The 122,668-nt window shown below is 40.3% G+C and overlaps 4 protein-coding genes across 6 annotated transcripts; 1 reads left to right on the top strand and 3 right to left on the bottom strand.

Moving 5' to 3' along the window:
* Nucleotides 1-3,503: 3,503 nt before the first annotated feature.
* DR1 (down-regulator of transcription 1) lies at nt 3,504-12,754 on the bottom strand. Its single transcript, XM_054981658.1, has 3 exons — nt 12,093-12,754; nt 7,767-7,930; nt 3,504-5,517 (listed from the first exon to the last, which is right to left on the bottom strand). Exons 1-3 carry the CDS (start codon nt 12,310-12,312, stop codon nt 5,371-5,373), a joined length of 531 nt encoding a protein of 176 aa, XP_054837633.1. The 5' UTR covers nt 12,313-12,754; the 3' UTR covers nt 3,504-5,370.
* A 2,526-nt stretch (nt 12,755-15,280) lies between these two features.
* Nucleotides 15,281-54,867, bottom strand: CCDC18 (coiled-coil domain containing 18). Its single transcript, XM_054981637.1, has 28 exons — nt 54,722-54,867; nt 54,397-54,565; nt 54,113-54,277; nt 52,753-52,862; nt 48,607-48,735; nt 47,888-47,984; nt 46,886-47,007; nt 45,692-46,001; nt 44,909-44,997; nt 44,660-44,808; nt 44,281-44,498; nt 41,808-41,918; nt 40,844-40,975; nt 39,853-39,987; nt 38,254-38,331; nt 35,526-35,642; nt 34,893-35,060; nt 33,784-33,926; nt 32,016-32,179; nt 28,791-29,004; nt 27,415-27,514; nt 27,146-27,262; nt 26,202-26,345; nt 25,120-25,323; nt 24,360-24,497; nt 20,810-21,010; nt 16,632-17,102; nt 15,281-15,488 (listed from the first exon to the last, which is right to left on the bottom strand). The coding sequence occupies exons 1-27, from the start codon at nt 54,853-54,855 to the stop codon at nt 16,659-16,661; spliced, it is 4,302 nt and encodes a 1,433-aa protein (XP_054837612.1). The 5' UTR covers nt 54,856-54,867; the 3' UTR covers nt 15,281-15,488; nt 16,632-16,658.
* Nucleotides 54,868-58,529: 3,662 nt separating this feature from the next.
* Nucleotides 58,530-65,286, top strand: TMED5 (transmembrane p24 trafficking protein 5). Its single transcript, XM_054981486.1, has 4 exons — nt 58,530-58,854; nt 61,048-61,145; nt 62,501-62,678; nt 63,621-65,286. The coding sequence occupies exons 1-4, from the start codon at nt 58,612-58,614 to the stop codon at nt 63,837-63,839; spliced, it is 738 nt and encodes a 245-aa protein (XP_054837461.1). The 5' UTR covers nt 58,530-58,611; the 3' UTR covers nt 63,840-65,286.
* A 4,784-nt stretch (nt 65,287-70,070) lies between these two features.
* Nucleotides 70,071-88,775, bottom strand: MTF2 (metal response element binding transcription factor 2). 3 transcript variants are annotated; one of them, XM_054979947.1, is made up of 15 exons: nt 88,486-88,775; nt 82,761-82,959; nt 82,596-82,677; nt 82,050-82,145; nt 81,695-81,795; nt 81,446-81,594; nt 80,307-80,402; nt 79,653-79,721; nt 78,854-78,977; nt 76,973-77,040; nt 76,497-76,667; nt 73,913-74,021; nt 73,707-73,759; nt 73,497-73,601; nt 70,071-72,772 (listed from the first exon to the last, which is right to left on the bottom strand). In XM_054979947.1, exons 1-15 carry the CDS (start codon nt 88,488-88,490, stop codon nt 72,418-72,420), a joined length of 1,782 nt encoding a protein of 593 aa, XP_054835922.1. In that variant the 5' UTR covers nt 88,491-88,775; the 3' UTR covers nt 70,071-72,417. The 3 variants fall into 3 exon arrangements, with proteins under 3 accessions (XP_054835922.1, XP_054835923.1, XP_054835924.1); XM_054979948.1 differs by having other exon boundaries at nt 73,497-73,598; XM_054979949.1 differs by lacking the exon at nt 79,653-79,721.
* Between the last annotated feature and the right edge of the window lie 33,893 nt (nt 88,776-122,668).

The following is a 122,668-nucleotide window of genomic DNA, read 5'->3' as shown; positions in this document are numbered from 1 at the left end:
TGTACCAAAATGAATTTCCTTAGCAATACTTTGAAAATATGAGATAAAGGAACCATATAGCTCCCAACATCTCACCTTTATCATCTTACCTAGGCCAATCATGGTTTCAACCTGGTATGGATATCCACTCCTTTAAAACATGGAAAATGCTTCACAAGAAAAGTATTATTGACGTAACCAGACAGGGCACTTAGACAAACTACATCTAGAAAAAGATACAAACATCATAATCCCATGGTTCCAATATCTTCAACGAGAGCCCTCAGCTTAAAAATGTACTTGACACAACTTGACAAATTTTTAACTCCTGTTAAAAAACTCTGAACTACACCAAAAGGGCTTGATATCAAGAATTTATATCTTAAACTCAAAGGAGGGGCATCTTCCTTTGAAATATCAAGCCAAATGGAGTAAGGACTGCAATATTTGTCTGATGCTCAATGGGACACAATATGGACAGGAAAAGCTTTACAGTCTAAAGCAATCAATATTAAAGTCCTGTCTTTCAAATTAATGGCAAGATGGTACATGACACCCCTCCAATTATACTGCATTAATCCTGATGTTTATCCATTTTGCTGGAGACATTGTGGCTTGGTTGGAGACTATCTTCATTCATAGTGGAGCTGTCCCCAAGTTCAATCCTTTTGGGACTTAAAGCAGAAATTCAAAAGATAACAGGATATAGTCCCTAAGCGCCCCTAAGTGACTCTCTTATGTCTTTCGGAGGATCCCACGATTCCATTAGAAAAAAAAGATCTTCATTATGCTTTTTGCTGCAAAAATGTTAGCATCTTCTTGGAAACAAGAGAAGCTTCCATCCGTACCAACTTGGAATAAAAATGTATGGGACGTTTTCATCATTAATAAAATTCCGATTGTCTCCACTCAACTGAAAACTCACAGTACTAATGGACCTTTTTTGAGCAATGGTTGCCTTTCATAAGTTATATGTGCAGTACAAAACAATCACACACTCCTGGCCACTTTGTTTACAGCTTTGTTGGCTTAACTTGAAAAATCACTCTATGTATAATAATGATGCTAGCCTTCAGACTCTGTAATAAGTTACTTCTTTCATGAAAAGTGTATCTCCTTTGTACTGTAAATAGTTTAATGTTTGTTATTCTGTAATATTTGGTAAAATTACAAAAATTAAAGATTAAAATTTTTTTACCAAGTAAAATATTTAGTTAACACGCTAATCCCAATGAAAACAGTAGCATAATCTACACAAGAGTTGCATAACTCGGAGAACTTCCTCAACCTTGAATAAACTTAGTATAAAAGAGAATTTTGGATTAGAGTTGGGTAGTGAAATCAATAATGCCTTCAAGAGTAGCTCATAGCTTATTAAGAACCCAATCAATTGTAACAGCAAAGTGATTTCTATTGCATATTCCACCCTTTCCAAAATGCAGCTAAGATTTCTTTTCAAAGCATTTGGCAGGTAATGGCAAGAATGAATGCACTAAACATATGTTCATACAGTTGCATAGTTAAATGTATTCAGATAGTCACAAAGATATCAACAATCAAATCTGCAATAGTCTTACACAGATCCTGTCTCTTCACCAGTCAAAGGGGTAGAGGGGGCCACCAGCCACTGGATCTTCTCCCAGCAACACCAACCAACCAGTGAAGTTCTAAAGAAATACTTTACTGCCTTTTTTGGCTAGGATATTGAGAGAAATGTCTTGATATCACCTCTACTGTTTATGGTTTCTGTTACTGAAGCCATTTTCCTGTTATGGAATCCTTGTTCACTATCTTGCTAACAGTTAACATGTTTTCAGCTTGCGTTTCTTGGGAAATTTAATTTTCTATTGTATTAAAACAGCACCTGCCATTATTATATTCCAGTAACATGAAATAATACTATGTTTTAAAACCCCTCAAATTTATAGTATGGATTAGAATAATCCACTTGCTCTGCCAATGATAACATGATGTGGTGCCCTACGGGGCTCAAGACAGTTCTATCTGTCACATACACTATGCATGCACAGCGCAATGGGACATTGGGGTGATGGAGGTCTATGAACATCTACAAAAGCCAGTCCCATCCAAAACAGACTACACATATGCATAGGGGAATACTCACTTCCTCTACCTCATTGCTACACTTAATACAGGCAAGAGGGAGAGAAGTGGTTCAATTCATTGCAGAGACATGCAACTCACTACATGTATCACTCATGAAAGGAGGTATCTTTGTAGAACACAAAGTATTGAATTTAGACTCTAATTGCTGTTTCAGTGCTAAAAACCTTTGGCCATATGTTAGCAGCATTGTATTAAGATGGATAGAGCACACTAAATGTCCCCTAGGTTTGAAGTAAAGGATCACAGTCAAAGGTTCTTTAGGACTGGCGCTCTGTCAACCATAAGGTGCTCTGATGTCTGTCCCACAGTAAGCCTATGTTTAACTTCTCATTTTGTTCAAGGTATTTTTCCATATATTTGACAATTTATGTCCTCCCTCATGTTATTAACACTAAAACTATCCTTATTCCTGCATGAAATTAATTGAGGACCTTGGGCCAGTCAGCAGCTTTACCAAATCTATTTTACAGGGTTATTGCAAGGGTAAATGGGATATTCCTATTTTACATAACACCCTGACTCATTGAGTGAAAGCAATTTCATTTCCTGTGGTCTGCTCATCAGCTTTGATAGTGACTCCAAAGATTTTATTAGCCAATCCTCATACTGATACGCAGAAATACAAGCAGTTACCTTACAGGCAACATCCTTGACTTCAGAAAGAAAACATTTGATTCAACTACATACTGCCTTGCCATTTTCCTTGAAAGGGAAATACTCCCTGTGCCTATTTCTCCAACAGCCTACAGAGTTTCCTTCATTATAAAGAATAAGAACAGTAGGCCATGGTATGATCGGAAGACACATGATTCAACTTCCTTGCCGAAACTAAGCTGGGAAGGTCTAGAGAATGTCTGGAAGGGGGATCTCCTCAGAACCCTGGGTATGTCACCTTGATTTCCATAATAAAAGGAAGTGGAACATACAAATTAAATTTTGCAAGTCTCCATTATGCAAGTATAAATCACCAGATAATGGCTATTAACTCCCAAGGAGAGCTAATTTCATACAGTATGTGTATGTATATGTTTATACAAGGAAGACCTCAAACAACAAAAATTATGCAAAAAGTTTACTTGTGGAAGTTAAAGTACTCAGTTGGCAGAAGTTTTTTTAAAAAACCATCTGAAATCCCTTGAAATGAAACCAGGATGCTAATTCTGTGTACTAAAATGCACATAGCCAGATCTTAATCCCAAGAACAAGGATAATCACTGGGAGAAAATAATGCAAATTACAATCAAAGAATCAAACCCAACAAGAACGGATTTAGATCTTAGGTCAGCTCACCTTGGTGATAAAACTTTGCATAGCTGTTCGAAATCTAACTATTAAGAATATGATGATAATTTTACAACTTGGAAAGCAAAGTCAAGAAGCAGTTTTATATACAAACATTAAATATAAAAACACATTTGAATTTTATTGCTTGAGGAATACAGCATATGAAAAAGCACAAGGATGTCCAAAGGAAAGGTCATAGGGATCCAACATATTATATGATACATACCAGATGCAGTAAAAATATTAACCTGAATTCTGCATCAGAAAAAAGTGTGAAAATATATCTTTCTTGCTTGCTTAAAAGGAAAAAAAGACTCGTTTAAAATAGGAAGGGAAAAGATTATTACAGTACAAATTAGAAAAGCCAACACTGCACATTAACATTGTTTACTAACCTAGTGTTTCTACCTTTGGTACTTCAACCATTGCAAAGACTTGATCCATAACCAGATCTAGTCCAATACTTTCCTGCTGGACCCACAAAGGTATTTCAGCTTAACGTTCATACTAATTTCTCTCTTAGTTATTTCATACGAGCCCTCTTAAGCTAACTGCAATTCCAGAAAACCTTAATTTGACTCCCAGATTGGTATCTGTTTCACAAACAAGACTTCCTCCATTTTGATCTCAGTTCTTGTACAATTTTCAACTGCCATCGAGGCGGTATAAAATCTACAGTGTCCCATAATGCTGTTTGATGTAGTTGCCTGCATTAATTTGCAAGATATTTGAGATTACCCGCCAGAGTACCAGAAAAACATGTGACATTTCTTCAAGTATATTTTCAAATTCTATAATGGACTCTACTGTTCTTTATTTCAACACAAACATTGAAGCAGTGCTATGAAAAATGGCTGCTGCCATCACCCCCCCCCGCCCCAAATTTTTGCCTCATTTAAGTCTTGTTGGTTAGTCTAGGAGCTCAGTCACCTGAAATTGAATCATTTATAAACTACAATCCTACTTGAATGAAGAAGCAGTCAGTTTCACACGACAAGCTTATCTATTGGTACACTAGTTTGAAAACTGTTAACAACGTGCTGACAATTAATAAGGAATCAGGGTTAAATAAAAATTCCTCCCACTGTGAGCATGCTCGTTAGTTTCAATGGTTCCTTCTGGAGGACTGACTATTCAAGCATTCCTAGCCAAAACAGAATTAAAACAACTCTTTCCCACTAAGTTCTACCTTTATATTTGAACAGTATGAACATGCTTGGACTATGCATGTAATACCTTCTATAGCTAAGCTACTGTGAAACAGGAATTCTTTTAGTTCTCCAAAGTGGGCAATATTTGAAATGAAATAATTTGTTTTGCTCAAGACACTGAATTGATACCATAATAAAATCTTGGGTTCTTCTCACCCCTATACAAAAAAAGATTGAATCTGTACAACTCCTATTAAACATACATGTTCCTAGTTTGGCAAAAATGTATCATTTCTCAGATTTTTAACAAGTGTGTTATTTGAGCACATAGTATTTATTGCCATCTCCCCTAATTTAAAAGGACAAAGAATTCAGATGAAATGACACTGAACCCTTTGCTTTTTCTCCCCTAAAGCAGATTAGACGTCTATTCTGTTCCAAAAAACAAATTAAAAGTTTTCTACATAAGATTCTATAGTTAAAAGGGAAGAGACGTGTAAATGTGGATTTAGAGCATCTGTATAAATTCCATTATATTTTATAAACTTTTTATTGTAACACTGTTTGTTGATCAAATAAGTGACACACAGCTATCTAAAATTTCCATAAACACCATTAAAAATCCAAAGTTGATATGATACTGAACCTTAAGTCTTCAAGAGTTCAAAGAGACAGTTTTTACATGTACAGCACACAACAGCAGACATCCCTAAAATACCAACGGCCGGTCCAAGATGCAGACAAAGTTACGGGTAAGCATTCGTTTCACTGGTTTTGTTGTGTAGGACAACTATTTCTTTGCAGGGATCAAAACTCAGCCTTGAAAACCTCATATGTCATCTTCATCATCTTCATCTTGAGAAGATCCTGCCTGGTTGGATGCACTGGCTGAGGCAGCAGCAAGCTGTGCTTGCTGAGCTGCTTGCTGCATTTGTAGCCACTCCTGCTGCGCCAGCTCTGCTTGCTGCTGTCTAGCCTAAGGACACAAAACCAAAAATTCAGTGATTACAGCACACAGGTACATAAGAACAGTTCTTGATCAGTCAAGAGGTCCATCTAGTGCAGCATCCCATTTCCTGTTACTAGTTATTTTCCACTTGAAAAGGATGAGAACATGATAAAGCTTTTGCACACTTTATTTTGCAGTATCTTTTTTAGTTGCAACTTGCTTTAAGTAGAATAAAAGAAAAAATTGCAAGCAGAAATAAATGTATCAAAGACGTAACAGTATTTGTAATCTTGAAATCTTTAATTTCAGTAACATTGCTTTTTAATTATTAGAATACATTACCGACAACATCTGATAGATTTCTTAAATACCATGCACTGAATTCAAAGTACTGCAAGCAGAGCAAATCTTGCAGATTTAGCCTTTCCTGTCTCCCCAATCATGCTGCCTTCCAAGGAGTCCTCCAAAATTCTGCTCTTGGGAGTCAGGAAGCTCACAATATGGAAAGAAGGCATGGACTCCACTTACACGGGCTCCCAATTTGCTTCTGGGAACCAATTCAGGGTGCTAGTATGGATGCTTAGTTACGGGAATCAGGAGTGCTTACTCCTATATGAACCCACCTGACCACTAAAGTCATCTTCAGGCATTCCACTTTGCATGCCCCCGCCATCTAAGGCTACACTGGTGATAACTAGAGAAAGGGCTTTCTCAGTCATGTACAAAAGTGATGGCATTGCCTCACCAGGGAGATTCACCTGTGCCCCTCTATCACTTTCTTCAGCCAGTGGGCAAAGACCTTCTGTTTTGTTTGGTGTTCCCTCACTGACTCTCCATCCTGTTTATGCATTTTGTTGTTGTTTATAATTGGTGTATTTTAAAGTTGGTTAATATTTTGATGATTTGCCACCTTGGGGCCCTAAGTTGAGTGGAGGGGCAGCATAAAAATGTTTTAAATAAAAAATAAATGCTTTTCAGGGGAGTGGAAATCAGCAAAAATGACCCCCACCTGGCTGCAAAAAGAAGCCCCATTATGCCAGCAGAACAGCACTTTTGGATCCAATCACTGTTCTCCTTTGAATAACAGGTCACATCATAAATTGTTTTTGGAACTTCCTGCATTAAAAAAATCAACGTGCTGGTCAGCAAACTGAAGATGCTGTTCAGGGAACCTAAGACTAATGCTGTCCAGATTGCAGCCCTGCTTTGGCATAAGGAACATAGGCAGTTGCAAGAATTCAGGCCAGTTAATTATGGTCTGAATATATACTTTAGAATAACAACATTTGATTTATATACTGCCCTTCAGGACAATTTAACACCCACTCAGAGCGGTTTATATAGTATGTTATTATTATCCCCACAACAATCACCCTGTGAGGTGGGTGTGGCTGATAGAACTGGAAGAAGCTGTGACTGACCCAAGATCATCCAGCTGGCTTCAAGTGGAGGAGTGGGGAATCAAACCCGGTTCTCCAGATTAGAGTCCCGCTGCTCTTAACCACTACATCAAAACTGAATTTTAATCATTAGGGGACACTTGCATATTTATTATGAAGCTGATACTGTAATGAAAGACGAATGTTAAAGATGGCAGAACAGTTAGTGGTAGTTTTTATTTTTAAAATGTAGGTTTAAGTTTCAAAAACTATCAAATTTCAAAAACATATTCTGAGGTTTTGGTAACATGAACTTATTTTAATCTGATGAATTTGAAAAGATATGATTTATCAACAGAAATGATTCCACCTGGAAATTATCACTCAAACACAGAGCATTGATATAATTTGTACAATGAAACCATTGACTTGATTTAAACAAAAAAACCCTATCGCAACAAAAAAGAGTCCATAATATGAAAGAAATGAAAAGCAATCTATTCCTTTAGCATAATGAATGAATGAACCACTTGTTATATGGACTTCTGGAGTTACATGAAGATCATTAATGTAGTCGTTTTAATTTTGAAACAGAAAAAATTAATTCCCCAAAGCTGCCATTTTGTTTTTGCAAATTCAGTCACATTTGAGAAAAAAAAATTAATGAAAGCATTTCTAGCACATGCTAACGTAAAACTCAATAAAAATGAAATACAAGACACATCCATGACTCCCCATTTCTGACAAATCCAGATTCAATAAATTCTTAAAGAGCAACAATAAAAGAACAGGACTGGCATTTCTTATGATTTAGACTTTTAGGATATCAAAGTCACTGATGTTTTCTCTTTTAATTGTGGAAATATTTGACATGCAGTTAACTGAAACTTTGCTTACTTTTGCAAATAACTCTTGCTGTTGCCTTAAGAGTTCTTCTTCAGGAATGCCAAGATTTTCCAAACGAGAACTAGCCTTTCTTCTTTTCAGTGCTACTGTTTTGCATTCTTGTAAGACTTCTTTCACCTCACTAATATAGGAGCCGAAACCCAAACTTTCGAGGGCTGGGGATAAAAAATAGTTTTGTGGTTAGCAAATCCTCAAAATGGTAGGCAACAACAAAGTCAAAGAGCTAACTTCATAGACTGTGCATTTTGATGTTTCCAGACAAAAGCAATTTTGTATTTGCTAAATTGTTATCTGCAGCTAATTTTTTTTAAAAAATAAGCAACATAAAAAGTGCTTGTTCTGAAGTTAATCTGCATATAAATAATATATTGAACTTAAGCCTTATGTTGGTCAGGAGTCTTGGGTATTGGACACAGGATTCACTTTTACCTTTTATTAGCGGGGTCCATGATAGCTCACCCAATGAGTTTCATGGCAGAATGGGGATTTCAGTCCAGGTCTCCCCAGACCTAGTGCTGGCTACTAAGGCCAGCTATCTAAGCAAAAGCCTTTAAGGCCACAGAACAAATCCAAATTAGACTCCAATTACCAGCAATTTAATCATTCATCAGGAATGATCCACTCTTTATGAAACAGTATCGCCTCAAATATATCAGTGAGCATGGCAATGGAGGAGAGGTTTACATGATGGAATATTCCCTTATGTTAAAATCTTTCTGTATGTGGAAATAAACAGTTCTAATATGGGAGCATCTCATGTCGAGTAACATGAGCTCCTCCAACTCTATCTATGGCAAAACTAGAGACCTCAGCAAATTATATCAAGCAGCTGAAAGAAAGAACTAAACTCCAACCCTGAAAAGTTACTCAACTTTTGTTCTGCTATTTTAAAACTGGCACAGTGGATATAAAAAGCAAAGACAAATTGAAAACTGACAGTTAGAAAAACTAGTGTAGTGACTCAATTATTCCTCAAATTAGCCTCTGAGCAACCGACTGTGTTTTGTGGTAATAATCAAAGTAAAAGGTGATACACAGTACAGTGATCTGGAGAGAGCAGAATAACCTACAGTTACGAAATATCACTGACTTCAATAAAACTTCAGAATTTACCATGCTTATCAACCAGTTTGCATCTTGATCATCTGCATAAAATAATAACTACCCTAATCAGATCAACAATGAATTTGTAGCCACTGATCTACATTTCTTCCCCCTTCATCTGCTACCAACATTTCCCTTTAGGTCAGGAGCTCCAGGGAGACTACCTTGTCAGATTGCATGCTGGACTCAAGCTATCATGGTAACAGCCACTCCTGCTCTTCTTGAGCTATATTTGACCACATACTAGTCATTCTGAGGCTAGAAGGGCAGAGTTCCAAAGCTAGTGGAGCCAGCTCAGATCCTGTACTGAACTTAAGACTCACCTGAGGTCTCTCTCTTACCTAAGCAAGAGCCACCATAGCAACTTATATTTGTTATTTGTCACAAATGAGCAGATGGTAGACTATAAAACTGAATTTGATAACCTACACTGTAATGCACGCATGCACCCAGGTCCACATTCTACTGCCATCTCCTACTGTGGAAACTGCCATCATGCTGCAACCAATTTACGGCAACTCTGTAGGATTTTCAAGGAAAGAGATATTCAGAGGTGGTTTGCCATTGCCAGCCTCTGCGCAGCAACTCTGGACTTCCTTCGTGGTCTCCTATCCAAGTACTAATAAGGGCTGACTCTGCAGAGCCCAGTACAATTTGGAGTCCTGAGAATCTACTAAACATAGTACGTGTTTGGGCCCTTTAACTCTGAGGCAAACTGACAGCCTAAGTATCTGAACTCTGCAAGGACTATACAAATTCTACTATTATGTGAAGCCATCAAAAAGTTCAGATTTTGATAACACAAGCAAGTTTCGGTATCCTGAGGACTTCAGTTTTCTACTGTTACAAAAAGAGCCTGCCTATCCCTGAATAGGCTCTTGCCACTTTTAGTCTGCTGAACCCTTTAAAGTCAGAGAGATTAAGCAGGATCTCTAGAGGAGAAAGCATCAATACCTTGTATTTCTACTTGCCCCTCCCCATGACAACTGCATGCAAAATGAATAACGTTAAAGGAAATAAATGTGCTGAACCAGCATAATTTATTCAGGTCACAGCATCCCGTTCTTCTTGTCACCAGTTTGACTGCTTTGACATAGGCAACACACAGCATCTGCCCAAGTCAGGGGCTTCCTATTATAATAATTGCCTTTGACTGAAATATTGAAGTAAGCACAAACTACCAAATTTCACTGTTTCCTATATTTAAAAATCTAACACTACTTGAACTTGAAACTAGAATCAACCAGCAGCTGAGTGAAACTTAAGTTTCTGGTCACTTTCACTGCAGCTGCCCTGAATGTGAAGTCTAGGCAGAAACCATCATAAACATTCTGAGATCTCTCAAGCATGCAAGATTAATATGATACCAAGAAAAGAAACAGGAAACAAAAACAATAGCCTAATCAAATCTGCCTAGGTCGTATGGAAAGAGAAACTGAGGATCAATTATTTGATTTGTCGAAAAAAGCAACCTTTTTGTAAAAATATAATTAAATAAAAAGCTGTTTCCCACAAACCACAGGAAGTGAAAGCAAAAGAACAGGTGCAAGGAAACAATTGGAATAATTAATTCTGTCCTAGCACAGCTAATTAAATCTTTAATCAGAAACCACTTTGTGTTTCATCACACAGCTTTGCTGTTAACCCCCAGCAGAAATATAGGATGACACACCTTTCTCCATGCTGTTTCAACGAGCATGTATGATTTACCATCTTGAGCAAAAAGTATGAACTGCAGCCATTTTCCAAAATGAATATATTTCACTATTATGGAACTAAAAGTATGAGGCCTGCCAGAATTGGGGAGGGAGAGAGAAAAACATTTGGGAGTGTCCCTTTTCCATAGCGTATAGTTGCACAAGACTGAACTCTGGAGGTTGATGAATAGCTTCCTGTTCACCAAGTCCTGCACTTCAGCGGTGCTGAGAAGATTTGGAGACAGAGAAGGATATTACTCATTTAAACTCCAAGACAAACAGTACATCAGCAAAGGAAAGGTATTTTTACCTTTCTTCTATGCAAGAGCTTGTTACTTGCTAACGTTTTGTATGCTGTTAGGATTTTGAACAGGCCAATTCTCTCCTTCCTCCCTTGCAAGACACTTAAGTGGCCTCAGTTTTCTGTGTGTCATGGAGAGTAAAAAGCACTCAATCCAAATGAGTATAGCTTTTAAAAAATTGTAAAGGAATATTTTTCTGTATCTTTGTGAAGAGCCCCCAAGTATGCAGAAACTCTGCCCTGTCTGCAGATGGCCTCATTTTACTGCCCTGGGAAGAGGTACTGAACAGCTGAACTTGCTATTACAAGAAAGAAGGGTTCTAATTTGCAAGCAATTTTAAGATATAGATGAGTTTCTCTCAAGCAGCTGTGTTTAGGGGTGAGATTTAGTACAAGGCACATCCAGATACTACTTCTGCATGTATGCCCCACAATTAGCGAACTGACATACAGTCAATTGCTACACTTTCCAGGGCAGGGTTTCAGATGTCTAGCATTTTGCTTACAAGTTTTTTTTAATACTTGTGTAAACTATTAGCATACCAACAAAGCAGCCCTTTAAGCTAGGGAGTGGCACCTGCTCAATGGCAGAGCACATACTTTGCATGCTGAATATCCCAGGTTCAACCCTTGGCATCTTCAATTGCAAGGTTCTTAGGTGACAAGTATGGGGACAGTCATTTCTTTGCCAAAGCCTCTGAAGAGTTAACAGGCAGAATAAATAATACTGAACCCGATGAACTGCTGGCATGACCCAATATGAAAGTAGCTTCACACATATTCAGCTATGCTATGCTAATAGTGAACTGAAGGGGATCAGAAAACAGGTAAAAATACATTTAAAACAGATGCCAGACCATATGAAGCCCTGCACATGCAAGTGTTTTGTTTACACACTGAATTTCACATAAAATCTGCTTAAAATGCCTGAAATGATGAAACCTGCAATGGACTAGCTGGACTGCAGAGACTTTAGCTCAACAGAATCCTCCAGGAAATTTAGTATCTTCTAATCCCTATTAAACAGTGTCTAGGAAAAAAGACAACAAGAGTTGTGTAGAGTAGCCTGAATTTCTGGCACACTGCAGGTATGCAAGTTCTTTGAAGCCAAAGCAGAAAGCACCCGAGGCTGTTATCCTGACACTTCTCTGTCAGAAAACAACAGGAGTGCACATTTTGGGAGGTGGGCTAGGGATGCCAGGCACAGGCTCTTGCCTTGGATGACGTGCTCGGGGGAGATGGTTTTCTTCTCGGACTTGTTGCAGATCTCGTTGGCCTCAGAGGAGATGAGGTGGATGAACTCAGTGCAGCAATTCACCACCAGTTCCCGGGCGTCGTTGGCCACCCGCACGTTAGGCAGCGTCTCTTTGATCATCTTATTGATCGCCGCCCGGGGGATGGTCAGATCGTCGTCGTTCCCGGACGAAGAAGCCATTCTAGACCGCTCGGGCTCGTTGAGCCGTCGTCAGAGCCGCCCTCGGCCAAGCGCCGGCTGCCGAGGCCCTGGAAGGGAGCGGGAAGCGCGGAGGCGGAAAAGGAGGCCGGGCAGGGCGACTGGGGTTCGGGGTTCCCTCCTCGGCGCTGAGGGCACGGGCACGGGCCGAGAGGAGCGCTCCCGAGTTCCTCCACAGCCGGAGTTACAACGACAACCACCGGCGCCGCCGCCGCCACATCCTTCAAGCGCGGGTGGGAACCCCCGGAGACATCCCGTTAGCAGCGCAGCGGCCTGGCGGGTTCGGTGGGCGGCAGGCGCCGAGAACTCACCGCAGGCGGAGCCCGAGAGCAGCGCCTGCCCCCCGCCTCCTCCTCCCTCGCACCACGCAACCGGCCGCCGGGAACGAGGAGGGAGCTCGCCACGGAACAGCCCTCCAGGCCGCGGCGCGCGCCACTTCCGCCGGAAGCACTCCCTTGCGCCCGGCGCGAGTCTGCTTCCGGTTCGGGAACGGCTTGGCGCGGACAGAGGAGTAGCGCTTGACTCCGGGGAGGGTTTGCCTTTGTTCTTCCTCCACCCCCCACGTCCGCTTCAACCCCGGCAGCGACGCCCGAGTCGGTTAGGCGACGTGCGGCTGCGTAGTGGCCTTCCTCTAACGTCTCTTGTATAAATCTTCCTAAAAATTAAAAAGGGGGAAGGGGGTGGTTAGCCTGAACCCAAAACACCATGAGGAGGTCGGACGAAAAGGGGAGAGTCATAGGAAAAATAGGGAGAAATCAGTGTGCTAAATATCCAGTGCACGTAAAAAGCGGGAGCTGGATTGTGACCAGTCAGTACGAACTGTTAGGGTATTTCATGCAAGTCAGGCCAAGAATTCCAGTTGTGGTTTCCTAGCAAACATACAGAAAGCAAATTGTATGTATGTTATTGTTTACTTATGGTGTTGGTATGTTTATAATGAAATATATAACACTTCTGGAACCTTTTACTATATGATGCAGTGGTGGCTGCTTGCTTAATTATTATTTTAAAAAATAACCTCTCAGATTCTCCGCAAAGTCTCTTCGTATTCCCAAAGAAAGTCTCCAGAAGAATAGCTGCTCCCCTCTAGAGGGAAACCTCCCCCCATACTTTCACAGTAATTTCACCAGGGAGGAAAGAGGAGGCACTAAAGCTATTGGGTCACTTTGAAACTCAACAGTCTCCATTGCATACATGCACACAACCTATATCCTGTCTCTTGGGTTGCATTCTCCGGCCTGCGAGTAAAGACAGTTTCTTAACCTCTGAGCATTTAACCTCTGTTATTCTAATATTCATAAACAAAAGTAGGAAATTCTCACACACATCTGGGATAAAATGTCATTACATTACATCAGATGCTAGGGATGATGAACTGCAGCTGCTTATCACATTCCCACCCTGCTTGAGATTTCAGAGCTCTTGAAAACAATGTTATACTAGATGGACTGTGCTAGTACTCTTTGAATATTGACCTAAAGTATCCCCATAGGTGTAGGCACTGTGGTTTTTCATTTTTCCAGACATCAATTCATGATGTATTAGAATTCATTCCAGAAGTTTCTTTAGGTTTCAGAAGCAGCTTGAAGGCTTGTCGGAGCACTGTTTGGATTGTGGCCTGGAAGTAACAGTGTATATGGAACTTACACAGAACAGCTCTTTAGGGCTATGCTTTAGGATACATCTAAAGAGCGCAGCCCTTATGGGCTAGAAACACCGTCTTAAGCTAGTAACAGCTTCTTAATCATGTTACTCTAAACTACAGCGCTAGTTATTTATGAATTAACCAAACACAATGCCATTACCAGAGGTTCCTTGTAGCCTATAGTGGTGACATGGAAGCGGCCCTTGCAGTGCAGAGAGCACTGCAAACAGTGACATGCATAGGATCAGAGACCTCATAATGACTATAAAAGTTTCAAGTGTTGACAAGATTCTGTACTGAATCCAAGTGAGAAGACTAAAACAACTAGCATCCTCCTAAACATAATTTAGCACTCACTCATATTTGTAAGTTATTCTCTTGTATTTGTTCACTGTCAAAATATTAAACAATGTATACCTTGACTTCAAAAATATTTTCACAAGATAGTTTCTAAACAAGATTTAGAATAACTCAAGCCATTCTAAACATAAGTAAAATTTAGAAAACAGCAAATACAATTAAATGGCACAAAAGAACCTTAATTTAAAAGCTCAGACAAATAAAACTAATTTCTCTGATATCTAAAATGGACCCAAAATGGCTTACATAATTCTCTCCTTCATTTTATCCCCACAACAACCCAGTGAGGTTAGGCTGAGAGTGTATGATTGGCCCAAGATTACTAAGCAAGCTTTCATGGCAGATTGGGCATTTGAACCTGGTTCTTCCAGATCCTAGTCTGACACTAACCACTGCATCACACTGGCTGTTTAGGAAGAGTACTCTAAATTTTGATGGGAGTATATTTGGAAAAGGGCCTCTGAAGACTTAAAGATCAAGTTCATGTGGAAGTAAATGATCCTTTAAGTACTGTGATCTCAAGATGTTTAAGGCTTTATTGGTGGAAACTGTGAAAGAAGCATTGTACTGTGAAAGAAGCATTGATGTTAACTGGGAGCCAGTAGCTTGACTTTAACACCAGCGAGATGTGTTCTGAATGGCTAGTCCCAGAGTCAATAATAATGCTGCATTCTGAAGTTTCTAAACAGACTTCAAAAGGCAGCCCCACAGAAAGTGCTTTGGTGTAATCTTACTAGGGCAAGGCTATTTATATTTCAAAAAGGCACGTCCTCTCTCTTCCATGCATCTACATTTTACAATAATTTAAAAAACTAGTTTCTAAAATTCAATCAAACTAATATGATTGGAAAAAAGGAGTGCAGATATGAACAGAATGGATCATCAATGGTGGAATCACCAAGAGTAAATATTAAGTACATTAAAAAGGAAAAACCGAACTTAGACTTTATAACAAATGTAAAAAACAATCTTTATTACTTTAAAACAATACTAATAAAAATAGAATTGTAAAGAGAGGATTATAAGTCAGTCGTTGGTATGTTAACTATATACAAAATATCTATTAAAATGTTCTCATGAACATAATGCTGTGCCAACAAATTTCATTGGTGGTTGACTGCTTGTCTGAGGGTGTCTCTTCAAAGCTTTATCCCTGAAATAGATAAATTTGTGAGTTAAAGCCTGTATTTTATATGAAGACTTGCTCAAACCAAAAATTATAGTTAGCACGCTATATTGGACAGGCACCAATCTTGTGTTGTTTTCACCTCAATTTTTTTTGTTTTACAAAATTTGTATTACGTGTATTATTTGTATTACATGTGAATTACAGGATCTTTCCATTGAAACCTGCAGTCTATTCTTCAGATAGTTCCAAAGAAGAGCTTTTGAAAGGATATGATCCACAATTCCACTGTACTGTACTGCTGTAACTTCTCCAGCACACACAGCTGAGTCCCAGCAAACCCTAGAAGTACCTGGGAGCAAGAATACTTCATGGCCCAGCAACTCTGTAACCTGTTTGAGAAGTTATAAACTCAATGTAGAGCAGGCAAGGCAGGGCCTTGAGTAACGTTTTTAACCAGTTACAAGAGAATGGTAAATGGAACAGAACTGCTGAGCCACGCAGCATCCCACCTTCTAGATACGTCCAAGATTTTAGAGAGCCACTGTGGCATAGTGGTTAGAATATAATCCCAGGATCCGGGAGACAAAGGTTCAGATCCCCCACTCTGCCATGGAAGCTTGCTGGGTGACCATGGGCCAATCCCTCTATCTCAGCCTAACCTATCTTGCAGTATTGTAAGGATAAAATGGAGAGAAGAACATAAGTTGTGTTGCATCCCCAAAGGGAAGAAAGGCAGGTTACAAAATGAATAAATAAATACTTGACATACTAGTGCAGTATAGCTGAGGTTTTATGTACCCAGTGCTTAAAAAAACCCCAAATTTCTAGGCCAAGGTAATGACATTCTATATCAAGAACTGACTTGCATATTTTTTCTTATTCCCACAATTCAATTTTACTACTTTGCATTTTTTATTCTAGTATAACAATACCTGGAAACATACTCTGAAATTACTTTAAAATGTAGGCCAATTTCACTATGGTGTGCATGTTGTATACATTTGAAAACTATTCTAGAAATGGATCCATTAATTAGCAGCCATCTTTGTCCTACAGGATGAAAACTATAGAGCAAATGTGACTTTTTAAAATTCAAATATAACATAGCTATTTTAGTTGCATTGTGTCCCATTTACTTAAGAAATACCAAAGTATAATATTACATACTTGATCTTCCTTTGCATTAGATGAAAATTATAGGCAGGAGTTTTCAGACTTCTTCATCTCTTTGTTGATATATTTTAGCATCCCACTAAGAGTGTGGAAGTCATTACCATCGCAAGTCACATCTTCATCTACAGTATATGTCAAGGGATCAAATGAGGATTCACCCAGACTTTTTTGTGAAGCAAGAGTTGTATCTTTTTGGTTGTTACAAGTCACTGAAGAATCCAATACAGGTATCTCTTTAAGGTGTAATGAATCCCCACCATCTTTTACATTTACATCACTAGCACTTGTAGAATGACACAATTTTCTGTGTTTAGTGTAGGAGATCTCAGAATGCTTGGCAAGGTTCAGTTCTTTGTCATCAGACCACAGATGAGGGTATATCTCCTGTAGGACTGATAACTGTTTGATGCCTTCTGTTCTTTCATGACCTGCAATTCTAGTCTGTAGTCGGGTAACTTCAGATTCCTGAAGAAACAATTTAATACGCATTATCAGATTAATTTACAATAATGAAAACTACTGTGGGAAGAAGATGGGGGTAGGAAAAAGGGTAATTATTCTTACACAATGAAAAAAACTATTAGCAAAACTAATATTGTAGGGAGGGGTGAATTGAGTGTTGTGGGGCCTGTCTGGCTGACAAAGAGATACAGGAAACCTCCCTCATTTTAGCAAGCAGCTTGTCCTCCTGCAATGCACTCATATACATATATTCCTACAGCTTAAAGATGTCATGTAATCCTACTTCAAAATTTCTCATTAAACCTTGACAAGTCCCTATCTTCCCTTGTGCTTAAATTCAAAGTATGTTCTTCATACGGTAGAAAGATGATGTGCATTTGACTATAAAATAATGTACAGTTCTTCATTATAGATTCAACCATCTGCTCTATGGCAATTGTGTCTCTTGTAGAGAGACACAGTTGTGTCTCTTGTAGAGAGATCCTCTTCTCTCAGCACTCAAGAGAAAACCCTAAGCATGTATACTTGGATGTAAATCCCATTTTGTTCAATGGGGCTTACTCCCAGGAAAGTGTTCTTAAGGTGACTTCCGGAATGGCAGCAGTGAGAGACAGTTGTGTCTGGGGAGAGCTCCTCAAGACATAGCTGATCTGCCCCGTATGGAGGGGTCCAGAGGCTTTTGGACTCCTAGGGGGACTTTGGAGAAGACCCCTGAAGCTTTGGATGCTATTCGGAGAGAGGTCCTTGGATGCAGCCGAGGATAATTTCTCCAAAACAAATCCTTCAGCTCAAGATGGAAGGAGAGCCATGGCGACTAGCTGCTAGCCTCTGGTAAGCCACACTCTCTGCAAAGATTTTCTGCTTACAACTGCTACTGACAACCTCCTCTGCTGGATGTGTGAGTTTCGTTAATTAGTCATGAACTGCTTAGGAAATTGACTTTATGGTTTAATTAGTAGACAACTCAAAATTACTGATTGGGAAAAACAAGACGCTGGGATTTCAACATTGTTAACTAGAAAATATCCCTACTTAGAACTGTCGTGGATAAAAGTTAAAATACAGAAAATAATTTGATAAGATGGGATTGTTAATATAACAACTAACTGAAAATTGCTGGTGCCTGTTATGATTTACACTCTTATGATCTCCTTTGTTACTGCCTCTGCTGTTATCTGTTCCACACATCGAATGTGAAAGTGAGTGCTAGAAGGGTAATGGAATCAATGACCTAGGTGCATTTGAGATATGAGTGCAAGGAAAATGAAGTTTTAAGGACTGCTTTAGAGGAAAAAACTGAAAAAAAGGAAAGTCCTTTCTGTCTTTCTCCCTCTGGAGAGAGTCCCGGCCCCCGCTTTCCTCTTATCGTGGGGTTAGATAGCAACTCTCCAAACAAGAACTGTGTACACAGAGCTGACTCTGATCAAGATTAACCTTACTAGATTGGATTTATGGTCATCTACTGACATCTACTGGAGAAAGAGTGATGATGGGGATGCTACAGAAAAACAACTGAGCTACAGGATTCTCTACAGCTGACTATACAATCAGTTATGAATCAAGTAAACAGCACATTCGATCAAGTCATGAACCAAGTTGAAAACTTGAAAATGGAAATTGTAGAGCTGAAGGTTATAATGAATGGCAAGCAATCGCAGCCTGTAGAAATCCAAGAGCTAGCAGATTTGAAATGGGACTGGTACACAAAGACATAAAGTAATAGCTTGTCAACAAAAACTTAAATGGAAATATGAAAAACAATGGAATGTAGAAAGATCAACAAATAAGCAAAGACTACAAAAGGGACCCGGAAAACAAAGAAAAGGCATGAAGAAGAGGACAGAGGAGCATTTGAAAGATGTGAAGGAACACAAGTTGGAAGATAATCTGCTACGCTATACACTTTAATTTCAAGCCAGTCCAAGTTACATTAACCAATACCTGTTTAAGGATTTGAATAAATCAACTTCAAAATTTAACTATCAAGGAAAAAAACCGAAAATCAAACTGAAAACATTGGGAAAAAAGGAAAAGAGTACAGCCAGGACATCCAGCTTTGTAAACATTAAGTTTGTTGAAATGATGACAACCGATAGCTGAACTCGAGGTCTTGAAAACGGCTAGATATATATTCATGGAACATTATAAAGTTGGGATCTAGGAAGACTTTGAAAATTAATTGAAGGAATTCTATCCTTTTGATAGGGAAAAGTGGTAAAATCGATATAGGGTGGAACAATATAAGAATAATAATAACTTGTGTGATATGCTTTGGATGAAATGATAAGAAAAATGTATTTACATTAAGGTAAAGAATGAAAAAGGTAAAAGATTATAAGATTAAGTACTCCCCAAAAGTAAACTAGGAGAAAGATGTAGAACAATGAAATAAAAAATAGAAAACCAAGATAAGAATTAAGATGCTAAATGTAAATGAGTACTCTTTTTAAAAGGTTTTAGGGAGGTTATTATATGTTTAAATAATTGATGTAAAATGTGTAAGACTATTTCAAGTAAAGGTTAGAAAAAATGCAAAGTATATAATAAGCTGGTAATAGAGGGAGTAATTGCGTAAGGCTCCAGACAATTTTCTAAGGTTTCATATAGTGGTTAGATATTATTAGATCATATATATATATTAGTTTATATTATAGTATAGACACCTATAATTTTTAAGATGGATGTGTTGGGCACAGAAGCTTTTCCCAGATGAAGATAATAAAGACTATGAGAGACTGAGGAGATTGCTGGATGGTAGAGACTACTCTATTGCTGGAATGATAACAAATATGAATAATGATGAAGCATCTTTTTTTTATAAAATATAAAAGGAACTATATGCGTTATTATAAACAGTATAATGCACTTAACAAGAATACTAATTATTAGATGCTATTGTGAACAGATCATTATGAAGACATTTCCCCTCTTTTCCTTTTACCCTATCCCCATTCCCTCAGTCTACCCCTCCATATAACTTGTTATGCTTTTTTTCAATACCTGTGATTTGTATTAAAAAACTAATAAAAAACTAATTAAAAAAAGAAAAGAAAGTGTTCTTAAGGTGACACCCTAAGTGTACCTTGTATGTTGCCCCTAATTTCATAATCTCTACACAGGGCCATGGAGAAGGGAGAACTAGGCAGACAAAATTCTAAGGATCCCTGGTCATCTTGTAGGTCTAGGGAGCTTGGCAAGTCATGTAGTTTGGGGTTGGTTTGAGGGAGGGCCTAGGAATAATCTTTTGGGGCCCACAGTGGCTCTCAGATGTTCTCTACATCATAAATTATGTAAATCTCTTTATTTCTATTTAGCTTTAGCACTCCACTACTGTTTGTTTGTTTGTTTATTTTATTTTTCATTTATACTTTGCCTTACTCCCCCAATGGAGACCCAAAGCAGCTTACATCATTCTTCTTTCTTCCACTTTATCCTTACAACTACCCTGTGAGGTAGGTTAGAGTAAGAGTATCACATCAAACATCAGATAAGTAGTTTAATTTTATTAACTACTAGTCTTACAGCTTTAGAAATGAGCAAGAGTCCAGAAGCACCTATAAGACTAACAAAATTTGTGGTAGTGTATGAGCTTTTGTGAGCCACAGCTCACTTCTTCAAAGGTGCTACTGTTCTTTTCTACTGCTATGGCTACCCATCTTGATCAGTCTTACAACTTGCGTGCCAGGTAACGTGCTTCTGTGTTAACTTACTTTGAGTAGAAGGGCTTCATTTGCTGCTTGAACCAACACATTTCGGGACTCCAGTTGCTGTTGTAGATTACAGACAGTGCCTTGGGCATCTTCTAGCTCCAGCTCCAGCTGCTTCAGTTGTCCATTAAGATGATGAGATTTAGACACCTGAGACTCTGTAGACTGCTGCCATTTTGTCCGCTCTGTTTCATGTACATGTTTCTGAAGATTTCAAGGGATAAGTAAGAAAAGCTCATTAAATTTTCTCAGTTGACCTTACATTCTTTACTCCTATAAACTTAGTTATGCCACCAACAACCTTATTATTGTTAATGCCCCCATTAATCAGATCTAAATTACAGAATTCTATGTTTAAGTTACTATTGACTTTAAGAAATGAAATACTGTGTCCTTATGATGACAGCTTCTATCTGCCAACGGTAATCTAGTAACTTCTGAAAACGTTCGTTTATTTTTCAACTGAACTAATTATTGAATGTTTTAGTATATTTAATTTGGTAACTTCACTCAAAAATTCTTAAGAAATACAGATAATTTCTTGTTGAATAGTGAAAATGTGGCAGAATTTTTCATTTCAGCCAGTACTGCTATTCAAGGAATGTCCCATTTATACTAGCAAGACGGAGCCATATGTAATTTTGGAAAGGAATGATACCATGTGTAGTCAGGCATATATGGCATATATATGCTGACATGTATAGGTTAATATAGTCCTACTTCTTCAGTATATCCCATATTCACCAAAAGTAAGCTCAGAAGCTCAAGACAGCGAATCTCTCTCTCATCCTCAGCTTCTTACTCTGCTCTTAATTGAGGAGCTGCTGTCTTGGATTTTAACACTGTCTAAAAGCAAATGTGCCAGGGAGCAGTACTCTTAGATGCTTTCCCAGATCTAAGTCTTAATTTTTTTTAAAAAAACCCATACACTCTTAATTCAAGCAACAACCCACATTGCAGCAATAAGGATCTTTAAGATGGATGATAAATCCTTACTGTTAACTTGGAAGATTTAACAGAACTTACAGAATTTACATCATAAGCAAAGCTTATTAAAAGGAAAATTATAAAACTATCAAAGGGCGTGGAGGTGGGGGGATTGGCAGATCTGGACAACAAAGTAGTTCTAAGCATCAGGTGAATTGGCAAATAACTTCACCCAGACATAGAAACAGAAAGCAAGGATGCCAGGGGAAGGCAAGAGGGAGAGAGCGCATATGCCTATAACCGAGAGAGAGAGAGAGAGGGGGAGAGGGGGAGAGAGAGAGAGAGAGAGAGAGAGAGAGAGAGAGCGACCAATCTGGATATCCAGTGGAGAATTCAACATTAATGAGAGAAGCAGACAGCAGAGCAGCTTGTAAAACCATGGGGGATGGGGAGGGTCATGTAACATCTGCCAAATGGGGAGCTTAAAGAAATATCAGGATACAAGTGATCTCAGCAAACCAGAAAAAAAGCTTATTTTAGGGAATGATTTTGTCTCCAGCTTTAAGACAAATAGGCAGGGTACAGAAATAAAAGATTATTGTTTCTGGAATTGGAAACAGAAGGGGGCAGAGGTGGGGGCCAGATGTTTGTCCTGATTATGCAAGAGGGACTCAAGAGTCAATTCAAACTGTACAAAACTGGGGGCTTAGGAGTTGGCTAATATCAAATATAGGCAAATATGGATGAACTAACAGAAAGCTAATAACAAGAAAGATTCTTTTGTGAGTTAAACAAGAAGACGAGCTAATCTTTGCACCATCAGTGTTCAAGTTCAAGGTGCAGAGGTGGCAGAAGTAGGCTTTATTGTGGCAGAGTTGTGCAAGATACCTTGAATTACACCCAGAAGACTCCAGTCTCAGGGATGAACACTTTCCCAGGGAAGGGAGTAATAAACTGCTTAAATTGCCAGCTGAGCAGAGATGAGTTTTCTCCAAGAAGATACCCATTTTCCCATGAGAAAGAGAAATGGCTATTTGGATGACCTGAGTGGGGCAATAAAGGATGGAGATATGTGCTCCAATTTGATTGGAGAAAAGAATGCTGAGTGACTCACATGGGCATCATACCCCAAACTCGATTGGGTGAATGAAAATCCACTGCCATGACATTCACAGAGCCACAATGCAGTCCTATAACATTGGTTCAAGAGTCACAGAGCAGAATCAAAATCCACAGTCAGGCAATGTAATCCAAAGGCAGTCCAGAATCAGTCTCTGCCCTAGTCCTTCACCTTCTCTGCTCCTGGGGTTCTGAAGGAGGCTGTGATGGTCTGGCAGGAGATGGGTCCATGCTGGAGCTCCTGGCTTGAGGGCCCTGCTGGATTAGTTCTGTCAGTGCTGGCTCAAGGTCCATTTGGGATGCCCCGGAGGGGGGCCTGCCTCACAGGAGGAGTCTGCCAAGGTGGGGTTTGAGGACAGTGGTCCTCCTTCTCCGATGATAACTTATCAACTCACATGACACCAGAGTGGTCCATGACAACCATTCAGCTGTGGCAGAAGTGGGTAAAAGATCTGGACACTCATTTACCAGTGCTCAAGCCAGGACCAGGAACAAGGAAGGAAGTGAACAGAGCGGCATCTGCCCTGACCAGCCTCTGGTTCCAGCAGGCTTGTGTCTAGCTCAATCAGGGTATGCTAAGGTAAAATCTGTGACTAAAACTTAGATTAGTCTCACATATTTTATTTTCTTTCTTAGCTCTGCAAGCAATAGTTGATTAGTGCTCTGATACACGTTTCCCTATGTACTTGCACTCTCGAGGGTCAAGTTGTGCTATATTTCTCTTTTAAGACCTCAGACTGTGTTCAAAGAGTCTCACCTACATGCCTGGTTGCTTTTTTCACACAGACTACAACCTTCTGACTAGGCTGGGTTGGATAGCAAACACGAGAAAGCAAGGTGGGAGCTAGGAGTGCACGCTCCCCACACTCACGCACAGAATCCAAATCCAGTGTCCCAAGCCATTGGTAAATGAGGAAAATGGCAGAACTTGGGTTGTGACAATTACTCCATATATCTGGTGGTGGTGGAGAGAAGTGGGGCAAACCCTCTCACATGCTCTCATGTCCCCTCATCTATTGTGATAGGCCTCAGCACCAAAAATGGTAGTTCTACAAAACAGAAATGATAAACAAGGAAGGCTCTTTTGTGGGACATTCTAATAATGATGAGGAGAAACTTTCAAGGTAAAAGATGCACTGAAGAGATTACTCAAGGATCATAACTGTGGCCTGTCCACTGCTGGTGAATGCAGGTCTTTTGAGTGAGGGACTGAAGAAGGCGACCATTTCTTTCTTGCCTGCCTTTTACTTCTTGTAGCCACAGTCTCTTTGTGTCATCCTTATTCAGGTTTAACACATATGGAATGGTGGGGAAACTCAGCCTCAGCCTCAAAAGTGGGGGTTCAAAGAAACAGATTAATTTTTATGTATTACAGGTTTTACAAGCTTTGGTTTCCTGTCTGCAGTGTTCGAAACAAAAGGAGAAAATCCCTGTGGGCACCTTCTAAAAGCCCTAAGAGAATATGAGTTCAATTTCTCATATATGGAAAGGATGATAGGTTTTTTACCTCTGATTTATACGACTCCTTTAGTGAACGTATTTCTGCTGAGAGCCTCTTAGCCTCTGACTGCATTCTTGCTTCTAACTGAGCTTCCCGGGCCTGAGCTGCCCCCAGCTCTTCTGCCAAATAATTTGCACGAGCTTCCTGAAAGAAAGGTTATTCAACAAAGAGTATCACTTATCTTTTTATGTATTACTCCACTTTGCCATATTGGATTATTAAATCAAACAAACCAAATATGGGTGGGAGGGATTTATAAGCAAAGGCAATGGAAATCTCTATTGTTTCATGTAAGTATTTGCCCAATATGCTTCAAGCAAGATGGTACCACAGTGCCACAAAAAACAATCATCAATTTTCAAAGGGAATACTTCCAAGGATATCCTTTAGGGGCTTTCCTCAAAAAAGAAGCCTGGTGCAAAAATCTTTTGCTATGAAAACCAGCCTCCCTCCCTCCACTGGGAAATGATATTGCTGGGTTATAGACAGTATTAGTAAACGGATGGGCAGCCTCACTCCATTATCCTTATTTTTTATTTGCTTTAGAAGAGACTGACCCACAACCATTTTTGTGCAGTATATATTCTGTAGGTAAGCAGCAAAATGATAATCAGATGATAATCAGATAATCAGCAGCAAGATGATAATCAGGTGGTAAACAACCTGCTGTATGTTTACTGAATATGGAAAGAAACTGGTCTCGGGAGCAACCCTGAGTTGGGGCCAAGTATGGTCATGTGAAAATACGATGAAAGCTTATGGTTACTTTTTCATGAGAGAGATGATTCATTTCTTCTAGTTCATGAGAGAGTCTATCTGCTTCTCTCTGAGCTTGTGCCAGCTGACGGCGACTCTCCAGTAGCTCCACATGGATGCACTTCATCTGTTCACGCTGCAGCCTCAACTGCTGACCTAAATCCAGTACTTCTTTGTGCTGATCTGCAATACACTTTTCCCGTTCTTTCACTATCTATGATGTAAAGGGTACACATTAACAAAATTAAGAAGCTATCAACATTAGTCGTTTTTAACTGCCCTTTCTGTTGTCATACAGGGTTAGGAATGCTTCTACATGGGACTGCAAACATATGAGTCTACTGCAACAGCAAGTGGCATAGAAGCAAGCAGGAAGAGCACCCACACGTCTTATCTCTGTGCCACTCTCTGCTGTTGCCATCTCTCCAATTTGCCTCTGTTGCAATGAAAATTGTGCCAGGGCTTGTGGCCCGGAAGCCCCCCTTTACCCTTTTTTAACCTTCCTTCCTGAGCCACAATGTAAAACTAACATTGAGGATAAGCTGTGAAAAAGGGCTAAAAAGGTGTGTGGGTACACGTGCGCATACAGAGTTTAGTTCTGCCTTCGTGAAGGTGGAATTGAGCTTTACCCCTCCTCCTTGTATTAGCTGTGGCAGAACATCCACATGGCCACTCCACTCACAGCCATCCCACAGTTCCTACTTTGAGCATAATCAAAGGTTTTCTTTTGATCTGGTTCAAAGAGGCAAGCCCTATGAGGCTCAGGTGCATGAAGTTGCATGGAATTTCCCTTTACATATGGGACAGAGGAAAAAAACCCTCTGTATGGAATTAACCCAGGTCTGTTATCCATGAAACTCCACTGACTTATTCATTCATATATTTTGAAACCTTTTACTGCCTTTCTCTGTATCATGCAGACTCTTCTATTCTTTCTGTAGCAAATAATGAGACTTTTAAAGGGAGAATTGTGGAATGAAAAGAAACATACATTTAAATATTTTAGGTATTTCTTCAGACTAAACTTGTTCTTCATTTTCATATAGTTTGGCGATGAATATCAGAAAAATATTTATGCAAGGAAAGTCTTACTTTCTCAATATCTGTTATTCTTTGCTGTTTTCTTTCAATTTCTTTTTTAAGCTGAATTATTTCCTGACCTTGTTGGAGTATGTCAAAATCTTTCTGATGAAGTTCTTCATTTGACTTATGTAGTTTACTCTCCAAACTCTCAACCTATTAATGGAGACATAAAGCATGAGAGAGATTGAGAAAATATCCATTTCAGTAGTTAAAATCTCTACAGCATAATTCTTGCTGAACATGTATAGCTGGTGAGCTGCACATGGGGACTGTGTTCAGATTATCACAAAACATGGTTTGTTCGTGCTAAGAATGTACTAGGGATGTGCTTCTAGACTCCCCCTCTTTTCCTTTAGTGATGAGATTGGAGACTTCCTGGTTTAGAATAAATGCAGTTTGTCATGATGTTCAAAATGGGATTCTCTAACAAACTGAGGTATATTTAATTTTAGTTTATAGACAACAAATAATTGTGTCCACTTCAGATGTCGTGACCAGTTGTAGTTTGTTTCAAGAACAAAGACTTCCTGGTTTAAAATGAAGGAAGGACTTTCTGGCATGTTCTCATTACAAACCACGATTTCCAAATACAGTCAAGTTCTACATTACAATTATAAAGCTATTTTTAAAACAATACAGAGAGCAACCCTAAGCATCCCTACTCAGAACCTCTCAGGTCTATTCAGTAGGGCTTAGATCCATCTGACGAAGAGAGCTGTAGTTCTCCAAAGCTTATGCTACAATAAAGTTGGTTATTCTTAAAGGTGCTACTGGACTCTTTACTATTTTTCAATGGGGCCGACACCCTCAAAAGTGTTCTTAGGATTACACTGACAGTGATGCCATTAATTGTGGTTCTAGAATGTTCCCTTCCTTCCATTTTTTTGCTCTCATACAGCTTCATTTGTTCCTCTGTTTTCTCAAGGTTAAAGTATTTTGAACCATTAAAGTACCTGTTTATTACAGTCCCTGATTTGCAACTCAGCTTTCTCCAAATTGCCTTCTAATCTAATGATTTTTTGTTCCATCTCTCCCCTGTGTTCACGAATTGTCATATCCAACTGTGTAACCTAAAAACACAAAAACATCAAAAAAGACGACAATTCACCCAAAGAATAGCAAGTATCATCCAAGAAACTATGCATGATTGAGATCAGTGACCTCTTAGCCCTCAGTAATCAATAATGGTTTATTATACTTAATGAACAAATGAAGTTCTAACCTGAGCTGCTCTTTGTTTCAACTCCCAGTTCCTTTCTTTCAGTGCCTGGTCCATGTCAATAAGCTCTTGTTTTTTATCCTCAATGTCATCCTTGCATTCCCTGTAATGATCATTTAAAAACAAAAGGTATAAGGTTCTTTTTGGTCAGAGAATCAAAATGATGGCTGTCACCAATTTCCATCCTTTTACAGCTTGACCCAATCCTTGTTTTACTCAGAAATAAATCCTACTGAGTTTAGTGTGGCTAACTGTCAGGTAAGGCTTAAATCCTTTGCAAGCTTACTTGGGTGTAAGCCCCATCTACCTCAGTGGAACTTGCTTGGAAGTGAACATGTGTAAGAGTGGGCCATTAGAGCCTTTTAACCTTTGCTCATCACTTATTAAACACATAATTAGTAGAATAGTTCCAAAACCTAATTGTTTACATAGATAAATAGCTTGGATGAAATGATGGCTTCCAACAGACTTGGAAAAAATGTTCTGTTCATTTAATGAAGGCTTAATATGTGGAAATGGGGACAGGAAATTTTTGATGGCACAGAGCTAAATAACATTCCATTAACATTAAATGGACAGGACGTTTTTCTTCCAGGCAATTGGCAACCCCTAGATGCCACAAATGTCTGCCAGCCAGTCTCTATCTCAATTATATTTTTCTGGGAAAAATAGTTATTGTTACTTATTAAAGTTTCAGCAATTAAAACTATGCAATGATGCCAGGAAATAGGCAGTGTTTCACCAACTGATACCAAAGTTCCAGAGGAACTCAGAAGTAAAAAGGTTAAACAAAAGATCCCTGTAAGGCGTGCACTTGGCTCCATCACAGTTCCTACTTACAATTTTTTCTGTTCCTGTGTGTGCATGTGCTTTACTGGTAAGAACTGCAGAACTTACTCTCTCTATAATGTGCATCACTGGTTTACTCTTCATGCCACAGAAGAAGCAGTATGAAAGATCCTGAATGGACCTTTGACACTATTTCAGCTGAGCATAGTGGGAAGCTGGCAGAAAGAACTGATAGAAGTACCTGGAGAAGTCCTTCTGTCCACCCTAACCCCACTTTATTCAGTTCTTTTTTTTCTCTAAAGAGATCTTAACAGGGTCCTGTCAGGATGAGGCCTTTTCCTGCAAAAGGAGATGAGTGGGAGAAGAAAAAGCTGAACTGTATAATTTTATTTTGAGATGCTCCTCACTACCACCTGCAAAGTATGAACATTTCTTCTGCTTGAATATAAAGAAAGACATAATAAAGTATTTCAAGACATAGCTTCACAAGCTGTCAATGCCACATGAGTTTGAAAGAAAAACTTATGACCGTATATTCAAATGTACTAGTTTGCAACATCAACTCAGTTCAGTAATAGGAATTGCTTTACCTTAATTCCTCTGACAAATCCTGGATAGCAGCATACTTTTCCTCCAGAGACATTTGTGCTTTTTTCAGCATTTCCTGAAGTTCCTCTAGCTGTCTCAAAGTAGTTTTTTGTTCCTCGTTGGCATTTTCCAAGTCAGTCTCTAGTGCATCTCTTTTCTGTACAGCCTCCTTTTGCTGCATCTCACTCTGAAGTAATTTTTCTTCTAATATTTTCACTTTCATGCATACAGAGAGTAGGAAGAAAGTTCAGCAAAAAATGCTCACACAAACACCCTTTCCCCATGCACATCAGAGTATACAACTCTTCTGATAAGTTCTATGGTCAACTAGAATAATGAAGACACACTAGAACACTAGACTCCACTGATCATCTTCACATTTACTGCACTGTAATCAAGCTGTATTTTTGGATATAATAAACTAAGGGCATCTTCTAATCCAGACAGTGCTCTTAGATAAAAACAGAGCTTGTATTCTTGATGGTTAACTTTACCCTCTTATTGATATCTTAAGACTTTCTGAGAAGGAAAATGGAAGACTTTCTATGAAGTACCAGGCCAGGAGAAACTGGCCCTGATACAAGATGATGCAGGAAGGAAGTGAGGTGGGAGATGCTCCCCCAACATGGTGGCTGACTGAGTGACTCGTTTTTATGAGCTCTCCTGCTAGTTTCTGCTTTAAGGGCTATCACAGCCAAGGAGGACTGGAGAATTAGTCTGAAACTTGTCTCTTATTGCGAAGCACCCAGCGTGTGATATCAGATTGATCAGGGAGCTGTTTGGCTCTCTTTAATTAGAGAGTTAGATACTCCTCGACTCCCGAAGATGCAAGGCCATCTGCAAAGCAGAACTGAGGCAGCTGAAAGCCAGATAACCCAGCCTGTGACTTCTGTAAATATAACTTAACTACCTAACTGTGCTAGGACTTCCTCTCTTTTTTCTCTCCTATTTTAAGAGGAAGGAAATTGTCAACTGCGCTTTATTTTTCGTGCCTTATTTCTGATCTCCGGACACAAGATAAAAGACATGCAAGCCCAGCACTGATTCAACCAAATAAGAGGTAGTTAATCTTGTTTTTGAAACTTAAAAATAACTGGGACTTTGTTTCATCTTGGCATGTTTACAGACAATTACGGAATTTTTTTAATTGCATCTGGTAATTCAGCCAGTTTGGGATGTTATCTTTGCTTTCATTTTCCTTAGCTGCTTTATTTTACTCTTCACTTAAGAAGAAATGAAACAACTGATTCCAAATAGATTTGAACATTGGGTCAATTTTTGACTATAAACTACCTAAAAGGCAGGACCTAAAAGATTTAAAGTTAGATGCTTTCTAACTATATTTTGAGGTGGAAAAAACATGGTCGAACACTGTTTTCCAACTGCGTAGTCTGGACTTGGGTGTTACAAGTTGACTGAAAAACAAAACATTTATGCTACGCTATCACCACTTACTGGCCTGAAGAAGGAAGAACTAAACTGAAGAAAAATGGTTGCAGTTATGAAAAAAAGACAAAGCTAAACTGGTCACAGAGGATTTTACAGATATAATATCTCAAAAAATTGTTTCTCTCTCAAGCAAAATTGGAGGTTTGTTCATAGAATTAAAGCAAGACTATGAAAATACTTTAACCCAGATACGCCAAGTGGATCAAGAGACCCAAGAACCAGGCCCAGAAGATAAGGAATCATCATATTTTCAACACAACAACCAGACGAATGGATTTTCCAAGTATCAGGAATCCAAATCTGAATCACCTTTTGGACTGCAAAAAACAAATCGGGGACTCAAGGAACCAATCAAGTTATTCAAGAACTTAAAAAACTTAAGAAACAGTGGAAGAAATCTAGGGAGCCACAAAGAGAAAGGTAAACGGGATCATCACAAGCATTACAAGCAGACCCTATATCAAGAGCAGATGGAGGAAAACAAATCTTGGAAATGGAACTAGAAGCAATCATTTGGGCTTCCGTGAAGACTACATGAAGGTTCAAGGCGGCTTTGATCCAGGAGGCCCTCTTTATTAAGATTTTAAGGATTATTGAAGCAAATAGAATTGGCCATAATTGTGGGTAACAGAGCATATACTCTCAAAGTATATGCTCAGTTACCCACAATTATGGCTAATTCTATTAACTATGCTATGAATTTCTCTCTTTCATGATTAGGTCCTGTCTAAAACGGGAACAGGATGCTAAAATTCAGACCAAAGAAAGAAAATTCTCTCTTTTAATTTCTTCTTTTTCTTTACATAACAAGCCTACAGTAATTATCAACTATCTTTTCTATATACCATTTTTATATGCCTTATTATGCCTTTATTATTTCTTTGTTCCCTTTGCATGATTGGACCAATTTATTATACATATAGTAGGCTAATCTAACAAATTTAGAATATATAATAAATATTAAAACAGATCACAAAATGTTTAACCACGTATGTATACTCTGAGTTTACATACCCTCTTACTTTTCTTTTTTTTATTATGAAGGTGAGGGAGAGGAATAAAAGTATTTTATATATTTTGATTATATCTTTCATGCAGTCCAGATTATTACATATTATACATACTATCTGTGAAGTAGTCTAACGTACTTTGTATAAGGTTCTATGCACTTTCAACTGTTATTTCTGTCTCTTTTTAAAATAAAATTTATATATATATTTTTAAAGGAAGGAAGAGAGGTAACTGCAGTGCACAAGGGGAGGAAGGAGTGCCTGGGCTGAGGCTTGATCCTGCAACACCAAACCATGTTTTGGTGTTTTACGTCTTACAGTGCCATCCTAAGTAGAGTTTCCCCATTCTAAGCCCAACGGATGTAGAAAATGTTAGGCTGTTAGTCTGTCACAGCAAAAAAACACCTGATGGCCACCATTTAATTTACAGCTATAATTTATAAAAGTTGTCCCTTTTCACGTATATCTGAGAGAACTATTAGCTATGGAAAGAACAACTGTACATTTGGATGGAGTTGGGCTAAAGACAGTGAGGCAAGAGGTTTTAAGCAAAGCAATCCTTATCATGAAGAAGTCAGATAAGCTTCAGATATATATACTACTCATGTACATCAGAACTGCAGAAGGACTGCAGATATATTTCTTGTGTGTGTTTTATTTCTATAACAGTGTGGTAAAGCTAAATAATATGATACAAACATTTCCAAACAAGCTATGCTGAAATTGATAGGACTTCTGCATTATAAAAAAACATAGTTAAGGGATTACCTTGTTGTGTCTTTTTACGCAGCTCTGATTGTCTCTGTTCCAGTACCATTTCCAAATGGCCCAGTTGCATAGCTTTAGCATGACTATCTCTTCTTAAGTGCACTAATTCTTGCTCCATGTCTATTAGCTCATCTTTGCACTGATCCATCTCCATTTTGATTTGTCTGAACAGAATTTTAAGTATTAACGAGCCACCGAAGTAACAGCATTCTGAATAAGTGCAGTCCTTGCAAAATACAATTTCCTGCAGATCTACAATGTATCTTTTGATCTTCAGCGATTCATAAACTTGTATGTTTAATAACAAAAGGGTCTGGACTAATAAAATCCTCCCAAGATATTCAGACCTTTAGAACCAAGCATACACTTAAATAACTTGTTTAATAGTTTGATTCTGAAATCTCTTTCTTCAATAGACACTACATTTAAGAAAAGAATCACAATTTCAAAAATCAACAAACATAATATGGATTGAATGAACACAGTAAGCTATAACCAGAGAAATTAACAATGCAGGATTCCCCCCTCCCCCCATTTTACTGTGTGACAATCTGGAGAAAAATTGGGCATTAACAAAGCAAAGGTTTTGTGATACAGATTACCAAAACAAATATGCCTTGGCATGTAGACTTTGCCCACCTTTAAACTTGGACTTCAGATCTCCAACACCAAAGAAATGTGCAAGATATTTCAATACCTTAAATATCAGAGTTGTTCTGCCAGGATTATGGCTGAGGTTGGGCCTCTGCTGGCTGGAGGATACAACATCTACCTCCCTCCCTGTGAGAGCTACCCACCACTGTTTTTTAAGCTGCTGCCATTTTCAGTTTTACTGTTGTATTATTTGTCTTAATTGTAATGCTGCCATCTTTCCTGACATTTCCACGTTATCGATGACTATTTATGTTAGCCAGATTGAACGCCATTCCATCAGGAGAGTTGCTGGGACATTTAAATAGGGTTCCCTATGCTGAGCGACTCTGCCAATGTGGCTCTGGCCAAATAGATACTCTTCAACACTGTCTATTTGAATGTAATATTCTAAATGTGGCAAGAGACAGATGGATCAAGCCCTATATCCAGGACCCAGGAAGTATAGAGGATAATTTGAAGCTCCTTTTAGCAGGGGTGGATTTTAATACTACTTTAGCAGTAGCCAAGTTCCTCTCTCAATCAGTCAAAGAAAAAACTTGCTAAATTTTAATACTATACAGATTATATATTAAAAAACTTTTCCTATTTTAACTCTAATTCTAGTGTGGCGCTGCTCAGAGCTGAATAGGCTGTATGAGCAGTATCATTAAAGTAAAGTAATGCTGCCATCAGGAAAAAGAGTGCTGCTATTTTTGTATGATGTTTTTAATGTTTAATATGGAATGTTTTAATTGATTTAATGTTGTTATCCACTCTGAGCCTGCTCGCAGGGAGGGCGGAATAAAAATATGAAATAAATAAATAAATCCCAAAATATAGGAGAGCTTTTACTCTAGCACGTTGTAACACTTTTGACATCAGCAATTCTTGAAGATGTGCTATAAGCACATTCTTTAAATGATTCTTTAAATGATCTTGTGCTAGGTACCCTTCATTTGCTCAGGATGAAGTACACATTACTGAAGAACTGGCAATGTCCCCCCGCCACCCCCATGTGAAATAATTTTTGCCATGTTCTGTCTGTTGTAATGCTTATATCTTAAAGGTTTGTTGACCATATAATAAACTTGTTGTTTTTGAGGAACATATCCATAGAAAAATATTCTGTATATACCTGATTGTGCTGGTAAGTTCTGCCACCTTTTGTCTTTTCAAATCGTTTTCCTCAGAGGCTAAATGGAGCTTCTCATTTGTTTTTCTTAACTCCTCTTCTAAATTTTCCTTTTGCTTCTGGAGCTCTTGCTCTAGTTTTAATAACTATTTAAAAAGGTTTTTATTAATAACAGATTTAACATGCCACACAATACAGTACTAAGCATGGTTACTCACAGTTGGGGCTTAACTCCCATAAGATTGCAGCCTTTGGCTATGAAATACATTGGAAGGTATGCAATTTTTCACCTTTCACCTTTGGTTTTAAAGGTATATGCAACAGAACAGAAGTCAAACATAAATGCCTAAAATGATACTTCTAAGATGATGTAACTGGTTAACTAAAAACTGAGTACCACACCATGACACATTACTTTCAAATATAATTTCAAATGTAGAGATTGAACATTTAACTCTCTCTAGTTAAAAGAGCAACAAACTCACAGAACTGTGAAGAATTACACTAGACACCAGATAGTGTAGAGAAATTTCATGACATATAATGAGATTGCTCTAGAAATAATGGCTTGAGGACTATAGAATGGCACCTCTAACTCAGGCCCTCAATTATGGGATTAAGTCCCAGAGGTATAAATGAAACTTTGTTCTGTGCTACAGGCATAGTCCAAAAGCCCCACTGAAGTGAGAGGGGCACTCAACCACTTAACAGTATTCACATTAGCTGCAACACAAAGAAAGGACCATTTCCACAGTTCTGCACATATTTGGGACGTTACTTGACATGGACAGGGATATAGTTCTGTGTGTCCAAGAGGCGTCTAGGATGGGCTTCTCAAGCAGCCTCTTATCATAACCACTTTTGTAGCTGAGATCGTTCACAAAATTTTTTGACGTGGTGTCAAAAATTCCACGCCCTCAGGTATGCTTACAGCTGTTTTTTAGATCACAGCTAGTGTTTTTTAAGATTAGGGTCAGGTGATCCCCCCCCCATACACTTAGTAACCAAAAGCATAACAAATATATACATTTAAAAATCACAAGTGATCATCTGTAATATAAACCCCAGAGATCTTTTTCAAATAATTTTAACATTTGTCACAAAGAATGCACCTGTTTTTGGAGCCTAGCTTGGCTGTCTTCTAAATCTCCGTTTCTAATAGTTTCCTGATGTAACATTTGCTGCTGCTGCTGCAGCGTCTGCTGTAGAAGGAGATTTTGTTCACAAGTCGCTTGAAAGTTGTCATTTTTAATCTTTAGTTCTTTTTGCAATCGTTGTACCTGAAACATATCACATTGTTATGATATGGAAGTAACAATTTAATACTTGCTGTCAGTTTACATGATCTTCAGAGCAACTACTACGAAACCATTACTAAGCTGTAGTTATCATCACTGAAATCCAAGTACACACTGGATATATTTGAAAATCTGCCTCAGTTTTAAATAACTATTAACTATGAAAAAGATCTATTTACAGCGACTTGGAACATCCGAGAGCATACTGAGATTTTTATGCGCTACTGGGTGATGCACTTAACATCCTAACCCACATATAAGATCTCAGGCACGCTGTACTAATACATCAAACAAAGTTTGCTCTTTCTTTACAGTTGCTTTTAATAAAATATTCAACTATGCCAATTCTCCGCATGACAAGAATTGCTTCCTTATGGACACAAATTACACCACCACCAAATGCAAAGATTCATACTATCTGTATCAAATGAAAAACAAAATGTTTACCTCTTCAGATTTCTTCTTCAACTGCTTCTCAAATGACTCTTTATTTTCTTCCAGCCTACTCAAATATAAAGCTAGATCTTCCTTACAGATATCTAGTGCTGTCTGTAACTGTCTGACCTAGTTAGATAAAAGAGTGATTTAAAATGAGGAAAGATTGGTTGCTCTCCAACAATAACATTTGATTATATGCATAAACATATAATCAAATTTTCTGCTTTAATTTGCAGGTATAAAGTCAACATATCGGGTTGAACTTTTCAGCTAGTTCAAGAGGGAAGAGGGTTTGTTTTGGCCCCTGAAAAGGTACTGCTGAGGACTGTGGGACACATGTGGACAAAACAACATGGAAGATGGGGTTGGAGTGAGGAAGAGAAGTGGACAAGATCATCCCTCCTCGCTCTCTCGTGCCAGGGGAAGTAACCTGAATAAACAGTCTCATCACGGATCTTTTACCAGGGATGGACACTAGTGCTACCATACGTCCAGTGGCTGCATAGAAGTCAGACTATCAGCAGCAGTAGCTTTACATTAGAGTGCTTCAAGGGCTTGGAAAAACACATCCCATTCATTGCACATGGACTAACATAGCCATTTAAAGAAGAACCCTAGCACTGAAAAGCTATTTATAGATACTGGAGGTTATAAGATACTTGACTTGCTCTTCTCACTACTCAAACACATTTTTCTGGATTTCTTGTTCTTTTTGGAAATTTTATCTTAAAGCATCAGGTGAGGCTACCCGGAACTCTCTCACAGATCATATACATAGTGTTTTCTTGCTCTCTTCCTTCAAATACTTCCTCAAATTTACACCCCCCCAATCCTATTGTTTAACCATGTAATCATCCCCAACTGAAACTAAAGATTCAATCCAAATTTTATGAATAAATGAAGTTTGTGGCAGACACGAACTTGGTTAATTACCAGTTTACAAACTCCCTTTCTCCTTTTTATACAATGCACACAAAAGAGGCTTCAATTAATTCAAATTAGTCAAAGAACCTGCATTCAGACATCACAATACACTGAGGTTTCTTTCCTAGTAATTTGGATTCTTAATCTGACAAAACTTGGTTTGTTAAGGCACCCATGTCTGGACTTCACAACTAATTGGACATATTTGTATTTTCAATTCCATTGCACTGTATGAAGGAAGGCAGTGTGTAAGCCTGGTAATTAGCCTGGTATATAACTGTTTTTGAATAAACTCTTAAGTTTGTTTGTTTGACATCTGAATTACAGCTATGATTTAAGTTGGCATAACTGCATTTGTTCACATTCATACCTTTTGCTTCTCCTTTTAGTCTCTTCCCACTCTTTCCTTTGCTGTCTTCCCCATACAGTTAAAATGTAGATTATAAGCATTTTAAAGAAAATGACTTATCTTCTTTCTGAATGTTATTCTGTAAAGTGCTATGTACAATGATATCACTAGGACTTCGATCCCACAGAAAATAATGGAAAACCCTTCCCTCTCAAAATACTGCTCCTGTGGGACAGGATACCCCTTGGAACAGCATGGTGGGGGAGTACTGGCAAAAATCACCCAGGCTTTCTGTCAGTGGAAATTTTCCACTGAACTGATAAAAGCCCATATCCTACTATATAAAAGAGTAAGTGTGTTCCAGGCAACACCCTTCCTACCCTGGTGCACCACCAGAGGGTGCTGCCATAGAGGGAAGCCCAGGTGAAGCAGCCTGTCGCTCTAGAAAGCACACTGTGGCAGGAAGCCTAGGCTGGGATCAGGAGGGGAGCAGGTGGCAATGCCTGCCCCCTGACTTCACCCAGCTGGGATCAGGAGTAGAACAGGTGGCAATACCCCCCCCCCCGCCTTAACCCAGTTGGGAACAGGAAGGTGCTGCTGAGGACTTCACCCAGCTGGGGTCAGGAGTGGAACAGGTGGCAATACCCACCCCCCGCCTTAACCCAGCTGGGAACAGGAGCAGAGCAGGTGGCAATGCCCCCCCTCACTCAGCTAGGATCAGGAGCAGAGCAGGTGACAATGCCTACCCTCCCCCTGCCTTGACCTGGCTGGGTTCAGGCATGGAGCCGACGGCAATGTCCACCTCCCTTCACCTAGCCAGGATCAGGTGTGGAGCAGGCAGTAATGCCACGTCCCCTTCACCCAACTGGGATCAGGCACGGAGCAGGCAGCAATGCCCATCCCCCTTCAACCTGCTGGATTCAGGCACGGAGAAGGTGGCAATGCCCCCCCCCCTCACCCAACTAGGATCAGGAGTGGAGCAGGTGACAATGCCTGCTCCCCCTTCACCCAGCTGGGATCAGAAGTGGAGCAGGTGGTAATGCCCCCCCCACACCTTCACCTGGCCAGGATCAGTCACAGAGGAGGAGGCAATGCTCACCTGCCCTCCTTCCCCTTTTTAGAGCCTGTTGTATTTTTTCCCACAACAGGCTTTGTTGCTAGTATATTATGATAAGCATATAGAATATAATCAAGTGACGTTCCATTTCAAATGTAAGCAATACTTAGAAATACAAAGGATTTTTCTTTATAAATTGAAGTAATTCATGTTTATAACCTTGTCCTTTAAAGAAAAATAATTTCAGAGACTCATTCTCCATTTCTTCTCTTTCAAAATGAAAAGAAGCAGAAGGATTGATAGTAACACACACTTTCAATGTAATCAACATCATATTTTGTCCAGAGAAGATAAAAAAGAACATGAAGATATTGCAAGGCATGAGACACAGTAAAAGCGCTATTTACCTTTACTGTTTCCTCAGTCAGCTGGCCCTGTAACATCTTTAAAACTTCATTGTTCTTGGCGTTCTGCTTTTCCATTGCCTGTTTATATTAGAATTAACAGAAGAAAAACTTTGAATTTATAACTTGGTTTTATAGTTTACTTCTTAAACCACCAAGAAATGAAAGCTCTACCTTTTCTACCTTTCTGGCATTATTCTGCTTGAGGCTGACTACCCCCATTTCCTGTCTTTTTTGTATTACAATTTTTTTTTCAAAAATCAATATAAATTTAACTTAAACATCAAAATCAAGTTCACTTCCAAAGCCAACATAAGGTTTACTTTCAGTGGGATATTTAGGCTTGTGGATTTAGAATTTTTCAGTGTTTCAAATTTATTCCACAATTTCTCATAGATCTCCAGTTGGGAAACACTGCTTTAAGTGCTCACCTACATATTGCTGGAGACAAACAAGTTTCAGATCAATCAAGGAACTTGTTCTACCCTATTCAGATTGTTAAATTTTTGTTTTTCACCCCCATGCCATTTAATAAACAGGTTTTGAAACTCCCATGCAGTTTCAAAAGCAGACAGATCTGCAACATGGAAAACCTCTGTTAAAGAAACACAATTTGAAAGTTCCCTTCAACTCATGGGATTAATTTCATAGTTTTTTTTAACTGTGAACATGTTGAATAAGATGCAGTTCTGTAATTAAAAACAGGGTTGGATTCAGTAGAATGAAGCAGAATGGGACTCTTGCGCCTTCCCCATCTCACCACAATCCAAAGGGCTCCCAAAATTGTTGCTCAGGAGAGGGGGGAAGGGGACCCCACCAGCATATCAAGACTGGTGAAACTGCACTAACAGGAAGGACTCAGCAAAAAAAAAAACAACTATTAGTATAAATCTACTGCTAGATCCAACCCACAGTCCAGACTTATTCCTCATAGCAATTTTTTGAATGACTTGTTCAGATGCTTCTAAATATTGTGCTGGAAAAAAGCAGCTACAGTGGCCAGGAAGTACTTTTATTCTTTATTATCATCATTTTGTGGAGTCTTCTTGGCACTGTTAGCATTATTTTATATTTCCAGTGTGTGCTCACTTCAATGGTGGATTGTAGAACAAGGGGAAAGGTTGGTGTTTAAGGTGAGCTGGAGGCATTGCTGTGGTGTTTTGAGCAGTTGTGAGAGAAGCACTCAAGTACTTCTCCAGCCATTTTGAAGAAACACCATACATATGCAGCTGCCAATAAACGTCTGTCTAGCTCAGTGCTGGCTGTTCTACAGTGTCTTAAGCAGAGATCTTTGCCAGGCTTGCTCCCTAAGGTTCATTTAAATTGAAAATGATAAGGACTGAACCTGGAGCCTTCTGCAAGACAAGCATAAATGCTACCACTAAGCTATAACCCCTCCCCATATTGACAAAGTGTCATAACTCTCGTTGACAAAAGGCAGGTTCTCTACCCCCAAAGAAATTTGAAAAGTTGCTGCCAGAAGAGCACTGGTTCACCTTCAGGAATTCTCCTAGCAACCAAACACGATCCTAAGACAATCTTAAAACAACGGTGGAAGGGACACCCTTCACAAACAGTGTAATGATAAAGAATCAATGCTACCTCCTTGCTATCTAGCAGTTGTCGGTCCAGTGATTCAAGCTGACATTGTTTACATATAATCTCTTGGTGTAAAATGGACAGTGTCTTCTCTTGCTCTAGGAATTGCTGGTTTTTGGTTTCCAGTTGACTCTGAAGCTACATAAACATAATGATTTCCCTACACAATATCTTGCATATATTTGTTTGAACATGACAGATAATTTTGTCAGCATTATTTATCACCAGCAACCAGTATGGTATCTATTGCAACAATGTCACCAACATTATTTTAAATTTCAGAGGTGAATGAGAAGTTTTAGAATAAAAATGTTGATTGCTTTAAAAAAGTATGACAACACAGTGATTACAAATGACATAATGATAGAAAAACAGAATCAGTGCTAGCTGATCTTTCCCTAAATCCGGCGTTCAACACTTTGGAGAGGCAAAATTCTGCCAGGGAATATTTTTAAAGCTTCTTCTGAGAACCAGGGGAGACATGAACGGTAACTGACAAACCTTTCAAACACTGACTTGGATCCTGTGCACTGTATCTGTGGGCAGAAGGATTTCTCCCTCCCAGAGTGAAACTTGCTTGCTTCCCTCTTCTGATATAGCCCAAAATATCCCCCCTCCCAAACAGTATCACCTTACTCATTGTTCACTCCTAATCCCTCCATTTCCCTCCTTTAATGCTCCTCTCACAGTGCAGTTGCAGACATAGGACATTGATGTTACAACAATAAGCAGCTTCAGAAGGCCACAAGGAGACTGATAAGCACTGTGTTGCTCCCTCGCCAACAATGCAGGACTGTATATTTTATTACTGTTACTTATTTAAGTCATTTGTAGACCCCTCAACTCTTAGCCAGTGTGGCTTCCAGTATAGAACAACATTACAATAAAATTAATAAATAAATAACAGTAGAATACTAAAACAGTCAGTAGAATACTAAAACAATCAATGTTAATATTCGTAGCTGAAACAATATAGTGCAAAATAGAATCTTACTAATTCATTCTGATTTTCCATTTCTTTGTGTTGCTCAAGATGAACCAGCTTTGTTTTTTCTAGTGTCCTAATGAACTGCTCATGTTCCTCAGCAATGTTTCTTTCCAAGTTGTGAAGCTGAGAACGTACTTCCTAGGAAATAACCACATGCTCGACAGGTATACATTGACATCTGGCAAGGAAAAAGAGTGCATGGACCTTCACTCTGGGTATTCCCTCTTAATTCAACTTCCTTTTAGGGGTGTGCATGCTGAAAATATTCAGATTTCCTGCTTCAGGTTTACCCGAAGCAGGAAAAACATTCAGAAATACCCCAAACCTGAAGTGGAAAGCTGCTTCGGATTCGGGTATTTGAATCGCTTTGGAATGCTCTGTAAAGATTTGGAGCATTCCAAAGTGATTCAGGGGGCTGGGTTCTCCCAAACCCCCCACTTAGCCCCCTCCCTATCAGCTGGCAGGCAGCAAGGGGGATTCCTCCCTGCCACCTGCCAGCTGATAGTTTAAAGGGCCCTGTCCTGCCACTTGCAAGCAGCAGGGCCCTTTAAAAACCCCACAACACCCAGCCCCCCCCCCACTTACCTTTGCTTGGCTGCAGAGCGCCCGGCGGGGAGGTGCAGGCTTATGCCTGCATCCCCGCCGCCTTGTTCACCCGCTGGTGTTAGGGCCGAGGAGCTCCTTGACCCCGACATCAGGCACGGCGAACGGAGCGCCCGGCTGGGAGGTGCAGGCTTAAGCTGACGAGCAGCCGCACACCCCTATTTCCTACATATCTAGAAACTGAGAGAGGACAAATAAAACACTGTTCTTTGAAACACAGACTTATATCGTACTAAATTATATGCAAAAACTGTACGGGACGACCATTTAAAATACCAAATCTTGTTAACATAACTAGGTTAGCATCACAAACAGGAATACATCCCCCTCCGCCCCAAATGTTGTAAACAGATAGCACGATTGTTACCACTAGGTCTTGTTCCAGCTCAGTATTTCTTGCAGCAGCAGTTGTGTATACAACTGTCTTTTCTTCCAACTGTTTTTCAAGGGCTGAAATCTTAGAGGATTTCCTTGCTACCTATAAAATATACATATATATATTTTAGAGTAGATTGGTTAGATGGATAAGGATAGATAGATAAGGATGGATAGCTGGAGAGAGAGATGTCATTTATAGTCTACCTTTCTCACTGAGACTCAAGGAGGATTACACAGTGTAAGATTGTACAATCAGTATCAAAAACATTTCTATACAATTGTCAAGGACATTTCCATAGATGCTATAGGATAAATAAATACAGTTTACAAAGCATTAGCAAGGGAAAGTGTGTGTGTGTGTATACTCACATGTGAGTGTGTACACTACACTCACATATATATATATCTGTGTGTATCCGTATACATACACACACACACACAATTTGAATCCAGGAGAAAAAGACAATAAGGACAATTTGTGAACGAATAAAGGCAGCCACCCCATGTTGAACGTGGCTGCAAAAATATCACATCTACCACTGGACAGTGCCTATGACACCAGTAAGCAATGCAGCTCTACCTGTTCACATTTTTTTTTAAATTTGCTGAAATATAATACCTAGCATGAATGCCAACAATCTTCCTTCTCCCAGAAATACTGTCATTTAACACCATCGCTCTTTTTTGTTATTTAAAAATATGAGCAGACAGCTATCCTGTGTGCAGCACTGATTATTTCTTCCTGCCATCCATACCATTATATGGAGGACAGGACACAGTACCACTGTACTGGTTTGGAGCTTTTGGAACCATACCTTGAAGGGTCAAATTCATTTAGGGTATTATGTCGTTTAACTATCTATTTGGATACAGTCTAATTAAGCTGTGGATGGACAGGGCAATCAAGCAATTTCAATCCAATGCAAAAAGGGATCTGGATCTCTGGATGAATTACTAAAGACAGTAAAGTTTACAGTGGACAGCTTTTTTGAATGATTATGGTACCTTTTGATGTTTTGGTAGCAATGCTATGCTACTTGGCCAACCCGAGATGTAACATTTTAAGGCCTGCCACCATAGGATCAGGAATAAATTACTTCAATTAAGGAAAACAGTTACAAATCAAAATAATAAAGACACTTAAGTGCCACTGGTTACAAATTCAATGAAGGTTCATATTTATATGTGTAGATCAATAAAGCCTTATAATGGTTGCTTTGCAAAATATTCACTACATAGATTATAAATCCACAACAATGGTGTTGTAATCTGTTAACAACCAAAGTCACTAAGAACAGCAAACAATAATACATATTATTAATCCAGTCATATAAACAATTTTCCAACGTTATGCATAGAGTCCCAAAGCATAGATATAACGAGTTGTCTGGATGCTTTTTCTTGTTTCGTGCTTCTTCATCAGATAGGACTTCTCATGATGAGCCATAAAAGGAACTATAATGTAGAATGGAATTAAACAATCCATCTGAAACAAACATTAACCTTAACAGCAGCCATAATGCACACTTGTGTAACAAAACAAGACTTATACTGATTGTTTTGCTGAATTACACAGCTCAGGTTATATTTACAGCAAGTACTTTGTTATCTACCTTCAAACAAAGCCAGTTAAAATCACTAATAATCCTTTAAAACAACGATAGCTTCCTGAAGTATAAACTTCAACTGCCATGACATGAAGGTTCATTATAATCATACTCATTAAAATGGAAACTTATCAAGAATTTTACAAGTACAGATGTTCACTGACGTTACACCTCTGCAGGCCCGAACTCCCGAGCTCAAGCGATCCACCGGCCTCAGCCTCCCGTGCTCAGGCTGGGATTACAGGCGCGCGCCACCACGCCCAGCGAATTCTACAAGTATAATTCAGTAATAGGAACCTCTAGTTCAACAATTTAATGGACCCCTGCTTCATCACAATGCTAGTAGCAGCTCCCTTACAATAGGAGTAATACAGTACCATTTAAATGCATATCAACAGCAATCTCACATGACATTAAAGGTACAGGTTATCACTTACAATTAGAGGGATCATATCAAATAAAACAAGACAATTCATAACTACTGTTAAGACCATGTGGAGAGTTAAGCCCACAGTTTATATATCCAATGACCCTCTAATCTTAATAATTGTCTTTGAACATCTGATAGATTATATATGTGAGGTATAAACTTTTGTACGACCAAAAATCTTAGCTCATCCTTTAAATGTCATGACAATTCCATTTTAATTGATTTATTGATATACACATGTAATTGATTTATTGATATACACCTTCATTGAATTTGTACACTTCAGTGTCTTTATTACCCAAAGAGCAGGGCCAATCATATAGGTCCTTCCCAAATGACTGGTAACTGGTTTAAAAAACACTTGTGTGGCCTTTCAGAAGTCATATTTATGCAAGTAATCAATTAAATTAGTTATTTCCACTTACTACTCGTTCCATATTAGCAGATTTTGCAGCTTTCTCCAACAGTTCTTCCTGTATTGCTTTAAACTGACTGGTTCGCTGGGCCATGTCAGCCTTTATAGAAGAATTCTCTTTTTCAGATTTTTCCAGCTTGGAATGCAACTCATTTAGACGTCTAATTAATTTTTGCTTCTCCTTTTCAAAGTTATTACTGATCAGTTCCGATTGCTGGCATTTTCTCACTTCACAAAAGAAGCACAAATGTCTAAATATACTGATTATAAATGGAATGACAGCTGTGTAAAGGCATGCATCTTTTAAACAACAGTTTGTATTGATGTTGGTGTCATTATGGCGTATCTGTGCTATAAATTAAAGGCATGCTACATTTCAGCCCCCATACCTGTTGGATCTCCCGTCAGTTTTACTGGTTCAACTTCTGAGCCATGCAATTCACTGCATTTTTGTCCCTCACTACCATCAAAGAAGTCTTGAGCTAGCTTATTGGCCACGAGTTTCTGAATCTCTGCATCTTTCATTTGAAGTTTTAGTCTTCGGAGGAAAAAACAACAACACAAAACTGGGTGAAAAAGATGTTTCTTTGTCTCTCAAAATACAATCACATAACATACAGTAGCTTGAAAAATAATACCTTAGCTCTTCTATCAAGGAGCTACTTGTATCACAGAAAGCCGTACATGATGCTTCTTGAGAATGATGATCGTCACAATCTGATTCAAACTGTAGGTTAAGGAAAAATAGGTTCATGCAAGCAATAGAGATTTCCGTTCTTTTGGAGCCCCTCCTTCCTCATCACACTGCAAGCTGCTTTTCAATAGTGGGGGAGAACCTTGGAATTCAAAAGCAGCTTACAATCTGATGGGCAAGATCTGCTGTGGCAAAAAAGAGAAGGAAATGCTATGCACATATAATCCCGCTACATGCATAAGTGGCCTTCTTTGTGTCATGGTATTTCTTATTTGATTTTTCCCATTACTAGCCTTCTGCATTTACACCAACACAAAATATTTGTAATAAAGATCTGTGTCCTGATGCAGGGCACATAGCTAGCCCCCCCCAAAGGGGGAGGGATTTCTCCACTAAGGCAAGCCTTTGAGGGAGCGTCAGAGGTAAGAGTTACTTTAAACAATCCAGCTGAGTGTCACCAGTAACCCTTGTTTAACCTTTATAAAATTCTTACATGGAAATGCTTTCTAGGTAGGAATTGGTATGTAGCCATATTTTTTAATGTTTGAAACTGGTTCTTAAAAGGTAACATTTATTGAGGTCAGTTCCAGTGCAAACACAAGCAAAAATATCAGGAAATTATTATATAATTTGTTTTAGCCCAGAGTGCTAGTTACTCAGCAATGGTCAATACATTGTATGTTTAATTCTGCCAAGAGTGCAAATAATTTCAAATAATTTACTATACCTCTTTAGGGGAGTTTTGGGAGGACTGGAGAGCAACATTTTCTAAAACATTCTTTTCAGTTTTTAAATTCTCAATTTCTTGATGACATGACTTCAGATGATCATTTTGCTGTGCAATGAAAACTTTTAAGTCAGCATTTTCTTTCATTAGTGTATGTTTGGCTTCAACTACTGCATTTTGCTCTTGAAGTCTACTTTCCAGCATGAGGATCTTTCCCTGGGAATGTGTTAGAAGCGATTGAAGCTCAGAGGTTTTGGCTTCAATGCACTTTAGGCTCTCTTTTCCCACACAATTCTCTTCAACTAATTTTCTAAACAAGTTAAAAACAAAAGCAAAAAAAGATTCACAGCAAGGTTTGGATAATCCCGCACCCCCCAAACAAAAGAGATACTCATGACAAGGAATCTATACAACAGCAGTATAATACTTTATTGACAATGCAGTCCTAAATAGTTGCAACCTTCTAACACTACTGACTTCAAATGATTTGGAAGGGCACAACTCTGTTTAGGAGTGCAGAGTTCTAATTCTCAGTTCTGCTCTGACAAACAACTAGATTGTTGTCTCCAGATGGACAATCACAAGAAGTAGGAAACGTGCGATCTTTACCCAATACTTCCTTGGCCAGTAACAAAAAAGTTAATTAAAATTATACAAAAAATAAATGACAACTTTTATAAGCTGTTTCATCAAATAAAGAGGGTTAAGTACTAGCACAAAATGTGAAAGCACTTTGGAACTACATTATTTCCACAATCAGTGTGGATGCTGCAAGAGAGAGAGAGAGAGAGAGAGAGAGAGAGAGAGAGAGAGAGAGAGAGAGAGAGAGAGAGAGAGAGAGAGAGAGAGAGAGAGAGAGAGTTAACACAGTTTTAAATCTGACTGTAAGAAAAAGCTATCATCTGATTGCTTCATCATACAGTCAGATTGGCTTTTATAAATCACAGCATCACAGGGTTGGACGGGATCTCTAGGGTCACCTAGTCCAACCTAACTCTGCATGCCTGAAAATCAATCACATTACAGATCACTGAGCAGCAAAAGTGTAATAGGTACTGAACTGGTCATATGCACACTATAATGTGAATCACCCATCAAGTCAAAGTCACAAGTATTCATGTCCCAAATTTCAAGTGTAAAAATAATCATACAGCAGTTTTTCTATATGGAGAAGTAAGAACACAAATATTTTACCTCACTTGTTCTTTCGCATTTTCAAGCTCGTTTCTATAGGTATCACACTGTGTCTTTAATGTTTCCTTTTCTTTTACACAGTTCATTAACTTCCTTTCTAAAATTTGTTCTTCATCCTGGACCTGAACAAGAAATAGCCATTATTTTTATATAATTCATTAACTTATTAAAACTAACTAGACAGCAAGCTGTAATGTCTTCTTGTATACTAAGCATAACTAAGTGAGAGGGGAAAACCCCTACTGCTAGAGGAAAGGTGTTCAGGTCCTTTTATTCCTATTATACAAAGTCTTATTCCCTCATATAAGGAGTAGCATTTATCAACAGACGTCTGAGGAGGTTGTGTGCGTGTTGGATGACAGAACCCTGGTTAATCTCACTGCCAACATCCTTTTGGAATGTACTAGAATTTGGGGAGAGGGGTTTATCACATTTGAATCAGTGCAACACACTGTCTACACAGCAAACTGTTCTTGTGTGCACATGAGCCTTCTTTACTGGCTCAGGGCCCTCTATAATAAATATTAATAAATATTAGTTCCAAAAGCCCCCCATGCCCTTTTGAATCTTAATACAACTAAACTAGTCTTGAAGGTTCCAAGTCTGGATGGCACAGTCTCTGAAATTACTTGTGTGTCTAACCAATTAGAAATTCACTTTAGACAGAATTTTCTCCAATAACACAATGCATCTGCAACTACATCCAACTATTTGCAAAGGGTGTAAGGACAGTTTTTCATTCCAGTGCAACTGAATGAACAATTTTAACTAGAGTTGCTGTCTTTCCTTTGTAGACTTTCCCCTTTGCCTTTAACAGCAGGCAGGCACATAGAGATTTAAGCAAGTTTAGCTGTTCATGCTTTAAAGTTTATTTATGTGGGACTGGCAACAATTAAATGCACTAAGCAGGGCTAGTTAGCGGTAACGTTAGCTTTAGTAATAAAGCATGACTTAAAAGATGCCAATTCCACTTGAAATGCTATTTAAAAGGTCAACTCCTACCTTTTCTAGTTTTTCAGTTATTTTCTCTTTGTATTTTTTAAAAGTTCTTGTTAGCTCCTCAGCATTATGTAGAGCTTCGTTTCTTTGCTGTTCAGCTCTTTAAATGAAAGAGGTACCTCAGACTTAAACTGACCAAGGACAGTAATGGTATTAGATTCTTTTCACAGCACACACACACAAACACACAACACACAAAAAGTAAGTGAACAGCATATATTTATTTTAACTTTCTATTATTTTCCCAAAAGTATATCTGTAAAAAAGCTTTTATATGACACTGTTTCCTATGTATATTTAAGATAAAGAGTAGCCTTTATTTTAAAATTTCTTCATACTGGCAGTTAAATATTCCATATTAACCACATAGTGCAACAATATTCTCTAGCAGAACAGTGCTCAGCACCGATATACCTTTAAGTGCAACACAGCAAAACAATAAACTGGCCAGTATTCATTTAGGTCTAAGTTTAGGGTTTTTTTTTTTTAAAAAACTAGTCAAAAACCAACTGTTAGAAATATTTACATCCACAATATGATAGCAATTCTAATAGTAATCTAGATTACCTCTGAAATAACACTTTTTTTGTTTAACAATATAAAACAAGGCATCCCACAATAACTATTCTATAGCAAGTGAGGTAAATATTAAGCTTTCAGAATAAAAACTGAATAATAAATAATAACAATAATAACATTTGATTTATAGTGTAAATTGTCACCTCTTCCCATGTTTGCTTCGTTCAATTAAATCATGTTTCATTTTTTTATATTCCTCCTTGAACTTCTGCAAAGTAAATTCTTTTTCCATTACCATGCTATGGCTCTGTGCTAATTTGTCTTCAGTCTCTCTATAAAAATAAGTTTAAATTATTAAAACAAATGTAAGAAGTTTGAAAGAAATAGCAGCCTGATATACTGATGCAACATAACCCCCAAAAGACAAAATTCAAAATACAGAGACTTTTTTGTTTATAAAAATGGACCAAAAACATAGTTTGTGTATGCTTAACACTAGGATCCTATGCATATTGGGCTGGAAATAGAATCCAGTGAAACAATGATCTTGCATCTAGGTGTGTTTCAGATAAAAATAAGGTAACATAGACATCAATAAGTTTTTAAAATTGTTTAAAACCAATAAGGTTTAAAAAATTTTAAATTAAAAAACAACAGTAACTCACTGTGGGCTATGGTTGTTGTGGATTTTCCGGGCTGTATAGCCGTGGTCTTGGCATTGTAGTTCCTGACGTTTCGCCAGCAGCTGTGATTGGCATCTTCAGAGGTGTAGCACCAAAAGACCTCTGGTGCTACACCTCTGAAGATGCCAGTCACAGCTACTGGTGAAACATCAGGAACTACAATGCCAAGACCACGGCTATACAGCCCGGAAAATCCACAACAACCATCATTCTCCAGCTGTGAAAGCCTTTGACAATATATCACTGTGGGCTGTTTAATAATAATAACAATAATAACATTTGATTTATAGTGTAAATTGTCACCTCTTTCCATCTACTCATCACATTCAGGGGAGAAATTTCAGCTAAGTGCAAGCCTAGGGTGCGCTCCTTCCCACACAGCATACAGAGTAATGATCAGGAATGCTTAACAAATTTAAATTAACATAATATTGTTCTTTTTACTTAATAGGTTTGTTGTGTTCAAGCCTTGTATCTTTTAACATCCAACTGGCCTCTGATTCATCTTTTCATAAAGATTCATCTCCCCACCATTGCACTTGGTTATTTTATTTCATTATTGATGTGTTGTCGAAGGCTTTCACGGCCGGAGAACGATGGTTGTTGTGGGTTTTCCGGGCTGTATTGCCGTGGTCTTGGCATTGTAGTTCCTGACGTTTCGCCAGCAGCTGTGGCTGGCATCTTCAGAGGTGTAGCACCAAAAGACAGAGATCTCTCAGTGTCACAGTGTGGAAAAGATGTTGGCAGGTCATTTATATCTACTCAGGAGGGGTGGGGTTGAGCTGAGTCATCCTGTAGGAGACTGTTTTTCCTTGGTTGTTTGATTCATCCTGGGTTTGATTGCTCTTCGGATTTCATTTCTGGAGTAGCCATTTGCCTGAAGTGTGTGGTTTAGATGATTAATTTCCTCATTGAGAAAGTGCGGCTCACATATCCGTCTTGCACGATCCACTAATGTTTTCATTATGCCTCTTTTCTGTCGGGGGTGGTGATTGGAGCTTTTGTGTAAGTACCAATCAGTGTGGGTTGGTTTCCTGTAGACCTTGTGACCTAACTGAAAGTTTGCTTTGCGGATGACCAAGGTATCCAGAAATGGGAGTTTTCCCTCGATTTCTTTCTCCATTGTGAATTGTATGTTCAGGTGGATGTTGTTGAGATGAAAACATTAGTGGATCGTCCAAGATGGAATCAAACAACCAAGGAAAACAGTCTCCTACAGGAAAAGTGTTTTTGCCATATATCAAAGGAATTACTGATCAAATGGGAAAGCTTATGAAAAAGCATAACCTTCAAGCAGTCTTCAGACCCACCCGAAAAATACAACAGATGCTACAATCAGCAAAAGACAGTAGAGACCCCCTCACCTCTGCAGGAGTATACCGTATACCCTGCAGCTGTGGACAAGTTTACATCGGGACCACAAAGCGTAGCATCCAGACAAGAATAAAAGAACATGAAAGACACTGCAGACTTGGACAACCTGAAAAATCAGCAGCGGCTGAACATAGCCTAACTCAAACAGGGCATAGTATCTTATTCCAGGACACCAAAATACTGGACAACACTTCCAACTACTTTGTCAGACTGCACAGGGAAGCCATTGAAATTCACAAGCATAAGCAAAACTTCAACAGGAAAGAAGAAACCTTAAGAATGAACAGAGCATGGTTTCCAGTTCTGAAAAACACCAGGCTAACAAAACACTCTATACCCGACAATAGCCCTGCAGAGAAGATTAGCACATGAAGCACCAATCCATATGCAAAAGAACCTCCTCAGGATACAGTGAAGCCTCCCGCCATTAGCATTCCACACCCTGGGAAACTCTTACAGGATGACTCAGCTCAACCCCACCCCTCCTGAGTAGATATAAATGACTTGCCAACATCTTTTCCACACTGAGAGATCTCCGTCTTTTGGTGCTACACCTCTGAAGATGCCAGCCACAGCTGCTGGCGAAACGTCAGGAACTACAATGCCAAGACCACGGCAATACAGCCCAGAAAACCCACAACAACCATATTTCATTATTGTTTTGTATATTGATTTTAGTATTGTTGTTTTCCTATTTTTATTGATTTTAAACTGTTCACCACCCAGAGCCCCTGAGGATGGGCGGTATATAAATTGAAATATAAATAAATAAATAATCAAGCTCTGAGAGTCAGGAAGAGCAGGTCAACTGAGGTGTCATTTGCTCCCCTTGACACCTCTTCGTTTGATGTATGGGAAAACTGACAACTTGCAATAAATTTATTCTAGCCTTTTGGTGCCATCATAAAAACTAGAAACAGTGTCAAGAACCATAGGCCCTCTGCTTCCATCCCCAAGCGCTGACCACAGCCATATAGGACCCCTAGAAGCCTCCTGGAGGAATCTGCCTGTTTAGCTGATTTTTCAGCCTCCGGGTTCATCCTGGGAGAATGTGTGTTCAGATAGCAAGCACTCTTGAAACAGGCTAGTAAAAATATATATTAAGGTTTCAGAGAGTGAATGCAAAGCAGGTACTAATCCAAACAAGCATAGGTAAGCATAAAAACAAATAACAAATAACCTTTGCTGACTAAGTTCTAACTGACTGACTAACATTACTTAAACTAACTACCTTGCTTCTCTCATTGGCAGAGGTTCTCATCATAAGTCCAGAAAGTCCAGTTCATGCCACGCTGTTCTCATAATGTTGGAAGCCTCTGGCATGAAAGCAAAATCTCTCCTCTCACACACTGATGGAAAATAGTGAAGAGAGTCTCCTGGGCTGAAAACAGCTACGCTTTTCAAGACCTCTCAGCCAATCAGAGCGTGCTTGACTAATTAATATTACTAGCCTGAGAACATTAGGGAGCATGCGTGGTAACCACTCTCAGCAGTCTCCCAAGGTCAGCTGCCTGGAGCGGAGAGGCTGCAGGTGCAAGTGATTAAGCAAGGCCACACATTCCTTCCCAGAGAAGGTCAAAATTGGGCCTGCACTGACTTACACTTAAACCAGGGTGTTAAGCCATATACATTGCAGGTATGTTTGCATCCTTTCCTGACAGATGGTAGCAACTTCTTTTATTTTCTTTTGTACCTGCAAACCTTTTGTGCAAGATCTATTTCCCCTAATTTGTGTACTCTTTTATATTCTATAGTCTTCAGTAGGCCAATAAACCCTTCTTGGTTAAGAAAAGTTGCGTCAATTCACACATGTTCCTATGCCTGGTCGCCTGCCAGAACTCTGTACACATTCAGGGGCTAACCAGCTTCCCCAACAGCTGGTGGAAGAAATGGCTATTTTAGCTGGGGTGGTGGCAGCCTGAATAGGAGAAACTGGGAGATCAGAGAATGGGAAGAACACAGAACCCACCCACCCCCAGATCCATAACAGGATTGGATCAAGCTAATTTTTCTGCTAATGAAAAAAGGAGGTCCTCTTTGACTACCTGCAAAGGCTATGCAGGAGATCATGGGACTTGCATCAAAAAAACTGTATAAGATGGGAGCTGTAGTAAGGAGAACTGGGGAAGACTGAATGAAAAAACTCACAGGATCCAACCCATTTTTTTTCTCTCCATGATAAGGGGCTACACATGCATCCAAGACTACCAAGTTGGCATTTCCTCCTGGAAAGTAAAGCATAAACTAGCCACATGAATGAGAAAGAAGAATAAAAAGCAAAGAGGCCATTACTTTAAAACGTTATCTTGAGCTTGAACTTCTGCTTCCAAGCTTTCTATTTGGTCTTCTAGCATCGGAATGCTAACAGAGTGTGTACCCAAAGCAGATTCAAGAAAAGATATCTGTAATTAATAAACAGGGAGAATCCATTAACAAACAATTTCTTGCCTTTTACTATGCAGGCATATGGTGGGATTCCATGATTCATCTGTGGAAGGCAAAGATGGTCACTGATCTTCCTGGCTCCCCCATCCCCTTCTAAAACTTTATTCTGAGGGTCACAGCACTCATACGGAGTAATACCTGGATGGGATGAGAGGCTGCAGTGGGGAGGAAGAAAAGGGTAAAACGGGCACCCCTCTTTCTCTTGCATCAGTTTAGCTCTTCTTATGGAAGAGCCAGGAGGGAGCAATTATTCTACGTAGGTCCTACAACCCTGGGAGTAAACTTTTCTGAGGTTGGAAAACAGATGAATGTCAGGAAGAACTGTGATCCTTGTGTTGAACCGAAGCACATTCATTCAAACTATTGGCCTTCCCTTACAGACTATGTCTTCTCCATGCACTCTCTTTTGGTAGTTTTCAAAAAAACCTACAACTTCATACTGTTTGATTATTTAATTAGCCCTGATCAGTTATTCTTAACATATCAGAATAGCACATACTTTAATAATCTGTGATTTCTTCTGACTAAAGCCATGCAATGTAACATAACATGAAGTGCAGCCTTAATTGACTGACTGATGTTCACTGAGGTATCGAACTCTGCTTTACTGTAGTTTTCCTGGGCCAAATGACTGTTTGTTAATGTGAATCTCACAACCTCCAGCATCAGCATTATGAAGATCTCGGGACAGAGAGGGAAAGAACCATGTCATGAGTGTCATTGTGCACATGCTTCATAATATCCAAACCAGAGACTTTGTCCTACTGTATAACATAGCACGTTTTGTTTTCAGGTGTATATTCGGATTTAAGTGTAAACTTGAAATCTATTTTACAAGTGAGATAACCACGTATGCCATACTCATCACACAACCAAGCCTGGCTGCAGCTCCCTATCAAGCATACATTGTGCTTCAAATCATGATGTAAGCCACCCAAACATTTTTTTTTTCAAAAATATGGTTTTTAGTTAACTGAATTCCATAGATCTACATCAGGATATGTAGTTTGAGCATTGCACTAGCCAACATATTTATGAGTGAATGGCTAATAAGTGCTACAAAAATACTAATAAATTGTTTAATTACTAATAAAATCTAGTAATACATGTTAAACTGCTTAAGTCACAGTAAACAAGAAGAGTGTTTTAGTACAGTATCATCATTAGCTACTTCCGTAAAACAAATATATCCTAGAAAAATACTTACTCTTGCTTTTGACTGGTTCATTTCAAAGTTTATGCTCTCTATTTCATTCATTAGCTGGTAGTTCTGGGAAGTCAATAATGTATTTTGTTCCCGGACGACATTCAATTTGTCCCTTAGTTGTTCATTTTCTTCTTCCATGCTTTTATCAAAAGATACTGAATAAGACTAGAAGGAAAAGAACATTTGTAGCTAGAATCAACCAAAGTGAACTCAGCATTGATCCACAAGAATGTACAAACTGTAATAAAGAATAAACAAATGTTTCTCAACCCCTGAACAATTACTTTGTTCCTGTATTTCCTTCGAGAATCTCTTTTATGTAGAGGTGTTCTGCTAGCAGTATTATGAGCTGAAGAATTTTGTAATTCAGTAGTATAAACAAGGTCTTCCATTGTTAAAACCTCAAGTTCTCCTCCATGTATGCTTTGGTCTGAATAATCATATGAATCAGAGCTGGAAGAAAACAAAGTAAAAAAATAGATATTATCACAGCCTTCTCCTAAACTCTGGAATAATCAATTCATCCAGCAAATCATATCCAAGATAAATATGTTCAAGCAAATGTATTAGGAAAAACAAATGTTAGTTTTACTTTTCATATATACATACCTGAAAAGCTCTTCTCCCAAGTTTTCTAAATTTCTCTCTGTTTTCCTTAGTTGGTTCCTTAATGCCATAACACTCGCAAGCAAGTTTTCTTCATCCTCATGGTAATCGTGACATGCCGATAAGTTAGATTCCATAGATATTATACATTTGCCTAATGTAAAAGATAACTAAGAAAAAATTAATATAACTGTATTCCACTAGTTGAAGAAGATAGTTCATTATGTATACAGATGCTTAAAAGATAAAACTTTTTACTTTCAATGTATGATGTTAGCTTCCTTCAAACCATGGCTTGCAAACTTAAAAACCAGTTTATGGTATGTAATTTCCCTTTTCCTCTCTCTTGAGCACTGCCCACTCTCTTCTCAAATTAATCATAATCAATACAAACCAGGTTCTGTCATAACTATAGTTTGCAAACCAACATCAGACAACAATAATAACTTGTTTACAAAATGATACACTTTAGTGAGTGTATAACATAAAGCCATGGATAACACTGAGAGGGGAAGACAAGGATGGTGGAGAGAAATATTATACCAGGCGGAGGGATGAGTTGGGAGCATTGTATCCACACTATTAATTTGCAAGCCATGATTTGCAAAGCATTAGCAGTATGTCTGTATCAAGACTATATAAAATTTCCTATAATTGCCAATTTATATCATCATAACTAATTTTGAACTGGGCCCCAGAACATAGATTTTTTTTTTAAAAAATCACACAGAGGAGCCAGGGACGGATGGGGAGCGGGATTTTCCTACTAACTTGAAGAAAGTCCCAGGTTTGGAGAAAAATCTGCAATTTAACAAATAAAATACACTGGAGAGGTTAACCCCCCCCCCCCCCAGCAACATCTGTAGCTTTAATAGATGAACGTGCAAGGAGACCATGGGACACTACAAACTGAGAACTTGGTGGCCATTTGGTGGGTTGCTAGGCATCTGCAATAATACTGAGGAGCTTTCGAACCCTTCAAAGGTGGAAGGTGGAGGCTGAAAAAGATAAAATATGGAAAGAAGAGAAAAAGGAAAAGCTGAAAGGTATTTGTAGTGGGGAGGGAAAGAGAAAGGTGGGTAGAAAAGAATAAACAGAGACAGAATGCCAGGGATAGGGAAGGAGGCAAAGCTGAAGATTGTGAGGGGGAGATAAAGATAGGCCGGCGGGAGAGAAGAAAGCAGAGGTAGTGCGGCAATGAAGGCTATCGGAGGACAGAAAGGAAATGCTGTAGGGAGGGAGGAATGAGACAGCCTCTCACCGAGTATACATAGATCCCCCTTTTACGAATATAATCAGTTTCAGTAAACTTGCTGTAGTTAATTGTGTCAACTTTAACTTAGTGAGTATTTTTTCCTATAAAATTGCTGATAAATATGCATGGATATGATTGGACATAATCTTCTTCTGTAGTGAGAAAGATTCCTATCTTTTTGGTCACACTTCTAATTCAGCGCACTTTAAGGGGATGTGCATACTCCACAAGGCCCAATGTGACCAAGCAATGGGATAGGAAATGATTATCTGGGAATGTGTTCAGAACAGCATTGCCTTCTCATCTTGCGAGAGTAAGTGAGCAAACTGAAGCTTACTCCCGACAAGACAGAGCCAAGTCATGGAACCAAATGAGGAGTAAGATTACAGCTGTTCTGGATGGAGCTGCACTCCCCTGGAAGGAGTTGGTTTGAAGTTTGGGGTGATCCTGTCCTGGCACATGCAGAACAGGTAGGCATTTTCCAGCTTAGGCTGGTTTCCCAACTACAAGTCATCCTGGAAATGATGCAATACAGAACAGGGCCTCTATATCTTTAAAAAGGCAGAAAAGAAACTGCATGAGAGGGTGAAATTTTCTTCTACACAAGTTTAAAAGACACAAGAGCAATGTCTTCTATTATTGCATCAGGCCCCTCTACCTTTGTCATTCTTGAATGCAAGTGCTCCTCCTAGGGCTGTTCTGGAAGAACATAATTTAGCTAGTATGTGTATGAATCCCTACTCTGTTTCTTCTGCTGCTATTTTACAGATTTACACCCAATCCTCCAAAACGAACATTTTACACATCAGAAAGCACTCAAAACAGGAACTAGAAACAAGAAAAGACTCAGACCTGTTAAAAATGTATAAAGAAAATTCCAGTTTACTTTTTAAAAAAAAAAAATCAAGCTGTTCCTGTCAACCCTGTTGATCCAAGCACAGACTGCTGTGCTTTCTAAGTAAGGTTATCTTGGGTTACCTATCTTAGGCTTTAAGTTCCTCAAACACACACACACACTATTGCTTCACCTCAAATGAAAGAATGTTCTTACCAAGGCATTGATTCTTGCCCCTCTCTCTGATTTACCCTTTACATAAAGGGTGGATAGCCATGTTGGTCTGCAATAGAACAACAGGATTACAGTCCAGTGACACCTTAGAGAGCAAGAAGATTTTCAAGGTTTAAACATTTGTGAGTTGGAGATACCTGAAGCTCTGACTCTCAAAAGTTTATACTCTGAAAATCATGTTTCTCTCTAAGATGTCACTGGACTCTATTCCGGCTGGTTTACCCCTTGAATGTTGAGCCCAATGTTCTTCAAAATAGTGAAAACTTTTTTTTCTTGAATTAAAACTGAAGGCCCTAATTTACTCCAGTGGGTTATCTTTAACAATGGCCACTGCCTATGTTTCTGCGTGAATCATTGTTCCGGGAGACTCCTAAGTAGAAAGCATATTCACAGCATTAATATTCATGCTGAGACACAACAGGCAGCCTCTTATGAGGACAGCTTTCACCGCCTTAGGAGAGACAGAATGATGCTATCAGACCCGTTGCAGAGGCTGATTGGAAGGCTAGAATCGTGCAGTTCCCCAGAGGGCATGCTCTTCGATGGCTGAGTACCGTCGGATGAAAGGAATGCTTTATTGTTTGAAGTTATGCATATGGTGGCACACGCTTTGAGAATTACAAATTGGAAGCTGAAGTACGGGGTTGCACACGAGAGCCTTCCAAAATAGGTTTCTTGTGCCTCCCTCCATATTATCTATTGAGCTCTGTTCTAGCATTGTCTTTTACGCTACCTTGTCAGCCTCCTTCCATCGCAGCGCTCGTTTAGGATCTCTCTATGAAAGCAACTCCTACCTCCGTTGTTTCTCCCTCAGGCCTGATTCTTCCATCGCTGTTCCCTCCTGCCCCCTCACAGATGGCCTCTTCCAAGGAACCGCCTCAGTCGCGCGGGCTCCAGGTTGGAGAGCTTCATGTTGCTTAGCAACATTGCATTCCCCCCCCCCCATAGAATGGGCGCACTATACCGCGGATTGAAAGAAAACCAAATTGAAAGGGAAAACCCTAAACCCGCCAGTCCGCCTCGGTCTTAGCGCACGCGCGCACACCCCTTATGATACAAGCAGCAAATACGTAGGCCCTGAACTCACCGCTTGTTACTCAGACAAGGAGAAGCAACTGCAGGCTGAAGAATCTTCTCTCCAATAGCCGCGCTGATTTCGCTTAACCAACTTGACCCTCAGAGCGACCCGTCATTCGTACATTCGAACCGCGCGGGTTATTTGAACGGAGTATGAGGAATAAAGGAGACGGGTAAAAAAAGTCCTCCGTTGGTCTCCATTAGGCTATTGGGAAGCGTAGTTTTCTTCGCCTGGGCTAAGTACCTTGCTCCAGCGTTATTTCAAGAAACGGTGAACTACATTTCCCACAATGTCGTGTAAACGGACGTGCTTGAGGCACCGCCTATGGCTTTAGAGACAGAGACTGACGAGTCTTTATGTCGCTCCTCCCACTCTTCCTTCCATTGACTCGGCTACTAGTCGCCTGAGGGTGCTGTGCATTGTGGGTAGTAACCCGTTCTTCGCCCGCTGTGTGTGAGGCAAAGGTGGCGTGAGAGAGCCAGCGTGGGCCCATGGTGAGGCTCGTCTCCTCTGGGATTTCCCGCTCCCTGGGCCTTGGGGTCGCCGAGGGGATGGGACCAGAGCTCTGGCATCGCCTCTTGTTCTCCCTGCCGCTGTGGCTTCTACTGCCGCCTGGGGCCCTGGGCTTTGCTTCTTCCCTGGATAGCGATTTCACTTTCACTCTGCCCGCCGGCCGCAAGGAGTGCTTTTTCCAGCCCATGCATAACGAGGCCTCGCTGGAGATTGAGTACCAGGTAAGGGAGGAGAGAAAGACATAATGAGCTCGTACCGCTGTTTTTAATTAGTTTCGTAGTTTGGAGTTTTAAAAACTCACAAGTGGGCCGTTCAGCAGACTGTAGTAATAAAGCCTTTCCTGTATTGTACATGGGTGGTGGTGGTGGTCTTGCATTATAAATACCTTATTACACGGGGAAACCCTCTGTATGTGGGAAACTAGCATATATCTGCCAGTTTTGAGCATTCAGAGGGTTATTTGCCACACTTTTATCTTAGTCTTCCTTTAAGGAGCGTCGGGGGTTTCCTTTTCCATTTTACGCTCAGGAAACCTGTGAAGTAGATTAGACTCGAGCCGGGATTTGAACAAGGGTTTGCCAGATCCTAGCCCAGCACTCTTAACTGCTGTGATGGCTCTATGTAGCTTCTCAGAAGAAAAAGAAAACCTACATGTAGAAAACTAGCATGTCAGGAGGGAGAGCAGCTATCTGTTACACTTCTATCCCACCTTCCTTCCCAGAAACTCGGGATAGTAGTAGTAGTTCTCCTATTTTATTGTCACATTAACTCTGTGCGGTAGGGTAGGCTGATAATGACTACTGCGAAACTCCAGCGAATGACTGTGTGAATAGAGTTGGACCTAGGTCTCCTTTGTCCTAGTTTAGCCCTATAAACATGTTGCACAAGGTCTAGCTTAGTTTTCTGTGTACTATTTTTATATATGCAAGAAGTAATTTTCATGGGAAGCATACAGTGAGTATTGGGGGAGGAGAGAGGTTTCATGTCTTAAGTACTAGCTGAAGAAAACCTTTAATGCTTGATTCTGCTGAATGTATAAATAAGACCTGAGGCTGATATTTTTACATGCATTAGTTGATTAACAGGAGCCCACTTACACCTAATTTTTGCCAAGGCTCTGTCCTGGAATTGGTTTTATAACCAATGCAGTGCATATATGAATTAATAAACTACTCCCACAGTGAAAGTACAGGGCTGCCAGCATAGATGGGTAGCTGTTGAGTAGATTTGCCTACTAGAACTTTTCTTTTTAGAAATTAAACATTGAAACACTGGTAACAGCTTCCCTCTTCCCTCACTTTAGGCTTAGCATACACACACCAGAATGGCAATTCAGACTAAGCGCTCTTTTAAAGGAGCAGACAGAAAGCCATGTAAGTAAACTTCCCTTCGTGGGAGGAGAGTGGCTGTCCTGTTTGTCCTACAGAATTAGCAGGTTTGCCAATTTTCTTGAAAGTCTGCATCAGACTGTTTTGGGGAGCTAAATCTGATGATCTAGCTAGCAGAGAAGCGCTAGAATGAGCTTGGAGATGACTTAAAGCCACGTAAGCAAATCTGTTGAAACTTTTATGATGAGCAGAGGTAGGTAAACAGTGTGTCAGTTCTCGTTACATGGAGTTGACACAGATCAAATTGGTAGATGTGCTTTTCTCTTTAGTGTTACTTTACAGAGTAGATCCTAAAGACTCAGGTGATAAATGAATTATTTTGCTAAGATATAGCTGAACTTAGAAAACCTATAGTGTATTATACTATGATATGGATATGAACTATTGCCAAATATATTTGCATTGAGGCAAAGAAAACATCCTTGAAAATATGTTGTATATATCGACAGTGAAGATAGGAATTATCATTATCTAATTATGTAGATTGATTTATATAAAGAATTTCATGTGGCATGAGAGTATAAATTTTTATCTTAAAAAGAGAGTATTACATAGGATTTTTTTCAATCTCTTTCAAAGTAAAATGGAAAAAAGTCTTGAGGGGGAGCCTTTTCCTCCTTTTTTTCCCATGCTGTCACATATCTGCCTTGTGCAAGCAAAAAGTGCTTCCACTTGCGCAAGGGGTGTGCCTGTGGCTCCCATGAACTTCATACTCAAGCCACAGCTTCCCAGCTTCCCCTTCATTGTAGTTCATGTTGTTCCTAAGAGTTCTTTCACCCTGAGAAGCAACTTCCTAGATGGTACTGGGGGAGGTGGGAAATACCTTTTCTTTGGACAAAATTCCACTTCTTCCTTAACTCCAACCCAGTATAAATAGTAATCTTGGATCATTTCATTATTCAGAGCTCTGTGTAGCTTTATCCTTTCTTCAGTAGCACTTGAAGTTGTTTGATTTCACCCTAGAGATAAATGCGTAATTTAAAATGTAGCAGATGCAACTTCTGTCTGTTCATTTTGTTCTCCCAGGTTTTAGATGGAGCAGGTTTTGATGTTGATTTTCACCTGATGTCACCAAAAGGCGAAACTCTTGTTTTTGAACAGAGGAAAACCGATGGGGTCCACACGTATGTTTTAAGTATATTCAGACCTATTTTTAAATCATTTTTAGTATAGATAGGACGGGGAACCAAATTTAAGTGCCCACTGAATGTCTGAATTCTATAAAGTCTGGATGCATGAAAAGGATTTTGAACATATTTTTTCTGGGTGCTGCTTTATAAAATAATACAAAAATTACATGGTTAAGCTTTCTACTTGCATATGAGGGTTCTTTGGATCCCTGTACACATTAATGGCTACTGGCCATGGTGACTAATAAGAACTTCCAAATTCAGAGGCAACAACAAACTTCTGAATATCTGTGCTATTGTGTCTATGCTCTGTTCATTGCCTTTTCAGGGCAACTAGTAGCTATGTGAAATAGGATGAGGGACTAGATGTGCAACTGGTCTGATGCAGCAGGGCTCTTCTTAAGTTGTTAAGCCTTGCCCTTCCACCAAAGAGCCCAATTTAATAGGCTATTTAAACAGGGAATGTCATTGTTTCCTTGTGGATGCCTCTAGAAAAGTGTAGGGTTGCTCTAAAATAGACTTGATATGATTGTACAGTTAATATAGAAAGTGTTTCAGAATCTAGAGTGTGATGTCTTTTCACTTATTTCACCTCAACTTCTTGGAGCTCAGAATTACATTACACCTGTGTAAGACAAATAACAACAACAACAATTTGATTTATATACTGCCCTTCAGGACATACTCGGAGCAGTTTACAAAGTATGTTATTATTATCCCCACAACAGTAATCACCCTGTGAGGTGGGCGGGGCTGAGAGAGCTCTGAAAGAGCTGTGACTGACTCAAGGTCACCCAGCTGGCTTCAAGGGGAGGAGTGGGGAATCAAACCTGGTTCTCCAGATTAGAGTCCCACACTCTTAACCATGACACCAAACTGGCTCCTGGGCTCAAAAATCTCATCTTCACTTGCTTTGATCCATTGCCAATTTCTGTTCTCAACAACTTGTGTGACTAGGATGCTTTATAATTGTTTTAGACCAATAAATAAATGCCATTTAAATCAATGGATATTGTTAATATGATGATTGTGCAAATTGAGATACATTAGAAATAAGAGAGAACTGCCATTGCTCAAGCTAAGACTTGAAAGCAGTTTGAATGGACTTTTATTTGTTTGGACCCTTTACTTCCATTGTGGAATCAAAGCAACTTACATCATTCTCCTCTTCATTTTAGCCTCAGAACTATCCTGTTTGTTAGGTTAGGCTGAGATTCAGTGATTGCCCAAGGTCACCCAGCAAGTTTCCATGGCAGTATATTATTCATATACTCAAAGCTAATCATAATGATAAGGCTGTCTTAACATGTAGGCTATGATTTCCCCCCTAATGCATCTTCTGCTTACAGAGTGGAGACGATTGACGGTGACTACATGTTCTGCTTTGACAACACATTCAGCACCATTTCAGAGAAGGTGATTTTCTTTGAACTGATTTTAGATAATGCAGGAGAAGAAGATCAAGAAGACTGGAAGAAGTACATTACTGGCACAGATCTTCTGGATATGAAACTAGAAGATATTTTGGTATGTATTCAGCTAACTTTTACAGTATTTGTGGACTGTGCGGTTGCTATCTCCACCTCTCCTTTTTGTTGTTACCATCTGGCCAAGATTGGCTTGCATACAGGGCTGTGATAGCTTAAAATGACAGGAGAGGGGGGGGAGATGTATTTATTTTCATATCTTTCTATTAGTAGCTAGAGGAAGCTATTAATCAAAATTGTGTGACTAATCAAAAGAACAATATAGGGTTCTTTCCTGCTGGAAGTTACTGATGTAAGTGGCCATAATAGGAATGCCAGATTGAGGACTGTTCATTTTTCATTCATCACTATCAGGGATAGTAAAAGCAGCCATAGCTCTTTACTCTAGGTGAGTAACTGCTTCCTATTCCTAGGCAGTCACTTCTGGTTTCTGGGCTCAGGAGATTTTTCAGGCCTCTTTCAAATGTATTTGTTGAGAGAACTTGTGGAACATTAAGGCAGAAGTCTTGGCAAAAAAACAGAGAACTGGAACAGCATGGCCACAAAAAAAGGTCCTTATGAGGTATGGTTTGGCTTAAGGGCCAAGAATGCTTAATGACCTCTAAGGCAAAGCTACTCCCATTCACTCCCAAGTATGGTTGGACCACAGAAATTTGCTGCCAAGTTCTCTTTAAGAAAAACAGGTGGTTAAGAACATAGTGAAGCTGGCAGAGTTCTAAGAGTTCACAAAAGACATGAAGTTCAGTGTAAGAGTAGCATACAAAAAGTAAAAGAGGAGTTCCAGTTTCAAATATGACTCACTGGAGAGAGGACAAATGAGAGTATCCTCTTTGAATTAATTTGGACAGATTCATTTGGAGGCAGGCACACAGGCTGGCAGGAAAGAAGGGCAGAGCTACACCTGAGAGTACACAAGTAGAAACTATTGCTATTGCTTTTAAAAGACTTGCCACACTAAAACAAGTATTTTGTTATTTACTAGGAATCTGTCAACAGTGTGAAGTCTAGGCTCAGCAAAAGCATTCAGATCCAGAACCTGCTCAAAGCATTTGAAGCTCGTGATAGAAACATACAAGAAAGCAACTTTGATAGGGTAAACTTCTGGTCCATGGTCAACCTGGCAATAATGGTTATAGTGTCTGCTGTTCAGGTTTACATGCTGAAAAGTCTCTTTGAAGACAAAAGGAAAACTAGAACTTAACAGCCTTATGTGATAACAGCAATAAACAGGGGAAAATGCAATACCATGCTACAGAAAAGGAGATGGATGTTACTTCCCAGATTGAACAGAGGATACTTGAGTTTCAAAAATGACTCTTCATTATGGACAAAAAGCCTTTCCTCAACATAATTGCAATAGGTCAGTTTTTAGATTTGTTGCAAAAGTTAATACTTGTAAGAATCTCTTATGCCATTTGTATTGCACAAAATATTCTTAGCGTTTGCTATACCTGTAAATAATATGTCTTAATCTGTCAACCCAGCTACGACATTTTAAATGCGGCAAACTTGGATTTATGACATTATGAATTGTATATTCGTTCAGTATTTGAGTCTACCTTACTTGGGGAACTCAGGAAAAAAAATCTGCTGTAGGTGAACTATACTGTTGAGTCAATGAGTGTCACTGGTCATGAGCAACCACTCTTGTGGCTTAGTTGCACTAATAAAAAATTCAACAAAGGCATCTAAAGGGTTTCCAGATCCTATATGAAGTAGCCTGTTGCTTTCATATTCAAGTTCAGTATAATATAAAGTTGGACTCCTATAAGGGTTAAAGCTGAAAGTCATTAATACAATATCAGCTACTAGAATCCTAGCTAGGATTGTTGAGCTAATGTGCCCAATCCAAACTGTATTTTTCTTACAACTGATTCTTATGAAACAAAACTTCAGAATTAGTCTGAAGGCCAAACTTGATGTTTAGCCATGAGCACTGAATACTAAATATATAGAGAGCGAGTCCTGAAATGGTGCAAATAATGCTCCCTCCAGCTATTTTGGCTTAGGAAAACAGCACAAGAGGGAAGCAGAGACACCCCCCCCCCTTGCTCTCTGTGTTGTGGTCCTGAGCTGAATATTTCCCTAGTACGCTTCCAAACTTCATTTCCCTCAAGTAATGTTTGGCAGTGACACAATCAGAGTTGACTCTGGGGGACCTGAAACCTGTGGCCAAGTATCTCATCCAATTTGGTGCTTAAGACTAGGACTGAAAAGTGTACATTTGATATACCATTACTTTGAGCTGTGAACTGAAAACAAAATGTTACTGGTTGCATGTTGGCATTTTAACTCTGTAAATGCCTGGGCATACTTTAGCAATCCACTTTCAGATGCTCATTCTTAGCAATTTAGTTTCAATTTACGTAACTTTAGTCTTCCTCCCCCATTAATTTTCCATACTGATTAACAGAAAAATCTTTTTGCTGCAAGTAAATGTTATTTCTTTAGTATGTTTAAACTAGCACCACTAACTCTCCCTTAACTATTCACAAGGAATACCTGGGGAACTTAATCATATTGCTCCAACCAGAGTTATAGCTTTTAGGATAACAAAAGAGGTTGCGACAGTTAATCTGATTCCATTGCTAATACAAATATTTCAGAGTGACCCTACAGGAAAGGCTAAATAAAATGTGTATTTTATATATATTTGTTTCAGTCTGATCCTCCTGGTTTAACTGATATGAACCATCTCACCAAAATATGTTGCATGTTGATATTCCTGTTGGAAAAAAGTGGTATACTAGATACTTTCTCATGTTCAGAATAAATTCCGTGGCAGTAACCTTGTTAACATGGATAAATCCCCAAGTGACTTCTGAATGTATATGTTAGAGATAACAATCCACAGTTAGGTATCAATCATCATCTCACTTGAAAATCATCTTTGAAGTTCTTTAGAATACTTCATTGGTGGTACTGAGAACTACTTTTTTGCAACCTTCTGTGTAGGGGTGTGCACTTCAGGTTTCCGATTAGAGTAAAATACCCAAATCGGACCCAATCTGTAAAGATTCAGAAATCCTGAATCAAAGCTTTCTGAAGCATTCATAATGCTTCAGAAAGCTTTGGGGCCAAGCTTCAGAAAGCTTTGGGGCTGCTTGCAAGAGGCAGGGCCCTTTAAACATCCCCCCCCCCCAGCCCCACTTACCTTGGGCCCTGCCGCTGGTGGTGGAGGCAGCGTTGGCTCCGGCCCGCAGGGTGGTGGAGAAAGCCCTTCCTGCTCCTCAAATGGCCGCCGCGTCAGTCATTTGACAGGCAGGAAGGGGCGGAGGAGGCGGCTCCAGCCCTCCCAGTCGCCCTGTGGTGTTGCAGGGTAGTGGAGAAAGCCCTTCCTGCACGGCGGCCATTTGAAAGGCAGGAAGGGCTGGAGGAGGTGTCTCCAGCCTTTCCCGCCGCCCCACGAGCTGCTGCAGGCCCAGAGGCAGCAGTGCAGTGGCAGAGGAGCCGGCTCCGGGCTGTCCTGGCCTCTCACATGCTGCCGCCACCCAGCTGATCATCACCCTCCCCCTCTCCCTGCCAGCCAGGTAAGTGGGGTGGGGTGGGGGGATTCTCCCCCTCACTTCAGTATGCTCCGAATCTTTATGGAGCATACCGAAGTATTTCCCCCCCGCTTCTTTTCGGGGTGCATACCCGTACTTCTGTGTATAGGATTGGTGGTGGAGAGTGCCCTCAAGTAATTGCTGACTCATGGTGTGGTTTTACTGGGCTTAATTTAAATGAATGGTAGCATGTTGCTACATAGGTGTCAGATGTAGGGTTACAGGGCTGTGACTTCCAATGAAAGCCCACCAAGCCATGTGCAAGTAGCCTACAAAATAAGGCTAAGTATTTAAAATTGATGTAATATAAGTAAATCTTACCTGGAAGCTGTGATTTAAGACTTTACCCCTGTTCTTAAGCTGCTATTAAGTTTTTTGCTATGACGTTTCTGACAATCAACTTTAAAAGGCATTATAGTTTAGCAGCTTTATCAAATGCTGTGTATGCAACTTAGTTGCATTGTCTGATTTGACTTTGTTTGGGAATAAACTTGGGCAATAATGTTTTACTTACTAATTCTTTAAGTGACCATCTGTGGATGTGCACTAAACAGACTGAAGAAATCTTAGAACTGCTGTTAGGACAGCAATTAACACAAAACATCCTAATGTATTGTTTCAGAAGACCAAATAACTCTGCTCGTGTATTGTCGAACTCTGCTCTTGTCTCAGGTTCAGACACTGAAGACTGGAGGTTCCTTTTTCCATTAGCTTACAGTGCAAAAAAATTACTCAACACAATTGCTAGAAGTTGGAAATTGCAGTCAAGCAATAAGTAAAGTGTCACCTTATGTAGCTTCCTAGTTTAAACTAGCTGTAGACATCTGATCAACTTACCTACCTAGAAGGCCAGTATATAAATCAGAAATGCACTGATTTGTGTCATAGTATATTAGTTGCCTTAATTTTAGTGTCCCAACTTCGGTTTGAAAAAAACAGGGGCAGGAATGTGCACCAGGAAATCAAAGCTCACTTTTATGAAGTAAACAATAGAACCAGTGGTTATCCTCTTTCAAATATGGAAAAGAACCTAGAGTTCAGATTTTTGGCTATGGAATTTAATATTTGTTAAACCCATTCCTCTATCCATATTGCAGTTGACAGTAAATTAAACAAGCTTACATTTCGAAGTAATAAAAAGCATGTGTGAGCACTAATAATGCCATCAGAAAAATCCAGCAAGCAGCATACAGAGAAACAAGATCTATTGCCACTCATTCCAGGTTTAGCTGCTAACTATTTAAGCATTCTCAGAGGGCAGCAGCATTCTTAACCGATGAAAGCGGGAAAGTATAGCTTTCTGCTATCTCTGGTGGAAGGCACCCTACTCCTTTGGCAGTTATTTTCTGCCTTAGTGAGGAATGGAAGGATAGTCCGAGAATGCTGCTTTGTAGCTGAGATCGTGTTGATTCCTCCCACCCCAGCAACCATTATGACACTCTGGGTTGGAATCAGAAGTCATTTTCTGCCAACAGAAGGCTCTTCTGCCAGTGAACTACTGTTTACCCTCTCACTGAGCAACCCAAGATGCTGATGGAACATGAGGCAAAGTGTACCCCCTCTCTAGGTAGAAAGTATTTGAATTAAACCCCATATTTTGTAAAATCTATAGTGTCAATCATAGCTTCATTTTCATAAAACAGATGATGGTAAAATGTAGCTAATTGTTCCACGACATAATTTCCAATACTGTAGGTGGAGCTCACCTAAAACCTTCCATACAAAAATACACTTGTTTAAAAATAGGCAAGCGTTCAACCAGGTTACCTCTGCTAATTGTGATGTGGTCGAGGAACCTATCACATCATCAGTTAATGAGTACTAGGTCCCATCTGATAGTGGAGAGTACCATCAACTCATTGCTGACTTATGGCGACCCTTGGTGGGGTTTTCATGGCAAAGACTAACAGGTGGTTTGCCATTGCCTACCTTTTACTATTTTCCCTTTCGCTGACATAAAAATTCAAGTTTAATAAAAGAATGAAACTAAAGGCAAAAGCAATAGTAATGTTCTCAAACAGAGCAGCCAAATATTTTATATCCATTTGATAGTAAACTAAAATTTAGAACAGAATAGCTCCAACTTCTGTCTTAAAATGATAAATTCAAGAAGTTTAACAGCTATAACGTAACTTTGATGGCTGACTTGTAGCAAGTTTCCCTACATCGAGCACAAATACATATATAAAGACAAAAACATAACAAAGTGTATGATATATACACAACTGCCTCTGGATTCATAGTCTGAGTCACAGCCAAGGTACCTGCAGGTTTATGGCCATAATATGAAATTTCTGTTGTAGATAGTATCTTTATCTACATCTTGCATTTTCAGTGATCTTTTCCAATTGCTTAGCTCATGCTAAAGAACTAACTTAAAATGAGTGGGCTTGATAAAAACAGAAATTAATTTACTATCTTAAATTCTTTAAATGTTTTACAATTCAAACAGCACAACTTAACCTTTTATGGCCATCTCTTGTTGTCCCTTTCACAGGAAGTGAGATACAATTCATTCCCTTGCACCAATGATATAACCATAACATGGTGTAACAGCTACCACATCTGTAACGGCCATAAAAAATCAACATGAGTGGGCTTATTCCACCCTATTTGACTGGAAACACTGCTTGTTCAAAAACCCTAGGATCAGGATTGTCAAAGCTGTTAAATGGAGGAAGTTGTTTATTAGTCACAATGACATAATTAATGCTGTTGAACTTTGAAGCTATGAAAAAAGCATGTTAAGACTATAATTGCCTTGAAACTTATTGGGTGACCTTGGTCCAGTTTCCCTCTAACTTACTAAACGGTCAATGCAAGGATAAAATGGAAGAACCACCTATGTCACTCTGAGCTCCTTCAAGGAAGGACAGGATTAAAAAAAAAATCACGGAAATAGTTTTTAAAGGAAGAGAAGAAACTTCAGAATCACGTCATTCATACACATAAGTTTATCAAATTAATATGGTCTGAACCAAATCACACAATTACTGGGTCAAAGCAAGCTGCTTCATTTCCTATGGACTGCAGTGACTACACTGCAACTGAATAGGTCTTATAGGACTTGAGATTCCATTGATGAAAATTTGAATGAGCTGCTAATTTCAATGGCCTAAATCCATTAGTAGTTCTTGTAATGTGATTAAGGTTTTAGTGTGCTTTGCTGAGTTTTAATTTCTCACATTTGTTACTAAATTTACACTCACACTGTACTAGAAGTGAATATACCCACTTTGTGAGACAGCAGCTAACCATTAAAGATTAGTAAGTTCAAAAGTACAAAAATTTTCATATTTAGTGAATATGAGTATTTTTCAGACACACAAACCCAACCCCGCACATGGTTACTCAGAACTAAGTCCTACTGCAATAGGTCATTCTCCCCTAAGTGTACATAAAACTGCATTGCTAAGGTGAACATGCACCTAAGAATCTACCGAAATCAGCAGGACTCACTTCCAAGTAAACATGCTCAAGCATACATCAAAGAAGGTCCCACCAACTTGAATGAAAACTGCTGATTAAACAAACTTGGAATATGGCTTTGGTATGCAGTCCATATCCTAAAAGTCTAAATGCATGTTTACAATGATATTTTGCTGAGCTTATTTAACAGAATGGACTAGACCTAAAGAGCTCTAGAATTAATCCTTCCCACTTGCAGCCCCATGCCACCAAGAAGAGCCATTTCTGAGGATGAGGGACCCTCAGTAATAGCATAAGCTGCTCTGCAAGAGGCTGAAGAGGAAGATCTGTGAAAACTGCAGATCCATGGCACAAGTGGAAGCGCCTTCTGCTCACAGAAGGGCACCTTTAAATCCAGCTCAATGTGCTTAATGTAGGCTTTAAGTTGTATCTATACCTAAGAAAGAAAAACAAACAGATTCTTAAAAATACACACATTTAATGTTGATTTTTAAAAAAATTCTAGGAAACAGTTTCAAGGAATACAAACGTCAACCACCATGATAAAATGAAAACAAAAACATTCACAATTAAATCTTGTTGATATTTGTCAAGCTCTTTTCCTCAAGTAGATTCCAATCACTGTCTTTGTATGGAAGCCCTTCCTACAAATACTGCTGGTGTTTGATGTGAATTGCAAGGATTGTAAAAAAGAAAATTAATGATGAAAACTGGTTGTGTGAGTAACAATACAAGACAACTACACTTCGCATTATCTCAAGAGACAAACACTCTAAGACTAACCTGTGTATTATCAAAATATTGCAGCTATAGGCAAGGCAACTTTAACTTAATAGCTGAGACTGTGTGTGAGATAAAGAGAAACCCATATTTTTAGTGAAGGCAAAACAAGCACATTTTCAGTTTACCAATTTTGTAAAGCTTGTTAAGTTTTCTGGCCAGCCACAAGCACAGGGCAAGACATGTATCTATGCTTCCTTTGGCAATGGGAAAGGTGACAAAGGATTCTTCTTCATCAAAACACAGTATTCTGTTGTTTAAAAAGTCAGAGTAAGTAGTGGAATAAGCTTTAACCATACAGCACCCTTTTAATTGTTTTGTTGGCAAATTCATGTCTGTTACTAAAATGTTAGGCAGCAAAATGAGAAACCATCAAAGCAAAATAGTTGTGATTTCCTCTTTGGCAAAAAAAAAAAAAAGACAAGAACTCAGAACAAGAAAATTCATCTAACCTTAAAGACACCTGTTACTTTGCAAGTAAAATAAAGTTTTAAATTTATAACTTGATTCATATAAGAACAGAAGAGGTAATATTGTAATAAAAGCAGTATTGTTACTTCAAGTGGCAACATACTGTTTGTTGACCCTGTGCAATTAAACACTTTGTTCCAACTACATTTATCAAACATGACTACAAAACATTACATACAAAGGAATCTTGTCTGACTCCTGACTTTTTTAATTACTGGGAGATAAAATTTACAATCAATGTGTCACAATGTGTCACAGAACCTTAGAATTTTGTTTAATAGTGTTCAAATTTTCAAGTCCCTATTTCCCTCTAACAGCTGTCTTTTATCCAAAATTAATTGGGGCTGTGCACAAGTAAAGGCTATTTAAGCCATCTGGCCCAGATCAGATACAAAGTTTCTAGGTACATGTTTTTTAAACAAGAATAAGCACTTCTTGCCCATTAATCATAGGCTGGTGTTGCAACTGCACAGAGGTAATTCACTGACTATGGTTCAGTTTAAACTGAAGTCTGAAACTAAGAGTTGAAGCTGATTTGTAGGCTCTAGTTAGTGAAAACCTTGGTGGAGACACTTTCAACAAAAGGAGGCGAGGTCAATGTGCACAGAGAGGGGGGTAGGAATGTGCAAGCCTAAAGGGGCACTCCCTATCTGTAATCATAGTTAAAATGGTCAGGAAATATGACTGCTCTGGGTCCCTGCGTGCAGGATTGCACCCTGACTGACTTCTAGAAAAGGCATATGAACATTTATGACAGGACTCATTGCCAGAACACACAGCACTCATTTGACACATATTCTGTACTATGTGGCAAGCAACAGCACCCAATAAAGCCTGAGAAGAAATGCTGCTGTGTAAATACTGCAACTATTCCTGAAAAAAGAATTATGGGATATATAGTCAAAAGCTGCCCAATCCCATAATTGATATTGCATAGGTCACAACCACACATATATACACATGCACACATAGGTGTACATATACACACATGCAAAGAATATATTAAAGAGACCACAAAGTCTAGTCACAGAGCAATTTACAGGCTCAATATATATTTTTTTACACTTTGTTTGAAAGAAGATTTCAATATTTTACAGTCCTCAGTAGGAATTATATACACTGCACCTTATGAAAATCTAGGGTTGTCAAAGTAGAAATACACTTTTGCAAACATTTCAGTAAGAAAAGATTAAGGGTTTTCCTAAAAATTGATTTCCCTAGCTATAGAAAATATTCCCTAATCGCAAAAAAGGAGTATCCTTGGAATGTAGTTTAGACAGTCACTCTGAACTCATGCACATTTTAAAGCAACTGAAATCCCAGATTCCCATTCTAAGTCAATCTAAATCTTTACTTTAAAAATTTAAAAATCCAATCTTATTTAAAAAATGTATGTATCCCTATCACAATGTTTGTACTGTTAAGAAGCAAGAGTTAAGGCTAACTTGGTTTCCATTTTTAGAAACATGAAGTTTCCTTCTGCACTCCCGATTTTTAACTGTGTTTTATAAATAGTTAACAGCAGTACAGTGAACATAATGTTCAGTCCTACAGTCAGGAGGCAGTTGCTCCTTCCCATTCCACAAGATACTGCACCTTTCCATCAAGTGTCACTCGGCGAGCCAACACACGGTATTTTTCACCACAAGCTATCCTACCTGCTGCACCAAAGTAACTGGTAATAGAGTTCTTGAGATGGTTAAGCTGTAATTCCTGATCTGCTAAGTTATTCAGAATCTCTGTGTTGAGTTCATCATACTGATAATCATCTTTGCCTTCATCATCTTTTACAATGTCTGAATTCTGAGTCTGGAGTGCTTTTCGAGGAAGTCGTCCTCGTCTTCTTAAGTGTGGTATTGCAGCTGGCCAAGTTCTTCCTGTACGTGTCCTTTTCCTGGAGTCAGATAAGCTACAGAATATGGGACATATGGAAAAGTCAAAAACTTTGCACACTATGTGGCCTTAGTCAAGGTCAGGACATTATACTACCACAGCAGAAAATTCAGGTTATAACCACCATCTGATGTGGCATAGCAGCAAAAAGCAGCAATTTACCTACACACAAATCTAAAGGCTTTCCTTGCATGATAAAGTCAGCAGTGTCAATACAATCCAATGCTTATCTAAAGCTCTGATTGCCCAATATTTTAAGGGGCTTAAGTAGATCATTTGCTATTGAATGCTTCACTAATATTTGTTAAAAAACCAGAAAAAAACAGGTTCTATTAAAGAACCAACTGCCTTAAATATTACGAAAATATACACACACAGAGGCTCTCTTGATTATAGAAAACACAATCCACCTTATTTAGCAAGGTAAACAAAGATTAAGAATTTTCTTAAAAGCCATTCGCTTCCATGGCAGAGCAAGGAATTCAAATCTGGGTCTCTCAGATCTTGATCCAATACTCTAACCATTATACATCACTGACTCTCTTACATGAGCAGAAGGCATTTCCTGCTTGCACAAGGAGCTGGTGGGAGGGAGAGGCATAAGAGATCCATTCCATAAGTATAGCTCTACTCACACTGTGGGATCCAACCCAAGTTTTAGTCAACTTTCCAATATAAATTAAAACCAATCAAATTGTATATTGATCTAGTTGCATCACCTGCAATGCTAGTTGCCTTACCTGTAATGCTTGGGAATACAGGTTGAGGTAGTTTCTTTTGTACTGACAGCACCTGTAGATTCTACATCTGAGGTATTAGATGAATGTGCAGTTCCATCAGATCTTCTGAGCCATTTCATGTTGCCATGTGATCAAAATAACCCAAACATTAAAATCTTATTTGAAATTAGCCCATCAATAGTAAAGCACATATATTATCCCCCTACTTACCCAACAGTGCTAGGTAAATCCAAAGTGGGGGATTCTTGCACTATGACAGGTTCCTTTCCCAAAAAGAACATAAAACAAAGAACAGAACTTTATATTTTCACAGAAAACGTAAATCTTGAAATCAGTGTTCTTTTTGAAAGTACTATTTAACATAATAGACACTAACTAGTCAAGAAATTGGTGAGCAATAAAGAGATGCTACTTACCAAATGTGATGGCTCAGACATTTTTTGAATCATTTTCCTGGTGTACGGGCCAGGTGGACGACCTACAGGTTTTTTCTTTCCCTTTTTTTCTACACCATTAGTAACTTCCCTAGAAGAAAGCCAACAGGTTAACATTTTAAAAGGATGACCTACTGAGCTTTAAATCATTTTGCAGTTACACTTTTTTGTTCATCCTAATCATACACTACTCTTTACTCTTAAAAATGCATATGAACCAAGTTTACTCTTAAGAATGCATATGAACACGCATTTCTTCCCCTGTAACAATTAAAGCCACTGGATTCTGCCTTGTCACACCTATTAAAAATCCACGATAGACACTGCACCTGTGAATGGAGGTGCAGATAAACTGTGCTTGAACATCACCAACCAATGTTGTTCCCAATGGTCTGAGTAAAGGAAGTTCTTCCCTTCATTATCTTGACTATGCAGGCAGCTCTGGGAGGGACAGCAGGCTCATGATAAGGGAAAGGAATTGAAATGCAGGCACAGGAGGAAGAACTAACCAGATTCCTCCATTTCTATCATATTGACAGATGTTTAGTTATAACAACACCATAGCTCATATGGGAGAACATTCTAATAACAGATGGCAAAGCTCCTAATCCATGTTGGACTTTTCAAGCAGGTGAATATCACAACTAGAGGGCGGTTATTGTTAATCATTACTAACTTTTGTCCTCTGAACTTTACCTTGATCAAGTTTTCACTATCATCTGCAAGGTTTCTTAGCCCACATTCCTCACTGCAACACTTCCTCACTGTTAGCACTTACCAAGATCCGCCCATCATGCTTTTATATCACAGATGCTCCCAATTTTAAGAATTGCATAATAGGTAACTAAGCAACAGTTTTGCTATATCCCTTCTATTCCATCTCCAGTAAGATTTGTTGATTAAGGAACACCAGAAGACACATGCCAAGATTGTAAAACAATGAATAACCAAAGTTAGTAATGATGTATTTGTTCCAGGCAGTGCTGAATAACTAGCTTGGGCAGGATATTCCTCTTACATGAAATTTCAACTACAGCATAGGAAACCATTTAGCCATGAAAAAGGAAAGACAAAATGGGTGGAGTTGGACTGCAACACGATGTGTAGTATAACTAGGACCCAAAGAACTGTGTGTGAACGGCAAAAAAGAACCAAATTTCAGAATTTAAGTAACACAGCATATGATAAACAAAACTTTGTCTTATTATATCTTCATTTAATATTGGCCTTTACTTTTCCCTATTTGCATAGATTTCATTTACAAGATTGGTGTTTATGTACTTACTGGGTTACATCTCGACTAAACTGGCAATTCCTACTGATTGTCCCTTTCTGCTGCAGACCCTTCTCACATCACTATTCAGGGACCCCTATCCCTAGGGGCAGCATTTTGTAGAGATCAATGGGTTACAGTGGGAGGAGGGGAGGCAGGAAGGTTCCATTCCATTAATGGAAATTTTAGTCTGGATTCAACCTATTGCATTAGTTCTGAAATTGTTGTTAATATTCTTCCTCAAGCCCAGACTTTCAGTCAACTAGCGTATAACATTTACATTTAAATTAGAAGGCTGAAACTAAATTACTGTTTGGCTACTTCAAGTCAATTTGTGACATCTACATCCCCCACCACCTTGCTTTTGGGCCCTCATTACAACCATTGTGACTTGCACTGTCAAGTCACAATGCCACAATGACAACAAGAGAGAATGGGCAGAGTTCTCTTTTCTAAGCAACTTTTAAAGGAACAGGAAACCACTCAGAACCTAGACCTGGTTCCGTAGGCCTTTCCTGAAGTTACTTTCTTCCACCTGCTTGATGTTTTCTCATTAGTTTCTCCAACTTTCAGAGACCTCCACCAAACATGCTGCAAGTTCCTTCAGTCCTTAATGCCTGTATTCTTCTCATAGAAGTAGGACTGAGGCACTTTTATTGTAATAGGTTTGTTCCTTGAACAGCTGGAATATCAACAAGTTTGGCAACTTTGGCCGCTCAAAAAACTGATTGATATCTGAGGCATCACTGGCACAAAAGCTATATATTTTCCATTCTAAATCTAAAGTAAAATACAAAAATATGGGAACTAAATAATGCTACTCAATGCAGGATTTGTTAATTCACAGTAATAGTGTTTCCAGGTCTACTATTCTGTGAAGTTCTAGTAGAAACCATATTTGAAACTCAGTGCTATTTTGAAGATCACAGCAGACCACACATTACAATGAAGAGCAAGTCACATCACATTAAAGACAGTGGTAACATTTTTGCTGGGCATATGCTTTTGGAGAATCAAGCTCCCTTCATCAGATACTCTTGAAAGCTTACACTATGGAAAATCAAATTGGTCTTTAAGGTGTTAACTGGAGTCAAGTCTTGCTCTTCTACTGCAAATCTTGCTCTTCTACTGCAACATGATAACCATCTGAAACATTTTTGCTGTTAATATTTCCTCAAGGAATACATGTCCATTGTAGATCAGAAGTTAAAAAAAAATCAGGAGATACTTTAAACATTGTGGAACAAATAGAAAGGAAGTCATAATAATATTCCAGCTACTTATTGGTCCTACCTCGGATCAGGCACAGGTTTAGATGATTTCCTGCCTTTAATTTTGAATTCATGTGAAGTTCCCTCAGGTTCTTTTTCAGCCTTGAAAGCAGCATTTGGTGGACAAGGAGGAACACGAATTCTCAAGCCAAACAGATGCTTTTTCTTCTTTATCTCCTTTCCAGACATAAACCTGAATAATTGTTAAATATTGAACATGGAAACAAGAATATTTCTTTAGATAGCATTTTATCACTATTATTTAATCTTAAATTCCAAGGTAGTGAAAAAGGATAGAAATTATTTGGTTCTCCAAAAAACTTCTTGGTAATTACAAGTTTGATTCTCCGTGAGAATCAACAATTCTCTAATAATGTTTTCCATTGCTACTTCGAGTTGCCATCATGAATATGTTCTAAGGAGGCTAAGAGTAGCATTTATATTAGAGCAAATAAAGTGAAAACATATTTAAAATACATAATGCTCAAAGCAACTTACATGGTCTTGTAATCATTTAAAGCCTCCAGCACATGTTCATATCTTTCAGATTTTGGTGTGTCTGCCAGCTGTAATGTATCAAGAAGTGGTTTAATGTACTGAAAGTTTCGGCTGGATTCTAAAATTCTGACTATAAAGCAGCATGTTATTCAATTTGCACAGAAGGAAGAAATGTTAGCACGTTGAATACATTTGATGTGTTCTAGAATTCCTACAAGATATTATATCAGACTGCAGGTGTGCTCTAGAATTCCTACAGGGCATCTATTTTCTAATGTGATGTCTTGTCGGAATTCTAGAACACATCTACATTTTAAATGTTTTTGAACTGCTTTTGTGCTTTTGAGCGTTGCTTTATTAATGAAATCAAAATGCAAAATCCGTTGGTAAAATGTACATGAGTACATTTCAATATCTAGAAGACGGATCACCACTGAAAAAAAAATTTTTTTGTGACAGCTTAATTTTACCAGAGTTCATTTAAAAAAGGATGGAGCTCCTTGTTCAACCATCTCTTAAATTTGTTACTACCATAAGCAAAAGTCATATCAAGTCTTTAAGAGTATTATTGCAGGACTGTATTTCATGGTTACTGTCTGCCAGCAGGAGGGTATTTACACTAGCAGAGGTATGTGTGCCTGACTTTTGCCCATACCTCTGTCCCACTGCAGACTACTACATCATACTGAACACTGCTGATGGGTTTTCCTGACCCCGGGACAAGATGGAGAGTTCTGTTTTATTTAGTGGAATCTGGTAGATACAATCCTCTTATTAATATGAAATAGTATGAGCATTCAGAAAATTTCTGTATGTTGAACCTTCCTAAAATAGCAGCAGTGGAAAAAAATCAGTGTAATCACCTCAGAAGTAAATCTTATTACATCTTTCTAGCATTACATTTTCCTCACTAAATAGGAAAGCATGGAGGTGAAAACACAGGTCATATCCCAATTCTAAACATATTTGCTGAGGTAAATTCTGCTGTGAATTATTTCCCATACATATCAGTCAGTCAAGCAAGCCTTTATTGGCATATATAAAATATAAAATTTTTAAATACAGAGACTCCATACAAAATGAGATTAGAATACAGATAGGAGCAGGGCAACAGTGCAGCAAAACCAGTACAGAATGTTACTTGTCATGGCGTATAGCCATGGCACTGTAGAGAAACTTAGCTACTATTTCAGTTATTTCCCCATCTGGGTTGTCAAGCAGGAACTGAACTTTGAAATCATCAGAAGACTGTCCCATACATATACATTTAAGGAACGCTGCAATTCTAAACACATTTTAGGCAACTTATATGCAATTAAATGGGTAGGGAGGCAGGACTTATCAACTGACATTGATGTTGATATATTGCATATTTTCCTACTACTGCTCTACATCACTAGCTGCTAGCAAGGGTGAGAATACACACACTGTGTAATGACACCAACACACTGAGTAAACTGCTACCCAGTATGGAGGGGTGGTGTGGGGAAAACTTTGACACTATTTTTAGCAGCAGACCTGTTTTTATTTAATGAAGAGTACACATTAGAATAGAATAGAATTCTAATGTGTGGAAAGGACACTCAAAATTGATATCAAAAGGAGGTTACGATGCAATCAATGAAGAGTCAGTACTTCTCACCGTCAACTATAGAAGAATTTGAGCTTCTTTGCCTCCTGCAGCCAATAGTACACCTGTTCACTAGGACTGTAACCCACAAAAAATCTTTTCAGAGGACTCTTCTTTTATTAGAGTGGAATTTTTTTTTTTTGGATTTTGTATACTCTTTCTGTGAACAAATTAAACTTGTTTTATATCTATTCATGCTAATACTTTGTGGTTGACAGAATATCCCTAAGAAGAATATTTCAATAACTTACTTCACCGGGGTGCAGTCGATCCCAATTTTCATTAATGTAGGTCATGAGTTCAAGCTCTGAATCAAAATATTTCTTTTTGTGAATAACACTTAGGTTGTAAAGGCATAGATGTGCTATGTCTACCCTAGAATTCAAAATGTTATTAGTTAGCATATTTTACCATTTTATAAATGCAAGCACAATCAGGCAAAAACCCAAGATTCACTAAAAAGGTTGGCTTACTGGGATGAATTAAGACATCTGCAAAGTTTTATAAAGTTATTAAACTTGGGATGTGGGACTCCAGGGCTAGAGAAGTAAAAACCACGCAGGTGAAAGAAGCAACAAAGATACCTCTGCCTGAAATCACAGCTGTGTGAGCCCTACAGCTGTGCAGTAACTTCAGAGTTTGCTTACAGAAAAGAGTACTGACCAAGGCTGTGGACAAGCCAAGATGGGCCAATGATGGAGTGAGCCTCTTGCATTTCAGGTTTCCAAGGGCTCTGGCACCTGACAGGCTTATTGCCAAGAGTTGGAACTGTGTCTGCTGAGGGTCCAGGTGAAGACATTGCGCCATAATGTTATTTGGATCATACGTAATCCTATGTAAGCATTTACTAGACACTTATTCTACAGTTCTTCAGAATTCTTAGCTTATTAACTTGAAGGTAAATAGAAAGGAAAAAACCACTATAATAACTGAAATTGTGTTCATGCAACGTTCAAAGGTAAACATGTTTTCTACAGCAGACAACAGCTAGGAAAACATGTAGCACAGAACTGAAAGATCACTCCCATTCTACTTAGAAGTTGTTCTTACCATTGCAAGGGTAAACGTTTGAGGTATTCTGGTCCAGAACTACAAACTGAACAAATGAATGTATAAAACCTTTTAAAAGAAAAGGCACAAAAAGTAAAGTATGTTCAATGCTTTGAAGATCTGTATGTATGTAATCAATACCAATAGCAAGTAATTCAATTTTGCAAGATGTTTAAGACTTCCAGATCTAAAGTAGTTATCACCATATGATGCATAGCTGAAACCCCTACAACCTGCAATGAAGTTTAACTGGCAGATCCAAGGTGACTTTTAGTAAGATCTGGACCCATCAAACAATCTAATTTTATGAATTTACATGATTAAAATGTGTGTGTGTATAAATATATACCCATGAACTTCCAAGATTACCAGAGAAAGACAGACCGAGAGACAGAAAATATAAACAGTAAACTTTTAGGTTGGATCTACCAGTCTCTTCTGCTAGTGCCAGTGTACTGTCAAGGCAGAAAGGCATTCTACAACTGCACAATTTTCTTCCTTCTGTGCAAGAATTTCTTGTGTAAATGGAAAATTCCTTGCACTGAAAGAACATAGTAGTGACATCTGAACAGACTAGTAAGATTCAATTCATCAATTCACTGATTAAATACTAAGACATATATAACAAAGCTGAATACACATACAGAATCATACCTGTCACCAAAAAGCATTGGCTTTTGGAGGCACTGCACGCAAGCCTCATGAAACCACTGTTTACATTTGCAGCACTGTAGCATCTTCAAATACCAGCTTCATTAAAAGAAAGGAAGAAAAACACGGAATGTGGTCAGGGTTTGTAACAAATTCAATATGAACTACCAGATTAAAATATTTCTGAATATATTTTTATTACACATTTTTGCTGCAAGTACATACCTACGGAAGCCTTTATACATCACCTTCCTAATTTATGTACTTATAGCAAAATAAACAGTAGCACTACACTACAGAAGCATGAACATACAGGTTTTTTTGTCACTCCACAGGGAAATTACCTTTGGGCAGAAGAAAGCAACATGTGGCAATATGCTTAGAAAATATTTGGCATACTTTAAGGAACCTTCTTTTAGCTGTGCTATTTGAGTGAATTATGCCCACATTTGTCCCAGGCAGATCCTTTCAGTTACCTATGTCAAGTAATTATGTGGGCTTCAACAATCCTTCCACATTTTTTTTTAAAAAATTATAAAAGTTTTTACAAAAGAAAAGCAACTAACAGACAAACAACCAAACTTAAAAAAAGAAAAAAATATACAAACTGAAAGGAGGTTTCTGATTTTCTCTGTAACAAATATAAGTATCCTTACAAAATTCTCTCTTACTCTATTTTTACAAAAGAGCACGTGTAATAAGACTAACAAAATTTGTGGTAGGGTATGAGCTTTCAAGAGTCACAACTCACTTCTTCAGAAATTTTTTTTTCTACTGACCAAATTCCTTATTCATCAAACCCACTAACCATCAAATCATTGTCTACTTCATGTAAAAAGTCTACAAGGAGTTTCCAATCAGCAATAAATGAACTTACTGCCTCTTCGCTAATCAGTGAAGTAAATTTAGCTATTGCTGCAAGTTCCTCTTTTGTGGGCAATATTGGACTCTTCCCCTTTCGCCCACATAACGAAAGCCTGATATTGCTAGTGAAATAGCATAATGCATCATCTGTAAAACACACTGCCTTATAATATATGCATATTTCTCTATAATATAACCCAGCAATCATACATATCACTGGCAAAGTAATACACAGGAACACATTTGTCAGACAATCTTTTCATAATTTTTTAACTTACTCTCCAGGACCTCCACAGTAGCAATAACATTGCTGGGCATTAGTTTTATGGCCTGCATCCCATTCAAGGTCTGCTACACTGTAAGGCAATGTTTGCTTCATGACTTGCAGGGCTTTGGCATTTGGTCCTTTCTTAAGTGCGCCACCTCTCTGAAAGGAAACATATTGAAGGAGCCAACACTAGCATTTAATGCCATGCAAAAAAATCAAATATTTCAATAATAGTCACTTTGTTAAATGGGTAGCCTACCTTTGTTGTTGTTGCAAAGACACACTGCCGACAGAGCCATTTATCATCTGAATCTATCACGGTAGAATCAATATTTGGTGTGTGACACAGTTGATGATAACCTGAATTTAAAACGAATTTACAGTGTTTAAAGTACAGTAAAACCTTTCCTGTCTCAACATGTGTTGGAAAAATCCTGTTAATACAGAGCCACAAATTTATTCCCCAACTGATCATAAACATGTCCTGATACATTAGCAGGTACAATAAATTATGGTAGTATGACTGCTACAGTTATCCATACTAATGCAAGCATCTTAGCATTCAGGATGAAACTTACAACAGGCAAAATAACTTCTAAAATAATGCAAGTTACCTTGACCACATTTATCACATATAACCATTTCATTGGGTGCTTCTGAATATTCTTCTTGACATATTGTACAGACCATTTCCCCACTTTCAGTAGCTCCTAAGAAGATACAAAGGGGGTTGGTTTACAATAAAAAAATGCCCACATGAGCCATTTTAAGAGCATAATCACATAGCCTTTTAAATTAGTTGTGGGGAAGGAGGATCAGGCAGCAAGAAGAGCACATTAAGACCCAGCCAATACCAGCTTCTGGCAACAAATTGAGAGGGGGAAGGAATTAGCTGTGAGAATAAAAGTTGTGGAGGACAGGAAGTACCTATACAAGAAACAAAGCTGATGTTGATTAAAGTTCATCTCTAGAACAATGTGGGGAAATGAATAAGGAATTTAAATGCATTGTAATCTCAGAAGGCATTATCTGTCTTTCTGTGGCTGCGTATTCCCAACAAACAACACCATTCTTCCCTCTACTGGGTGTGGTTTGAAAAAAAGAATCTGAAAATTCACACTAATGAACACAAAAGAACAAAGATGTAGAAAGGTGCTTGCCTGTTTGTATGTCCTTCCAGAGAACCCAGGATTTTGAACTGTCTTCAAATATAATGAAGCAGCTCTGTTTCAGTTTGTTTATCTGAAAGCAAGAATAAATTCAAGTTGTGACATAAAACCACCACTAAACATAAAATAATGTAATTGTACCTATTAATTAATTACCTTTTTGATAGTTCCAAGATAAAACAAGCCATCTGACCATCTGGCTAGGACATCTTGACCTTCTTCAAATTTGCACACTGGCTTTTTGGCTTTCTGTCCATCCCGTGAGGACAGCTTGGTCAAGGATATTGGTGGCTTTTGGTGTCGCCGTAAAGGAGACCGCTTGTGGACCACTGAATTACCCACCCCCGTAGAGTCTCTAAAATTAAACAAAACACAACATTAAGATGAACTCCTGATTTGTTTTAACAATAAAAGGGTCTCTTTTACAACTTGTACAGAATTATATCACAGGCTTTCAAGCTTTACTGGCTCTGTGATATTGAAACTCAGTTGATATTCTTAAGAGGGCACTACTCAGAACAGGTGTGGGACTAAAAGCAAAGCAAAACTAGACAAGCGTTCTAGAATCATGTTCCAGGTAGGAACCACCACAATATAGCAGCCTTCCATTCCCACTCAGTAAAACTGAACACTACTGAGGGATTCAGGACAATCTAGAAGATAGATCTCCATCTGTGCCAACACAAATCATCCATCAAAAGTGGCCAAGGAATTTTATGTGCCTTGCACATAATGCACATAAATCATGCATGAAACGTATCTAGAAAATCAGTTACCTCCAGAAACACCTGATGCTAAACCACTGCCTTGCCCAAAGGGAAATTGAGACTGGTTGATAGACGGATTCCATGAATTATTTAATGAGGACATGTTTAGGATTAGCATCATCACCATGTCCTCCAAGATGGTCAAGATCACCTTCTCTTTCAAGAAAGAGTTCCCAATCCAGACAAAAACTCTCTTCTGGTTAGGTGCAATAAACCAAGAGCAAAATTCAAGCAGGCAAGTTCCAAGAGATCTTTCCAGCATCCTATCCACATTTTCAGGCTGTAGTAATCAATCAAATATTTTACTTTTTTTTTTATTTTACTTCATTTACTTTCTCCTCAATGAGGACACAAAGCAGCTTACACCATTCTACTCTCCTCTTTTTTTCCCCTCCCAACAACTCTATGAGAGTATGTGACTGGCCAATGGTCAGCAAGCTTCCATGACAGAGCAGGGAACTGAACTTGGGTCACCCAGTTCCTAGTCTGACACACTAGCCACTACACCACACTGGCTCTCTATGAGAAGTCAGGGCTCTGGAAGTGCCTGGTACTTTATATCAATAGTGGTATCCAGTTCAGAACTAAGATGGGTGATTTAATCCACAAAGCATATGGCAAACACCCAGAATGGCCTATTGATGTTTCAAGAGGGTTGTCAAATGGACATGGATGAAGCAGGTTTTCCAGCACTCAAAACAATACCAGTGGATCTAAGTAGATACAGCTGTTGCAGCAGGTACTATTTTTTTTCACTGGAACCTTAGTCTAAGATGGTTTCTACCCTGTGTTCAGTTGTGTTTATCTCAAGATGGATGATGTCCATCCACTTTCATTCTAGCCATTGCTAGACTGTCACTGTCTCATCATCCCCAGCTCCCATGTACTATACTACACTATATAGACTTAATTCAGTTCATAGACAGGGGGTGTCTAGAAACAATTGTGCCAGCTGGCCACATGTCTTCCCTTTTCCAGAGATCAGCCAGGGCATTAACAAGAAGTCTTACCATGTCCCATTGTTTATCTACCAAGAATCATCTGGAAACCATCAGGATCCATTAATTTCTAAAGGTAAACTAAGCTAGTTCTCCAGGTATAAGGTTCCCATCATCCAAAACTTTAGCAGATACTGATATGTCTTTGAAAGTAAAATCAGAGAAATATTCCATGTTTCAGATCACCACCATCAAGAATGGCCTATGCCCATTCTTCACCTTAGGTGAGTTCCTTATGGTTTTTGCCTACCTCACAGGGTAAGATAGGGATACGAAAACCACATATGCCATCCTGAACTCTCCGGCAGAAAGTTGGAACAAAAATACACAAGAGAGAGTGAAGAGCAGGTCAATCATGTGGCCTGCTATATATGTACGGCCAAAGACATTTTAGGAGAACCCCCCATGGATCACAGTAACCATGAAGTCAACCCCTAGATTCAGTCGGGGGGGGGGGTCTGTCTGAGGTAACACCTCTGTCTGTTCAGATATGGAAATGGTTAGGCAATAGGGAGGACAGTACACCAACACCAGGCACAATACATGAATACAATACTCAAACCTTGGGGTGAGAAAAGCTGTCATATTCCTAAACAGCTCTTTGTTGCCTGAGATTTCTCCAGCCTGGTTTAATATTTGGAAATTTCTCTCACATGACTGCTTTAGTTGTACTATTTTTTTAGTACACTCAAATGGTAATCACCAATGAGAAGCGACACTTCCCTATGTTAAACCTATAAAATGAAGAACTACCATGGGGGGGCATCATCTGAACTCTGTATTGCTTGTACAACTAAATGTTGATTTTATAACATTCATTCGGACATCAAAACCGTTTTCAACATGCAGCATAGCAACTAGCCCCAAATAATCTGCAAATGCTGGCACATGTCAGTTAAAGACATTCTTATACAAATGCTGGAGCAACACATTTGCACAGTAGTCAGTGACATTACAACAGAGCCATCTGAACGGCAGAGAGCAAGCACTGCTCCCGCTCATTTAACCCAGAGAAGGATTGTTGGGTAATTGATTTACTATTTATAAACTACTTTCCTCTATATAGGAGTCCAAGGTGGTTTACAAAATAAGTACACATAACAAAATCATAAAACCTATGACACCTTATAAAATTGAGAAGTTAACAGAAGGCAACATTGTTTCACATGCTCCCATGGCATATCAAGCGCAAATAAGTGCAAGAGGGGTCCAATTTACTTTATATTATCCCCATATAGCAAGGGACAGTGAGAGATGCCCCCAAGACTCTTACTAGGTTGAAATCTGAGTGAACAGGGCCACTGTCTTAACCTCTATAACCACATGATAATACTAGGACAGAGAAAGGGATAAGACTGAACTATAAAGAACTACTGCTGCTAGAAGACCTCCACACTAATTCTATACCACCTTTCAAACTTGACAAATACACAAATGAGAAAAAATTACATTATGCCAACATTTGGCTTTGACCGTCCTTAAGAGCTAGTGAAGTTTGCTGTACCTAAATAATACACTAATCTTGAAGAATGAACTACCAATCACTCCATAGAGGAACCTGTCATATTTAACAACTGATTACTCAAGAGCAAGTCCTACTGATTTCAATGGGACTTCTGTGCATAAGATGGTAGCCTTGAATTATGTAGCAACTGCTTTATATGGTGCAGAAAGTGGTATGCATTTCAACTTTTATTGGCAATAGTGACTTCTCAGAAATTTAATTTTATCAAGATCACGTCTCCTTATAGTTACTTTGATTTCACAGGTTTTTCAAGAATTTCAAAACATTTTGAGACACACAAATAAATAAGTGCTCAATACAGAGCATAGTAATGAAATAATAATAGTGTTCCACCAAGTTGTGACCGACTCATGGCGACTCCAGGACCATGAGGTTTTCAAGGTAAGAGATGAGCAGAGGTAGTTTGCCATTGCCTTCCTCTGTATAAGATCCCCAAACATCCTCAGTGGTCTCCTATCCAAATACTAAGCATGGCCAACACTGCTTAGCAGCCAGTCAAGCCACTGAGATACTTAAGTTCTGCAAAGCTGATATTCAATACAATTTACTCATGATTTAGCAACAATATCATCACATTATTTGAAAATATAGTTGCCACCTGATTGAGATTTTAAAATAATAATTTTAAAAAGATTATAAAGACTGATTTTTCCTTCTGAATTATCTGAAAATGTGAACTTAAGAGAAACTGTTTCTTTCATAAGCTTTGGAAAAGACATTCAATGAGATTTTTAAAAAATGCTTAATGAATAATCTTAGTTGCTTAAAAGCCAGGTAGCCAATTTTAAAGATATTTCATCACATCTGTGCTTCATCCACGCAGACAGTTCACATCGCATTAATGGGAGAGGGGTATTGGCAAGTTGTAACTTGCAATTGACCACACCAGAAAAGTTTAATTAAGACATTTGCCTCCAAAGAAGTTAAATCAGAAGCGCTTGTAAGACAGTTTTTTCATCTATATCAAATGAAAATAAGATGAACAGGTACAGCATTTTGGACATTAAACGCAAATACTATTCCAAATAAAGGCAATCTGTCAAGTTTGCTTTTAAAAATGAATATAAGCATTTCCTATACTTTTATTTACAGGTTACACCATTAGAAACATCTTGTATGTATTAAAGGCTGCAACAGACTGTAGATTTTTGAGCTGGACATAACACAATTCACCTGGGAGACGTTTGTATGTCTGTGCGTGTAAGAAAGAGAAATATCAGCCCTGTGAAACATTTTCTCTGAATAATTCCTGCTTATTAGTAGCATCTTTTAGAATTACAGGCTTATGAAAAGTGAAACAAACACTGGCAATGCAAATTCTGGTGTTTCTAACTCACACATAATAGAAGACAATTAAGTATGTTGCCCTATAATTTTGTTCAAAATTGTATTATTACAAGTTACTTAAATAGCATAATAATATAAAACTGTATCTGGCTGGTAACAGTGCAATACAATCCCCAAAACAGAGTATACAGCCAATAAGAAAATGCTAATAGGCCAACGGTGGGAATACATGTAATGTTACGTTTATGAAAAACAATATGATCTAAAACTAGTATGCTGATCCACCATTGCGAGATATGCATACAGAACCCAACTTCTGTATGTTTATCTATCTAGAACCAAGCTAAAGAGCTGGTTCAGTCTGAGATAGTGCAAGCACACATACACTATGATTTTCTGATGAATAATAGCACAAAGGGATCAATTTTGCATTATTCAAATAACTTTTCATAATGAAAGATATTACAGCCACAGCCTTTAATTTGATGTGGATGCACATCCCCACTCTGCTCTGGGGTCACTAGCTGTTGCACCTAACCATTCTTTAGTCTCAATTGTCTGGGAAGCAAGCATATAAATATTTATTGTTTTAAGAACACAACCCTATTTCTTTCATAAAGCAGATTACTCTCCTTTCACAAGAACAATTAGCACCAGATCAGAGCTTCCATCCTTTGTGGAAACCAGTGAGGAAACGTATACAAACTGATCATTATTTTCAAAACACTGTAATAGGCTGCCTTACAATCGCTACACAGAAGTTTACCCCTCCTCCACCCTTCGACTCGATTCTTCCCCTTTGAAGAGAAGAAAAACAACTTTTCTTTTAGCTCTTATGCAACCAGACATTAACCCAGGGAAGCTACTCAGTTTACGTGGCCGTGGCTTATCACGAGAAGGCACGCCTAGAGGTTCAGACTCCTTACAGTTCTCGCCTTTGTTTTTGTTTCCACGGGACACCAGAAACCAGCCCACTCCTCTTCTTACATACAGTGAGCCCTTGCAATGGTTTATATCCGTGTACTTGAACTCATCCGTCCCCCAGTACCCCTTTCCCTCCTCCTGTTCTTGCAAACTAGCACCCAACACAGGACGCTTGAAAAGCTTCATCCCACCCACCCACCCCATAACGGAGGCAGGCATTCTGTTAATATTCGCTCAGCAGAAGAAAGTGATTTGAGGGGGGGGGGAGGAAAAGCGACAAAAGGACGGATCATGCCGCCGCCCCCCGGTGTACCTCAACTACCCCGTTCGCGAGATCCTATTACCGAGTGGGGGGGAAGGTTTCCCAGGCCCTCCCTCACCTCATTCGGTCTCTCCAATGGGGCCAACCGCTTCATACAGGGAAATCAGTGCGCTCAATGCGCCCTCCCCGAGGCCTCGCTTCAGCTGGGCTCCCCACGGCCTCTGCGAGATTGCCGAAGTGGGAAGCGGCCAAGGAGGAGGCTCACGCCAGCCTCACGGGCTGCCGGGCTCCGCTGCACCCCTTCGCCATTTTTCTTTCCCGCGGACGAGAAGCTGGTGCATTGTGGGAAACACAAAGGAGCCGCTCGGCCGCCTCCCCTTCGCCAGCCCAGCCCGGCCGAGCCGCCATTTTCCCGACAAGGGGCGGGGAATGAGAAGCCAGGAAAGGAAGCCCGCCGCAGGGGTGGCGGGCGGAAGAATACCGGCTGCGAAGACACGCCGCAGCTGGTGAACAAAGAGGAACTATTTTAGAGAGGGGAGGAGACCAAGGGATTCTGCCTCCTGGCGGGTTTTAACCCCAAACCAAGCCTGGTGTCGAGTAGCGTTCTGCTAACCCTGGGATATCTGCGAGGAGATGGGGAAAGGGGGACTCTTTTGCAGCAATGGGGAGGTCTGGTCGTTGCCACTCATGGCTTGGGCTCTACCCCAGGAACCCTCGCTCCTCTTTAAAGTTCTTCAAGGACTCTTTGTTGTTCTTTCGGCAGCGGATTTGGCTACCTCAGCTTCATTACTCATTTCTAGAAGAGTTAGCTGCCTGTTTGTTGCCACTATATAAAAAAAAAAACACGCGAGAGAGAGAGAGAGAGAGGGAGGGGGGTCTTGGGGTACTTTAAAGACAAATACGTTTTCTCAATTCCAGAGTTAGCTTTCTTTTTCTTCGCTAGTTTCGAGAGAGCTGTGCTTCCTGGTCTTGTATTTCCATAACTGGCTCCCAAACGTATCCCGAGTGAAAGACTGGTCGGCTCCAACTTAATGCACCGCCTTTCCTCAGGGTCTTTTCTGCCCTCCTTTCAATCGCAGGCAAAGTGCCTGCATTCTATTCTGTCTCCCAAACCGAGAGATGTTTCTGTTAGTTATTGGAACTGGTTATATACTGTTATGATGAAAACTGGTGATGGTTTTGATTATAACAGTATACAACCAGTTAGGGGTGTGCAAAGACACCCTCTTTCGTTAGTCTCGTTTCGGGAAACCCGAAACGAGAATCTCTACCGGCTAAACCGGAAGCCGAAATGGCTAGCCCTTTCGGCTTTCGGCTTTCGGCTTTGTTTCAGCTTCCAGCTTTCGGGATTCTGCTTTTTTCAATGGGAAAATGTCTCCGCGTCTTCCCGGACGCCTGGGGGAGGCATTTTCCCACCAAATCAAGCCAAAACTGGTGGGGACGTTCCTCTAACCCCTCTCTAACAACCCCCCAAGTTTCAGACCGATTGGACCTTGGGGGGCCATGTTATGGCCCCCCAAACCAGGTCCCCCTATCCTCTCATTAAGAAGGACTGAGCAGCTGCATATTGTTAGACTGCTGCTGCTCATCTTCTTCTTCATTATTTCCTATGGGGAAAAAATGAAGAGGCAGGCTTCCTTTGCCAGGGGTGGCATTTTGCATGCAAAATGCCCCCCAACCCTCTGGGGCCCTTCTCCCACCCTTCCTCCCACCACCCACCAAGGCTCAGCCTGCTCCCACCTGGGGGGGGCATTTCATGGCCTCCCTAAGTAGGTGGTGCTCTTTTCTCTACCACTGACAGCTGGGGGAGGCTTCCTTTGCCAAGGGTGGCATTTTGCATGCAAAATGCCCCCCAACCCTCTGGGGCCCTTCTCCCACCCTTCCTCCCACCCCCCACCAAGGCTCAGCCTGCTCCCACTTGGGGGGGCCATTTCATGGCCTCCCCAAGTAGGTGCTCTCAGCCCCCAAAGTCCACCCCCTACTGCCCCATACAAACCCAATTCCCCCCCATCTGCCAAACACAGACCCAAATCCCCACATTAGCCCCTCACAGACCCAAATCCACCCCCAGCTGCCCCACACCCACCATAACCCCAGGGACAGGCTGGCCAGCCCTCCCCCTTTGAGAACTCCTAAACTCTCTTTCCCAGGGCAATTCCGCTCAGCCCAGGGGTGCCACAATGGTAGGCACACTCCTGAGTGCCAACTTATCCCTGGGAAAGAGCACCTGACACACAACCACCCCCTGACACCCCCCCCCCCACCTATAGAGAAGGCTGCCTAGCCTGCCCCATTGTTCCCAATGATGGGAACCAACCTCACATCAAAGAAGGGAACACAGACACACAATGATTCAAGTTAGAAAAAAACTTATTTTGTCACTTTCAAAGTACAATATAACATATCACAATAACTGTCGCCCACACAAAAGAACAACACAATTAACTACACATCAGAGAATCTTAATTTTTTTTTAAAAAAAGTTAGAAAAAACTTTATTTTGTCACTTTCAAAGTGCAATATAGGTCAACAAATCACAACATATCACAATAACTGTCTCCCACACAAAAGAACAACACAATTAACTACACATCAGAGAATCTTAAAAAATTTTTTTAAAAAAGGTTAGAAAAAACTTTATTTTGTCACTTTCAAAGTGCAATATAGGTCAACAAATCACAACATATCACAATAACTGTTGCCCACACAAAAGAACACAATTAACTACACATCAGAGAATCTTTAAAAAAAATTTTTTTAAAGGACAAACTCTAAATTTTAGAACATATTCAGGTAACATAGTAGGAGGGCACAACAGGGCATGGAAAAAGAAGCCCACTAGACAAGATTGTCATAACTACCAGCTTCACACAACTCTCCCTCCACAGTTTGAATGCATTTTCTTCCTGTCAGCTTTGCAAGGCAAAGCACAGGATTCCCTTCCCTCCTTTGCAAGAGGGGTGGGGGGTGACAGAAGGAGTGAGTGATTCACTCCTTCTCCCCCCCTCCCCTCTTCTTAGAGCCTGCAGGAAGCCTTAGCTTCCAGCAGGATTTTGCTAGGCGCTTGCTAAGGCAAACATCTAGCAAAAAGAAAATGGCGATTCTCTCTCTTTTTTTTTTTTTGAAAATTTTTTTATTGGGTTAGGATCAAATGTTTACACATTACAGTCAATATTCCCATTTCCCAATTTCTAACCCCCTCCCTATCCCCCCCCATTTTGTTGACTTCCAACAGTTTTCCAACCCTTTATCCCTTTTCACTTACTCTTTATATATTCCTCTATCTAGCAAATATATATTCTCCCTTTATTCTAAGCAATACTTCTTTAACTATTTTTAATACTCTGTACCCTGCCTATGAGTCCCTTTTTCCATAATGGATAAACAATTTATCCCATTTTTCATTATTTCACTTTCAAATATTTCTATATATCATAAACTATGTAAACCATACATTCATATAAATCAATCAGTTTAATTTATACTCTATATGTTATTCTATTCTTATTCTGTCATTATTTCTTCTTCTTTCTATTTTAATTATATTTGTTTACATTAGTATTTCTATTCCCCTTCAATCATAAGTCTGCATATGATATCAATCAATTTGACTCATATACAGCTTCAAATAAACATATTCAGTTTGGTACATTGTACAGAATCAAAAAGAAAATATTATTAGTTAGTCAATCCTTATAGTTAACCCTTATGATTAATTATTTTCTATCAGTATTCTATTTATTATTCTATATATATCAATCTAATATCATAACTGCTTAGAAATTCCCTTTTACCTCTTCTCCTCCCCGGTAAAGTCACCCCCCTCTACATTTTATTGTACTTCAGTAGTTCTCAAACTGCCACAGTTCTCCTCCCACCTCCCATTTCTTCTCCAAATATTGTTTCAGCTTCTCCCAGTCTGTGTTAAACTGTTCTGAGTCCAGGTTTCTCAATTTTCTTGTCATTTTGTCCATTTCTGCCATATACAGCAATTTGTGGATCCAATCTTCAATGGTTGGCACTTCTTGTATTTTCCATTTTTGCGCGTACAAAAGTCTAGCTGCTGCCGTCATGTAAAATATCAACGTCCTATGATGGGCTGGAATTCCCTCCATTCCCAAGTTTAGTAGCAGGAGTTCTGGGTTCTTATTAATTTGAAATTGTAAGATTTCACTCATTTCTCTTATTATTTCCCCCCAGTACTGCCTAGCTACCTCACACGTCCACCACATATGGTAGAGGGAGCCCTCATGCTTCCTACATTTCCAGCATTTGTTAGAAGTGTTCAAATTCCCTAGCGCAATCTTCTTTGGTGTCATGTACCAACGGTAAATCATTTTGTAAATGTTCTCTTTAATACTAATGCATGTCGTTGTCTTCATTGTAGTCTTCCACAAGTATTCCCATGCCTCCATTGTTATTTCTTTGTTGAAATTTATGGCCCATTTCACCATTTGTCCTTTAACTGCTTCATCCTCAGTATACCATTTCAGCAGTGCTTGGTATACCTTAGATATTCTTTTCTTGTCCTCTTTAAGAAGGGTCTGCTCTAGTTCCGAGTTTTCTGTTCGTATTCCTCCCTTTACAGAGTCCGAGTTATATAAATCTCTAATCTGTCTATACTGGAACCAATCGTAATAAGGTGATAGTTCCTCCTGAGTCTTTATTCTAAGTTTGGATTCTTCCATTCTAGTTATTTCTTTATAAGTTAAACATTGTTGCTCATTATCAACAGCTCTCGGATCTATCACCTCATATGGAACTACCCACAAGGGGGTTCCTTCTTCCAAATAAATTCTATACTTCTTCCAGATTATATATAAACTTCTCCGTATATAGTGATGCAGGAACATCGAGTTCGCCTTTACTTTATCATGCCATAAATATGCGTGCCATCCAAATATCTTTTTATATCCCTCTAGGGCTAATAATTTCTTATTCTTTAGCGTCATCCACTCCTTCAACCACACCAAGCAAATTGCGTCATGGTAAAGTCTTAGATTGGGCAGCTGCATTCCGCCTCTTTCCTTTGCATCTTGTAAAACTTTCATTTTCACTCGAGGTTTCTTGCCTGCCCATACAAAGTCTGATATTTTCCTCTGCCATTTTTCAAATTGCTTAGAGTCACTGATGATTGGTATTGTCTGTAGCAAAAACATTACTCTTGTTAACACATTCATCTTAACTGCTGCAATCCTTCCCAACCATGACAGATTTAGTCTGTTCCATTTAATCAAATCTCTCTCTATCTGAGTCCATAGTTTTTCATAGTTATTTTTAAATAAGTCTATATTCTTAGCAGTCAGTTCGATTCCCAGATATTTCACCTTGCTTGTTACTTCACAATCCGTTATTTCCGTAACAATTGTTGTTTCTGCTTAGTCATATTTTTGCATAATATCTTTGACTTCTTTTTATTAATATAAAAACCTGCCAAATCTCCGAACTCCTTAATCTTATCTATCACTTTTGGCATGTTCTCCAATGGGTCTTCTACAATTAACATTATGTCATCCGCAAATGCTCTGACCTTATATGAATAGTCCTTTATTTTAATTCCTCGAATTTCTTCATCTTGTCGTATTTGTATCATCAGGATCTCCAATACCAAAATGAACAGCAGTGGAGACAACGGGCAACCTTGTCTTGTTCCTTTACTTATAATCAATTTCTCAGTCGCTTCATCATTCACCACAATTGCTGCCGTCTGGTCTCTGTAAATTTCCTTAATTGCTCTAATGAATCTTTCTCCCAATTGTAGCTTTTCCATAGTGGCAAACATAAAGTCCCAGTTTAAATTATCGAACGCCTTTTCAGCATCAACAAAGAAGAAACCAACCTCTTTGTCACAACGCTTATCATAGAAAATGGCGATTCTCAAATGCCGAAAGAAAGCCGAAAAAGCCGAAACGTTTCGGCTTGCTTTCTTTCGGATACCCGAAACGTTTCGGCTGTCCCCGAAACGTTTCGGGTACCCCGAAAGAAGCCGAAAGAGGTTTCTTTCAGCTTGCTTTCGGCATTCCGAATGCCGAATCGCACACCCCTAGTCTCGATAACTACCAACTAAATTCTGATAGGAAGTTCGTTTTGCAAAGGTAAGTTTTCTGTGAGCTGGAGAGAAAACTGACAGTGAAAGCAACCCCTACAAATTCTACGTACGTAGAACCTCCTTTTCCTCCTGCTGACAGGAATATGTCTTGTTCCGTCCCTAATCTCGGTGATCAACAAAACCGGCTTGTTTTTGACTGTCCAATACACACAACCATTTGCCACCACTGTTAAACTTACAATCGAATGAGTAATCATTACTACTATTGATCGTTTATGTTGTGTCTTCATTTACAATGTGTTTTACTGTCTGTTGTGTTTATTCTCAAACAACCTTGTTAGGCAGATTACTAATGTTTCTATTTTACAAATGAGAGCTAAAGTGGAAGGGATTTCCCCCCACCGCCTGCAAGTATGTTCCACCATTTCTTCTTTTTTTGTACAGATTATTTTGCTTAATGTATTTTAAGCAGGACTGTGTCAACACTCCCAATTCAATACAACTCAAGGCCTATTAATTTTGTTATATTTCTGTTCTGTTTTTGACCATGAAGTCCTCAGAGTAGTTTACAGCTTTTTAAAATCCACAATTTCTTCCTAACTGTTGTGAGTCAGGTAATAATATCATTTCCTTTACTTGCTTTACAGGAAACATATGCACAATGGGAAAGGAAAATACCATATGCTTGATTTCCTTTCCAAGTACTAACAGGACTATAAATTAACATTAAATGTTTTTTTTAAAAAAATAAGCTTGAGTCCTGCATTCAGGTTTCTGCTACATTGCAAAGATCAGGGGTAGGCATCTTTTATGACCCAAGTGCCACAAAAAATGCAACGTATACTTATGAAGATGTTGGTATGCTAGCAAAAGGGGAGAGGGCTGTACTTGGACCAAGCCAGCCTCCCACAGCTCTGCCGGCGTCTCATTCACCGTAGAATCATAGAATCATAGGGTTGGAAGCAACCTCCAGGGCCATCTAGTCCAACCCCCTGCACAGTGCAGGAAATTCTCAACTACTCCCCCACACCCCCAGTCACCCCTGCTCCATGCCCAGAAGATGGCAAAGCACCACCAGGACTAGTAGCTAAGCTGGCCTGGGGAAAACTGCTTCCTGATCCCAAGGTGACGATCAGCATTACCTTGGGCATGTAAGAAGGAGCCATGAGAATTAAGCACTGATGCAACCCTTCCCACCCTCCCTTTCATGATCTGCCTAGATTCACAGAATCAGCATTGCTGTCAGATGGACATCTAGCCTTTGCTTAAAATCTTGAACTTGGCAGGTGACTATGCAGGTCTGAGATGTGATGAGAGGCATAAGCCTTACCTGTTGCCTTCACCGTTGGCCCCAGCATTGCTGCCAGAACATTGGTTGTTTGGGTGGAGACCTGGCAGTGGGTGCCAAGCAAAATAGACTGGTGCGTTGCTGTCAGCACATCTGCTGGGGTTTGCCTACTCCTCTACAGTTTATTCTTACATCCTACTTGCCCCAAATTTATTTCTACAGTCCTGACACACTAAGCCAACAAATTTAAAAAATAAACTCTACTAGTATGGTCACTTTGTAATAATGCTTTAATGGTTTTAAATTAGATATAGATCCATAAATGTTTATTCATAGACCCAGTGGCAAAGACTAACTTTCTACACATCCAACAGTAGATGTAATGCAGGTAGTAAACAGTATTTTTGCTTGGTTTAGGATCACCATTCCTGATTTAGCAAGTGGTAGGTTCACAGAAGGCTGCTCCTGTGTATGGATGTCTTTAATTTGATTGGGCAAGAAGAACGTGTGTGGAAAAGGAGGATAAAGGGAGAGGGAGAAATCATGTTTGCGCTGATCTTCTTTTGGGATGGTGGTGGAATGTAACAAAAAAGTAAAAGCAAAATTCATAGACTCTTAAAAATGTCTCACAGTTCTAAACTTGTAATTTTTCTATTTATGAACCAATTGCAATAAAAATCTAATAAGATACTTTTTCTCATTTTAATACCTTCATTAGTAGTTGACCTAGCAGCAAATCTGCTAGGTGTAATAGAGGGAGAATGGCTATACTAACTGGTGTCTGTCCTGGAGTATACTGTTGTCATTATCATCGACGTCATCTCTAATTCTCAATGTGTCATCATCTGTAGATACTTAAATCCAGGGATTGAGACCATGGTCAGGCAAGACGGTTCTTTCTGCAAACCTGAGAAAAACTCAAGGTTTGCAGAAAAATTTAAAATCTAAAAAAATACATTGGGGTGTTAACTCCCCCCATAATAGAAGCAGTGCCTGAAGCTTTAAGAAATGAATGCCCTCAGTGGCTGTCGCTAGGAAACCACAGCAGTATTGCCAAGCTTCACACTTTGTTTTTTGTTAGTAAAGGCAGGTGAAGGGAGCATGGCCCTTTCCAGGAGTGTTTTGACCTTTTTAGGAGAACTAATTGGAGCCAAGCACACCAGCAACCACCAGGCAGCTTACTAGCACCTGACTTACATGACTCACCCAGGCCTGGCTTCTTACTTCTGTTCAACAGCAGCCAGGCCTGAAAGCCAATGTAGTGTATGGTTAGAGTTTTAGACTATTTGGGAGACCCATATTAAAATTCTTACTCTGCCATGGAAGCTCACTGGGTGGCCATGGGCTAGTCACACACACTCAGCCTAAACTACTTCAGAGTGTTGTTGTGAGGATAAAATGGAGAGAGGAGAACAATGTAAGTTGGTTTGGGTTTCTTTGTAGAGACAGGTGGAGTATAACTGAAATAAATAATAAATATAGCTGAAGACCAGGAGTGGGCAGATAAAAGGTAGGATGGTTGGTGTGCAGGAGGGAAGGCAAGAAAGGTGAGGATATGGGAGTTGTGAGGAGGAGGGAAAGAGGAAGTAGTGTGGGGAGGGAATACAGGGAAAGTGAAGTCCCATTCCACCCCTGCAAGGCCTTGCAGATTCTCTATCATGCAGCTGGATCTGGCCTGGCTGCCAGCACCATGAAATTTGGCTAGAATTTTCCCAGGTAGAAGCTGCTGGGGAGGGAAGGAAGGAAGGAAACTGAACACAAAGGAATGGCTGGTGAGTGGGAAGGAGAGATGTTATGGGGGCTTTCTGGGAAGGGAAAGAACTAGTGAGGAGGATGAAGTGTCCCCTGCATACCCTTGTGGGTTCCCTACTTGTTCTACTCTAAAGATGAAGTTGGGGTTTTCATGTTGATTTGAGATTCCAGGGGGTAGATAGGAAAGCCCAGTGTTGGCATCTCTTAAAGTGCCTCCGTGATCAGGAACCTGGATTTCGGGAACCTTTTTAGAGTCTCTCTACATGAGATGCCTTGGTGCATGTTTGTCAAGTGTAGGGACACAATGTTAACTGAGAAGCAAAGTTTTAAAAGACAGAGCAGGTAGAGACCACTTCTCAGAAGGTTTGTTAATTTCATCTTCGGCTCCCTGAAGTCTCTGTCAATTTGACCTCTCCAGTCTACAACTGAGGAATCACAACCAGAGGGTAGTGAGGAAAGGAAATGGGCTGGAGCTGCCTTCCAGAGCCGGGCTTGGACCTGGAGAGGTTCGAATGGGCTGAAGTTTCCCTTCTAGCATTTCACAGCCCCTTCACACAGCTCCAGTGTATAGCAAAGCCTTTGCCCAACCTCCGGCTCTGTCTTTTTAAACTACCCTTCCCAGATAACGTTGCATCTCCCAACATGTGTTCTTCACATGACAAATGTCTCATGTAGAGAGACTCTTAGAAGACAGGGCCTAACTTTCAGGTGCTCTGACAACTTTTCCAAGATTGCTGTTCAACAGGTACTTATGAAAATTTGCAGTTTTTGTATAAGCCAAATATGGAACTGAAGTTCAAGTGCACTGAAGAATGAAGAGAGATCCTTTCCAGGCTGAGAGGTTTCTGCAGAAAGTAAGGTAGTCACCAAATGGTCCCATCCTTCTTGAATAAAGGGCAATAAAAGAATTTTTAAATAAGTTTGCAAAATCTGTAATAATCACAATTCACATTTTAAACAGAATGATTTTAAGCATCCCCCATCCATAGTGAAAATGCCATTTTTTAAACATTTCCTGCATATGGAAAACTAGGATGTACAGATTTAAGCTAACATTCACCCTGACTAGCTTGCATTAGTCAAAGAATATGCAAATGACTGAGCCAAATAGAAATTATAATGTTGTATGAAGGGAAAGAATAGAATTAATACTTAGGTCAGCTGCCCTAAATGGAGTAAGGAAAGAGAGAGATTTATTATTCCTATTATGTTAAAAGAAAAGCTTCCCTTCCTTACTTGGGCAATCTCAGTGTTATTGTCTGATAACTTTCCTGACAATCAAACCTCTGCTATAGTGGCTTCCTTTTTAGCCATGGTGATAAAGAAACAAGATTTTCATGAGTTTAGATAGTTTAAAGTGATAATGATGAGTTATGTCTATGTGAATTGGGTATGTTCAAGTGTACAGTTCATATTTTGTTGGTGTTTGTATGGCTTATGGCTTCGGTCGGAAAAGCAATAAACATATTATTATTATTATTATTACTTAGGTCAGCTGATGGGGTTTTCATAGCAAGAGACAAACAGAGGTGGCTTGCCATTGCCTGCCTCTGCAACTCTGGTTTTCGTTGGAGATCTCCCATCCAATTACCTACTACGGCTGACCCTGCTTAGCTTCTGAGATCTGACAATCCCGGTCAGCTACATGCTACTAAAACAAAAATAGCCTGATTATATTCAAACTTGGCAGTCATATCTTTCAGAATCCAGGAACCGCATGCCAGGCTGCTGAGATGGGAAAATACCAGGGGACCAGATAATCCTTGAGGCCCCAAATGTTACATGGTTTGTTTTCATATGATGCTGAGATAGGGTCTGGGGACGTCTTTATCTGGAGGCTCATAGTGATTTTCTGCAATGCTGCCACTTATTTAACAGACCATGGCTCCTCATCTCTACTTATGTACCGATAGAACAGCAAATCCTGTCAGAATGCTGTCTTTCTCTAGAACTGGGACCTTTTTGGAGCTAGTCTTCCCTTTATGGAATCACCTCCCTGAGGCCACACTCTTCTTAACATTTATCTATTTACTAACTTCATTTACACCTCACCTTTCTCCTCAGTGGGGATCCAAAGCAACTCACAACATTTTCCCCTTCTCCATTTTATCCACAAAGCAACCCTGTGGTGTACGTTAGGATGTGAAAGAACACCCAAGATCACCCAACACTCTTCCATGGCCGAGTGGGAATTTAAACAACATTCCTGTTTTCTTTGGCTTTTGGGGAACATGTGGTGGTTCAGTAGTCTGATATTCTTAGCATGTGCAGTTTCAGATTGTGATTTGCTGTTCTTGGGACTAATATTTTGATTTTACTATATATTATGTTACAATTTTTTGGGACAGGGTAAAAGCCGGAACGAGACGGAACAGGCCGGAACGGGCACTAAAGAAATGCCAGTGCCACAAAAAAGAGGGGGATGTGTTAGAGACACTCCAGAACAATATTTTAGAAATGAAAACTCTGGACTGGCACCCTTTAATTAACCCATTCCATGCCAAAAAGCTCCCGGAACAGCACAAAACAGCCTGGAACGGGCACTAAAGAAATGCCAGTGCCACAAAAAACAGTGGGATGTGTTAGAGACACTCCAGAACAATATTTTAGAAATGAAAACTCTGGACTGGCACCCTTTAATTAACCCATTCCATGCCAAAAAGCTCCCGGAACAGCACAAAACAGCCTGGAACGGGCACTAAAGAAATGCCAGTGCCACAAAAAACAGTGGGATATGTTAGAGACACTCCAGAACAATATTTTAGAAATGAAAACTCTGGATTGCCCCGCTTTTATTAACCCGTTCCATGTCAAAAAGCTCCCGGAACAGCACAAAACCGCCCGGAACGGGCACTAAAGAAATGCCAGTGCCAGAAAAAACAGGGGGATATGTTAGAGACACTCCAGAACAATATTTTAGAAATGAAAACTCTGGACTGTCCCGCTTTTATTAACCCGTTCCATGCCAAAAAGCTCCGGGAACAGTACAAAACAGCCCGGAACGGGCACTAAAGAAAGGCCAGTGCCACAAAAAACAGTGGGATGTGTTAGAGACACTCCAGAACAATATTTAAGAAATGAAAACTCTGGACTGGCACCCTTCAATTAACGCTTTCCATGCCAAAAAGCTCCCGGAACAGCACAAAACAGCCCGGAACGGACACTAAAGAAATGCCAGTGCTACAAAAAACAGTGGGATGTGTTAGAGACACTCCGGAACAATATTTTAGAAATGAAAACTCTGGACTGCCGCTCTTTTATTAACCCGTTCCATGCCAAAAACCTCCCGGAACAGCACAAAACAGCCCGGAAAAGGCACTAAAGAAATGCCAGTGCCACAAAAAGCAGTGGTATGTGTTACAGACACTACAGAACAATATTTTAGAAATGAAAACTCTGGACTGCCCCGCTTTTATTAACCCGTTCCATGCCAAAAAGCTCCGGGAACAGCACAAAACAGCCCGGAACGGGCACTAAAGAAATGCCAGTGCCACAAAAAACAGTGGGATGTGTTAGAGACACTCCAGAACAATATTTTAGAAATGAAAACTCTGGACTGGCACCATTCAATTAACCCTTTCCATGCCAAAAAGCTCCCAGAACAGCACAAAACAGCCCGGAACGGACACTAAAGAAACGGCAGTGCTACAAAAAACCGTGGCATGTGTTAGAGACACTCCGGAACAATATTTTATAAATGAAAACTCTGGACTGCCCCGCTGTTATTAAGCCGTACCATGACAAAAAGCTCCCGGAACAGCACAAAACAGCCCGGAAGAGGCACTAAAGAAATGCCAGTGCCACAAAAAACAGTGGGATGTGTTAGAGACACTCCAGAACAATATTTTAGAAATGAAAACTCTGGACTGGCACCCTTCAATTAACGCTTTCCATGCCAAAAAGCTCCCGGAACAGCACAAAACAGCCCGGAACGGACACTAAAGAAATGCCAGTGCCACAAAAAACAGTGGGATGTGTTAGAGACACTCCAGAACAATATTCTAGAAATGAAAACTCTGGACTGCCCCGCTTTTATTAACCCTTTCCATGCCAAAAAGCTCCGGGAACATCATAAAACAGCCCGGAACGGGCACTAAAGAAATGCCAGTGCCACAAAAAGCAGTGGTATGTGTTACAGACACTCCAGAACAATATTTTAGAAATGAAAACTCTGGACTGCCCCGCTTTTATTAACCCGTTCCATGCCAAAAAGCTCCGGGAACAGCACAAAACAGCCCGGAACGGGCACTAAAGAAAGGTCAGTGCCACAAAAAACAGTGGGATGTGTTAGAGACACTCCAGAACAATATTTTAGAGATGAAAACTCTGGACCGCCCTGCTTTTATTAACCCTTTCCATGCCAAAAAGCTCCCGGAACAGCACAAAACAGCCCGGAACGGGCACTAAAGAAAGGCCAGTGCCACAAAAAACAGTGGGATGTGTTAGAGACACTCCAGAACAATATTTTAGAAATGAAAACTCTGGTCTGCCCTGCTTTTATTAACCCGTTCCATGCCAAAAAGCTCCGGGAACAGCACAAAACAGCCCGGAACAGGCACTAAAGAAAGGCCAGTGCCACAAATAACAGTGGGATGTGTTAGAGACACTCCAGAACAATATTTTAGAAATGAAAACTCTGGTCTGCCCTGCTTTTATTAACCCTTTCTATGCCAAAAAGCTCCGGGAACACCACAAAACAGCCCGAAACGGGCACTAAAGAACGGCCAATGCCACAAAAAGCAGTGGTATGTGTTAGAGACACTCCAGAACAATATTTTAGAAATGAAAACAATGGACTGGCACCCTTCAATTAACCCGTTCCATGCCAAAAAGCTCCCGGAACAGCACAAAACAGCCCGGAACGGGCACTAAAGAAATGCCAGTGCCACAAAAAACAGAGGGATGTGTTAGAGACTCTCCAGAACAATATTTTAGAAATGAAAACTCTGGTCTGCCCTGCTTTTATTAACCCGTTCCATGCCAAAAAGCTCCGGGAACAGCACAAAACAGCCCGGAACAGGCACTAAAGAAAGGCCAGTGCCACAAAAAACAGTGGGATGTGTTAGAGACACTCCAGAATAATATTTTAGAAATGAAACTCTGGACTGGAACCCTTCAATTAACCCTTTCCATGCCAAAAAGCTCCCGGAACAGCACAAAACAGCTCGCAACAGGCACTAAAGAAACGCCAGTGCCACAAAAAACAGTGGGATGTGTTAGAGACACTCCAGAACAATATTTTAGAAACTGAAAACTCTGGACTGCCCCGCTTTTATTAACCCATTCCATGCCAAAAAGCTCCGGGAACAGCACAAAACAGCCCGAAACGGGCACTAAAGAAAGGCCAATGCCACAAAAAGCAGTGGGATGTGTTAGAGAAACTCCAGACCAATATTTTGGAAATGAAAACTCTGGACTGGCACCCTTCAATTAACCCTTTCCATGCCAAAAAGCTCCGGGAACAGCACAAAACAGCCCGGAACGGGCACTAAAGAAATGCCAGTGCTACAAAAAACAGTGGGATGTGTTAGAGACTCTCCAGAACAATATTTTAGAAGTGAAAACTCTGGACTGCCCCGCTTTTATTAACCCATTCCATGCCAAAAAGCTCCGGGAACAGCACAAAACAGCCCAGAAAGGGCACTAAAGAATGGCCAGTGCTACAAAAAACAGTGGGATGTGTTAGAGACACTCCAGAACAATATTTTAGAAATGAAAACTCTGGACTGCCCCGCTTTTATTAACCCGTTTCATGCCAAAAAGCTCCGGGAACAGCACAAAACAGCCCAGAAAGGGCACTAAAGAATGGCCAGTGCTACAAAAAACAGTGGGATGTGTTAGAGACACTCCGGAACAATATTTTAGAAATGAAATCTCTGGACTGCCCCGCTTTTATTAACCCGTTTCATGCCAAAAAGCTCCCAGAACAGCACAAAACAGCCCGGAACGTGAACTAAAGAAATGCCAGTGCCACAAAAAATAGTGGGATGTGTTAGAGACTCTCCAGAACAATATTAAAGAAATGAAAACTCTGGTCTGCCCTGCTTTTATTAACCCTTTCCATGCCAAAAAGCTCCCGGAACAGCACTAAACAGCCCGGAACGGGCACTAAAGAAAGGCCAGTGCCACAAAAAGCAGTGGGATGTGTTAGAGACACTCCAGAACAATATTTTAGAAATGAAAACTCTGGACTGCCCCGCTTTTATTAACCCGTTCCATGCCAAAAAGCTCCCGGAACAGCACAAAACAGCCCGGAACGGGCACTAAAGAAATGCCAGTGCCACAAAAAACAATGGGATGTGTTAGAGACACTCCAGAACAATATTTTAGAAATGAAAACTCTGGACTGCCCCGCTTTTATTAACCCGTTCCATGCCAAAAAGCTCCGGGAACAGCACAAAACAGCCCGGAACGGGCACTAAAGAAAGGCCAGTGCCACAAAAAACAGTGGGATGTGTTAGAGACACTCCAGAACAATATTTTAGAAATGAAAACTCTGGTCTGCCCTGCTTTTATAACCCGTTCCATGCCACAAAGCTCCGGGAACAGCACAAAACAGCCCGGAACGGGCACTAAAGAAAGGCCAGTGCCACAAAAAACAGTGGATGTGTTAGAGACACTCCAGAACAATATTTTAGAAATGAAAACTCTGGACTGCCCCGCTTTTATTAACCCGTTCCATGCCAAAAAGCTCCGGAACAGCACAAAACCAGCCCGGAACGGGCACTAAAGAAATGCCAGTGCCACAAAAAACAGTGGGATGTGTTAGAGACACTCCAGAACAATATTTAGAAATGAAAACTCTGGTCTGCCCTGCTTTTATTAACCCGTTCCATGCCAAAAAGCTCCGGGAACAGCACAAAACAGCCCGGAACAGGCACTAAAGAAAGGCCAGTGCCACAAAAAGCAGTGGATGTGTTAGAGACACTCGAGAATAATATTTTAGAAATGAAATCTCTGGACTGGAACCCTTCAATTAACCCTTTCCATGCCAAAAAGCTCATGGAACAGCACAAACAGCTCGCAACGGGCACTAAAGAAACGCCAGTGCTGCAAAAAACAGTGGGATGTGTTAGAGACACTCCAGAACAATATTTTAGAAATGAAAACTCTGGACTGCCCCGCTTTTATTAACCCGTTCCATGCCAAAAAGCTCCGGGAACACCACAAAACAGCCCGGAACGGGCACTAAAGAAAGGCCGGTGCAACAAAAAACAGTGGGATGTGTTAGAGACACTCCAGAACAATATTTTAGAAATGAAAACTCTGGTCTGCCCCTGCTTTTATTAACCCGTTCCATGCCAAAAAGCTCCGGAACACCACAAAACAGCCCGAAACAGGCACTAAAGAACGGCCAATGCCACAAAAAGCAGTGGGATGTGTTAGAGACACTCCAGAACAATATTTTAGAAATGAAAACTCTGGACTGGCACCCTTCAATTAACCCGTTCCATGCCAAAAAGCTCCGGGAACAGCACAAAACAGCCCGGAACGGGCACTAAAGAAATGCCAGTGCCACAAAAACAGAGGGATGTGTTAGAGACTCTCCAGAACAATATTTTAGAAATGAAAACTCTGGTCTGCCCTGCTTTTGTTAACCCGTTCCATGCCAAAAAGCTCCGGGAACAGCACAAAACAGCCCGGAACAGGCACTAAAGAAAGGCCAGTGCCACAAAAAGCAGTGGGATGTGTTAGAGACACTCGAGAATAATATTTTAGAAATGAAATCTCTGGACTGGAACCCTTCAATTAACCCTTTCCATGCCAAAAAGCTCATGGAACAGCACAAAACAGCTCGCAACGGGCACTAAAGAAACGCCAGTGCTGCAAAAAACAGTGGGATGTGTTAGAGACACTCCAGAACAATATTTTAGAAATGAAAACTCTGGACTGCCCCGCTGTTATTAAGCCGTACCATGACAAAAAGCTCCCGGAACAGCACAAAACAGCCCGGAAGAGGCACTAAAGAAATGCCAGTGCCAAAAAAAACAGTGGGATGTGTTAGAGACACTCCAGAACAATATTTTAGAAATGAAAACTCTGGACTGGCACCCTTCAATTAACGCTTTCCATGCCAAAAAGCTCCCGGAACAGCACAAAACAGCCCGGAACGGACACTAAAGAAATGCCAGTGCCACAAAAACAGTGGGATGTGTTAGAGACACTCCAGAACAATATTCTAGAAATGAAAACTCTGGACTGCCCCGCTTTTATTAACCCTTTCCATGCCAAAAAGCTCCGGGAACAACACAAAACAGCCCGGAACGGGCACTAAAGAAATGCCAGTGCCACAAAAAACAGAGGGATGTGTTAGAGACTCTCCAGAACAATATTTTAGAAATGAAAACTCTGGTCTGCCCTGCTTTTATTAACCCGTTCCATGCCAAAAAGCTCCGGGAACAGCACAAAACAGCCCGGAACAGGCACTAAAGAAAGGCCAGTGCCACAAAAAGCAGTGGGATGTGTTAGAGACACTCGAGAATAATATTTTAGAAATGAAATCTCTGGACTGGAACCCTTCAATTAACCCTTTCCATGCCAAAAAGCTCATGAAAAGCACAAAACAGCTCGCAACGGGCACTAAAGAAACGCCAGTGCTGCAAAAAACAGTGGGATGTGTTAGAGACACTCCAGAACAATATTTTAGAAATGAAAACTCTGGACTGCCCCGCTGTTATTAAGCCGTACCATGACAAAAAGCTCCCGGAACAGCACAAAACAGCCCGGAAGAGGCACTAAAGAAATGCCAGTGCCACAAAAAACAGTGGGATGTGTTAGAGACACTCCAGAACAATATTTTAGAAATGAAAACTCTGGACTGGCACCCTTCAATTAACGCTTTCCATGCCAAAAAGCTCCCGGAACAGCACAAAACAGCCCGGAACGGACACTAAAGAAATGCCAGTGCCACAAAAAACAGTGGGATGTGTTAGAGACACTCCAGAACAATATTCTAGAAATGAAAACTCTGGACTGCCCCCGCTTTTATTAACCCTTTCCATGCCAAAAAGCTCCGGGAACATCACAAAACAGCCCGGAACGGGCACTAAAGAAAAGCCAGTGCCACAAAAAGCAGTGGTATGTGTTACAGACACTCCAGAACAATATTTTAGAAATGAAAACTCTGGACTGCCCCGCTTTTATTAACCCGTTCCATGCCAAAAAGCTCCAGGAACAGCACAAAACAGCCCGGAACGGGCACTAAAGAAAGGTCAGTGCCACAAAAAACAGTGGGATGTGTTAGAGACACTCCAGAACAATATTTTAGAGATGATAACTCTGGACCGCCCTGCTTTTATTAACCCTTTCCATGCCAAAAAGCTCCCGGAACAGCACAAAACAGCCCGGAACGGGCACTAAAGAAAGGCCAGTGCCACAAAAAACAGTGGGATGTGTTAGAGACACTCCAGAACAATATTTTAGAAATGAAACTCTGGTCTGCCCTGCTTTTATTAACCCGTTCCATGCCAAAAAGCTCCGGGAACAGCACAAAACAGCCCGGAACAGGCACTAAAGAAAGGCCAGTGCCACAAAAAACAGTGGGATGTGTTAGAGACACTCCAGAACAATATTTTAGAAATGAAAACTCTGGTCTGCCCTGCTTTTATTAACCCTTTCTATGCCAAAAAGCTCCGGGAACACCACAAAACAGCCCGAAACGGGCACTAAAGAACGGCCAATGCCACAAAAAGCAGTGGGATGTGTTAGAGACACTCCAGAACAATATTTTAGAAATGAAAACTCTGGACTGCCCCCGCTTTTATTAACCCATTCCATGCCAAAAAGCTCCGGGAACAGCACAAAAACAGCCCGAAACGGGCACTAAAGAAAGGCCAATGCCACAAAAAGCAGTGGGATGTGTTAGAGAAACTCCAGACCAATATTTTGGAAATGAAAACTCTGGACTGGCACCCTTCAATTAACCCTTTCCATGCCAAAAAGCTCCGGAACAGCACAAAACAGCCCGGAACGGGCACTAAAGAAATGCCAGTGCTACAAAAAAACAGTGGGATGTGTTAGAGACTCTCCAGAACAATATTTTAGAAGTGAAAACTCTGGACTGCCCCGCTTTTAATAACCCATTCCATGCCAAAAAGCTCCGGGAACAGCACAAAACAGCCCAGAAAGGGCACTAAAGAATGGCCAGTGCTACAAAAAACAGTGGGATGTGTTAGAGACACTCCAGAACAATATTTTAGAAATGAAAACTCTGGACTGCCCCGCTTTTATTAACCGTTTCATGCCAAAAAGCTCCGGGAACAGCACAAAACAGCCCAGAAAGGGCACTAAAGAATGGCCAGTGCTACAAAAAACAGTGGGATGTGTTAGAGACACTCCGGAACAATATTTTAGAAATGAAATCTCTGACTGCCCCGCTTTTATTAACCCGTTTCATGCCAAAAAGCTCCCAGAACAGCACAAAACAGCCCGGAACGTGAACTAAAGAAATGCCAGTGCCACAAAAAATAGTGGGATGTGTTAGAGACTCTCCAGAACAATATTAAAGAAATGAAAACTCTGGTCTGCCCTGCTTTTATTAACCCTTTCCATGCCAAAAAGCTCCCGGAACAGCACTAAACAGCCCGGAACGGGCACTAAAGAAAGGCCAGTGCCACAAAAAGCAGTGGGATGTGTTAGAGACACTCCAGAACAATATTTTAGAAATGAAAACTCTGGACTGCCCCGCTTTTATTAACCCGTTCCATGCCAAAAAGCTCCCGGAACAGCACAAAACAGCCCGGAACGGGCACTAAAGAAATGCCAGTGCCACAAAAAACAATGGGATGTGTTAGAGACACTCCAGAACAATATTTTAGAAATGAAAACTCTGGACTGCCCCGCTTTTATTAACCCGTTCCATGCCAAAAAGCTCCGGGAAGAGCACAAAACAGCCCGGAACGGGCACTAAAGAAAGGCCAGTGCCACAAAAAACAGTGGGATGTGTTAGAGACTCTCCAGAACAATATTTTAGAAATGAAAACTCTGGTCTGCCCTGCTTTTATTAACCCGTTGCATGCCACAAAGCTCCGGGAACAGCACAAAAAAGCCCGGAACGGGCATTAAAGAAAGGCCAGTGCCACAAAAAACAGTGGGATGTGTTAGAGACACTCCAGAACAATATTTTAGAAATGAAAACTCTGGACTGCCCCGCTTTTATTAACCCGTTCCATGCCAAAAAGCTCCCGAAACAGCACAAAACAGCCCGGAACGGGCACTAAAGAAAGGCCAGTGCCACAAAAAACAGTGGGATGTGTTAGAGACACTCCAGAACAATATTTTAGAAATGAAAACTCTGGTCTGCCCTGCTTTTATTAACCCGTTCCATGCCAAAAAGCTCCGGGAACAGCACAAAACAGCCCGGAACAGGCACTAAAGAAAGGCCAGTGCCACAAAAAGCAGTGGGATGTGTTAGAGACACTCGAGAATAATATTTTCGAAATGAAATCTCTGGACTGGAACCCTTCAATTAACCCTTTCCATGCCAAAAAGCTCATGGAACAGCACAAAACAGCTCGCAACGGGCACTAAAGAAACGCCAGTGCTGCAAAAAACAGTGGGATGTGTTAGAGACACTCCAGAACAATATTTTAGAAATGAAAACTCTGGACTGCCCCACTTTTATTAACCCGTTCCATGCCAAAAAGCTCCGGGAACACCACAAAACAGCCCGGAACGGGCACTAAAGAAAGGCCAGTGCAACAAAAAACAGTGGGATGTGTTAGAGACACTCCAGAACAATATTTTAGAAATGAAAACTCTGGACTGGCACCCTTCAATTAACCCGTTCCATGCCAAAAATCTCCGGGAACACCACAAAACAGCCCGAAACGGGCACTAAAGAACGGCCAATGCCACAAAAAGCAGTGGGATGTGTTAGAGACACTCCAGAACAATATTTTAGAAATGAAAACTCTGGACTGGCACCCTTCAATTAACCCGTTCCATGCCAAAAAGCTCCGGGAACAGCACAAAACAGCCCGGAACGGGCACTAAAGAAATGCCAGTGCCACAAAAAACAGAGGGATGTGTTAGAGACTCTCCAGAACAATATTTTAGAAATGAAAACTCTGGTCTGCCCTGCTTTTATTAACCCGTTCCATGCCAAAAAGCTCCGGGAACAGCACAAAACAGCCTGGAACAGGCACTAAAGAAAGGCCAGTGCCACAAAAAGCAGTGGGATGTGTTAGAGACACTCGAGAATAATATTTTAGAAATGAAATCTCTGGACTGGAACCCTTCAATTAACCCTTTCCATGCCAAAAAGCTCATGGAACAGCACAAAACAGCTCGCAACGGGCACTAAAGAAACGCCAGTGCTGCAAAAAACAGTGGGATGTGTTAGAGACACTCCAGAACAATATTTTAGAAATGAAAACTCTGGACTGCCCCGCTTTTATTAACCCGTTCCATGCCAAAAAGCTCCGGGAACACCACAAAACAGCCCGGAACGGGCACTAAAGAAAGGCCAGTGCAACAAAAAACAGTGGGATGTGTTAGAGACACTCCAGAACAATATTTTAGAAATGAAAACTCTGGTCTGCCCTGCTTTTATTAACCCGTTCCATGCCAAAAAGCTCCGGGAACACCACAAAACAGCCCGAAACGGGCACTAAAGAACGGCCAATGCCACAAAAAGCAGTGGTATGTGTTAGAGACACTCCAGAACAATATTTTAGAAATGAAAACTCTGGACTGGCACCCTTCAATTAACCCGTTCCATGCCAAAAAGCTCCCGGAACAGCACAAAACAGCCCGGAACGGGCACTAAAGAAATGCCAGTGCCACAAAAAACAGAGGGATGTGTTAGAGACTCTCCAGAACAATATTTTAGAAATGAAAACTCTGGTCTGCCCTGCTTTTATTAACCCGTCCATGCCAAAAAGCTCCGGGAAGAGCACAAAACAGCCCGGAACAGGCACTAAAGAAAGGCCAGTGCCACAAAAAACAGTGGGATGTGTTAGAGACACTCCAGAACAATATTTTAGAAATGAAAACTCTGGACTGCCCCGCTTTTATTAACCCTTTCCATGCCAAAAAGCTCCAGGAACAGCACAAAACAGCCCGGAACGGACACTAAAGAAATGCCAGTGCTACAAAAAACAGTGGGATGTGTTAGAGACACTCCGGAACAATATTTTAGAAATGAAATCTCTGGACTGCCCCGCTTTTATTAACCCGTTTCATGCCAAAAAGCTCCCAGAACAGCACAAAACAGCCTGGAACGTGAACTAAAGAAATGCCAGTGCCACAAAAAATAGTGGGATGTGTTAGAGACTCTCCAGAACAATATTTTAGAAATGAAAACTCTGGTCTGCCCTGCTTTTATTAACCCGTTCCATTCCAAAAAGCTCCGGGAACAGCACAAAACAGCCCGGAACAGGCACTAAAGAAAGGCCAGTGCCACAAAAAACAGTGGGATGTGTTAGAGACACTCCAGAATAATATTTTAGAAATGAAACTCTGGACTGGAACCCTTCAATTAACCCTTTCCATGCCAAAAAGCTCCCGGAACAGCACAAAACAGCTCGCAACGGGCACTAAAGAAACGCCAGTGCCACAAAAAACAGTGGGATGTGTTAGAGACACTCCAGAACAATATTTTAGAAATGAAAACTCTGGACTGCCCCGCTTTTATTAACCCATTCCATGCCAAAAAGCTCCGGAACAGCACAAAACAGCCCGAAACGGGCACTAAAGAAAGGCCAATGCCACAAAAAGCAGTGGGATGTGTTAGAGAAACTCCAGACCAATATTTTGGAAATGAAAACTCTGGACTGGCACCCTTCAATTAACCCTTTCCATGCCAAAAAGCTCCGGGAAACAGCACAAAACAGCCCGGAACGGGCACTAAAGAAATGCCAGTGCTACAAAAAACAGTGGGATGTGTTAGAGACTCTCCAGAACAATATTTTAGAAGTGAAAACTCTGGACTGCCCCGCTTTTATTAACCCATTCCATGCCAAAAAGCTCCGGAACAGCACAAAACAGCCCGGAACGGGCACTAAAGAAATGCCAGTGCTACAAAAAACAGTGGGATGTGTTAGAGACTCTCCAGTACAATATTTTAGAAGCGAAAACTCTGGACTGCCCCGCTTTTATTAACCCATTCCATGCCAAAAAGCTCCGGGAACAGCACAAAACAGCCCAGAAAGGGCACTAAAGAATGGCCAGTGCTACAAAAAACAGTGGGATGTGTTAGAGACACTCCAGAACAATATTTTAGAAATGAAAACTCTGGACTGCCCCGCTTTTATTAACCCTTTCCATGCCAAAAAGCTCCAGGAACAGCACAAAACAGCCCGGAACGGACACTAAAGAAATGCCAGTGCTACAAAAAACAGTGGGATGTGTTAGAGACACTCCGGAACAATATTTTAGAAATGAAATCTCTGGACTGCCCCGCTTTTATTAACCCGTTTCATGCCAAAAAGCTCCCAGAACAGCACAAAACAGCCGGAACGTGAACTAAAGAAATGCCAGTGCCACAAAAATAGTGGGATGTGTTAGAGACTCTCCAGAACAATATTAAAGAAATGAAAACTCTGGTCTGCCCTGCTTTTATTAACCCTTTCCATGCCAAAAAGCTCCCGGAACAGCACAAAACAGCCCGGAACGGGCACTAAAGAAAGGCCAGTGCCACAAAAAGCAGTGGGATGTGTTAGAGACACTCCAGAACAATATTTTAGAAATGAAAACTCTGGACTGCCCCTCTTTTATTAACCCGTTCCATGCCAAAAAGCTCCCGGCACAAAACAGCCCGGAACGGGCACTAAAGAAATGCCAGTGCCACAAAAGACAGTGGGATGTGTTAGAGACACTCCAGAACAATATTTTAGAAATGAAAACTCTGGACTGCCCCGCTTTTATTAACCCGTTCCATGCCAAAAAGCTCCGGGAACAGCACAAAACAGCCCGGAAGGGGCACTAAAGAAAGGCCAGTGCCACAAAAAACAGTGGAATGTGTTAGAGACTCTCCAGAACAATATTTTAGAAATGAAAACTCTGGTCTGCCCTGCTTTTATTAACCCGTTCCATGCCACAAAGCTCCGGGGAACAGCACAAAACAGCCCGGAACGGGCACTAAAGAAAGGCCAGTGCCACAAAAAACAGTGGGATGTGTTAGAGACACTCCAGAACAATATTTTAGAAATGAAAACTCTGGACTGCCCCGCTTTTATTAACCCGTTCCATGCCAAAAAGCTCCCGAAACAGCACAAAACAGCCCGGAACGGCACTAAAGAAAGGCCAGTGCCACAAAAAACAGTGGGATGTGTTAGAGACACTCCAGAACAATATTTTAGAAATGAAAACTCTGGTCTGCCCTGCTTTTATTAACCCGTTCCATGCCAAAAAGCTCCGGGGAACAGCACAAAACAGCCCGGAACAGGCACTAAAGAAAGGCCAGTGCCACAAAAAGCAGTGGGATGTGTTAGAGACACTCGAGAATAATATTTTAGAAATGAAATCTCTGGACTGGAACCCTTCAATTAACCCTTTCCATGCCAAAAAGCTCATGGAACAGCACAAAACAGCTCGCAACGGGCACTAAAGAAACGCCAGTGCTGCAAAAAACAGTGGGGGATGTGTTAGAGACACTCCAGAACAATATTTTAGAAATGAAAACTCTGGACTGCCCCGCTTTTATTAACCCGTTCCATGCCAAAAAGCTCCGGGAACACCACAAAACAGCCCGGAACGGGCACTAAAGAAAGGCCAGTGCAACAAAAAACAGTGGGATGTGTTAGAGACACTCCAGAACAATATTTTAGAAATGAAAACTCTGGTCTGCCCTGCTTTTATTAACCCGTTCCATGCCAAAAAGCTCCGGGAACACCACAAAACAGCCCGAAACGGGCACTAAAGAACGGCCAATGCCACAAAAAGCAGTGGTATGTGTTAGAGACACTCCAGAACAATATTTTAGAAATGAAAACTCTGGACTGGCACCCTTCAATTAACCCGTTCCATGCCAAAAAGCTCCCGGAACAGCACAAAACAGCCCGGAACGGGCACTAAAGAAATGCCAGTGCCACAAAAAACAGAGGGATGTGTTAGAGACTCTCCAGAACAATATTTTAGAAATGAAAACTCTGGTCTGCCCTGCTTTTATTAACCCGTTCCATGCCAAAAGCTCCGGGGAACAGCACAAAACAGCCCGGAACAGGCACTAAAGAAAGGCCAGTGCCACAAAAAACAGTGGGATGTGTTAGAGACACTCCAGAATAATATTTTAGAAATGAAACTCTGGACTGGAACCCTTCAATTAACCCTTTCCATGCCAAAAAGCTCCGGAACAGCACAAAACAGCTCGCAACAGGCACTAAAGAAACGCCAGTGCCACAAAAAACAGTGGGATGTGTTAGAGACACTCCAGAACAATATTTTAGAAATGAAAACTCTGGACTGCCCCGCTTTTATTAACCTATTCCATGCCAAAAAGCTCCGGGAACAGCACAAAACAGCCCGAAACGGGCACTAAAGAAAGGCCAATGCCACAAAAAGCAGTGGGATGTGTTAGAGAAACTCCAGACCAATATTTTAGAAATGAAAACTCTGGACTGGCACCCTTCAATTAACCCTTTCCATGCCAAAAAGCTCCGGGAACAGCACAAAACAGCCCGGAACGGGCACTAAAGAAATGCCAGTGCTACAAAAAACAGTGGGATGTGTTAGAGACTCTCCAGAACAATATTTTAGAAATGAAAACTCTGGTCTGCCCTGCTTTTATTAACCCGTTCCATGCCAGCCAAAAAGCTCCGGGAACAGCACAAAACAGCCCGTAACGGGCACTAAAGAACGGCCAATGCCACAAAAGCAGTGGGATGTGTTAGAGACACTCAGAACAATATTTTAGAAATGAAAACTCTGGACTGGCACCCTTCAATTAACCCGTTCCATGCCAAAAAGCTCCCGGAACAGCACCAAACAGCCCGGAACGGGCACTAAAGACATGCCAGTGCCACAAAAAACAGTGGGATGTGTTAGAGACGCTCCAGAGCAATATTTTTGAAGTGAAAACTCTGGACTGCCCCGCTTTTATTAACCCGTTCCATGCCAAAAAGCTCCCGAAACAGCACAAAACAGCCCGGAACGGGCACTAAAGAAAGGCCAGTGCCACAAAAAACAGTGGGATGTGTTAGAGACACTCCAGAACAATATTTAGAAATGAAAACTCTGGTCTGCCCTGCTTTTATTAACCCGTTCCATGCCAAAAAGCTCCGGGAACAGCACAAAACAGCCCGGGAACAGGCCCTAAAGAAAGGCCAGTGCCACAAAAAGCAGTGGGATGTGTTAGAGACACTCGAGAATAATATTTTAGAAATGAAATCTCTGGACTGGAACCCTTCAATTAACCCTTTCCATGCCAAAAAGCTCATGGAACAGCACAAAACAGCTCGCAACGGGCACTAAAGAAACGCCAGTGCTGCAAAAAACAGGGGATGTGTTAGAGACACTCCAGAACAATATTTTAGAAATGAAAACTCTGGACTGCCCCGCTTTTATTAACCCGTTCCATGCCAAAAAGCTCCGGGAACACCACAAAACAGCCCGGAACGGGCACTAAAGAAGGCCAGTGCAAGCAACAAAAACAGTGGGATGTGTTAGAGACACTCCAGAACAATATTTTAGAAATGAAAACTCTGGTCTGCCCTGCTTTTATTAACCCGTTCCATGCCAAAAAGCTCCGGGAACACCACAAAACAGCCCGAAACGGGCACTAAAGAACGGCCAATGCCACAAAAAGCAGTGGTATGTGTTAGAGACACTCCAGAACAATATTTTAGAAATGAAAACTCTGGACTGGCACCCTTCAATTAACCCGTTCCATGCCAAAAAGCTCCCGGAACACCACAAAACAGCCCGGAACGGGCACTAAAGAAATGCCAGTGCCACAAAAAACAGAGGGATGTGTTAGAGACTCTCCAGAACAATATTTTAGAAATGAAAACTCTGGTCTGCCCTGCTTTTATTAACCCGTTCCATGCCAAAAAGCTCCGGGAACAGCACAAAACAGCCCGGAACAGGCACTAAAGAAAGGCCAGTGCCACAAAAAACAGTGGGATGTGTTAGAGACACTCCAGAATAATATTTTAGAAATGAAACTCTGGACTGGAACCCTTCAATTAACCCTTTCCATGCCAAAAAGCTCCCGGAACAGCACAAAACAGCTCGCAACGGGCACTAAAGAAACGCCAGTGCCACAAAAAACAGTGGGATGTGTTAGAGACACTCCAGAACAATATTTTAGAAATGAAAACTCTGGACTGCCCCGCTTTTATTAACCTATTCCATGCCAAAAAGCTCCGGGAACAGCACAAAACAGCCCGAAACGGGCACTAAAGAAAGGCCAATGCCACAAAAAGCAGTGGGATGTGTTAGAGAAACTCCAGACCAATATTTTAGAAATGAAAACTCTGGACTGGCACCCTTCAATTAACCCTTTCCATGCCAAAAAGCTCCGGGAACAGCACAAAACAGCCCGGAACAGGCACTAAAGAAATGCCAGTGCCACAAAAAACAGTGGGATGTGTTAGAGACTCTCCAGAACAATATTTTAGAAATGAAAACTCTTGTCTGCCCTGCTTTTATTAACCCGTTCCATGCCAAAAAGCTCCGGGAACAGCACAAAACAGCCCGGAACGGGCACTAAAGAACGGCCAATGCCACAAAAAGCAGTGGGATGTGTTAGAGACACTCCAGAACAATATTTTAGAAATGAAAACTCTGGACTGGCACCCTTCAATTAACCCGTTCCATGCCAAAAAGCTCCCGGAACAGCACAAAACAGCCCGGAACGGGCACTAAAGAAATGCCAGTGCCACAAAAAACAGTGGGATGTGTTAGAGACGCTCCAGAACAATATTTTTGAAGTGAAAACTCTGGACTGCCCCGCTTTTATTAACCCATTCCATGCCAAAAAGCTCCGGGAACAGCACAAAACAGCCCAGAAAGGGCACTAAAGAAAGGCCAGTGCTACAAAAAAACAGTGGGATGTGTTAGAGACACTCCAGAACAATATTTTAGAAATGAAAACTCTGGACTGCCCCGCTTTTATTAACCCTTTCCATGCCAAAAAGCTCCAGGAACAGCACAAAACAGCCCGGAACGGACACTAAAGAAATGCCAGTGCTACAAAAAACAGTGGGATTTGTTAGAGACACTCCGGAACAATATTTTAGAAATGAAATCTCTGGACTGCCCCGCTTTTATTAACCCGTTTCATGCCAAAAAGCTCCCAGAACAGCACAAAACAGCCCGGAACGTGAACTAAAGAAATGCCAGTGCCACAAAAAATAGTGGGATGTGTTAGAGACTCTCCAGAACAATATTAAAGAAATGAAAACTCTGGTCTGCCCTGCTTTTATTATCCCTTTCCATGCCAAAAAGCTCCCGGAACAGCACTAAACAGCCCGGAACGGGCACTAAAGAAAGGCCAGTGCCACAAAAAGCAGTGGGATGTGTTAGAGACACTCCAGAACAATATTTTAGAAATGAAAACTCTGGACTGCCCCTCTTTTATTAACCCGTTCCATGCCAAAAAGCTCCCGGAACAGCACAAAACAGCCCGGAACGGGCACTAAAGAAATGCCAGTGCCACAAAAAACAGTGGGGATGTGTTAGAGACACTCCAGAACAATATTTTAGAAATGAAAACTCTGGACTGCCCCGCTTTTATTAACCCGTTCCATGCCAAAAAGCTCCGGGAACAGCACAAAACAGCCCGGAAGGGGCACTAAAGAAAGGCCAGTGCCACAAAAAACAGTGGGATGTGTTAGAGACTCTCCAGAACAATATTTTAGAAATGAAAACTCTGGTCTGCCCTGCTTTTATTAACCCGTTCCATGCCACAAAGCTCCGGGGAACAGCACAAAACAGCCCGGAACGGGCACTAAAGAAAGGCCAGTGCCACAAAAAACAGTGGGATGTGTTAGAGACACTCCAGAACAATATTTTAGAAATGAAAACTCTGGACTGCCCCGCTTTTATTAACCAGTTCCATGCCAAAAAGCTCCCGGAACAGCACAAAACAGCCCGGAACGGGCACTAAAGAAATGCCAGTGCCACAAAAAACAGTGGGATGTGTTAGAGACACTCCAGAACAATATTTTAGAAATGAAAACTCTGGACGGCCCCGCTTTTATTAACCCATTCCATGCCAAAAAGCTCCGGGAACAGCACATAACAGCCCGGAACGGACACTAAAGAAATGCCAGTGCTACAAAAAACAGTGGGATGTGTTAGAGACACTATGGAACAATATTTTAGAAATGAAATCTCTGGACTGCCCCGCTTTTATTAACCCGTTTCATGCCAAAAAGCTCCCAGAACTGCACAAAACAGCCCGGAACGTGAACTAAAGAAATGCCAGTGCCACAAAAAACAGTGGGATGTGTTAGAGACTCTCCAGAACAATATTTTAGAAATGAAAACTCTGGTCTGCCCTGCTTTTATTAACCCGTTCCATGCCAAAAAGCTCCCGGAACAGCACAAAACAGCCCGGAACGGGCACTAAAGAAAGGCCAGTGCCACAAAAAACAGTGGGATGTGTTAGAGACACTCCAGAACAATATTTTAGAAATGAAAACTCTGGTCTGCCCTGCTTTTATTAACCCTTTCTATGCCAAAAAGCTCCGGGAACACCACAAAACAGCCCGAAACGGGCACTAAAGAACGGCCAATGCCACAAAAAGCAGTGGTATGTGTTAGAGACACTCCAGAACAATATTTTAGAAATGAAAACTCTGGACTGGCACCCTTCAATTAACCCGTTCCATGCCAAAAAGCTCCCGGAACAGCACAAAACAGCCCGGAACGGGCACTAAAGAAAGGCCAGTGCCACAAAAAACAGTGGGATGTGTTAGAGACACCCCAGAACAATATTTTAGAAGTGAAAACTCTGGACGGCCCCGCTTTTATTAACCTGTTCCATGCCACAAAGCTCCGTGAACAACACAAAACAGCCCGGAACGGGCACTAAAGAAAGGCCAGTGCCACAAAAAACAGTGGGATGTGTTAGAGACACTCCAGAACAATATTTTAGAAATGAAAACTCTGGACTGGCACCCTTCAATTAACCCGTTCCATGCCAAAAAGCTCCCGGAACAGCACAAAACAGCCCGGAACGGACACTAAAGAAATGCCAGTGCCACAAAAAACAGTGGGATGTGTTAGAGACACTCCAGAACAATATTCTAGAAATGAAAACTCTGGACTGCCCCGCTTTTATTAACCCTTTCCATGCCAAAAAGCTCCGGGAACATCACAAAACAGCCCGGAACGGGCACTAAAGAAATGCCAGTGCCACAAAAAGCAGTGGGATGTGTTAGAGACACTCCAGAACAATATTTTAGAAATGAAAACTCTGGACGGCCCCGCTTTTATTAACCCATTCCATGCCAAAAAGCTCCGGGAACAGCACATAACAGCCCGGAACGGACACTAAAGAAATGCCAGTGCTACAAAAAACAGTGGGATGTGTTAGAGACACTATGGAACAATATTTTAGAAATGAAATCTCTGGACTGCCCCGCTTTTATTAACCCGTTTCATGCCAAAAAGCTCCCAGAACTGCACAAAACAGCCCGGAACGTGAACTAAAGAAATGCCAGTGCCACAAAAAACAGTGGGATGTGTTAGAGACTCTCCAGAACAATATTTTAGAAATGAAAACTCTGGTCTGCCCTGCTTTTATTAACCCGTTCCATGCCACAAAGCTCCCGGAACAGCACAAAACAGCCCGGAACGGGCACTAAAGAAAGGCCAGTGCCACAAAAAAACAGTGGGATGTGTTAGAGACACTCCAGAACAATATTTTAGAAATGAAAACTCTGGACTGCCCCGCTTTTATTAACCTGTTCCATGCCACAAAGCTCCAGGAACAACACAAAACAGCCCGGAATGGGCACTAAAGAAAGGCCAGTGCCACAAAAAACAGTGGGATGTGTTAGAGACACTCCAGAACAATATTTTAGAAATGAAAACTCTGGACTGCCCCGCTTTTATTAACCCGTTCCATGCCAAAAAGCTCCCGGAACAGCACAAAACAGCCTGGAACGGGCACTAAAGAAATGCCAGTGCCACAAAAAACAGTGGGATGTGTTAGAGACACTCCAGAACAATATTTTAGAAATGAAAACTCTGGACTGGCACCCTTCAATTAACCCGTTCCATGCCAAAAAGCTCCCGGAACAGCACAAAACAGCCCGGAACGGGCACTAAAGAAAGGCCAGTGCCACAAAAAAACAGTGGGATGTGTTAGAGACACCCCAGAACAATATTTTAGAAGTGAAAACTCTGGACGGCCCCGCTTTTATTAACCCATTCCATGCCAAAAAGCTCCGTGAACAGCACATAACAGCCCAGAAAGGGCACTAAAGAAAGGCCAGTGCTACAAAAAACAGTGGATGAGTTAGAGACACTCCAGAACAATATTTAAGAAGTGAAAACTCTGGACTGGCACCCTTCAATTAACCCTTTCCAATGCAAAAAGCTCCCGGAACAGCACAAAATAGCCCGGAACGGACACTAAAGAAATGCCAGTGCTACAAAAAACAGTGGGATGTGTTAGAGACACTATGGAACAATATTTTAGAAATGAAATCTCTGGACTGTCCCGCTTTTATTAACCCGTTTCATGCCAAAAAGCTCCCAGAACTGCACAAAACAGCCCGGAACGTGAACTAAAGAAATGCCAGTGCCACAAAAAACAGTGGGATGTGTTAGAGACTCTCCAGAACAATATTTTAGAAATGAAAACTCTGGTCTGCCCTGCTTTTATTAACCCGTTCCATGCCACAAAGCTCCGGGAACAGCACAAAACAGCCGGAACGGGCACTAAAGAAAGGCCAGTGCCACAAAAAAACAGTGGGATGTGTTAGAGACACTCCAGAACAATATTTAAGAAATGAAAACTCTGGACTGGCACCCTTCAATTAACGCTTTCCATGCCAAAAAGCTCCCGGAACAGCACAAAACAGCCCGGAACAGACACTAAAGAAATGCCAGTGCTACAAAAACAGTGGGATGTGTTAGAGACACTCTGGAACAATATTTTAGAAATGAAAACTCTGGACTGCCGCTCTTTTATTAACCCGTTCCATGCCAAAAACCTCCCGGAACAGCACAAAACAGCCCGGAAAAGGCACTAAAGAAATGCCAGTGCCACAAAAAGCAGTGGTATGTGTTACAGACACCCAGAACAATATTTTAGAAATGAAAACTCTGGACTGCCCGCTTTTATTAACCCGTTCCATGCCAAAAGCTCCGGGAACAGCACACAAACAGCCCGGAACGGGCACTAAAGAAATGCCAGTGCCACAAAAAACAGTGGGATGTGTTAGAGACACTCCAGAACAATATTTTAGAAATGAAAACTCTGGACTGGCACCATTCAATTAACCCTTTCCATGCCAAAAAGCTCCCAGAACAGCACAAAACAGCCCGGAACGGACACTAAAGAAACGGTAGTGTTACAAAAAACCGTGGGCATGTGTTAGAGGCACTCCGGAACAATATTTTATAAATGAAAACTCTGGACTGCCCCGCTGTTATTAAGCCGTACCATGACAAAAAGCTCCCGGAACAGCACAAAACAGCCCGGAAGAGGCACTAAAGAAATGCCAGTGCCACAAAAAACAGTGGGATGTGTTAGAGACACTCCAGAACAATATTTAGAAATGAAAACTCTGGACTGGCACCCTTCAATTAACGCTTTCCATGCCAAAAAGCTCCCGGAACAGCACAAAACAGCCCGGAACGGGACACTAAAGAAATGCCAGTGCCACAAAAAACAGTGGGATGTGTTAGAGACACTCCAGAACAATATTCTAGAAATGAAAACTCTGGACTGCCCCGCTTTTATTAACCCTTTCCATGCCAAAAAGCTCCGGGAACATCACAAAACAGCCCGGAACGGGCACTAAAGAAATGCCAGTGCCACCAAAAGCAGTGGTATGTGTTACAGACACTCCAGAACAATATTTTAGAAATGAAAACTCTGGACTGCCCCGCTTTTATTAACCCGTTCCATGCCAAAAAGCTCCGGGAACAGCACAAAACAGCCCGGAACGGGCACAAAAGAAATGCCAGTGCCACAAAAAACAGTGGGATGTGTTAGAGACACTCCAGAACAATATTTTAGAAATGAAAACTCTGGACTGGCACCATTCAATTAACCCTTTCCATGCCAAAAAGCTCCCAGAACAGCACAAAACAGCCGGAACGGACACTAAAGAAAGGTAGTGCTACAAAAAACCGTGGGCATGTGTTAGAGACACTCCGGAACAATATTTTATAAATGAAAACTCTGGACTGCCCCCGCTGTTATTAAGCCGTACCATGACAAAAAGCTCCCGGAACAGCACAAAACAGCCCGGAAGAGGCACTAAAGAAATGCCAGTGCCACAAAAAACAGTGGGATGTGTTAGAGACACTCCAGAACAATATTCTAGAAATGAAAACTCTGGACTGCCCCGCTTTTATTAACCCTTTCCATGCCAAAAAGCTCCGGGAACATCACAAAACAGCCCGGAACGGGCACTAAAGAAATGCCAGTGCACAAAAAGCAGTGGGATGTGTTAGAGACACTCCAGAACAATATTTTAGAAATGAAAACTCTGGACGGCCCCGCTTTTATTAACCCATTCCATGCCAAAAAGCTCCGGGAACAGCACATAACAGCCCGGAACGGACACTAAAGAAATGCCAGTGCTACAAAAAACAGTGGGATGTGTTAGAGACACTATGGAACAATATTTTAGAAATGAAATCTCTGGACTGCCCCGCTTTTATTAACCCGTTTCATGCCAAAAAGCTCCCAGAACTGCACAAAACAGCCCGGAACGTGAACTAAAGAAATGCCAGTGCCACAAAAAACAGTGGGATGTGTTAGAGACTCTCCAGAACATATTTTAGGAATGAAAACTCTGGTCTGCCCTGCTTTTATTAACCCGTTCCATGCCACAAAGCTCCCGGAACAGCACAAAACAGCCCGGAACGGGCACTAAAGAAAGGCCAGTGCCACAAAAAACAGTGGGATGTGTTAGAGACACTCCAGAACAATATTTAGAAATGAAAACTCTGGACTGCCCCGCTTTTATTAACCTGTTCCATGCCACAAAGCTCCGGGAACAACACAAAACAGCCCGGAACGGGCACTAAAGAAAGGCCAGTGCCACAAAAAACAGTGGGATGTGTTAGAGACACTCCAGA

The sequence above is a fragment of the Eublepharis macularius genome, chromosome 5 (genome assembly GCF_028583425.1).
Source record: "Eublepharis macularius isolate TG4126 chromosome 5, MPM_Emac_v1.0, whole genome shotgun sequence".
Taxonomy (NCBI): Eukaryota; Metazoa; Chordata; class Lepidosauria; order Squamata; family Eublepharidae; genus Eublepharis; species Eublepharis macularius.
Note: the sequence above shows the minus strand (reverse complement) of the source record. Positions and strands in the feature narration are given on the sequence as shown.

What these genes read in the sequence shown, in the direction of transcription:
- CCDC18 (XM_054981637.1), bottom strand. Translation starts at nt 54,855, where the DNA reads ATGGAATCTAACTTATCGGCATGTCACGATTACCATGAGGATGAAGAA. An exon ending in TAACTGAAAAACTAGAAAAG is followed by an intron (nt 47,008 to 47,887) that starts GTAGGAGTTGAC and finishes TTTCTTGTTCAG; the next exon opens with GTCCAGGATGAAGAACAAAT. An exon ending in TGGAAAATCAGAATGAATTA is followed by an intron (nt 39,988 to 40,843) that starts GTAAGATTCTAT and finishes ATGTTTATGTAG; the next exon opens with CTTCAGAGTCAACTGGAAAC.
- TMED5 (XM_054981486.1), top strand. Translation starts at nt 58,612, where the DNA reads ATGGTGAGGCTCGTCTCCTCTGGGATTTCCCGCTCCCTGGGCCTTGGG. An exon ending in AAAACCGATGGGGTCCACAC is followed by an intron (nt 61,146 to 62,500) that starts GTATGTTTTAAG and finishes TTCTGCTTACAG; the next exon opens with AGTGGAGACGATTGACGGTG. An exon ending in TGAAACTAGAAGATATTTTG is followed by an intron (nt 62,679 to 63,620) that starts GTATGTATTCAG and finishes GTTATTTACTAG; the next exon opens with GAATCTGTCAACAGTGTGAA.
- MTF2 (XM_054979947.1), bottom strand. An exon ending in ATCTTGGAACTATCAAAAAG is followed by an intron (nt 82,678 to 82,760) that starts GTAATTAATTAA and finishes TCTTGCTTTCAG; the next exon opens with ATAAACAAACTGAAACAGAG. An exon ending in TGTCTGAGCCATCACATTTG is followed by an intron (nt 73,760 to 73,912) that starts GTAAGTAGCATC and finishes TTTTTGGGAAAG; the next exon opens with GAACCTGTCATAGTGCAAGA.
- DR1 (XM_054981658.1), bottom strand. Translation starts at nt 12,312, where the DNA reads ATGGCTTCTTCGTCCGGGAACGACGACGATCTGACCATCCCCCGGGCG. An exon ending in CCCCGAGCACGTCATCCAAG is followed by an intron (nt 7,931 to 12,092) that starts GCAAGAGCCTGT and finishes TTTTATCCCCAG; the next exon opens with CCCTCGAAAGTTTGGGTTTC. An exon ending in AGCAAGAGTTATTTGCAAAA is followed by an intron (nt 5,518 to 7,766) that starts GTAAGCAAAGTT and finishes TTGTGTCCTTAG; the next exon opens with GCTAGACAGCAGCAAGCAGA.